The sequence below is a fragment of the Aythya fuligula genome, chromosome 16 (genome assembly GCF_009819795.1).
Source record: "Aythya fuligula isolate bAytFul2 chromosome 16, bAytFul2.pri, whole genome shotgun sequence".
Taxonomy (NCBI): Eukaryota; Metazoa; Chordata; class Aves; order Anseriformes; family Anatidae; genus Aythya; species Aythya fuligula.
In genome coordinates this window covers 12992477-13136185 of record NC_045574.1, presented here as the reverse complement: position 1 = coordinate 13136185, position 143709 = coordinate 12992477, and the positions used below count along the sequence as shown (strand labels likewise).

At 46.6% G+C, this 143709-nt stretch overlaps 1 protein-coding gene and 1 long non-coding RNA gene across 4 annotated transcripts; both read right to left on the bottom strand.

The window, feature by feature from the left end:
• Positions 1–24995: 24995 nt before the first annotated feature.
• Positions 24996–48150, bottom strand: SLCO4A1 (solute carrier organic anion transporter family member 4A1). 2 transcript variants are annotated; one of them, XM_032198652.1, is made up of 13 exons: positions 48135–48150; positions 39865–40046; positions 35739–36670; positions 34539–34629; positions 33606–33727; positions 33223–33334; positions 29330–29484; positions 28450–28645; positions 27713–27878; positions 26913–27079; positions 26541–26605; positions 25849–25997; positions 24996–25209 (listed from the first exon to the last, which is right to left on the bottom strand). In XM_032198652.1, exons 3-13 carry the CDS (start codon positions 36535–36537, stop codon positions 25060–25062), a joined length of 2172 nt encoding a protein of 723 aa, XP_032054543.1. In that variant the 5' UTR covers positions 36538–36670; positions 39865–40046; positions 48135–48150; the 3' UTR covers positions 24996–25059. The 2 variants fall into 2 exon arrangements, with proteins under 2 accessions (XP_032054543.1, XP_032054542.1); XM_032198651.1 differs by having other exon boundaries at positions 39959–40046; positions 48135–48144.
• Positions 48151–53955: 5805 nt separating this feature from the next.
• LOC116495538 lies at positions 53956–112693 on the bottom strand. 2 transcript variants are annotated; one of them, XR_004253953.1, is made up of 4 exons: positions 112528–112693; positions 59688–60526; positions 57373–57479; positions 53956–56651 (listed from the first exon to the last, which is right to left on the bottom strand). It is a non-coding gene; the product is annotated as an uncharacterized LOC116495538 (long non-coding RNA). The 2 variants fall into 2 exon arrangements; XR_004253952.1 differs by lacking the exon at positions 112528–112693 and having other exon boundaries at positions 59688–61222.
• Positions 112694–143709: the final 31016 nt, after the last annotated feature.

The window sequence follows — 143709 nt, the reverse complement described above, 5'->3', positions numbered from 1 at the left end:
CTGTAAAGAAGAAAGTAAAATAAAGTCTTGGTCTTTCTCCAGATGGAAGGGGGTCAGCCTCTCCCCTGTCTTTTCAGAAAGTTTTTGTCCTGCCTTCTGTCCAGGCAGAGGTGATGCTGTGCCAAAGGAAGACACCAGCCTTGTTCCTGCCTCTCCGTGGAAAACATCTTCCCAATGCACCTTCAGTCTCCCCATTGCTCGTGTGTGGTCTGAGGGATATGTGCACTCCCTTCCTTGTGTGGGATATTGAAACGAATGCCAAAACTCTCTTTACAACTTTGCCTCTGCTCCCTGCAAGGGTTTCATCGGCATTCTCCTTCAAGTAAAAGCAGAGCCAGAGGTGCATCGCCCTCTTCTTGTGCACCAAAGCCTCCAACCTAAATCCCCGCTGTTTGTTTCTGAACTAGCCGACCTTTTAGCTAAGCTGGGCTCGTTTTAATATATTTTGTATGTGTGTGTCTGTGGCTTAAAAAGGAAAAGTATCGTGGAAACCAACGGGAGCCTGATCTCAAATGTTACAGCAAGGCATTTACTTAAAATCTTGCAGGAAAATGTCACCCAAAGACCTTGTCTATTAAAACTTCCTGGACTTTGAGCTGAGGGTCCCACAGTGCCCAGGATATGAGGCCAACAGGTTGCCTCACTCCCTTTTATGTTGACCCAAGTGTTTTTCTTCTTTGCTTTTCCTGTTGCAACTGGGGACCCCTAGGAATTTTTCACATTAACCCTATTGCAGTCTGATTTCTCCAGGTGGGATTTTTCTGAAGGACACAGAAAGCAGCAGACAGAAAGCTCTGCGAGAAGCAGGTGCTAAAAGACAGCATCAGCCCTTTCCCTTGCTGAGGTGCCAGGTCCCAGTCCTAAATACCTGTTAGAGCAGGTTCCTGAGTCAAACAGTGCGGGGCTGATTCAAGCCTTTCAAAGCAGATCCCAGTGGATTCACTGGGACAGGTAGTCCCTTCTTCAAACATCTCTAGAAGCCATGAGCATGTAAGGTGGGTTAGGAAGGTAAAATACTGGGCATCACAAGGCTGTTTTAAGCATGCTGCTCATGAAAAAAAAAAAAAGAAAAAAAAAAAAGAAAAAAAAAAAACAAGAAAGAGAGGGAGAAAGGGGTGATAGAAAAATTGACATATATCAGCTTTGTTGATGACAATATCGAATGCATCATTACTGACAGGCATGGGAGTGCATCCTTTCCTGAACTGATATTGCAAAATAAAGCATTGCTAGTTTGGATGAGCAATAAAAGATCCCCAACTGCTGCATATTATTTAGTGTGTTTGGCTGGACTGATTTCAGGAGAGTATTTTAAATCAAAGCAGTTGATACATGGGATATTTATTGCTTCTGATTTTTGTAGCAGAGGAACCTGCTGAGACCTCTCAGTGTGAGAACGGTGGTGTGTGGGTCGGCAAAAGGACAGACCATACTCAGAACAGAGCAATAATCACACATCCCAGCATTGTGTCCCTGGGCAGATTTAAAAGAAAATAGGAAACTGGAAAACAGGACACACTGGGATGTGTATGATGATGTTGGCAAGAGAATTACTCGGAAGAAGGGTCAGTCTCTGGGAATGGACAGCTGGGAAATGAGGTGTCCAGTTACCTTGTATGGGTCTTATCTTCTGCGTGTTGGATGTTCGCATTCATCCCTCTTTTTTGGCAAAGCTCCTTTAAAATTAACAGATGTACTGGCTGATAGACCTTGTAATATTTGTCTCAGACAGAGCCAGATATGTCATCTGGACATACACAGGAGATACCAACCGCTTTAGTGCAGAGATAAAAGCATATTTTGAGTCCCTCGAGTTGTTACTGCAACAAGCTCAGACCAGATTCCTTGTGGCAATAAATGCACTTTATCTTCATATACAATTTAAGTGCTCAACACGTGGGCAGACATGCTCACACACTGCCACACTGGCTTTCCCTCCAAAAATCCTGATTTACCCCAGGAAAAAATATAACTCAAAGAGATAGAGTTTGAGTTTGCTGCAGCCGGGAACCTCCACCGCAGCCTTTGAGGCCTGAGCATGGTGCTGGTATCCACAGGGCAAGTGGATTCCTCTGGTTCCTCTGGTTCTCGCTTATCAGAGGTGTCATCCGCTATCACAGCCCTGGTTTTCTGGGGGGGCAGCGGCTCAATTTCCAAAAGATCTGCTCCACGAGGCACAGTGCTCACCGCTGCTTGCAGCCCCTGGCTCAGGCCCTGGCCCACATGCTGTGCCGACATTTTTCAGGAAATGTGACCTTGTTTTCTGACACCCCACAATAATTGAAGGCAGATGGCTATTATTAAGGATCCTAAGGAGGGCTACGAGGATAGTGAAGGGTCTGGAGGGCGAGGCATATGAAGAAGAGTGGCTGAGGGCCCTGGGTTTGTTCAGCCCAGAGCAGAGCAGGCCGAGGGGAGGCCCCATGGTGGCCTGCAGCTTCCTTCTGAGGGGAGCAGAGGGGGAGGCCCCTGATCACCCCAGGACTGGCTTCTGAAAAGTTCCCAGTGGGAATTTTCCTGGGACACATTACACTGCTTTCAAGTCACTCTGTACCACTTCAGCAGGCACAAAAATTTGGCACTTTGTGCCTTCCAAAGCACACTGTGACCTGCTGTAAATGTGTCTTATTTGTGCTGTGCAATCTGGCTCGTTCCTGCTATTCTTCCCTGTAAGAGCCCACATCCTCCCATTTTTTTACAGCACGCTGGTTTTGCCTGAGTCTGGGCTCCTTCCGAGCCAGCTCTGGAGTCCCTCTCGCTGTTAGAGGAGGCAGGAGAGGATGTTGGTGCTGGTCTGCAGCCTCCCTGAGCGATGAGAAGGTCCCTCCCAGTTATTACCAGGAAGAGGAATGAGAGGCTGCAGGGGACATTTATTCCCTGAACTCCATTCCTGCCATTACAGGCGATGGCATCATGCAGCTGCCTGGGCACAGAAAAGTCATGTTTCTGTCCTGCTGCTCTCTCTGTGACGCTGCTGCAGGACCTGATGCGGAACACAAGCCTAAGAGGAAGGCTTTATTCATGTAGTGAACTGCCTGAAACATTGCTCTGTGGACCCACCTGGGGATATTTCACCCCTAATGCACTTGCTGAGCTGTCCACAGATCGAAGCGGATCTGCAGGGACACCAGCTCACAGCCTCCCCGAAACACAACCTCACCCCTAAGCACAGTTCACTTTTTGCTGCTGCTTCTCTTCCTCCTCATGGCCAGACTTACCTGGATGATTTCTCAGTCAGAGGATCTTGGCCTAGAGACAGCACAAATATTTTAACCTGGTTGGAGTGGACAGAGGGTCCCTGCAGAGGGATTTTCTTCTGTTATGGCTTGATGGATGGTGCAGCCACCCCTAGGGAAAGGGTTCCCAGGGTTAGGTAGCAGCCCAGACCATAATGTAGAGTAACCCTGGGACTGCTCTAAGCTAAACTGAATGAGAACAGCCAGAGGAGGCAGGCAGGAAGCTGAAAGAAAACAAAAACTGACAAACAAATGGTCAGGAAGGTTAATCAGTTCAGCCTGAATTAGACAGGGAGCTCATTCAGTGCCTTTCAGTGTGATACTGGGGCTTGACTGTGGCTGCATTCACTGCCTGAGAGTTTTTGAAAGTCTGATCAGAGCTGTTTGGGGAACTACAGGTACAGAAACAGTCTGGAAAATAACTACAATAACAAAACAGTTTATATGAAATAAAACTTTGGTTGATTTGACAAGGTGTTTACTGAGCACAGGAACTCTCTGGACAACAGCAATTTTTCTTAACTTTCTCATAAATCACAAACAAACTGTTTTGGCTCCTAGGGCAAATTTTGACAAATCCTAATAGAGAAGCAAATAGGTGATTCTATGATATCTTTGCCAAAATTGATCTAGCACTGCTATAGCTATGAAATAAGGGAAGGTTTATTTCATGGAAGCCTCCAGGAATACTACAAAGAAAATGCAGTGCAAGATTATTCTTCCTGAATAACTTTTAAAGACAATAATCCACCTCTTCTGTTGAAATAAGGACCCCTTCACTGGTGCAAAGAACTTTTAAAAGAACGGCTTATTTCTAGCTCAGACTTCACAACACCCAGAAGAGGAGCCTTAACCAGCCCTTGCATGGTCCTGAAAAGCCACAGGGATGGATTCAGTGTAATACAGTATTCAGGTTTACTCTGGGAGGAAGGGAAGGAAAATACATGCACCTATTTTTCATCCTAAAATGTTCTTTGTTAACAACAGTTAATTACTGGCCTTGTATTCCTCCAAACACATGGAAATATGGACACCTTGTCATACTGAGTGAGTTTTTAAGGGGAGCATAGCAGGGCAATATGGTTATAACTGGGGAAATTTTGAGAGGTTGTTACAGTGAGACAGCCTATACATGTACAAGCAAGCCATATTCCCAGTTCATATATACAGGAATTCAGGCTGCATTGTTTCACTTTTTCTCACAAAGACCATGTATGGATTTTGAAACCAAAATCAGTTCTCTTTCAGTGCAGTACAAGATTTTCTGTCAGTGCCCAAAATAGAAGAACTGCACACCCAGCTTTGAATCCAGGGCTGAATGCTGGAGGAAAAAGTCTAGAAAATGATTTGGGTGGAAGGGTGCATTCATACAAGAAATTGCTAAACATCAGCAGAGCCAGACTAATGACAGGGGATGAGAAATAGGTTAGAAAAATTAGATGGAGTCCTTCTTACTCAGTAATGACCATTTCATGAAAGAAAGTTGTATTTCACTACATGGTGAACACAGAGGTAATAATGAAGATAACTGCCACAAAGTAGATGTGAGATGAACTGGAAGATAGTGGAACAGAGTTCAATTAACAAAAAGATTTCTTGAAATGATTTGATTCTCCAGAATTTGCTCTGATTCTTCAGGCAATCAATCAATCTTTCAGCAAATTTTGCAGCCACCAGACAGCTTGGTGTGGATGTGTAGGGTGATGGTGCAGAAACAGTTACAGCCTTTGCCTTTCCTGGAGCTACATGGGCTTAGCCTTGGTGCAAGATGAATGCTCTTCTGCCAGCAAGGAACTAGGAGGAATGGAATCTGCAAAAATCAAAAATTAAAAACCAAAAACCAAGCTGAACTCACAGTGGCAGAATCTGTCCCCAGTTTTGCTTGTATATGTTATAATTTTGAAGTACAGAGGAATATAGGCACCACTTTCTTTCACCTTTACAATTTAATTTGTAAAGCAAAACCAATGTTCTGAAATACTTCCCTAATGTTTGAGACATATAATAGTATGAGCCATATAATAAAATGTGAGGTTATTGAACATAACTGTCAGGAGTTACTTAGAAAGATTTCTAGGAATTCTTCATCTGCTGTCTCTAAACAGCTTGTCTCCAGGGGTGTCTCATTCAGGTGTCTTGCTAGAGAAACAGAGGCACTGGAGATGTTTCAGTGGTGTATCACGACTGGGAGAGTAACTTAAACATTATTTTGTGGGCCTCTGAAACAAGTGGCAAGTGATCTGAAAAAGCAGCAAGTCATACAAGCTTCTGCAGAGACTTGTATTTTGATGCTTTAGGAAGCTATGTATTTCCCATTTGCTTGTATGTATACTTTGATGGAGATCTTCACTTATCCAGAATCCCCTTCAAGCAGCTTAGAAATATGCCAATGCCCTCAGGCTGTCCGCTTTCCTTGATAAGAATGCATATGGTTTTTATTATGAACTCAATATACCAGTTAGAATAAGAAACTGATAGACTTGAGAATATGCTTGGAAAAGGGCAGACTCGAGGAATGAAATACAAACCTGTTGCAATATAAGGAGGCCACTTTTTTCCATTCATCTTTTATTGGAATAAAAGGGCATTTGTAGATATTGAGTTAGCTGCATGGCATGGCTCAGTTTATACTCCAAGCAGTATAAAAAGAAACATTTTTCGCAAATACTTTCTTACTTCAAGTTTTAAAATGGATTATGTTAAGAGACAATTTAGCATATTTAAACAAAACTAGTTTACAGCAGATTTTTGACAGCAGATAAAAGCAGCAGGTGTGCAAATCCTGCTCTCACTAACCTGTTGTCCATCCATAAAACTAAATTGCAGGGGTCCTGTCATGGCAGGTCCTTTTCCTGCTGCTGCAGATGATGAGAACTAATCCAAGATATTTAGCACATAACTCTGCTTTAGCCTCAGGAGTGGCAGCTCACAGCTTTATCTTGGCCTTGTCTCACCTCAAAGGATGCTCAAAGAAGAGAACAGAAGATGGGGAGTCCAAGTAGCCCCTTTTTGCTCCAGGGCTGAATCCTATTCCTGTCTGTGGCTTCTGAATTTAACCACAGAGTATCTGCAAGAAAGCGATGTTCCTAATATGCAAGAGGTGCAATAGAATCATGCTCAATTACTGAAGGGTTGAATTTATTATTCTAGTGCTAAGAGTCAACTAGAGATGTTAAAGGAAAATTTCTCTATAGGTTCTTAATTTGCCTAATTGCTGACTTCCTCACAAGTGCTCACAGAGGACTCAAGAGCGAGAAGCTATTTTCACTCTTCATTTAACTCTTCAAAGCCATTAGCAACCGAGAAGTTGTGATTAGTGCTGCAAGTTTTTCTGTAAAATGGTTACCCAATGAATCACACTTCACTGACGAGCTCTGCTCACCCTCCCACCAGCCTCACCGTGTGATAGCCTACTATTAGTACTCCTCTGGGGACTGCTTATAGAGCAGGGACAACCCTTTTCTCCCTCTCCTATCTGAGACGGATCTGCTCTGCTCTGCTCCATGGCAAACAGTGGCTGCTGATGGAGTTGTTTTATTTTCATGGAGGGTGGAGGGAAACACAGCCCTAATGGGCAACTTGTCCCCACTGTATCCTGGATTTGTGGTGGGTTGAACCCCATGCTACCTCCCTGGCCATACAGACCCGCTCCAGAAATGAGGATTTTCTGCGTTTTGCTACCTCCCAGATGACTTTGGGAGCTAACCAACACCACCACCAACATGTTTCAACCTTCCCATGCCACCACCTAAATCAAAATGAGCAGAGAAGTGTCAGGGCCAAAATCCATACACTCCCTCTAACTCAATGCACATGCATATCTTGGAATCTTGAACTAATTATTACAGCTTGTGTTTATGTGGTTATTTATTTATTTATTTAATCTTTTTTTTTTTTTTTTTTTTTTTTTTTTTTTTTTTTTTTGCCAACCTAGAAAATAACAGCAGATCTTCATGCTTGGTTTTGGCTTTGAACTTGGTTTGGCCAGCAAACACCTCAAACACAGTCTCCCTTGAAATGGCCTGGTTTCTGCAGCTCCTGGGTTTGCTGGCAGCACTGCAGTGATATTTGGTCCTCTATGGCTTAAATGGTGTTAAGTGATTTTATGATGGTTTTCCTGTGGCTCAGACAGCAGCCTTCATTCTGGAGTGTAATCGCTACCCTGGCACAAATGAGTGAAGGAAATTTTGTGCGATCAAATGCAAAGAAATGCTCTTGCCTTGGAATAAAGCACAGAGAGAGCTAACAGCTCAGTTTGCAATAAAACTCCAGGTAACCTGCTATTACTGCTCCGAGCTGCTGTTGTCGGAGCTGGGCTCAGCACCAGCAGTGCAATAAGGCATGTAATTACCTGTCTCTGTGCCCGGTCTTTGGGTACAGCCCCCTATCTGCAGCTGATCCAAACAGCACATCCAACTTGCATTGCACACATCGCCTCATTATTTCATAGATATAATTGAACCCTTTTGTACACAAGCTTAGGTTTAGTTCAGCAAGTTGAAAACACGATATGCATAATGGATTTAAATAGTGTAGATAATATGGGGTGGACTGGATTTGTGAACTTGGGTTCATGGGAGAAACCATAAGCTTAACTTTCTTTCCCCATTTCTGCCCACTGAAGATTTTCTTCTGCAGAAAGAAGATACAAATCCCTACATTTATAATCTGTTCTGAATGTGGGATGGGAGGAAGTTAAATGTTAACCATTTAAATTAAACACAACAACTTCTGCTTTTCAGACAGGAACCCTCTCCCCTGAGATGCTCTTTTGTAGGTGTGTTCAGCAGGACCACCGTCAGACCCAGCAATGCTGACTGCTAGACACAAACTTGGGGCTGCAGCCCAAAGCAGGGTAGCTCACGGGTTTTGTTTTGGGGTGCCAGCTCTGCCTGTGCCGAGTTGCTGTGTATGTGTTCCCAGAAGCAAGTGTTCTCCAAGGCAGCAAGTTTTCTGAAGTACTTTGCTGTAATTACATGCTTCCTTTAAATTAAATGCTTGAATAATTCCAGAAATTGACCTGAATTATAAAATAGTTCACCTAAAACTACAATTTGCTAGGAAACATGGAAAAAAAAAAAAAAAAGAGCTCAAGGAAGAGCAACTAGTTTGAGCATAGAGAGTGTTGGGAGAGAAGAGTTAATAGTGAATATTTATTACCAATAACTTCAGTTTATGTCATTCTGACAGAAGGGAGAATTTTGAAAATAAAATCCATGAACCAACTGTGATAAATACTAAGTTTGCATTTATGTTCTCCTTTACCTCATCAATGCAAATATTTAAACTTGCTAAAGAAGATTAAGTGGTGCCCCAAAAGTGCCCCAAAGCATCAAAAGGATGGTATGTCTATGTCTTAGGAACACAAGTCCCATTTAATGTCTGTAGCAAATTTAATGCCTTTGGTACAATCAGGAGTTAAAGCATAGAAGGAAAAGGAGTTGTTGGGAACAGATCTGATGCCAGAGCCTTTGGCAAGTATAACTCTTTGGTCAATGGTGTATTTCACTGACAGATGGAGCAGAGCCCATCCTGGAGCACACCTTCTCTCTTTGTAAGCGGTAGCTGAGGGCTGACTTAGCCACCACTTCCCTGTTACTCAGAGTTTTAGCATGTGCTGTCAAATTTGATTGAAGTTGGTGAACATACTTGGCTGTTACACATACATACACAGCTTACTAAGCTTCACATCCAACCTAAAAAGCAAGGCATTTTTAAGCAGCAGACTTGAAATGGGATCCATACAATCTTCTCACATTTGCTCTGGAAGTTGGAACAAAAAAGAGGCTCTGCAGGAACCTCAGGAAGGATTGCACCTGACTGATACATCTGACCAAGGAAGGAGCTGATTGCTGGAGCAACTCCTTGGCCACATGTAGAATTAATTTAATTTAATTTAATTTAATTTAATTTAATTTAATTTATTTGTTTTGTTTTGTTTATTTTTGTTTATTTTTGCTTTGGGAATAAAGAAAAAGCCTGGAAATCTTCAGGCATGAGCAAGCAAGACTTGCAATGGGGAGATACAGACCCAGCCATGGATGCGTACATCTGATGTAAACTAAAACAGAGGTGGAAAGCCAAAATGTTTTTCTTTAACATGAGAATGACATATTACATCAACATTTCTGTGTGGTTTGGCCTGTTGTTTTTTAATCATTGCTCTCCGAATAACGTCAGAACCAATGATTCATTGAAATAAACTCTCCCTTAGTGCATCTCAGATGTGCACCCACAAAGTTGGGAAGAAAAATGACACTTCCAGATCCACAGGTCGCTGAAAATTACTGCTGACGCCCAGGAACATGCAGATAATGCAGCTGGGCCCCCTGCTTAGATGCATCTGATGATATTGGATCTTTTTTTTTAGTAAAATCAATGCACAGTAGCATGACAGAATCATGAAATTGTCCATGTTACAAAGGCAGGAACAATTGGTAGGAAGGAAAAAAAGATCTGCACAACAGATGGCGTGTCTCTGCTTCCATTCGTAAATGAGTAAAAATACCCCCAGGCTCACAAAATCTCTTGCTTTGCTGCCGACTGACACTTATTTGAAGCTAACACGAAGATTTGGTAATCGGCCTTGAAGAGGAGAACAGAGGGAATGGCTGAGTGAGTGAAGGGGACAGGCTGCCAGCACCTGCACAGCACCAATTCCTCCCCTGGCCTGGACCTGAGGCACAGGCAGGGCCGGACCCAGAGCCCAAGAGAATGGCTCGGGGTTGTCTTCTTGCTTCTGCGGCTCTGGTGGCTGCGAGGGATGCTTTAGGCCTGCAGGCAGCCCAGAGGGTGGAAATGGTGGGGTTGGGCTCTGATGGGAACGCAGCCGCTGTGGCCTGGTGTTTGGCTGCTCCCCAGCGCTGCTCCTGGGCCGGGCCTGGTGTCCCTGGCTCCGGCACCATCTCAGCTGCCCCTTTTCTCCAGGAATCGGCTCCTGCACATAGAGAAAGGCAGGAGGAAGGCAGCCAGGTTCTGTAGTGAAGGCTGAATTTGCTGTGTGGGGAAGAATGAGGGCATACATGTAACCTGTGATGAAGCAGTGATGGGAGCACTCAGCCCTTCCCTGCAGATGAACCACACTTTAACCACACTTTCCTTGCCCCACACACCCAAAGCCCCAGCTCCAACCTGACACATTTCTGTGTTGATTCATTTGAGGAAATCAAGTGTGACCCAGAGCTGGAGGCACAGCAGCTGCTAAAAGGCTTGTGATGTTGAGACTGCCGAGCTGGAGGGTGTTGAGAGCTGCCTGCGAGGGTGTCCTGAAAGGAGACAAATCTCCCGAGGCAGGAGCCAGCACTGTTCCTGCCTGGGGTGTGCGTGCACAATAACTCCACAAAAGCACAGGTGTGTTTGTGCTGGTTTCTGCAGCTCTGTCTCCCCAGAAGCCCCCACCTCTGGCTGTCCCAATGCTGTGGTGACAGCACCGTCACCCTGTGCAAGGACTTGGTCCAGCTGGACACTTGCCCTGTGCAAAGTAAGTGCTGGTGCAGGGAAACAAGGATCATTTGGAGCCGTGGACTGTTTTACATTCAAAACAAGATTTAGATGAATTTCTCCCTAAATGGGGTCACACTGTACTGTGTGTTCAGGTGGCTTCAGCACAGCTTGAGCACAGCTTGGTCTTCCAAGGCTTGGTCTTCAGTTTCTGGAGATGGGAAGATGTGGCAGCATTAGGCTTGACCGGGATGTTGAGATGTTTATCGCTGTTTAATTTTCAGATCTGCAAAAGTGGTACCAAACTTGAAACTTTGTTTGACTCGTGACTAAAAGCAACATATGATTACTATAACATTTGGACCAAAGCATCAGTAAAAAAGAAAAGCAGCATATGAGGCAACATATGGTAAATATGTATTTAGAAGAACAGAAAGTAGACAAACTCATTTGGGTCAAGATTTAATCAGATAATGTTTGGTTTAGATTCAGCGTTAATGCTACTTAGGAAGCACATTACATTGGAATCAGTATTTAAAACTCAGTAAATAGCAAATGAAAATAAAAAGCAAGACCAAAAAAAAAAAAAAGGAAAGGTTTATGCCATGGCAGATTTCTATTTCTTTGGCTACCAAAAACTCAAGTCTAATTAATCTGTACGTATCAACTTTTTCCAAATTGCTTGCATATGTAGTGTGGTTAATAACTGATTTCCTTTTTTTTTTTTTTTTTTCTTTTTTTTTTTCTCTATTCCTCAGAAGAAGCTCCTGAAATGAAAAAAGGCCATGACAATACTGGAACCCCTTCCATGTGTTAATGAAAGTCCTTGTGGTTCAAAAGGGGTTGGGTGGTCCTACAGGTTTTTAAGCACAAATTTTCCCCCCAAACCAATGAATTACAAGACCCAATTAGTACTGACTTGGCTTGGAGTAGTGCTTTAAGAACCCTGTCACCCTGGAGACATGGTATCATCTAATGTTTCTCCAGTGCCTTGCTAATTTCCCAATTCCACCACTGCTTCCCACATGTCCTTTGACAGTCTCCATAAGCACGTCATTCCAGCATGCAAAATACATTGGCCTCATTCAGATCTCTGTTACTCAAGTGAAGACAATAGAGTGGCACTGCTATCCATAGAGTGTAAACCAAAGCAGGATTCATCCACAAAGTTTTCTTCAGCCAAATAGCTATAGCTTCTAGCCATGAATAATATAAAATGTGTGGGCTACCAAACATAAGCATGCATGAGACTCGCAATACATGTAAAGTGTCTCTGTGTCCTGATGGATGGGGTGATTCAGCTCTGTTTTCCATCACTCCTTCCCCCCAGGACCACAGATGGCCCATCTTGGTACCAGAGCTGCAGCACTCCCTCACCACAACACAAGTCCAGCCGCCAGCAGAGCCTCGCACGCCTGCTTTCCATCACCCCCTGCTTGATAGAGCACATGCTTCGTGACTTTTCATGGTTCCTCTGTTTGGCCTCAGCCAGGACGTGATGAAATATTCACAAAATCTCTCTCCTGTTTGGTACGGGATACTGAGCCCATCTTGCACTAACAGGAATGATTTCATTCATTTAGTGCAAACGCAAGTGAGAGCTTAAGGGCATGATACAGATCATGGGAAAGGCCATGGACTACACAATGGTTAGGGCACAAGAAAAGGGATTTGTGAACAGCAATTTCTTTTTTTTTGGGAATCAGGTTTCATTGAAGATAAGGCACCTGATGCCTCTCTTCTTCTGGGGTCAGTGAGCCCAAGCTCACTGTGTTTGATACAGGGTTGCTGAATTTCCTGCATATTCATGATTTTACACATGAAAAAGTTAATTTTTATCCCTAGAAATGAAATGAGAACAGTTTTAGATTTACTCTTTTTTTTTTGTTTTGTTTTTAACAAAGGCACCAGGTGGCTGGCAACAAAACTGCAGTGCTTAATTAGCAGAAAGTGGAGCAGAAGGCTGCGTGTGAACGAGCTCTAGCGCAGCAGAGCTCTCGCTGAAGGAAGCCAAGCAGATGAAGCTGCAGGATGGAGCCCTTCCAAGAGCGGATCAGAGAAAGGAAGAGGGGCCAAGCCACTGAGGAAACCCTGGCACCTCTTCCAGGCAGCCACGGAGTCCTTACACACCCCCTTGTTACAACTGCAAACTCATCCCCTGTCAAGACACATGTTTTGCCTCAGCCTCTGTTATCTTTCCTAACAAGGGCTGCTGTCCGTAGGAGAATGATTGCAATAATCCCCCAGGAACCATAACCCATTAAAACATATGGCACTGCTCCTCTGCATCTGCTCAGCTGCGGTAGCATCAGTTGTCACGTAAGATCCTCCTCAAAGATGGAGATGTGCACTAGCAGCTCTGGGGTACCCAGGGCTTTTGGGGAAAAAAATCCATTCTCCTGGTTTTTGAACCTTCTTTCCTAATTCCATCAGATTATGGAGTTAGGGGGTAGGGGAGGCAATAAACTAATGCATTTCCTTTCAGGTTCAGGGTGATTTTCTACCCTCCTTCTCCTTATATCACAGAGATGCATTGCCACTTGGCACGGATATTGAGAACCAGCCCTAAGTTTGCGTGCAAGAAGATTTTCCTAAGTCTTGGGAGAAATTAATGGGTCCGTCCATTTTAAAAAGACAAATGAAGCAGCCTTCTGGAGGGTTTGTGACTTTTGTTATGATGGTTATCAACAGGTATTAAAAAGTATATGGCTTTGCTGCCTGCACAGGTGGTCAGTCAAATGAGAGGGGAACATTTCCAATTTTAACCAAACAGACAACTCAGGTAAAGGATCACAAAGCTCTCAGACACTGCATATTGCCTCAGAGAGTGCTGTCAATAGCCACAAGCTGGTAAAAGCAATTACTAGAACATTTTCCCTTTTCTTCTTGCTGGTGATTCAGACAAATCCCCACAGCACAAGTGATTGCTTCCATTTACATTAATAGCAATGAAGTTCGAACACAGTTCTTGGGGCTTCGCTTTTTTTTTCTGAACACACCAGAAAAGACAGGTTTTTCCCCCACAATTGCAATCCCCGTGAGCTCCACAGGAGATCCAGAAGCTCAGTTTATCCCATGATTTCTCCTAGTTTTGCTCTGGTTAGGATAGTGGCAATCAAGACCTGGCTGCAGAGCTTTCCCTCCCGGGGCAGTCTCTCTCCCTGCAGGCCCTCAGTGCTCTCTGCTCTCTGCTGCCAGCTTAGTGGTGATCTTCTGCTTATCCCATGCCCGTACATCTGCTGTGCTCACCCTTCGGAGCTGCCATCTCAGACGGGGTAATCCTCTTTTGGTGCTTCCAACTTTAATCTAAAGGTCACCTTCAAAAGGCAAGTGAGAGGAGCCGGGTGGTCCCTGCTGCTGCGCTCCCTAAACACAGCAGCTGTGGAGTTTGGGGTGGAAATTCAGCAGCTCTCAGCAATGATGGTAATTAATCACCACTTCAGCTTAAAGGACTCTCTCCATGACAGCAGGAGCAAGAAAAAGGAAAAAGGCTGAGGAACTGTGAAAGATGATCTCAAACACAATGGTGTTATTGACAAGTCAAAGGAGCCTTGAAAGCAGGTTAACAGGCAGCCAAATTCTGCCAGTTTTAACTGACATGATCAAAAGGAGAATACTTTTCTTACCTTATAACTCATGTAGCTCTTTTTGAGCAGGTTGCTTTGAGAGCCACACTTTTTATGTATTCAGGGACCACATGAGCTGGCTTTGTGAGTGAACACAATGCAGTCAGCGCCTCCTTCAGCAAAATATCCTGATTCCTTTTCTCCTCCCTGTGTACCACCACTCACGACATCTCAAAGGCAATGCCCCAGCCCAAGGCACAGCAATCAGCAAGTGGGGTGCTGGTGGAATAAAGCAGAAATAAAAACTAAGTGCCAACAAATAAGGCAAAATGAGCAGCTAAAGCCACAGGGACAATTTCATAATGCCTCTGGTAATTTGTTGCTGCTCGCTAGAGTTTTCCCTCACTGCTATTTCACAATGCTGGCTGATTAAATTTTGCTGTCTGGTATTGAGTCTAAATAATAATTAATAACTTATGAGGAGGCCTTCTAACGAAGCGCACACTGTTCCTGTGATTCACTCAGTGCAAAGCACTGGGATCTCCACCCACCAGACCCAGGAGCTTTGGATGAATGCGGTGCAGGGCCCCAGCCAGTTTTCTGTAAATTTGGGTCCTGATGAAGTGAGTGGCTGCTGCCAGCACATCCCTCTGTGGAGAACACAAAATGAAAATCCACCAGCTGTCCTGGAAGCATTCATCCCATGCCACGAGCTAGTTCCTCTTACCCAGCTTTTGATTGATTTTTTTGTTTGATTTTCCTTTTCTGCTTAAGGCAAATCTGCACCAGAATGAAGTGCTACAGTAAGCTTTAGCTCTCTCAGTTCCCATGCCTGGTGGAGGAAGATTTTGCCCAGAAATGGTGCAAAAATCGACCTGTTGAACCAGCAGGAGCTCCCATCACAGCAGGGTCAGGAGTGGATCATCAGCACCAACACATCACCAAACAAACCAGGCAGTGGGTTCCCAAAGGCAGCGCTGCCTTCCCAGCCTGAAATGCACTTCAGCAGCTTTTGCATAACTTTAGGTCTGATGATCCATGATCAGACGGGTAATGCGAAGTGTCTGCTTCTCCTCCAGACTGCGAGGCAGCTCTTTTCTCAATTGAAGTGCCGTGCGTGTGTATGATATGCATGAAGAGCTGTCTAAGTATCAGTTGCCAGAGCCTGCCAAACAAGAAATAGATTTGCTTTCCATACTCAAGTGAATTTTTAGTTTTGTCAATCTTGCCTCGCTTATAACATGTCCCCCTGTGAAATGTGTTGAACAGAGATAACCAAGCATAATATATCCTCGGGGATTTGCAGTGGCAAGAAAACAATCTTGATATTCACAATGAAAAATGTCAGAGTTTTCTGCCACTTACAGCATCAAATGATGATGTTTTTAATATCCTGTCTATGGAGGGTATGCTTTGCAAAAAGCTAGACTATTAGAATTTATGTACGTATGTGTTTATTTACTGTAACCACTGATCAGATAGAGAAAACAATGCGAAATGACAAACAAGCCCCATCATTTTCCCTTCACACCCCAGGACTTCCTTTCTTTCCATGTTTTTTTCCCCTTCTAATTACAGAGACGATATTTCCCAAATTAGCAGGTGAGAACACAGCTCGCAGAGCTGCACACAAACACCCAGGAAAACCTTTGCAGGGCCAGGTGTGATGGCAGTGAGACAAGTGCCACCAAGAACTTGAGAGGTGCTGTCAAAAGGCACGGGATGTGGGAATTCTCCCCTCTTCTCTGCAGTTAAGGGATCCCCTAAATATTTAGTTCTTTCTTTCTTTGTTCTTTCTAGAACGTAATCTGAGGTTTATCCAGCAAAGGGCATTAATTAGGAGAAAAGCAGCATGTGATGAACAGGAACTTAGGAGTGTATGGTTTGGTTTGTTTGTTTGTTTTCCTGATATCTGGCAGCTTCTTCAGCTGGGATAGTGCTTAAAAACCCAAGTCAGTAAAATGAAGCCCATTTTCCAAATGTGTTATTGGCCTAGAGGAATGGCTTGTGTTAACTGTGTCTCTTTCCCATGCTGCCTTTTTAAAAGGCAGTGTTTCAGTTCAGACCTTGTGCTCTTAAAATCAAGCAAATGCACAAATGTTTGTGTAATCTGATCTGAATTCATATCTGAACCTGTCAAGGTTTGGCAGTGATTGTGTCTGCTGCAGATTTTTAACTTAATATACTTGGTCTTCGCGTTATATTAAGACAAAATTTAGCTTTGATCTCACTTTGACCCTTTCCAAAGCTCAGGTGATGGCACCCTGGGCCCATTCACTGTCACCACCCAGCTTCTTAACACCCAGTTAGCTGTGGGCTAGCACTGGGTGCAGTTCTAGGCTTCCTACTGCCAATGGCTATATAAACGGGGCTACGGGAAGCTGCATGAAATGCTTTTACCTACAGAGATGTCAGCAAGTGCACTACCCACATTTCAAGCTTTATCTTTGTAAAAAAAAAATAAAAAAAAATCCAACCCCTTCAGGCTGTGAGATGGGGAGTTCTGGAGAGCAGAGAAAGGCAAGGAAAGCCGGTAACATTACTGCTGTCAGAGCAGTGCACAGGGAAAAGGTTAGCATGAATGATCTCTCCCTCATGTCTTATAAATTGCCTGCTTTCAATTCTAGCTTTCGATCAGCTGCAGGTAGGAAAGGATGTGTTTTCACTTCTTCAAACAGCTGCTTAGGAGTTTTAATTACCTCTGACACGTTAAGAGAATCCTGAATCAAATCACTTGGCATGGTGTGTGTGGGCTAAGTTTTGCTTGTTTAAAACTATGTATTGTGTTTAGATTTATCTATATAAACAGGATATTACAAAGGCAAATGTGGTAATGCTCAGTGAGCGCTTCCTGCTTAATCCATTTTAGCATTTGCATGCTCTCAGTTGGTTTCTACAGTAATTACATTTCCATTTACTTCAATTCATGACTTGATCTTCCATTTTCAGATTTTTCTTTGTTCCGTTATATGTGCGTATGCATATTCCTGCTCATGTTTCTTGTAATACACAATAAGAGGCAAAACCCTAATGCCAGAAGGAAAGGAAGGAGGATTTCTGCAGGGTGAAATTTCCACAAGAGGCTGGCATTCGGGGAAGGATCCAGGTGCCTGAATGTACAACATGTTGCTTTGGACTCTCCTGCCCCATGGTATCTGAAATGTCCCCAAAAGGGATGGAAGACGTGACAGAAGACCTATGGGACACCCAGAACCTCGTGGGACCACGGCCCCAAGGCTTGTTTAATGGAGCACAGCGCTCATCATGCTGTCATGGTAATTATTCCTGATGCTGAACAGAACCAGGGATGATGAATACCTCCTGTCTTTCTTCTCTCAGGGATTTCAATGAGGTGAGGGTGAGCCCTCGTCACCCCCTTTGCAGTGTGCATGGGGCAGATGCTTGGGGAGGGGCTGGGGAGGGGAACTCCTTGCTCCGGGTGCTGTGGGCTGTAAGCTGCTCAGACCCGTTATTAATCCAGCTACAGGGTTTTAATAAGAATTCCATGAAAGCCAGTAAGTCAATCTCTCAAGTGGTAGAGGATTTGCTGTGAACCCAAGTAGGATAAGCTACGGTGGGGTTTGTTTAAAAACCAAAGCTGACATCGATGCAGGCAGGAACCCCCAAATCTGTAGCAGCTCCATCACGTTGGAAGCAAGGTGTCCGAAAAATAAAAAGGAAACCTCAATGCCCATGCAGCTGCCTCCTGGGATGGGGTAGCTTGCAGCAGGGTCTCTCTTTAACCCATTGAGCCCTTGGTTCCTCTGTCCCACAGCAATGAACAGTGCCGGTGATGCCAGCAAGGCGGGTGCCGAAGAGGAAATGTGCAAAATGAAAGCAAAAAAATAAACAAATGTCAAACTAAAATAGCAGCGGTCTAGGAAATGGATCCATTGAGCAGTTTATCTGTGAGTCAGATCAGAATGTACCAAGCCCTGGTGCCTTTCCCACTGCTTCCCCTTAGAGCTGATGAATGCAAAAATAATTCTGTAAATACAATTATTTGCAAATATGTCTTGGAGGAACTCTTTTTCCTCAATGAAACACAAACAAAATTCAACAGCAATTACGCAGGAAGTGAGCATACAACTCAACTGATTGAATTACTCTGCTTTGCAAATCCTTCTCAGCGTACATTCCTGAGGAACAAACCCATTTCTCACATCCTGAAGAGGGCCTGGCTGCAAGAGGAACTTGCAGCACACAGCCCCTGTGCTGCTTCCTTGTCACTGTCCCAGTGTGACCCACACTCATATGGGATTTGCCACCATTCCCGGTGATGAACCTAAACATGATGCTCAGACTGTGAAGGCAGTGCCTGTGCACAGTTATGGGGCTTCTCCCATTGCTGGCTTCACTCTGGGCTTTTATTTGCGCAGTCCTGGAGCTGGGCAATTTCTTGTTTGGGGTTCACCAAATAACGTGGCCCCAGGAGAGGCAGGGGCCAGCACGGTGCTGGCAGCGAGGAGCAGTTGGGGAATGGCCAGCTCCCCTCTGTCTGGGTTTGTGGAGCCTGGGAAAATGAGGGAAAAGAAATCACGTAAGGAAAGCTGGGTTTATTATCAGGCAGCGATGGCATCAGTCTGATTAATCTGTCTGATAACAGTCCGCCCTAGTAGCAGCTCAGCTGTGAGCAGGGAGCAGGCACGTGCAAGGCAGAGATGGCTCCAAATAATCCATGGGATGGGATGGGATGGGATGGGATCAGTGCTCTGCACTCCAAAGCGGAGCAGGCACTGGACAGCACTGTGAAATGTCTGGGAGCATTTCAAATCAAAATAACACCTCTGTGATGTTATGCAAATCTGCATCTGAACCAGTCATCTTCATACATAGTAAAATAAATAAATGAATGCGTAAGAGCATTCCTGGGACACTGGTCATGTCAACCTAAGGCAGAAATTCATTCTGATGCCAGCCTTTGCCCGAGATGAGTCATGCCTTGGGAATACCCCTGCTTGCCCAGCATAGAGGAGGGCAGGGCGGCTCTGCAGGCACCGGTGTCTTAGACTTCAGCAAACAATAGATCTCACATTCTCACATTTAATGTCTTATCAACAGCTAAAATATATATATAAAACTGAAAAAAAAAAAATGCAGAAAAGTGATTAATTTTGGTAAAAATGAGTTGTGTGTTTCCAGGTTTTCAGCTCATTAAATCTTCAAAGATTTTTTTTTTTTTTTCCCATGCAGAAGGGAAAATTTACAGTTATTATGGGATAGGAAAAAAAAATCTCACTCTCTTTTACTGCTAATGAGACACAAGAAGTAGCAAACCCACACTTTCCAAGACTCTTTGCTTGTTCCATATGTAGGGCTTTTCTCCTACCTCCTCCTGTTCCCTTCATCACTAAGAGTCAGGTAAAAATGCTAAGTATTTTATAAAGGCAGAAACAAGACATGCCTTCTGGATAACACAACATATTTGCAACTTCAGGCAAAGCGGCGTTCACAGACAACGAAGCCCTGCTAATGAGAGCAACCTTGTGCTTAGTGGGAATGTTAATCAATTAGACACGCAGAGCATTAATGATGTTTTTTTTGCCTAATTAGATTAGCAAAACATGAGCACAGACGTTTCTTTTCCCCATTGAAGCCATCCAGCTCATGCCTCCTGAGGAGTACCACCCATCTGGCTCTGGGTGCTCTGTGGGGAGAGGTTTTCCTGGGTACCCACGCAGCTGGGAGCAGCTGGGCAAGGCAGGAGGATGGGGCTGGGACAGCCAGGTCCTGCTGTGGTCAGGGGATCTGGGAAAGTTTCTGTTTTTTGCAGGGACCTCCAGGGCTGGATCACGTCCTTTAGGTAAGTCTTGGGGAGGCCCAGGTGCTCTCTTGCTTATTGAGTGCTAGCAGGATTCCCAGGCAGCACTACTGAGATCTCCAAGGTAATGATAATAACAGGGCTATGAAAAATGATATGAGGCTTATCTCTAGAAGAAGAGCATCATTTGATTCAGGGCAAGAGGTGAAGCAGATAAGAGGCTGGAAACACTCACAGGTCCAGAACAGTAGTGACCTGCAAAGTGTGGGATTCATGAAAAACGCAGATAAACTCTCCGGAGTTTTCATCAATTTTCTTCCAGTTATCTGATTTACTCAAATGCAGGTAACACACTGCTTAGTGCCTGGCTCCCCGGAGAAGAGAGGAAACGAAGGAAATGCTGCACTGTTTTAACGAGGGAGTATTCTTACAGCAGATCCAAGTGTGGTGTTAAAACAATTGCATCAAACCAAATAACCTCCCCAACTGCTGCTTGAGAATTGTGGATTATCACACAAAGAAAAGAGGAAATAGTGTTTTAACGTGTTGTCAAACAAAGATTAACCATGCACCAGCAAGCCCCAGGCTGGGTTTCTTTAGCAATTTTGGCTGCTTCCCAGGAGATGCTGGCTCCTTGCCTGCACCCCATGCAGCCTTGGGGCCAGTCCCTGCTCCAGGGGAGCAGCTCTACATGGGGAGCGGGAGGTGTTTACAGAGAGACTTAGACAGAAACCCCCTAAATGATCCCAAACAACACAAAAAGATGCCAGCTTAACAGCACCCAACTGTCTTTTGCTAAGGGTCTCAATGTTTCAGTGTCATTCTCCGCATTTCCAGGTAATGGCAGCTATCAGCCTGTGAGGGCAGAAGGGCACGGACTGAACCGCCTTGCTTCTGCTTCCAGTGGGTACTGCAAGCAGTGAGCACCGCAGCCTGTACTTTAGCTGCCACAGACTCATTGCTCAGCGAAGGAAGTTAATTGCCATTAGCTGGGAGATCACAGAAGGTCAGGAGCTTGGTAGAAAAGATGACAGCAAAAGTATGGCCTTTTCAGTGCATCAAGCTAGGCCCTAGTGCTTTTTTTTTTTTTTTTTTTTTCCCCTTCTTCATTTTTTTTCCCAGAATAAACACAACAATTAGCCTGTATTTCCCACATCTGTCAGCAAACCCACCACTCCCCCCAGTGCAGGCTGAGCCGTGTTGCAGAACTCTCACCTGCGTGCAGAGGTGGCCAGGCTGCCCTCAACTCCTGCTCTACTCTTACCCCTGAGCTTTTAGATGCTCAGTCTGTGAGGAACACACTCAGCACTCCTCCCCCTGCTGCATCAGATCCAGATGTAGACACTGAAGGACAATTACAGTGACCTACATCAGCTGAGAATCTGCCCTGTACTCACTAGCAGCAAAAAGTCACAGATTTGTCTCCGTCCTTAAGAATGAAGGCAAGCAGTGATCACAGGTAGTTTAGTCTTCCTGCTAAATGTGTTTTTCATTGATGTTGCTTAGGTGACTTGATTTAAGTACTCGGAAGATTTTATCTGTGATGCCATAAGGTCTTAGAGCTCACGATTTTTAATTCTTACCTCTGCTGAGGTGGAAGGCTTCATCTGTGCTTTTGTGGGTTTCCAAAACTCCTCTCAGAACAGATTTTGCATTTTTAACCAGGTGCTGGAATAGTAAGAGACCACATTTTTCATATTAGTTTGGACCAGGGCAGATTAGTATGTCGAACATTCATGTCTAGAGCTACAGTTTCTATAGTTACTAGTGAATTAGCGTTTCACTGAAGTATATTCATTTTATAGTAGCCTTGCTTCACCCTTACTAGGAGGGTAGGTCTGTTATGAGGGATTTCGGTGGAGCTATCCCATTGCATGCACTTTTAGGAGGACTCAGGACTGTCTATTAACTAGCAGGGTGTTCCTTGGTAATGAAGGAGGTGAGATTTGGCACAACTGATATTCTTAAGTTAACATGAGATTTAGTCTTCTAGGACACTGGATTGAGGTTCCCCAGCTAGAAGATAAACTCAGTGCCCCATTCCCAAGGGAGCAAAATGAACTCATTTTCACCTTTTAAAACTGTTGCTTGCAGAACAAGATTAAAACTTGCAGGAAAGACAAGGGAATTTGGGCATTTATTATTTAGGCTTCGAATGCAAATGAATCCACTTCCATAAAAATAATACCGCTGCTCTGTTTGCACCCTCACGTGCTAAATCACTTTCTGCTTACAAATGATACCTAGCAGATCTATCCCCTAGACATAGCTCTGATTTCTGATGCTGAAGCAAACCCGGCCGTGCTGCTGTCTCCATTGCCATCTAGCGGCACCCCGAGGTTTTTTTCCTCCAGGAAACTCAACAAACTTGGCTGGAGAAAAAGGCTCAGTGACTGCCTTGGGCTGTGTCTGCAACAAGCGCCAGGCAGCTCTTCCTGCTTGGGCTCCTTTGTGCGCACTCATTTGTTTTAATTCCCCGTGGCTTTTCCTCAATACCGACCGCTGTTTGTTTGTGTTCTCGATCAGCATGAGTCACTCCTTGAGCAAACCGTACAGGACGCAGGACTTTGACCTCATTTGCATCGCGCAGTTCTGGGAGAATCTGGGTGGCTTTGAGGGGGTCACTCCGGTGACGGATGCGGGCCACACCTTTTCCTCTTCATTCTTCTTCCTCACCAACCAAAAAACTCATTTTGCCTTCAAAAGCAATAGTCCCCCTTGAGGAGGAGAGGGTACATCGGTATGAGACACAGAGCCACAGGGTCTCCTTGGCACCTGCTGTCCCACCCGTCGGGCAGTGCTGCTGCAGCTCCCACAGCCACGAGTGCTCTGTGAGCACTGCTATTTGAGCACAACCCCAAATCCTAGCTCTCCTCCCTGGTGGATTGCAGACCCTTGGGGACACCTTGATGATGTGCAGCAAAGCCCAGGCCCCCAGGATGTGGCCCTGCCCCATGTTAGCAGGATGGCTGATGGAAAACACACACAGACACCCTGTGAAATACTCATTGCATTTTTGTGCTTTTTATAGCAATATAGTACTTTATTTGAGACTGGGAAACACATTCTCAAATATTCTGTTTTAAATTACCTGTACACATACAGAGCCTGCTTATGGAATGGGAGCACCTTGTTACTACTTAAATCCATCAGTCACCAGTCCTACACCACCAAAATAAACCCCCCAAAGTTTCCTTTTGCTCTGGAAATAACACATTCAGATAAACCTCATTTTATAAACATAAGAATTACATCACCATACCAATATATATATTTATATATTAAAAAAAAATCTACCTTCCATAAATACATCATACATAAAATATGTTCCCAAAATACATTCATGCATGTTCCCCTTTTGAGATCCCTGCTTGTACCCCAAACATCTGTAAGCTGGGAAGGGCAATCTCTGGGCAAGGACTGGAGACAGGCTCATGTTTGCAGGTGGCACCAAGACCAGGCCGGGTTGTGAAGAAGCCTTTGGTGTTCGGATGGTGTCGGGGTCAATTCCTGCATCCACGAGGTCTAATCCTGCCCCTCCAGGACAGCAGGGCTCTCCTGCATGCAGTGCTTGCGGGGCCCTTGCTCATGAAACTGCACCAGCTGCCAATGCTTAAGCAGCCAAAGGAAACAAATGCCCATTCCGTGTCTGCTTAGGAAAGCATAAATACACAAAATATACAAATAATTCTAAGTAGCACCTGGCACAAGGTGTTTGCCAGCTTTGCAGCTCAGTAACACACACCCTGTTCCTGTGAATGTGTTTGATTCAATGTAGGACCGCCGGGGCTGGCCACAGCCCTGCCCAGACTTTATCACCCTGGGGCTGTGCCTGGACCTCGTGGCTGTGCGAGTACAGGCAGCTGGGCACCCCTCTCTCCTGGTGGGGCCGTGAGGGAAGCAGGACAACCACCTGCTGGATGCTGAAATTCCACCCTTAACCCCTGGTCAATACTGCAAGTGCACGCTTACAAGCCGCTTGGGGAACGCTGCCCTCTCTACTTGCAAGCACTGGCCTGGAAACAAGTCAGCATCCCCTTTCCACAAAGCAGGCTGACATTATGGCAAGCTCTCCCTTAGGTTCGCAGTCTAGAGAAAAAATAAATTCATTCTGACTTCTCACACGTAGCCAAAACCAGCATCTTTACAGAGCAACTGAAGAGAAGCATTGCATAGATCCGTATCTCACGTCCTCCCGCATCCAACAAACAACAGCAAGAAATGAGTTCAAGTTTTGCACAGGACATTATAAAAGGCATCACCGTTAAACAACACAACAAAAAATGAGGTGTCACCATGGTGTAAACTCTGCGAGGAAACTAGGCAGCAAAGTACAGTGCTCAGCAGCTCTCGGGGACTGCTGCCTGTAGTGTACTGATGCATTTACTAGACAAATCTCACCCCAAACCTATCTCCCATGGCACAGGAATATGAACTTGCATAATTAGATGCTCTGCTCCTGAACAAAAGGGCTGGAGAGCGCCGGCATGAATGACGAGCAATGCTGTGTGTCGTGGGAAGGAAGACAACACTGCCTGGGCTGTCTGCTTTGCATACAGGAGTTCAAGGGCCAGTTGCCCTCTTTGCAATGCAGATTGCAGGACAGCAGGTGTCTTTGCAGGCTTGGAAGGTCTCAACAGAAGTTTTGCTACAGTTGGCTTTATCATTGAGATATGAGGGAACAGATCCTCCGGTGGCTTAAACCCCACGCACTCCATTGGAGTTATTGGTGCCTATTTCCACTCATGGAGAACGTGGTCCTTGCGTGTCACAGACATGGAATAAAGCTACGGTAGCCCTTTCTTTAAATAAAATTAAATAACTGCATATGACATCAGCACACAATTTTGAATGTGCTTCTGCTGTTAAGAAAATAGCAAGCACACCAGTGATTGATTAAATTATTTCTCTTAAACTAAAAAAAAAAAAAAAAAAAAAAAAAAAAAAAAAAGTGAGAACATTACTAATAATTAAATAATAATAAAAAACCTAGGGACTGTATAATGTCTTCTTTTTATATTTTGACACTGAGAAAGTCACTGGCATGCGTATAGCTTCATATATCCTCTGCAGCAGGAAGAGAAGGTTTGGTTTCCTGGAGGTCACTGTTGCCATTTTCAGATGTGTCCGAGCTGCCCTGAGCTGATTCTGCTGGCGGTGGTTTGTACTGCACACAGGCGACCATAAAGAAAGTTGTCCCAAGCACCTGCAGACACCAAGACACCCCATTACTCCCTGTTCTGCCCCAAAACAAGTGTCCAGTTGTCAGCAGGTGTAAACCAGCAAAGCAAGTGGGAACCAGCAGCGCTTTAGAGAGTGTGAAGGATTTTAGAAACCTCTTTTTCATGGTAACTGCTAAACACAGCTCTCTACATCAAATGCCTGTCTGGGAGCAGTTAAAATGATGGTTTCCAGCTAATAAATAGGAAACGCACAGCTAAGGTCTCGTATTTTCTAGTGGTGATCAGGGAACGGTTATTTACAGCTGGCCTGCAATGACATTGCTCACTCTCACTAACACACTGTTGTCTTACATTTTATTCCATTTCAAGCAAAAATCACTTCAGTAACTGTTGGGAGAAGAGGGGATTTTTCTTACGGTGTAACAGAAGCTGTAAGCCTGGAAAGTAATGGGATTTTAAGAGAATGATGGTGCCTGGAGCACCATTACCTGGCAAGAAGCAAATGGAGCTTTTGCCCTCACTGAGAACATTTCATGTCTTAAGGTCTAATTTGGGTTTGGAGGAGGCAGATCGGCATAACACGAGTTTGTAAAACTGTCTCCCAGTGCAAACTGCTGCCTCCTAAAGAGCTGCCTGATTGGAGAGCGAAACACCAGCCTCACCTTGTAGACCAGCCCAGTGATCAGGGTGTAGAGGCTCATGGCTGAGTTCTCGTAAACGTAGCAAGAGCCTTTCTCGCCGCACTGGTCCTGCCAGAGCAGGCAGGATTTATCGATCATCGACCCAAAGGCAATGGGGCCGGGGATGCTTCCTGCGGGGAGACAAAGCAGACCCGCAGTTAGGGCAGGACCTATGCACTCGCAAGATGCTTTGGGACTACACTTGCAGGAACACATCAGGCACTGGGGTTACCGTGATTAAACAAAGCCACCCTGCAAAATCCAGAGCTGTGCCCAGAGCAACAAGGCACCCAAACCATGCTGAATTTAAAAAAACACTGAGAGTCCAGCGTGTTGTCTTTTGACTCTGGCCTGTTTACTGCACAAGCACCAAAAGACATACACAGGGGCTTCAATGCCCCTTTTTTCTTATAATTAGGACTTGTTGCCAGGATATTGCTCCTCTGCTCCATCTGCGCCGTGTTACACAACCCTTCATTCATTTTTTCAAACTCTATGCAAACAGAATTAGATTTTTTTCTTGCAAACAAGGGAAAGCATCCTCCTTTCACCATCCCGCGTCCTGCCCCCTTCTCTTCCAACCCAACTTGTTTTGTTCTTAGGTAAAACACCGTGGTGCATGCTCTGCACAGCCAGCAGAGCATGAGGACACACAAAGTCACTTTGTACTATACCTAGTGTTCGTACGACGATCCACTGGATCCCGAGTGCAAATGACCTTTGCCTGTCAGGGACACACCTGGGGAAGAAGAAGGGGATGTTCAGCAGCGCTGCCAGGCTGCACAGCACCTCCCTGCATGCCAAGCTTTGTCCCAGTGCAATGTCCACCCTTGATGCTGCAAACTGGGACACACACACACCCATGCCTGATGTCAGAGGAAAGAGCTGCCACTGATAAGATTTGCTCTCCCAGCTAGACAGTGAAGGGAATTAGTCCCTCTCTTTCCAGGCTGGTGGTTCCTGTTGCACTTTCCCTAGGCCTCGAGCCCTGGGATAAAAAGGAGATGGAGATATTGGGGGCTTCTTGCAGAGGACCCTGTGCTTACCGCAGAGTCGCAGTCAGGGCAGGAATGCTGCTCAGGAAGGTGAAGAGGATCACTATGAACATGAAGAAGAGGAGCAGGGTCCTTTTCTCACAAGAGGAGGTGCATTTGCCTGCCTCTGCCTCACCAGGGAAAGTATTTTTCTCAAAACAGCTACACTCCTTATAGACCTGGGAAAGAAATGCTGGTGAGTTGTTTGCTAGGAAGAGCACTGAGAGTCGGAGCTGGGCTTTAAAAAGAAATAAATTCAAAGAGGGCAGAAAACAGCTGGTTTTGCTCCCCGAGCAGAGTGAAGCAGAAATCCAGCTGCATTCTTGACACACACATGTTTCAAAACAGATTATTAAATAAGAGAAACGAACTTTGCCAGGCAGCCCTTGAGCACTGTATGCCATCATTACCCATTTGAGCCTTTGCCTGTGTCTATGAGCAGTATGCTGGAAGGTTGAGGAGGTGGATCATGTGCACTGAGGACCCAAAAGAAGCCCCATAAGCACTGGCACAAGAATCAGGTGCCCACTGAGTTCCTGAGCCTGCCTTGGTGATATCCTATGCATTTCAGTGCAGTCTGACCCAGAATGAGGCAAAATCAAAGTTGGGCACTTTGAGGGGAGCACTATGAGTGTGGCCTCAGTGTACCTTCTACCATCCTCCCAGGTGGTGCCTGAGAGCATCCTACACCTGCTGCAGGCTGTCACCGACTTGCAGCAAAGCCCAGACCTGCAGATGCTTTTTCAGAGCCAGCCAAACCACTTGATATAAGATGCCACTGTGTTGTTAATGCATGGTGCTTTGGGACGTACCTTCTTGCCATTCCTGAGTTTCTCAGACACTCTTTTGCACCCGGCGTGGCAAGGAGAATAGTACGTAAGGTTATTGCTTCCGCAGACAGGGCTGTAGGTTTCCCGCAGGCAGCCACACGCGGCGTTGCACGGTGCTGTCAAGTTAACTTGGTCACCAGACAGAACACTAAAGGAAACACAGGAGTAGTCAGTGGGGAGCCCCTGAATGGTTTTCCAAAGGAAAAGTGGAAGAGTAAGAGAAGGAGAAGAGGGGATGGTAGGAGATGCACAGGATCCCCAGAGAGTACATGCCAGGCTTGGGAAAGGTCTCAGCTCAGCTCACCTACTTTTAACCATGAAACAGGAATTGTGCCTTGAGCTACAAAGGATGTTTAAATGACCAGCTCATGGGGACACTTCTCCATTTGGATAGGAGATCCCCACTTTTAGTCTAAATGAGTAACCCCCAATATTTGTACAGCCACTGGACAGAGGAGGAACCTGTGAAGGCAGCTGAAGAGTGGAGTGACACACACTTGGTGATGATCCCTTCCAGCAGGAGCCTTTTCCATAAACTCTATTAAACAAAAAAAATCGGGCATCTGCATTCTGGGGACATGGCTCTCACCTTCATCACCTCCCTGTAAGACTGACTGGACATTATCTTCCATCTCCAGCACTAACAGATGTCCAACATCAGCACCATGTATTTGCAGTTACCCTTATTGCAGTACAAGACATGGGATCATCGTTATTACCTTCCTGTGTATGTATGGGTTACTCCTGCCATCGGCACATTAGGGCAACGAATGAAAAAAACGAAAATAGCCATCAGACTTGTCAATGTGCAAAGCAAACACAATTTGATGATTCCTGAGCAGCGGAGTTTAAATTTATTCACAAGGAATCCTCCCAGGAATGTGCCTCCCCCTCCAGCCGGCACAACCAGATAACCTGAAAAAGGGAGAGAAAAAAAAAAAAAGAAAAAGGTTAGAAACAACAGCAAGGAGTTTCTGTGTCTGAATACATGAAGTGCAGTGTGTCTGCATGAGAATAACCCTTTGGTTGCTGTGTTGCTTTTTGGTAGGAGTTCAGTGGACTCTGCTTCAATAGGTGGTCCTCCACAGCAGCCAGGTAACATGGCATGAACCTGGTTGGGCAATTTCTTCTCCCCAGAGATCTCAAAGCAGATTGTTTTAGGAGCATATCATGAGTATTAATGCGTGTTGGACCCCACAGAACTCAGATTAAACTTTTTAAGTCTGGGACATGAGAATTAAGTGAGGCTCTTCCCATTGACAAAGTGTCTGCAATTCAGACATTTCTTGTTCGAAGTTGTTATCACGTTTTCTGGTAATGCCCAAGAAGGAACAGACTACAGTTATTTTCCTTTCCTCTAGAGGGTAACAGATGGCTGCAGGAGCAACACATTTCTTACTGATGTCTGTAGATGGAGTTCTGAAAACACATTCGGTACAGATGTTCTGATAGGAAACGATCCTGACTATCTAATAGCTGAGGATGATAACGTTTCTGTAAATGAACAGCAATGCAGGTTTGTCTCATTCTACATGAGCTACAGTCCTCTTGTATTTGTAGGAGAAAAGCAAAAAATGTTGCAAAACCAGGTTTCCTTACCAAAAAGGGTAGCAGCTTCAGAGGCACTTAAACTGAACTGAGACTCCAGGAACTTGGGTCCAAAGGTGGACATCCCAGCAATGAGCGTGGCTTCAGTTGCTCCCGCTAAGCAGAGGAAGATGAAGGTGGGGTTCTTCAGAAGCAGCAGTACTGATCTGGGAAGGATAAATATACTGGGATTGAGTCACTGTGGCACATTTCAATTTCAGGTGTGTTCAAATATCTTCCATTCCTAAGTGGAAGGACTCTATTTGTCACCAAATCTCAGTCATTCCAAGGTTGTATTTGTTCCTGATGGCACTTAAAATGGGACTCTTGACTCAAACAGTCAAGAGCAAGGAACAAAGTTGTGTTATATACATGTACACATGCTCCTCATGTGCACCCATGTTCTCATGAGAATAACTACCACTTATAACCATGGATGTTTTGCAGCTTATGGGAAATACCAAGCAAGCCTTTCTGTATGGAGGAAGCACCTCCAATATACCTGATATCCCACTGGAAAACAGAAATTAATCTTTCTCCCGCAACCTAAGCATAGTTTTACATGTAGATTAACATGTAAAAGTTAACATGTAAGTTAAGCAAATACATTTTATTTTTGACCCACTGGGATTTAGGAAAGAGCAATAGATATTCCTGAAAAAATGCCATGTGTCATTTATATGCAGAAAGATGATCCAGCAACAATTGCATCTCCGAGACACAGAAATGCCCTCAGGCACAAGGGATGGTCCCAATTATCTCCCACTATCTCGGATATTGGACTAAGAGGGCTGACACTGCTTTGCAGGGAGCATTTTGTGATGAGTTTGAAATTCTGCCACGTAGGTTCCCCTAGGTTTAGCCTGGACCTGTAGAAAATCACTATTTTGGGGCCTGGCATGTCCCGCAGTGACAGAAGCAACTGGGACACAGTGGGATGGCTCATTGAATTGAAAGGCACTGACAGTCAACAGCTACAGCTTGGGCAGAAATGTGAAAAAGAAGAAAAATCTACTGAATTACGATGAAATGTGAGAGTGTGAGGCTCAGCATCAGATACACCAGGAATTTAGAGTGATTTTAGCCATGTGAAGCAGACAACTTCATTATAGCAAAAGAACAAAGAGTTTGAAAGACAGAAATACCACAGATTCTTACACTTTGATTTCAGAGGGCTTTATAATAACCATTGTCTAGCTGTTGGGATTAGCTTAATTTACTAACCTATTTTCCAGGAACAGTCTTTTCAACTTGGAAGAATGAAGCCTAATCTCTTAGCTAGGAAACAGTCCTTGTGGGCCTTGTGACTAATGTTGAAATCTTACAATGCCTTCACCTCTCCCAGTTCAAGAGAAAAGAGAAGAGTTGTTCCTGGCACCAGCATTACTGTGTGTTTGTCAGACAAAGGCTGCAGGTAGGAAAATGCAGAGGAACAACTTTCAGCGCTAAGAGTAAGGGCATGTGTCATTTCTTGTTTGCAGACTGAAGATGTAGTTGTGAGAAGCTAATGCGTATAAAACCTCAAGTCAACACAGATCTTTTCATTGCTGCCAGGACTTTAATCACACCCAGAAACCACATAACTCTCCAGAAGTCTTGGCTGTCCTCGGTTCTTGCAGCCAAAGGGATTTCGGGGAGCTCAGCATTGCCAGAAGAGGAATCCTACCACATCTAAAAGCCTTATCCTACAAGCCTTTACTCACACAGGCACACGTGGGCACTTTTTCCTCTTGTAATAGTCCTACTGAGGAAGCTGGGAGCTTGTCTGAGGAACACTGGCATGCCCAGGACAAGAGGCTGCCAGGCTGTAACAGCGCAGTGCCACGTGCTAACGAGTCAATAGTGACAGATGGCTACTTGTGCAATCTTGCAGCCCGTGAATGGGGATTTTTTTCAGCATGCAAAAATGACACCTGCTGTAACCACCACCAAGGGAATGGAAGGCAGTATTCCCGTCCTGGAGGAATGCAAAACATCCTCCCCTCACAACACACACAAGCTGTAGTAAAGCTGTGACACACACCACAGCCCCACCCTGCCAAGTAATCCAAGAGGGACAAATGAAGTATTGACCATTGTATTTTCTTCCCGAAGATGTGGGCTTGGCAGATCAAACGTGCAGCTAGTAAGGAGCAAGCCTCCTGTCCTGTTTTTGCACAGCTCTACGTGTCTTTTCTTTGAGCCTGCACTGACATCAGAGGATATTTAATGTGAGAAATCATATGGAAGCAGAGGAAGGAAAATGCTATTTTATCAGGCCTTTTCAACCCAAGAATTAAGACAGAAATCTCTTCAGGGCAGAGGCTTAAGCTGTCTGGGCTGCATTCCTGTACACTCCTGCTTTTAGGTAGCACTGTGAAAACAGTAACTCAGTAAGCTCTCTTAGAAAAGAGCTGATAGCATGGAATAGTATTTTATTTATCAGCATTTCTGCTTATCTTTGGGGGACTCTTACTGTCCGTACTGTGAGGAAAAGTGTAGATCCCTCATGGAAACAAAAGCAACAGTGTTGTCCCTTGGCCTTGCTCTGCAGGCAGGTCCACACGTACCCAAGAGCTGCGCACAGATGCGGGCTCCTCTTTAATGCAAGTCTCTGGAACAGCCAGCCTTGAAGGCACTTCCCTTTAATAATCAAAACCAGGGAAGCCAGGAGTCTGCTGGGTTTTTGCTTTCAAAAGAGAAGAACTTTCTGATGTTTTAAAACAACGACAACCACACTAAAATCTGGACTGATCTGAATGGCCTGAGGTGAGCAGAGCTGCCTGCCTTCAGTACCCATTCCTCAGGAACGAGAGGCAAAGGAAGATGCTCCCAGAGCAGGACACCTCTACCTATTGCTTTCACTGAGACTGCTTTCACTGAGAAATAGGGGGAGTTTTGTTCAAGATAAGCAAGAGAAGCATAAAACACTGAACTTCATTCCTCTCTGCTGCACAGTTTGTGTTGGTTTTAGTCATAACCTCATTATCATTTAAATGCAGGTTTGAATTTAATTTCCGTGTGTAGAGTAAGTCGTGACCTCGGCAAATGGCACCCAGTCAAGAATGCCATTTAATAACAGAATTGAAATCTGTTCAATGTAATATTCTTCACAAAGCTGCCTTAACCCCTGGTAAACCACTCATGACGCCCCCTATGTTTTCTAACTACTCCTTGCTCCGTGAGCTGACACTCCAGGGATGGACGGCAGCTGAGCAATCCTGCACCGAGCACCAAGGCAGGTGCAAGTGTGCTCGCCCACGCAATGGGGCCAAGCAGCGGCCCCGGGATTACGTGCACTGCTGTACCACTGCCATGCAGGGGAGGTAAGAGTAGGAACACAAAAACGGGGCTGGAAGATGCAAAAACACACACACACACAAAAAAGAAGGGGGGGAATGAAGGATAAAACAGAACAGGAACTGAAAACTACTGTGAATGGAGCAATAGGAGTTTTTTGTTTTGTTTTGTTTTTGTTTCCTCTCTTTTCTCATTAAAAAAACAAAACAAGAGTCTAACATGAGACGACAACAGAGGAAAGGAAGGAAAGCACAGAGCAGACATTGCACAATGCCCAGCTGGGACAGGTGAAGCCAGACATGAGCAGACAGGAAGAAATGAAATATCAAATAATGCCACTGAGAGAATGAAATGGCAGTGCTGGTACATCTCACAACACCTGAAGACTGGCACTGAGCCACTCTTGGTTAAATTCAGTGCATTGCACGTGTCCTCATGTGGTTCACACATGGCCATGACCTTCTGCAAACTGGAGACAGGACTGGACCCTCATCCCTGGTCTCCCAAATCATCCCCAGCATGGTTTCTACTTCACCCATTTGCCCAGTTTGAACCTGAGAGGAGCTGACCACCTCTATCCAAAGGATCTGTCTCCCTGAACATCCCTCCTGGGGCATTTTTCTCACCGAGGTAGATCTTTAACTGTTTTCCCAAAGTCTGGATCTGATGCTTTTTTGTGGCTCCCATCCTTCAGCTGATGAGCCTCCGACACCCTCATAACAATATAGCGTTGGGATCCTGCAAACAAGAGGGAAATAGAAACAAAGAGCACGTGAGATGCTACCAAAACAGGGAATTTGCAGGAGGCAAAAACAACACAACACTCTCCACCAGCCCCAGCTGCTTGGCTCCAAGAGAAGAGCAGGGAAATAAGCAGCTGGAGAACCAAGGGGTGCAAATAATATTTTAATTACAATTTTAACACTGGAAACTTGTTTCCCACCACTGCCCTGGTGTCTCCAGCTATAGGAGGATGCAAGCACAGCTCCAGCCTCGTGGTGCCACGTACCTGGGAGGCGCTGGGGGTAGCCCAGGATGGGGATGGAGATGAGGAGTGAGGCTGCTCCGGCCCCCAGGAAGCCGATCCACCATGCCCCCACCCACAGCGTGTTTTCTGGGGAGATGTCAGTCCTGTAAGACACAAACCCAAAACGACACAAGGGAGAGAGGCGGTGGTTTGAAACGGAGGGGGAAAGTCGGGCACTGCTCTCACTAAAGCTGGCAGGGCCTGGAGGACACGGGGGGGGACATCAGTGAAGGAAACCACCTCTCCCACCATCCATCCTGCCACAGCACACACTGCCTCCTTACTTGAGAGCACAGCACTTAAAGAGCCGAGGAAACTACATCGTTTAATTCTCTTTTAATCTCTAGCTTGCATGTTCACCTCTTCCCATTTCATTTGTGCTTTGGGGGTGGCTGTGATCCTTGCTCCATCCCAGAGCCACCCTTTCTGTGAGAAAGCTGGAGGAAATAACCCATTCCTTCCCAAGAAACCCGCTCCCCCCTTTTATCCCGTTCATCTGCCAAAAAGCTTGTAAGGTAACAGGGGATACAATAAATTAGAAACACTAAAAAGCGAGGAGGGACCAGGAGTTGTGGCTGGATAACTGTGAGGAAAAGCAGCAGTGCTGGCAGCGGTGCCTGATCAGGGAACTCATTCAAAAAATTCACCTGCTGCTCCTGGCCTCATTAGAGCAGGCAGTGCAGCATGAGGAAGGATTTAGGCTGACAGGTTTGTGAGCAATTTTCTTCCAGTGACAACATTAATGCAAGCAATCATTCCAGCCTCGGCCCCCCTGCAGAAACGTTACTGAACATGGCAGGCACGTTTCCACCCAGCCACCAGGTCGTTTTTCTGGATTTTTATTTTTTTTTTTTAACCCCAAAGGAAACATACAGCATTAAGGAAAAGGAACAAGATTATTTTTTAACAACTTACTCTCTGTGTATTTCAGTATAAATATTTAGAAACATTCCTCCTACCAGATAACCCGCTGCAGGCCCAAGGATTGCAGCAGTGTAGAAAACAGCTGAAAGGGAAAACAAGCAGTGTTAGAGAACCTGCAGCACTTCTGTGGATGTGCTGCTGATGGGGAGCTCTAATGCCCATGACTTCAACTCCAGGTACACACAGACCACCACGGAGTGACATTTGGTATCTTCTGAGGTTCAAAAGGACACCGAGGTGGAAAATACCGTGCATGGCTGGCTCTATCTGTGAGAGACACAAAGCCAGAGAGCTGCAGCAAGTTTCATCTCCCTCTTGTGCCCCAGGGAAACTTCTGCATCCAACCAGGGAATGTTTATAACATGGGGTACACAAAAATGGTTCAGGGGACAAAACCTATCCACGTGGTTACTGGTTTGTTATTTACCAGGGCTGCATCTAACCCTGCTGCCACATCCTCACTGCTGCTGCAATGAGCAGAGGCGCTGCCTTGGCACTGACAATACACAACCTCTACATGACGTGTTGCAGCACTGCCATTTATTGTGGTTTGCTGCCATGGAAAGTTCACTGGCTTATCAATGCCAGCCCAGTCCCTGGCTCCTCTCCCTGCAGCCTTCTGATATAACCATACAGGCGACCAAAGGCCAGGGCTGCAGGATGGGCCTTCCCCTGGTGGGGAAAGGTCAGTCCTGTCACCAGTTTCACCAAGTAGGCTGGAGCAGAGGGGAGAGCTGAGCCCCAGCCTCTCGGTGAAGCTGTGCTGTACTTTGCACCAGCAGCATCTGAGCAAACATCCCTCCTGTGCTATGGCACTAATGGGGCACCGCCTCGCATCGACAGGGTATGGCCTCGTGGTCTTTGGCCGCACTAAGCTTAAAGTTGGTGCCATGCACACACCAGAGGGCTGTCCCCAGCTGACTCCCATGCTGGGGACAGAGACACCTCCTGGCCTGCAGGAGCGAAAATCCCCAGCTGCACTTGCAGGCCCTGCCTGCCAATAACTGCAAGGGGGGGAAAAAAAATAATCAAAACCTCCCAAACAGCTGCTGCTGCTTCTCCCCGATTATCATCTTGTCTGTCATCAGGAACAAAAGGCTTGGAGGAACTCTCAGAAAAGCGCTCAGGGCTGCCTCATCGGTGCCAAGGCAGATGGGCTGAGTCCCCCTCCTACCCCCCGAGGCCACTCACCAATGTACACAGGGGAGTAGTTGGTCTTGACGTTCTCGTCTAAATAGGTGACACCGAGTGTGTAGAGCGGCGTGGCTCCCATCCCGTGCAGGAACTGCCCCAGCATGAAGACGAACCTGTAGCTGGAGAGGCTGGAGGTGGCTGGGGCGCACGACTGGCTCTGGTTCGCCGCGCAGACACCCACATCGGCCGACGAGTGCACCTTGTACAGGCCTGTGGTGAAGTGGGGCAGGGCGAAGACCAAGGAGCCCAGGCCCATCACCATCACACCCCAGCCCAGCCACCGCGGCTTGTGGCCGTTCCCCCCGAAATAGCTGACGAAGGTGAGGCAGAGGCAGGCCGCGATGTCGTAGGAGCTGGCGATCAGCCCGCTCTGGTAGCTGCGGAGGTCGAAGTGGCGCTCGATGGAGGTGATGACCGTGTTGATGAAGCCGTTCACCGTCATGCCTTGCAGGAAGGAGGCCACACAGAGGAAGAACAAGACGCCCTTGGAGGTGTTGAAGAGCTGCAAGCAGCCAGGCGTGAACCCCCCCCAGCCACATGCCAGCTCCTTTCCATCGGTCGAGACGTATTTAATCCCCTCGCCAAACCGGGTGCTGTCCCTGGCCTCGCAGAGGGGCTGGGCGCAGGACTCAGCGGGGCTGGGGGTGCCGCAGCACCCCGTGCCATTGCTCAGCGGTGTGCCCCCAGGGGTGTCGAAGGCCGCACTGTCCTCGCCCGAGGGAGACGGGCTGGGGAAGACGATCGCCTGAGGGAAGTGGAAGCCATTCTCTCCCGTTAAGCTAGGGGGCTTGGCCATGAACAGCACGGCACGGCCAGGTGCAGTCGTGGCAGGGGTGGCTTTGTGGGGTGCCGAGGATGTGCCTACTTGGGGGCTGTGATTTTTGGCGCATACATCAGATGGTGAAGGTTTGAGCCAGGACCATTGCAACCTGCGAAAAAAAGAAGTTTTACACACACTTTTGAATATAACCATAGCAAAACCCATAATTATTTTTCTTTTTGTAGGATACTTATTCTTTCTGTACTGCATTTTGCTGTGCAGGGCAGCTGGACGTGTGCCCTCCACCACAGTGTGCTTGTACGTCAGGTACTGGGGCACCACTAATAGTACAGAAAAGAACATTACCTTCAAGAGTATTAAAAAATAAAAACAAACACACACCACACAAAACAACCACACTAAAGTCAGTCTCCCTGCCTATTGAAGCACCTTATCCTTTCCTAAGAGAAGAGCTGACCCTTCCCCTGCCAGGCACAGCCTCTTTTATTTCCCTTTCTCCTGCAGAGAACAGTGTGGAAAGCTTCACATTTCCCACTGTTAAAAGTCCTTTGCTCTCTTTCACTCCATGCTTATAACAGTTTATAACTATCCTGAGAAGTTTCCACAGTTAGACTGATTTTATTCCAGGTCCTCAGATCTGTTTACAACTATTAAGTAAAATCCTTTCTATAACTAATTAGACTACATGCCATTGCAGAGCAAGCTGCAGGGCCCAGGCTCTAACCTGATTATTGCTGCAGACTGCCTTCTTTCAAGCAGTTCCTGTGCTGAGCTGTCCTAGCATCTCAGCACCTCATCATGGAAGAAAAAAAAAATATGTATTTTTTTAATTGTTTTTATCATTTATAGTTCAGCCAATGCATTTAAGTTCTCCTTTGAATGCTGGTCTCAAATACACAACAAATGCTAGACAAGAACTACATTATTACAGGTTATTTTCAAAGCATCCCATTTTCCCAATTATTGTTTTTAATATTTGTTCAAGAGGCTCCTGTAAAAATACTCCTTTTCAGCTTGCAACCATAGCCCATCAATAGGGTTATGGGAGAAAATGGGAGGCTGTTTTCCCAATAAAATGAACCATGTTCTGATTGCTGTAACCTGGGAATATTTCAGCCTTTGGCAAATAAACCAATACTCATCTGTGCATTGCTGCAAATTTTATTGATATTTCCTTTGTAGATTATGGATTGCATGAGTGCTGATGTGCTTCCCTATACTGGTGGTTCCTGAAGGCACTGGAGCATGGGAATTGCAGAATTTGATGCTTAGAAGACCCTAGGGATTCTGCTTCCATCCCAGAAGGGGAGAGGACATAACCACATATGTAAGCGTATGACTTGAAAGATGCAGGTCAGTAGTGCTCCAACTGCACCGGTCCTTAAGATAAGTTTAGCAAATGAGAGACAGCCAGCAGCACATGCGACCTTTCATTTGCAAATAATTCTGTAATCTTAATGATCCTGTCTGGGGACCAGAGTGCGCAGAATATGGTGGGGGCCCGATTTTAGCAGGAATTTGCTGATAACACAGAGGCAGTGTGCCAAGAAACACACTTGCAGCCACACCTGTGCCCAGTGTTCTGTGGGTGCTGTCAGCGCAGAAACCTCCACTGTTAACATGGGGAAATGCAAAAACTATTTTTACTCTATTTAAACCAAGAAGGGATTACTGGATAATGGATCAGGCTTTAAGGAGCAGAACTGGTTGTCTTACCCCAGTGTGAATCAACAGAGGCTCCTGCAAGGCAGCTGACTGACATAGGCTGCACGCTTCCCCACATCACATACGTTTGACTTAATGTTTGAATGCACTCATAAAGAAGGCTACTGAGCTGGGGACTGATTTTACTAACACTGATTTCAGTAGATAAAAAAATGCCCATATCAGTTAGTTAAATTATGCGACTGAACTGCCAAAGTGGCACACCTTCCCCCAGGGGAACTGCTCGTACTGCCTCTATCAGCACCGGGATGTCTCCATCAGTAGGTTTTTCATGAGTCAGGAAAAAGATTATCACTTTGCGTTACAGTTTTCCCATCCTTGAAGCAGCAGGAGCCTTGCCACTGGATCCAAGTGATTGCAGCATCCTCCCCCTCGACTTTTGTTACTCTTAATCTTGCTTAGTTACCAGTGAACATGGGGTTTTTCAAGAAAGCAACAAATCTTTCCCCAAGGCAGCAGATGTCTCCCTCCACTCCCAAAAGCCCCACACTGCCCCCAGGCCCATGTCCTGGCCCCCTCCTCCTGGAGCAGCACTGCCAGGCTGCACCCAGATGCTCTGGGCAGCAAGCCCGATTGCTACCCGCTGCTCTCCACCAAGCTGCTTGTTATCTCTCCAAGTGTTTCCAAACTGGAACTGACACATTCACTGGGAAGATTAGCTTCCACGTAAGCCATATGCCACTTTAGAGGACAAAAATATAATTTTTAGGAAAAAAAATAAAAAATAAAAATAAAACACAACAACAAATCAACCAGCTACGTGCACTTCCTAATCATTTTTTATTCATCTGAGCCATCCATCTATTGCTTCTCATTCATCTCTGTTTTTAATGACTCAGATGGTGAGGTCTTGCTTCCTTTGAACCAGGCCCAATGCTATTATTTCTATAGATTTATTCATTTTACTGCAAGAGTTTAACTCCTTTTTTTTTTTTTGAAGATGCACAGCTTGTTCCAGACAGTCAACACTACTGAGTCAACACAGCAGAAGGAGCAAGGCAATGAAAACGTGATTTGTATTTCATGGTGAAAGTTGTAAATATCCCCACGTCACCAATATTTACTATTAAATCAATAGCAAAACTTTCAACCTTTTATCAGGTGATGATTTAGAAAGTCACAGGACGGAGAAAAAATATGTTGTGTCTCGGCTGAGACCTGTGATTAGATTAATGTTACTTATTAACTCCTAACTGATATGCAGAATAATCCCATTTCCCCAAGAATGCCCAATAGTAGTTAATTTTCCCTTTCACTCTATGATTTTTAACTTTCACAGCATATTGACGTGGCAAATAACATCTACTCATAATATCTGCTTCCCATAGCCAAGCACAGTTTATCGGCAGACTTAATCACTTCTTCATTCCTATGGCATGTATGGAGATACTTGCTAAGGTAATGGGAATGGGGGAAAAAATGAAATATAACGTGAACTGGAGGGGAGCAGCCCCATACAATGCTCAGAGTTATTCTCTCTGATATCTGCAAGAGAGCCTGACCTTGCTGTATGGACAGCCTGGTTTGGGAGTGCCCCGATCCCAAAGGATCCCAGGCTCAGCTGTTAGTCCAGCCAGGGACAAAGTCATCTACTCAATTTCTCTTAGTAACACCTACTGGATTTTTCTCGGGCAGTTTTGCTTGGAGGATTATCAGTATTACTTCTGCTGCAGCTGATGAACACCGCATGGATCAAGCATAATCCACTCACTGGTTTACGAGGGGAAAGCCTCCCAGAAGCGTGACAAATCCACGCTGCGGTCCTGTGAATGGGGCTCGTCCTCCAAGTGCTGCTTGAGCTGGAAGGGAGAGAACGGACAGCGTGTGGTGACTGGGCTGTTCTTTGGGGATACAACACCGATTTTTTTTCCTAGCAGCCAGGCTTTTACGAAGCTCCGCAAGGATGTGAAAACTGCCTTCTTTTCACATGCTTTTGCAACGTGTCCCTTTGGTTCAGCAATATGGGGGAGACTGCTATTGCCAGGAGCAGCCCCTTTGTAAGCAATGGCTATAGGAACAGCACCTTCCTGCACACACACAAGTGTTTCACGAAGGAGAAATGCACCTAAAGAGCACCCAGTACTAAATATCTGAAAAAATAAATATCTAAACAAATATCTAAAGCTGTGCTCGCCACCAGTGACAGTGCTGCGGCTGCACCAGAGGTGTGCTTTCAGTCCCTCTGGGGTCTGAGGCATGGAACACAGCAGCAGAAGCTGGCTTTATATTATCACATGAGCAAGGACACATTTATAATTAAATAACTCCTAAATAGTAAAGCTTAGCACTCCCCAAATCCTTTCTTTGCCAAGCACTCTTCCACTCGCTGGCAAATTAGTGCAATAATACGCAAGAAATCAGGAAGGTGGCTTTGATAATTTTCAATTAGCTGCCTGAAAATGCTTTGAAGATAAATCTAGCCAGATTTTCTCAGCTTACTTATTTGTTCCAGCTTATCTGTGCAAATGCAATTGGCTGCAGCTGCCTTCGACCATCTTTAAAAACTTGCAATGCCAATACACAAAGCAGATTTAACCAGGCAACTATATTCTGCTTCAGCCAAGATTAGCCAGACAAAAGGCTGTTTTATGCTGTAAATCCTAACTCCCTCTCTCTCACATCACTCTTGCTTTAATGTCTTTTTTCCTTCCTGTAAGCTTGATCAATGACTAGAAGGTTTCCATGCTAGTACCATACGGTTTTCACCTGCTCGTGGAGCCAGGTGTCCCTGCAGCTCTCACAACACAGATACGACACTGACATTTTCCTTACACATAGCACAGCATTATTTTCCTGAATTTGTCTTCTCACTACCCATTTAAAGAAGTCCAACATTCAGGGTAATGTTTCTGCATGAAGCATTAGTCAGCTTTTCCCAATGGTTACCAGTTAGTCCCTATACACATCCCTTTGCTTCCATGCAAAAGATGCACATTCAGGCAAATCCTGTATGATGTGAGAGACAACCAAAAAGAGCATAAAACAAATGATGAACATCAAACATGATTTGCTGCTTCTAAAGATAAGACCAATAAAAATGAAAAAAAAAAAAAAAAGAGGGCAAAAAAACCCAAACCAAACAAACCAAAAGCACAAGAGGATGTTGCTTTTTTACAATCACTATGCAAAGATGCTGAGCATTGGCTAAATATAACAGCATAATGCCAACATCTACCATAGTTTTCTAGAACTTTTTTTTTTTCATCTTCCTGGTTAGATCACGATGAAGATAAAAATGAAAAGCAGGCACCCCGACAACGTTCACCATCCTCACATGGGGATGTGTCTGAACACATGGGCACGAGTCTGTGAGATGGGCTGAGAGAGGGGTGGAAACTGTGTCAAGTGGGAGCATGAGAGACAGTAAATGCAGGACGAAGGCAGCTGGGAGAAGAGTATTTCCCACACAAGCCCACTTTTTTCCAGATCAGCAAGTAACAGCTTCCCCAAACATTCCCCAGAGCACAAGCTCACTGGTGCACACTGCTTAACCTGGATCTTGTTTAACATCCAGCGATGCTCTCTAATCCTCCTAGGTATTAGTCTTGAGATTCCTGCCAAGCAGAGGAACAGCACAACTGCCCAGACAGCACTTAAATGAACTTGCTGTTTGCAATGGGCCATTTCGCATGCTACCCTACAACTCCAGCTGCTCATTTTTTTGGTTATCCTCAGATCAGCACCTAGGAAGCCAGTATGGCACGCAAAATACACAGTTAAATAACCCTGGTTCCTATGTCTCAGATGACTCCCTGGGAAGTCGTTCTGCATAAAGAGTGGGATTTCTCTCTCTTAATTACTTGTTAAAAGTTAGGTATCTAATTGGAGTTAGACATTCCTATTGTCTCTGCTGCCCACTGCACAGAGATCATCACGTCCAGGTTGTTTACGGCTCTCAGGCCATGTCTCCACCGTCACTATTTTGTGTGTTACTAAATCACCCATTAGAGCAGATCTGGAGCAGGAATGGGCACATAATCATATTTCTGTTGGATTAGCCAAGCACATTATACTGAGTATACTCTGGTCTCATGTCAGCTACAACAACAGAAACAATATTTGATCTAGCACAAAGCCAGATGGTGCAAAATTAACCCTTCAACACAAATCTGACATGGCACAGGGGAGCTTGGACTAGGGTTGTGTAGCTGTAGGGCTTCTGACTCGGTGTTTGCTGTCTCCAAGTCTCCTGACACCATGCACTCTATCTGCCCTCCAACAATGAACTAAACAAAAACGTCATGTTTCATCCCCTTAAAATAAACACCAAGTCAGAGTGGGTTAATTTCTGTTTGATCATGCAACACCCCAGATCCTGACACATTGTGGTTTGGGGATTTCTTTGAAGAAGGCATATTCCTATTGTGCAATTGAGAGGAAATGATGACCCGTTTGAAGGGAATGACTTCTCTTCCGTCTCTGACTGAAAATCTCAAACCAAAACCCCAACTACAAATACAGCAGTGATGAGATGAAGGATAAGAACCCAGACCCAAAGGGAACAGGTCAGAGCATGAGGGCAGCATGCTGGCAGTGTGATGATGCTGATCACTGCCACCAAGGACAGGCAGAAGCTACATGGTGAATAGCATGGCCTGGGGATTTTAGGAGGCTCTGAGAATCTGAAATTATCACTTCCTTAGAAAGCTCCAGCACGTTTCAACAGTGAATCCTCACAAATGTCTCTTCTGTGAGCTCCTATAGTGGCTACAGCAAATGGCTTAATGTGGAAGGCACTGACAGTCTCAGGGATGTGTTATCCTCAGTGGCCTGCTGCTTCCATGTGACTGGTGAATAAATAAAAACCTCTGCTGGTCAGAGGTAAGATTCCATCAAGAGATGCTGGTGGAAAAACGCTCGGAGCAATGCAATTCTGTATTAAGTGGCCTCTCGAAGAAATCCAGCTCCATATGAAACAGCAATCCCATACCAGCACAGATCAATGCACACGCTGATGTAGACACAGAGGAAGGTGCACAGACAGGTGCACATGTGCTCTGCCACCACAAACACCGCCGGGTTTGTGAACTGCACCCCTTGCAGGATGGCATTTCTTTCATCTCACAGTACCCGAGCGGGTCAATAATTCATTCCTACTGCCAGGGAACAAATTGCTGCCAAATGGTATTTCTTCCTGAGATAAAGGAATAAACAGGCATATAATGTTCCCTTTGTCAACCCAAAACATCTGCTGGAAGTCAGAGGGGTTTGCTGTCTGTGCACACTGTGGGCACAGCTTCTACTTTGCACGCTCCGTTCTCTCGTGTATGAGAACTCGCAGCCTTACACAGCAGCTGCTGGAGGACAGATTTACTTGGAAATCTGAAAACTGCCTTCAAGGATCCCTGCCTCTGCAGCAGCACGGTGTGGTTTTCACTCCTGACTTGAAAACTCTTTTGTTTGCCTTGCTAAGGACCTGCCTGCATCCTACAGCCCCTGCAAAGGACCTTTGAGGAATGAACACAAGAGAAATAAATAAACTTGTTTTCTGTTACCAGCTTGAGTGAGGGTAACTGAGAATGAATTTTTGATCGGTATTCCCTAAGAACTATGGGTCTGAAGTTATTTTAACACATTTGGGACAGATAATCAGTGTACCACAGGTTGCTTACCTACCTGTAGCTCTTTTTAATTCAATTTCTTCAGCATCTTAAAATCCTCCTTTCAAGCTTTTCTGCCAAATAAGCGGCAAATGCCCAGCACTAAAGGGATCACAGGCTGATCAGGGCTATGGGGTGGCTGCAGAAAAGGCCGATTCTGCCTTAAGCAAAACCCACATCTGACTTGAAGGGTCTAAATCCTCCTCGAGATTGAACCCACTCCAGCCATACAAAGAAAACCATAAAGCTGCTTTGAAAGCACCTCGAGGCAATCCCTTTTGGGGGGAATTCTTATGCTAACATAAAGCTCCAGGGCATTTGCCCTGTCGCAGATTATGCAGAAGGGGTGCAGGAGCAGATCGGTCACGCAGGGATGGTGCTGAGCCCTAGCATCCAGCCACGGTGAGGCAGAGCGGGATGGACCAACGGCTTGCCTTACAGTTTCTATGGGGCTTGGGAAGTTAAAAAAAATAAAATAGAAAAATGCATTTTCCAATCTGTTTTATTTGGACTATGTTAAGCCAAAAAGATCGATGCAGTTTTCCAAGAAGATATGCGGGAACAGAAAATCTAGCAGAGCTCATATTCTTTTGATGATGTTTTGAGGAAATTTTTATTTTTGTGTCACAGGCTAGGATCATTTACTAGAGATCCATAATCTAGATGTACTTTGGTTTTAATCTCTCAGTGCCATCAAGAAAATTAACTTCTATCTCATTGTCATAGTATATTTAAAGCACTTAAGTTCACAAATAAGAAACTATATAAAAATGCGAAAGAGTACTTGGATTTTTTTTCCAGACATAATATTGAAAAATAAAGTATTTCAGATGAAAAAAAAAATGTTTGGCCTTGCTTTCTCAACATGAAAATGAGTCCCTAACTCCTTCACACCACTGGACAATAGTTAAACAGGGCTTGCCAGCGTTTTATTTTCTTTCTTGGAAGATCCAAGCCAAGCTCTGGGAATTCAAATGACTGAACACTATGGACACCATGCAGCAATATATTTTATGCATTAAAAATCAGAATTAAATTTAGTTTGAGCGTAACTACATGTACATCAGTGGCACAGCAGAAGAGGAGAAATTGGCCTAACGTCTCTGTTACACCAGGAATCGAAAAGCTGCCCTAAGGCTCACCACCTTGTTGAACACTGAACAGGGGAACAAGAATAACACAGAGCTTTTCCCTCCACTGAAAAACTCCCATTGCTCATAAATTCATTTACAGTCTGGAATTTGAATGACTTTATTTTTGATACCAGTAATGCAGCAACTGCCCAGATCCCGCATTATTTCTGCCTGAAGAGAGCTTTAAGGTTAGAATAACATCATTCTGTTAAAATTAAACACTGCATTCCCTCATTTCATGCTCTCTGCTGTACTAATGAGAGGTCTGACGCAAAAGCTGCCAAAGTTAGTGGTCCTCTCTGAGCTCTCATCTACAATCACTCGTCACTACTACTGAAGTGGGGCGGACAGTTTTATCTGGGATTCATAAACCAGATGAAGTCCTTCACCTCTCTCTGAGCATTTTTCACAGAAAGCATTTGCAGAATCTCTTTGTTCTTAACTGACCTGGTTCAGCATCGCTATTCACACGCTGGGAGGTCACTCGAGGCCAAGACGGTACAAACCTATGCATATCATGGGGAGGTCTAGCAATAAAGCAGATTTGAAAAGGGAAAGGAGAGTAGCAGCTCTCAGGGGCAGCTGGGGGAGTTGCTGAAGCTTCCCTGCTGGGCACGGGGCAGGCAAAGCCTCAGACCCTGCATCCCAGTGCAGCCAGAGCTGTTCCTGCTCCTCTGCACAAAGATCAGCCCCTCGCTGGGCCCAGATAATGAGGTTTTTAAGAGTATTAGAAAAGCAGAATGCATTTCAGAGCAGACACTGAAAGCCAAATCTGGACACCAAAGCACCTGAGGGCAGCCCACATCCAAACCGCGCTGGGGAACGGCTCCTGCACGCTGCTTTAACGCCAGCCACCTTGTGTTATTGAGTGTGAAATCCAAGGGGGAAACCTTGCCCCTGAAACCGTGCTCAGCATCTCCCCAGCCCATCAGGCCAGTGCCTTAGCTCTGCTAAGTGCTTGTGGAAATCTAGCAAAGCATTTCCACCATTCACCATCGCACTAATGGGATTCTGCAAGGCAGGGAAGACCAGAAACCCAAATGGCAAAGCAAAGCATATAACTCCTCACCTAAGGGTTGTGACCAAGCCCTTAGGAAAGGCAGGTTGCTGGGCTAGGTACGCTTAATTAAAATAAACAGAAGCAGAAGTGCTCAGGTTGGAACGGTCAGTGCGAAGCAGAGCCACGATTCACTTCTGTGCTACTGCAGGGTGAAAAACCCAAAGCAGAGAGCAGGACCCCAGCAGGCTGGGAAGGCACACACAAAAAGATTAGGGCTGCCTTCAGGAGTTTGCATCAGGCACAAAGCAGCTGGATGCTGATCTCCCTAAGCCGGTGGATATTCCTTTTGTTAGCTGCTGATCTTGTCTTCCCTCTTGCCTGTAAATCTCTAAGCTCTGCAAAGATTTCTAGTAAGCCCTTGCGCAGGTAGTTCCTGCTTTCTGAAGCCCAGAAACTGCCAACATTGGCAGCCACGGGGATCCCAGGGGTGGATCCACGCACGGGGCAGTGCAGGGCAGGATGCGTGCAGCGTGCAGCAGCTACTCCGCGGTGCCACGGGGCTCCCAGTGAACCTGGCACACCCATGCCTACCCAAGAACACCCTTACACACCCGTGCACACCCAAGCACACCCTTACACACCCGTGCACAACCATTCACACCCACCACTGGTTCCGGCTGAGCTGCGGAGGGCAGGTGGCTGCGGTTGGCCCCTCTGCAGAGGGCTGCTAACAGCAGCCTCATATCATTTTCGGTAGCCCGCAGGCTGGACCTCTTTGCATATAAATAGCTTCACTTTTTTTTTTTTTTTCTTTCCCTCTTTCATTATTTTTTTTTCCTTTTCATTATTTGACTCACCCTCTCTCTACCCGCCGTTTCATGCTTTCTCACATTTACATCAGCTCAAGGCATGCGTCTCTAAAGATCTCTCCTTTGTGTTTGCTCCCCCTCGGATGCTGGTTTAATGTGTGATTTTACAACCAAGTGATGCTATAAAAAGTAGAAGCCCAGAAAAAGGAAGAAATAAAAAAAAGGGGGAGGGAGGAGAGAGGAGGAAAGAAAAAAAGAAAAAAAAAAAAGGAGGTGCCAGACTGGGATAACTTCACATTTGTGGTGTGTTGCTTGATACAATCGAGCAGCCTATAAAACGGTAATAAAATGACACACAGCAAGCTCATATGATTAATGTCCACGAGAGCACTTTGAGCTCGCAGAACAGAAAGCATGTTCTTTAGGCAACAATGCTTTTGATTCCTATCACCTCAGCAAATAGGTTAGTGAAAATAATATAGGTCAGACAATGAAAACGCTCTGAATTCGGCTCAGCACGCTGCCTGTGCCTTCCTTCCCTAACTTCAGTTACTGTTCTCTTGCAATGAGGCTCGCAGTGTTTTTCACATCCCTTTTGCTTGCTGCAGGCATCATTTTGCCGTGCCGCCTCGCTAGCTTTTCTTACTTTCTGCCCCTTCTCTGCCCCTTTTTGATTTCCCATCGAGATTTGCTAAATGGAAAAAAAAAAAAAAAAAAAGCCATGCTTCAGCTGTGACGAATGCAGCTATACAGGGCGGTAAAAAATATCGTTCTCGGAGCATCACCCGAGGTCTAATGGAAAATCTCCACGCGCTTGGCCACTCCGGGTTTTTTTTTCCCCCCTTGAAGCAAGACACGCGTGTGCCTACACGGATGAGCACCGAGATTGTGGACCCCCCTTAAAATCCCTGCACTCCCTGGCTGCAGCACAGCCCCCCCCCGGCCGCCCCCAGCCCCATTTCGGGGCTGTCCCGGCTCTGCGGCTCCCCCCGCGCCCATCCCCGCAGCTCGTGGGCAGCGGGGGCTCAGCGGGGACCCCGCCGCCCTTTTCCCTGACCCCACCGGAGCCTCTCCGCCGGGCTCCCGGTGCTCGCCCGGCATCACGGAGCTGCCACCGGCGTGCGGAGCCCACCCCGAGCCCCGGCATCCCTCCCGCATCCCTCCCGCATCCCTCCAGCATCCTCCCGGTCCCCTCCAGGTCCCCATCCCAGTCCCATCCCGGTCCCTGTTCCTATCCCGGTCCTCTCCAGGTCCCCATCCCGGTCCCCCCCCGGTCCCTGTCCCCATCCCGGTCCCCTCCCGGTCCCCATCCCGGTCCCGTCGCGGTCCCCCCCCGGTCCCGTACCTGCCGCCGGCCGCCGCCGCCGCCCTTTCGCCACCGCCCCCCCCGCGCACCCCGGCCCCCGCCGCGGGGGCGGGCACTGAGCCCTGACGGACGGGGCTTTCCTCCAATCGGCGGCGGAATCCGGAGGAGGCCGGGCCAATGGCGAGGGGGGAGAGGGGAGGCCAAAGCGAAAGTGGGGGGAGAGGGTCGGGGGGGGAGAGAGATGGAGGGAGGGAGATGGAGGGGATGGATGGATGGATGGATGGATGGATGGATGGATGGATGGATGGATGGATGGATGGATGGATGGATGGATGGATGGATGGATGGATGAAGGGAGGGGGGAGAAGGGGAGAGGGAGGGGGCCAGGAGGGGAGAGGGGCGAGGGGAGGATGTGAGAAAAGGATGGAGAAGGGGTAGGGAGAGAGCAGGTGCAGGAGCAGGTGCAGGGCAGGATGCCCGTTGCCCTCCCCCTGGCCCTGTGCAGCCCTCCCAGGGGGATCACAGCCTTCCCATCCCCGAGGAGGCAGTGTGGGGTAGGGCTGGGGGAGACCCCACAGGGGAAAACCCCCTGCGAGGGGCCGCAGCTGTGGTGGGAGAGAGAGGCAGGAATATAACCGTGGCTTCCTGCTCTTGCAACCAGCCGAGCCCACGTAAAAGGAGGAAAAAGCGTCTGCGAACAGATGCGTGGGTATATTGTACCAGGGGCACAAACACAGCAATCTCGGCGCTATCTTTATCGGGGTGATGCGGTGCCAAATGCTACCAGGGATAGGCCCGGCTGGGTTAATGATTGCAGGGCGAGCTCTGCTCCGGAGCTGAGGCGTAGAGGAGAGCTGCAGAAGCCGTGCTGCAACGCTGCGGGCACGCAGCCCGAGCCCTGCCGTCTGCACAAACACGGCCGTCTGGGCCTTTTCCTCCTCTGCCCGGTGACTTGCTGCCACCACGGTTGGTGGCACAGGGACAGGGGTGGCGCTTGAGCATGGGTGAGTCCTGGGGCAGCACCCGCACCCTGCAGGATGGAAAGCACCTGGAGAGAAATAATCCCAGCAGAAGTGACATGGGCACAGCAAGAGCATGCAGCTCCTGCATGCCTACCGGTGCAGCTCCTGCAGCGACTCTGCATTAACTGGCAGAGCTCTTCCACATCCCTTGGGAATTTGGCCTGTTTCTGCATGTTAAAAGCTGAATAATTCAGGCGCTGCATGTTTGGCTCTTTAAAGCACAATCAGTTCTCCATTACCCAGCGTGCGCAGGATTGCCAGGGTAATGGAAAACCCCAGCGAACGCTGCGTGTGGTGGCAAGGAGGGTGAGGGAAAGGCATGGCCAGAGGCTGGTGGGGCTGCCTCCTCCTCATCCTCTGAGGCACTGACACCAGCCTGGAGCTGGAGGCTGCTGCCTTTTTGCCCCATCCTTCTTGCTGTGCCCAGTGGAGGGGAATGCAGATGTACTTGCAGTTTGTTTTTTTTTTTTACTTTCAATGGACGGGCTAAATTGGGAGCTGCTGAATAAGCTTGTACAGGAAAATTAAATGTAGGAGATCCTGCTGCTTCTGATGTGCTGTGGTCAGGAAAAAACAGGAGTTGTTTGCTCCATGGACACACACTGATACTGGTTTATTATACAGGAATAGTTTGATGAGCCATGTGCTGAAATTAGGACCTTGTTTTGTCTGCTGCTCTAAATCACTGATGAATAAGACCCTGTTTTAAACCGTTTATGTTTCAAATAAACAGGGAGAAAAGGACAGCAGATGTGCAAAAGTGAAATGGTGCGTCAAAAGCATCCGAGCTGGGGAAACCCCCCTGCATTTCCTGCTCAGCCCCATCACCCAAACTCTGCTCATCTCTGGCTCCAGCTTCATGGTGGTGCATCCCCGCTCCTCACCCCCCTGGGGCTCTGCTCACATCTCCAGCTGTGTTTGGTCCATCAGAGGTGCAGAGGAATTCTTTGTCTTAATTTCTGGAGAATTTTTGATACAGCATCTTAAAATGTTTTACCTCTTAAGTGAAGGAGATGTAAAGATGTGGAGCTTGTCCTATGGATTTGCCTGAGCTGATAACGGATTTGATAACGTGCCAAAGGGAGAAGGTATGGAAAAAAAGGACAGAGGTGGCCTGGAAGAAATCAGTCTGCCATCTCTGCTTCCCCGTCTCAAGGTGTCTGTCCCAGGAGCACGTTAGTTGTAGTGTAGCAGCAAACTCCCCACCACATCCACAGCCAAGCATCCTCCCAGAAGGACCAGGCTCATCCATGACCTCTGTAGTAGTCTCAGGGGATAGGAGAGGCCTGAAATTCATTCACCACAGCTACAGAAAGACATGAGGTGTGTACGAGGCAATGAAGTGTGTGTGGGTAAAGGTGCGTTGCAGAAGAGATGCAAAAATCCTTACCAGACCATGGTTCCTGTCCTGGTGCGAGCCACTGATGCCTCCTCAAAAAGAGACCTGCCTTCACACCATGGTGAGGAAGGGTGGCCCGGGGGACACAGCGCTGTCCCCTGCACGACCAGGGCTCTGTGCAGCTGAGATCATTCTCCTTGGCAGCATCTGGTGTAAATCTCCCTCATCTCTGCTCACCTCTCATCTGGGGCCATCTCCTTTTGCTCCCACCTCTGTTGAGCTCGGCCAGCCTGGATCAGGAGCTCTGCAAGCAGCTGATGCTGCTGGTGGCTTTTCTTGTCAAATCAAAGGGCACCAGGATTGTGCTTGGCTGGGGCTCATTGGTGGGCACAAGGTTGTTTCTGAAAGGCTGAGGCCACCTATGCCTCCATCCATCATCAGAGCTGAGAATTACCATGGCAATGACAGTAATAGACAACGACAAGGAGGTTGGTAATCATATTAGTGTTATTATTAACTAACATTATCATCATTACAGCATTCCTGTTATATGGATTACTATTTCCTTGGGTTTGCAGGCTGTGATCACTTTAGTTTGTCTGAAATCCTGATTTTACAGGTCATGTTAACACTCACAGATATACCTGCAACGATTTTGTGTGTGTGCTAGCTGGCCATTTAATATTTCACACTGGGATGGATTTACGATGTGTTGCCTCTCTGTCAGGAGCTGTGGGAGTGTTCAGACACATACTTCTGGGCTGCTCGCTTTTATCAATCTACATAAATCATTAAAACTTGGGGTTTAATGAATGCAAATGCAGTGCCGCAGAAGGGAAGTCACTTGGCTGGAGGCACTCTGTGAGCTGGAATCGCTCCATCGACCGAGACTGCTGAAAGATGTTTCTTCAAGTTCAGTCCTGTAAGTCACCTGGGACGTGAGATGATCACGATGATCTTTGGGCTAAATCTGTGCAGACACAAACCTCATTAACACCGATCAAATGAAACTGCCCTTGTTTCTCCAAGATCCATGCGGCTGACTAGGAAAGCAGGGAAGTTGTGGTACATCCATCATGGGAAGTCCGGTTCTGGCAACATGTAAATTTTTAATATCGTTAAGTGTGCATGCACTTACGAGATTGGGTTAGCATAGTCATAAACAATTTATTTAAAGACACACTGTCTGACAGATTTCTGGTGCCTTAATGATCATTTCCTAATATTGCTCTTATAAATACTTCCATGATTCACATCTCCTGTTGCAGAACAAGCAACAAATCTCTAGGAAGGAAGTTCAGAACTCGATTTTTTTTCCTAAAAGATGCTCTTTAGAGTTGTATTATAACTCTAATTTGAGCCAGAAACTCATTCACAGGAAACATAACAAACAGCCAATACGGATGTTTTTTCAAGTGCTCGTTTGCAGTGGGAAATGTACATCTGAAAGTCTCCTCGGTGATTTTTACCAGACCTTGTGTTGCTCTACCTCTGTAAGATCCCATTGGTTTTGCAAAGTAGAGCATCAGTATCCATCCTGCTCAGCTTTGCCAGGTGTATTTATCATTACAAGAGCAAGGGATCCCTTAAATGAAAGGATCAGGTAGGAAGCTGAAAGCAAACTCTTGCCCAGCTCCTGATTAAACAGTGGCAAATCGTTTCCAGAGGACTTTGCAGAGTCTGAAAGTATAACCGTGTTCAAAGAGGGATTAGACAAATTCCTGAATGACATATGCCTCGGCGGCTGTTAAACCCGATAATCTCAATGCAAACCTCTTGTTCGGGATGTCCCTGAGCCGGGGATTGCCAGCAGCCAGGGGAACATTGTGGAGGAAGCAATTGCTGCCCTGTATGTCCTGCTCGCCTCTCCATAGTGCAGCCACTGCGCCTGTACCAGCACCACAGTGCGTGGCCATAGCTCTGCACTGCCAGGAAATAAAACCAGGAGCTCTGTTGCTGAGGATGTACCAAGTGTGATGTGGTACTATTAAAAGAGCAGAGGAAGAGCTGTAGCTTCTCTTTCAACTGTTTCCTGAAGGATTTCTGGAGGCTCTGAGCTCTTTTTTATCAAGCCCTTGCCATTAGGTGATGCACTGCAATTTCTTCCTAAAATGGAGAGAAACAAAGTGATTTCTTGCACTCCACTTGAGTTTTATTTGAAAGAAAAGTGACATTACATGGGAAAAAAGAAATCATAGGAAAGCCCAAAGACTTCATTATCCAAGGAGATCAGTTGCTGAAGCTCAGTGCAGCAGCCATAGGCACCTTCTCAGTCTGAACAGCCCCCGGCAGCCGACCGGGCTGAGGGAGCACCAAGGGTACTTCAAGCTGAGCAGGCAGGAGAAGAGTTGTGCCTGTGGTGAAGATACGCACGCTATTTTTCTCTTTCAGCTGCTTTTTGGTAGCCCAGATTGGTAGAGCAACACCGGGGGTGCACATTGTGAACACAGCTGTCACCAAATTCGGGTAAATGCCTCCTCGGGCAGGCTGTCAGCAGCCCACAGCTCTCCTTTCTGCGTGTCACTGGGCTGCAGCTCCCCAGCCGGACAGGGAGTCCTGCAGAAATGTGAGCAGTAATTAATAGCAACCATAATTACAATCCAGATCATTGCATAGCTGCAAAATTTAAGTTCTTTGAGCATAACTATCCTGTTCAGTTCTTACTTACAAGCAACAGTTCTTCTCTTCTCAGTTCTTCTTAGAAGGGACCACAGCCCCTGGCCTGTGAGGCTCAGAGATGAGCTTCAGAGATGAGGTGAGGCTCACAGCACCTTACCTGCACCAGGTACTGGACCTGGATTTCTGCTCTGGGACAGGCTCTGGCACCGCACAGCATTGCAGTGAGGAGCTAAGGGAATAATCCAGCCTGGGGTAGCATGCTCTCCCCTGGTCCCATTTTTCATCTGCTCCTTTCACTGCAGGGAAAAAACTAATCAGAATAATCAGGAAAAAAAGCTTACGAAATGCTGGCTAATATCTCACAGTAGCACAACAGCTCAGAACTCATTGCTGTGGTGCATGGAGCAGCAGCACAAAGAGGAGCATGGGGAAAATCACCTGCACCATGGGCTTTGCTTCTTCTCCACCTGCTGTGCTTTTGGCACCACGTCTGATGGGAATATTTACACCTCAGTCAGTGACAGTGTGAATGCCACCGTGCCGAGGAAGAGCAGGTCGAGCTCACTGAGCTCTCACAGGGTACAAGTGAGGCTGGAGCATCACGCACCGCATCCCAGCACCGCATCCCAGCACCGCTCATCCAGGGGCCATGGGGCAGAGCCTTGGCACAGGGCTTTGGGCTTTGGCTGGAAGTGAGTTGCCATGGTCAGCACTGCGTGTTTATACAGCAAGGGTAGATCGTATCATCAGAGCAACACCCTTCCTCTGTGCTCGTGTTTTTAAAGGGCGATTGCACCATTGAACCACCCACTTGTGCTTCTCCCTTGCTAGGAGACCAGGGAAAGAGGTTATGTTCAGTCACCGAAGGTTTTCCTTTTTCTTTTAAATAAAGTCTGATGAAAAAAAAAATATAACTGAGGCTTGAACTTTTAATGACTTTGTTTCATAATCTTTTCAAAGAAAGATTCCTGTTAAACTGACCAAGCCTTTTAACTCTTTTTGTTGTTGGCTTAAAGCCTTGGCTTTTATGAGTGTTGCCGCAGCCCTCACACATTGTGCTATTCTCTCTGCCCAGATTCCCCTTTGGATTTTAGTAAAAGTTGGCACTGCAGTATAGCAAAGTACAGACACTTACTGACAGCGATCTCATCTGCCCGTATAATCTGGGAGATAATCAGGAATATCACGTGTATGTGAAGGATATATTGCAGCATGATATGTAGCGTGCTTAGTTAGCTGTATTGGAAAGATTTCCAGATAGTTATTGATTTTCCAGCCCTGTAATTAGTTCAGAGATTACTAGCATAGAAAATATTGCTCTAGAAATTGATTTTTTTAATTGTTCATTGCACCAAAACTACAGTATCACTGCAAAGTATGGCAAATGTTTTCTGCAGAGGAAGACTTTGAACTTTGGAAAAATATTGCCACTGTAAACATGGGGAAGAAATCACATGGCTGATTATTTTGCTATCTTAGATAAGGCCCAGATCTCGCCAGCTCTATCTGATTTCTAAAATCCATCCTTATAGTGCTCCTTGCGGGATCAAGGTCTAAAGGAGAGATTGGACCCGATAGTGAAATCCAAAGCGCCTGCAAGTCTGTGTGCATCAGGATCCGAGCAAATATCAGCTCTACCCCTTGGTGCAGAGCTCCCACCCGGGGGATGTCACAGTGCGCTGGGGCAGGTGCTCACCATGGAGCATTTTTCACTTGATTTATGCCTGTCCACCAGCACGGGCAGCCTCTGTACTTGGCTGGGAGCTGTGTGTGTCCCTGGGGAAGAAGAAAACTCCTCTGTCTCCTTTCCCACTCGATGGAGCTGCCCTTGATCACCGTCATGAGAATCCACGCAGATGCTGTGATGCTGGCAGACAGCTACCAAAGGGCTCTGGCTGCAGCCTGCAGCAACACACTTTTTTTTTTTTTTTTTTTTTGTGTGTGTCTTCTACTCCATCTTGGTCTCGGTGCTGATGCTTTATAAGTTCAAAGTTTGCACCCTTTCTGTCGCTGCCAGGGCTGTTTATGAGTGCAGTAAATGCCAGGAATGCAGACCAGTCACCCTGGACTCTGCCCCATCCATATGGCCGGGCTTGGGTTTCACAGGTAGCTGAGCACTCCTGAAACAAGCCCCACTAACCACAGCTTCGGCCATGCTCAAATCCTTTTTCCTCTCCTAGCCCTGCAGCAGAGCAAACTGAAGGCTCAGCGCCATTCACCAGAAAGGTTGATGGGATACAGCCAGGAGCAGCTCTATCTTGGCAGCTGCCACGTCTTTCTCATCTGAAGCCGTCCTTGCACGTGCCGCTTCCTTGTTCTAATTAAAACCTTAATCAGCTCAACATCTCGTTGCTGAGGAATGACTTGGCATTTGGCACGCTGGCAGCTATCAGACAGTGACAAGCTGTGGCATCTCCAGCACTCAGCAAAGGTCAGAAGTCGGCCCCTTGGGTCCTGGGTGCACATCGCACACCGTTTTAGCAGGTTCTCTCCCCGGTTAGTGCTCTTTTTTTGTCTTCCAGGATGGTAAGGGGAGATGATAGGAAAGGGATGTAAAGATTGGGACCAGAGAAAAGCAGAGCAGTGTTATGGCAGTGGTCCTGACCACAGGAGCTTTCATATGTCCTCCTGCTCACCCAACGCTTTACAAATGAGGATCACAGGGAGCAATAGGCACTTGGCTAAGGGCGGTGACTTCTCACACAAGAATACATGTCCAGAGGTAGATATATGAATAACTGTCCATTAGAAACACCCCATGGATGCTCCTCATCCCCATCCCAAGTCCCACATGTGCCCAGATCTGGGTGACCCCAGCCACACCTTTAGCCAGGGCTGTTCCTGTACTGCCATGAACCCCACAGCAAGAAGCTGCATCTGCACAAGCGAGCGTGCCCTGAACCTGCCAGAGATGGAATTTCAATTGGTTTATTGCTTCCAGGCAACATTTTTTCATCTGTATTTATCAGCTTCTTCGGGGGAGTTTGTCCTCCCCATCCCAAGCAGGATGCTTGCTCCGTGCTGGGTGACTCAGCAGCAGCATTGCACGCACGGAGTGGGAGGTGGTTTGTGGAAAACAGGAGTAACTGCATCCAGTAAGAACCCAGCTTCCTCTTCCAACGAACCTGGTATTTCTCTCTAGCATGATAACGGCAGATGTTTCCTATAGGAGAACAACCAGGAAACCCCAAAAGAGGCAACGAGGGCATTGCAGTTTGGGAGGTTTATCAGGATTATTTAATTTCAGGGCACAACTGGCCCAGACATTAAACCAAGCAGGTGCGTCACTTCTCTAAAAAGCTTGTGAACTGAGGATGTTGGGTAGGCAGCAAAACGCCCAAAAGATGATTTTCAAATTACAGGGGTTGCGTATTCTGCACTAGTCATGCAGGCAGTCAGAAAATTTGGCTGTTATAAGATTTCTTCCAGAATCTGTGAAATCCCAGGAAGAAAGAAGACATGGTCATGCTTGTAAACCCCAAACCATATAATAACAAAAAATAGGCCAATTGGGCAATCTTTGGTTTGGTGGAGAAAGTGCTTCTGCAACTCTGTAATTCCCAAACACACCCAATCCTGGAAAAAAAAAAACAAAAACCACAAAACAAAACAAAAAACTTAGGAAATGTCTCAGAGGATGGGAAGTGTTTCAGTAAAAGTAAATTTAGCAGAGCCTGAATGCCCCTGGCACCCTCCCCATGCTTGCCCCTGGCAGCCCCCGAGGCAGGCGGCGGCAGCTGGCGGTGTCAGACCAGGCCCAAAATTCCCTTCCTTCACCTGCAGTCGTTGCACCAGCACATTTTTAACCTCTGCAGAAAAATGGTATCACTGCGTGCATCATTACACAATAGTCCTGTAGGGAAAGGGTGTAGAAGAAAAGGAGGAGAAAATGCAGCTTTATTCTGTGCCTCCCTAGGCAATTTGGGGGGCTCATTTGACTCCATGGGGCATAGGTACGGGGAGTGAATTGCAAGTGCCTTTGTCACCACCCCCTGCTCCAGGACAGGAGCAAAAGTGAAGTGTTTTGTAGAGCTTAGGGCTATGGTTTAGTGGGGACTGCTAGCGTTAGGTCAGAGGTTGGACTCGATGATCTTGAGGTCTCTTCCAACCTAGAAATTCTGTGATTCTGTGATTCTGTTTTGCCCATATTTCACCCACATCTAGTCTTTGTGTACCTGATTCCTCCTCGCATGAGGGCAGAGGAGCTGCCACAGAGACACGCAAGCATCGGTGCTGCCACAGCCATGCACTTTTGGCCCATAACACAGCCCAACATGCATTTTGGGGGTTTACCCACTCCGTTCCCGAGGTCAGAAAGTGTGCAGGATGTGTCCTCAGTTCTGCCCCTGGCACCAGAGAATTGACTTGAGTGTATTTCTCAATTCCCAACTCCCTTCTGAATTCCTGCTGGGATAAAGACGGGAGAGGCTGCATTAGACCAGTCTCACTCTCCCATCTAGTGGTAAAACAAGGAAAGTTGGTCAAGATTAAAGAAAAAAAAAAAAAAAAACAAAAAAAAAAAAAACAAGACCTATGAAACTTTATATTTCTGTGGATTTGGGGATGGGGGATAATGGTACTATTAGCATTGTGGGTTCAGTTAAATTCCTTCTCCCCAGAAGGACTGTCCCAGACCTGATCCAGAGGAAAACACAGCTCTGACTCCTGCAGGGCCTAGGGGAGCCCTGCTCTAGCAATAAGCCAAGAAGGAGAGAGACCTGCACGTGGATGACTATGCCCTGTGTGAAGCACCAACAGCTTGGGTCAGAAAGTGTGCACTTGAGCAAACGGAGCTCTCGATGAGTGGGCGGTAGAAAGCAGCACAGCACGAGCTGCGCCTTCCCACACGTAGTTCCTACCTTCAGTCACCCCTCAGGGCTGCTCAGGCCCCATGTGGTGAGCAGCACGACACGTTCCAGTTCCCTCTCTGGCCCCTGCAAACCTTCAGCACAACCACGGGTCCCCCGAAATAGCTGGGAAGGTGAAAACCGCGAGGGCTGGCGGCACGGACACGGAAGGAAGCCGCAGCATCCTGCTCAGGAAATGCGGTGGGGAAAGCAACAGGGCTGTTACACTATGCAAGGCCTCTCACCATGTCCACTCCACCTGCAGAGCCCAAAATTTCAGCTTTGCAATGGCTTTCACAAGCCTTCTGCTCCCCAGAGATGACTGAGGATATGGGGCAGGGCAGTGTGTGTTGTTTCAGCCCAAGCTGGGAGGGAAGGGTCCCACTTAACTTTAACAGGATCAGAGTGATTCAGACCCCCAAATCCCATTTTTTTTTTCCCATGAATAACTGATGGAAAACCAGCTCAGCCCAAAGGCAACGACCAGTCCCATGAGGCTGCTGCTCTCTGGACGGGAGAGGTGTGTGGCTCAGGTCCTGCTGGCCCTGGTTTGGGATGCCCAGATCCCGCTCAGTTCCAGCTGAGCCCTGAGCTGCTGTGCACTTAGGGAAGATTTATGTTCTTCTGTCAGATCGAAGAATCGTGGCATTTCCTGGAAGGTTAGATGATGTTTCATTTTCAGCAAATAAGGTCAAAAGCATAAAGAAAAAAAAAAAAGTAATCTCTCCTAGATCAGCTGTTTGCAAACTCTGGAGGTGCAAGCGCTTGCTTGTGGGTTGCTGCTCATAGAAAAATGCTTTCCTGGAGCAGCACACAAACAAACGTGACTTTGCTTCTTTGTCACCCCACTGTCTCCAGCACTTACAGACTCAGCTGGAAAATAGCTCACACAGATGAGTACGTTGCTCACTCACACACTGTCAGATTTTTATTTTATTTTATTTTTACAAAGGTGCTGGGCACACCTGGGAGGGCAGGAATGGGGCAGGTGAGACGGCAACCCTGTGCAGAAGAGATGCAGTGAGTGGGGTGGTTTCCCAAGCAGCTCCCACACGATGCTGGAGGAGGGATGCAGGCTGGATCCTGAAGCTGGTGTGGGGGCCAGGACACCTTGGGGACACATGGGGTTGTGTTGGGCTCACCAGACAGGGACACCTCTGGGCCCTGCAGGGTGTGGATGGGAGCAGGGTGGGTGCTGGCTGAGGGTGCTGGGTGCAGCTCAGCCGCTGCCTCGCTCCTCGTGTCGGGAGAGGGCAGCCTTCCCCGCGGATGGATGCTCCAGGGAGGGGAGAAGCATCCTCCAAAGAGCCAGCCCCTGTCCCAGCACACAGAGAACTGCAGCTTTTACAGAAAGCCGAAAGGAGAAAGTTCAAACACAGCTCACCAGCGGGCACACAGGGCTGCAGAGAGGTCCCTTTGGCTGCAGCTGGATGGGGTGCCCTGGCCTTGCATTGCCACCCACAGCCCTGCAAACCCTCCGAGCAGGACAGCCCCTGCTCTTACCCTGGAAATCTGTTTGCACAGCCACAGCCAAAAAAACAGTCAATGAAAAGACACGTTGGAAACGTGGAAGCAAACTTAATGCTACTGCTGTGATGCTCCATTTGAGCTGCGAGGGGAAGATAAAGTTCTGCCTCCCACTAGAGGTGTCATCAGGGAAAATTATTTCTTCCCTCACTAAATGGCATCACATGGTTTCTTCTTTTCAGCCTGCTGCCAGCTTGGTGTCACGATCTATTTTTTTCCAGGAAAATACTCGGGTTACCTGACAGTGGTGGTAATCCTCCATCCACCCCCCGGGTGGATATAGTAAAGATATTCAAATATAGATCCACCTAGGAGAGAAGAACAAATAAAGATGGCTCTTAGCATGTGAATAGCTAATGAGGACCCACTTAGCAGTCTTGGCATATTCATCAGCTCCAGCAGATGATCGTTGATTGTGTGTCTGCAGCTACTTTCTTCTCCTTTGCTCATTATACCCGGGTCAAATGAAACACACACAGAACCGTGGCAGAAATGATAAGAGCCGATGGAGATGGCCGCAACGATGACCCATCCCAACTGGAAAATTACCAGTTAGGATTTTTTATAGCCCGTCAAATGGAGCTATTTCATCTTGCAGCAAGAGATAGGTCACTTCTAATTACCAGGGTGAAATCCAGCTCCGCACACCATCCTGCGTCTCTCATTAGTGGTCCTGGATGGGAGACCCCTTGGAGGAGCAGCTGAGCAGCGTTTCAGGGTTGTTTTGGGTTCACCATCATGCTGATGTTGCCCAGTGACTCGGGGCTGTCTGTGCTAGGAGGTGAGGACAACAGAGCCACTCAGTGCCCCGCTCACAGCAGCAGCTCTGGAGATGAGCACCATGCACCCCAGCACCGCACCCTTGGCCCAGATTTTTCCCTGTTAGCAGGAGATTTTTCAACCGGTGGTTAGAGTCCCGTGAAAGTCAGAGTGAATGGCATACAGACATACATATAAACTATAAAAATATGAAGAATCCTCTAACAGGGGGTTCTTCCAAAGCACCTTAGGATGCTGGTTTCTCCCCCTCCAGAAACCAAGTTTGGCTGCAAGGTGAATAAAGTCGTTGTCAATGACCTGTGAAAAAAACAAAAATGGACAAAAAAATAAGAAAGGAAGAGAGCAGGTCAGATCCTGCCTCACCACCAGTGCCATCTCCAGATCAGTTTACCACCACTCTTCTTTTCTTTGCAGTGCAGCAGGTATTGGAGAGGGGATGCTCGGGGCTTGGTGAGGGAGCGGCCAGGCAATGGAAAGAGCTGGGAGAGGGCTGCTGTAACGTGGTGCCATCGGCAGAGGACTCGGATGCAATCTGGGTTACACGGGTGTAAATCTGCTCCATTTATCCTTGTCTGATCCAGCCCTGACACCTCACGCACCGTGGTTGCTTCCAGGCGCTTCGGTCTCGGCTCCTTTTTGGCCCTGACCCAGCAAACCAAAGCATCCTTTTCTCTCCAGTTCTGGGTCAGAGGAAAAGGCTGTTATTAGGCTACTTCTGCTTTGTGGTCTTTTAATTATTTCCACCTCTGTGATTACACTAATTAGCTAACTGGTTTGTAATGGCTGTATGGTAGCTCTCATTACATTTTCATTAATCACAGCATCAGCTAGTCTCATTACATGTTTTTTTTTTTTTTTTTTTCTTGCTTTATGATTTGAAACTATTCAAAGCAAAAGTAATCTGAAGGGGGAAGAGAAGTCAATAGGAACAGACAGAGTATTCGTCAGCAGCTTGGCAGAGAGACTCTCAGGTATATTTAGAAATGTTATGATTTACAGGAGCCCACCAGCCATTTACTTAGCTTCTAGAAAAAAAAAAAAAAAAAGAAAGAAAAAAGGTAAGTTTGAAGTTTCTGATCACAACTGTTTAAGGCACCTTCTCACTTTCTTTGATTCAAGACAGCTGAGTGACACATTCAAATGGGATCAAAAATAAAACAACTGACGGCGTGTCTTCTTTATCCTGATGGCTGCAGCTGAGCATTGCCTCAGCCACAGCATCTCTTCATCACGTGGCGAGCAGGGGACAAAGCAGAAAAAAAGATCTAAGAGAAGGTTAAGAGTTTGCTGCTGGAAAAAACATTACTTTGACAGCTCTCAAGATTTTCCTATAAATCTTCATCCACCTAGACTATTTCATATGCTAAATGACTTCTTAAAATAATCAAAATTAAGAACAAAGCCCATGTTGGATAGCTTAAATACATGCACAAGGGAGTGTTCATCACTGTGGCTATGACAGAAGATAATAATAATAATAACAGCAAGAATTAACACCTATTTAACAGGAGAAATCCAAAAGCCTTAACAAACACCAGTCAATTAATTCTGCCAGCCAGCTATGTGTTGGGCAGGGAAAGGATGGTGGGTGAGAAGAAAATTGTCCAGAAAGGTGCAAACTGTGAGCAGAGAAGGCAAAATTGGTCCTGCTGCTCACTCCCTGCTCTGCAGCCACCATGGGAGCCCTTGTAAGGCACCGCTGCCTGCACTGCCTGCACTGCTGCTGCCTGCACCAGCACCACGTGAATCCTCCAAGGAAAGGTGTGCAGGAGGGCATGGCCCTGTCCATCAGAGCACAAATGTCTTGAACCCTTTGCAAGGTGTCAGAGACACGAATTAGAAAGAAAACAAAGGCGGATTTAATACATCAGACCTGTTTTAGCTTCTGAGAGCTGAAGATTGGTCATGCGCTCTATGGATGGAGATGCTATAGATCCCCAGGACCGGTCATTCTTGTGCTTTCACCTATCCCTAGACCAATCCTGCCCATCAGCAGTTTCCCAGGACAGCAATCACCAGCGGCATAGCATCCCCCAGCCTGCTCCTGCAGCTGGTGCTGAGCCACCCAGACCCACTCAGCATCAGGCAGAGGAGGAAGAAAAAGCTCCTCATGGCTGCTTTGCACAGGCAGGGAGAGCAAAGGGCTCCTGTGGCCAAAAGAAAAGCTTTGTGCTTACCAGCAGTGTGTCTCCAATATGTGAGCAGCAGGCACAGAGATGCAGAGCGAGCACCCACAGCCCCCTGGTGCTGAAACTATTGCTTGGTTTTGCTTGGTGCCAGCAGCAGTGGCGGTGAGCTGGCCTGGAAAAGCAGTTTCCAAATTAAAAGGTGCAGGTGACGAGTCAGGGCAAACGCGGGAGGCGTTGCCCTAGCAAAATAACAGCACTTAAATGCTCTTCCCAGGCAGAATTCTCCACTTCACTCAATTTTTGTGGCCTCCATCAGCTGCAGCTTGGGGAGAGCCAGAAAAAATTCAAGGATGTCCAAGTGCTTCCCTGCTATCACAGCGTCATCCGCACAGGTCTTCGGATAGCTCTGGTGAGCTTCCCATTGCCCCCAGGATCCCCATCTAGTTTCTGGAGCAGGACAAACTTCGTCCATCCTGCTTGCTGGGGACGAGGATGGGATAAGAGCAGCGCACAGGGATGAGCTAAACCAGACCTCGAGCAGCATCTGCAGCATCTCAGCTGCCCTGGGAGGGTAACCATTGCCTCATGGGGATTTTTTTTTTAACAGCAACCTCTCTATTTAATTGTCTTTTCAGCTCTTCAGTCCCCAGCCTGTTTTCTTTGGCTTCTGCATAGCTATCAGGTGTGGCTGTGGTGCGTGGCCTTCCTTCTGTGCCTGGACATGATAACCTGGGCTGTGTGTGATGAAGAAGAAGGTGGCCAAGCACCAGTGAACGAGGTGTTGCAGTGCCATATAAATTTACCGGTCACTAAGAAACACTTGTAACTTTTTTAGCACAAGGGACAAAAGCTAATGGTGTAATTAATTGACCCAAGGCAATTCCCTGACCTTCAGGCACTGTGAGGATGGAAAGGAGCCGTGTCCATGTGCTCACTGCCGGCAGGGCTCTCCCCTGCCTGGGCTGGCTATGGCAAGGAGGAGAGCAGGAGCCTGAATTTCCTGAGAGTAAGAGGCTGAGGAGCCCCCATCACAAGCAAAGCATTAAAAAGAAAAAGTAACAATAATACCGAGCAAAATGTTGCTTCAGGGAAAAATTTGTGCTTGGTTTTAGCATGGATGTTGATATTGCACGCTCAGATATAGCTGTGTGGAAACAGTTTTGCAGCATGTTATGAGGTGGTGCATGGAAACAATGAGCTGCACTTGCAAGGGAGGAATTAAAGCATTTGAAAATTAAAAGACATTAAAAAAAAAAACATTATGAGGAGATGGAGATTCCCTGAAACACAGACCCCTAAAGGCAGAGTCTGTGATTGCCTTGAAGCACTTGTCCGACACTTCTCCACTCCTGCAGAAAGGGGCTCCGGCAGGCAGCAGCCAGCTCGCCTGCAAACAACGTGTGTGAGCTCCTCGGCTCTGGGCAAGGCTGTGCCTGGCTCGAGCATGCCAGATTTCTCAAGGGCAAGCCCTTCACACGCTGAGAACAGGAAGAATAGGCACCCATCCTGCCAGATGCCTGCCAGCGGAGGTGTTCTGCGTGTAACAAACAAAAGCGTCTCCATTCAGTGCCCTCGGTGCTTCCACAGGCAGACCTCACAAAGCACAGGGGGATGCTTTTCAAATGATGAATTTCCTAATTTCCAGCCCTGGAGCACTCAGGAGGAGGGCCTCGTTGTGTCTTTGGGATGAGGGAGGCGCAGGTTGCTGCTGAGCGCAATTTTGGGGGCATCACGCACCCAAAGACAGCGCAGAGCAAGGCTCGGGCACTGCATGGAGGTGATTGCTCTGCACTTTGCATATTCCCTCTGTGCACTGGGCTGGGATTTTTCATTGCATCCATAATTCATATCTTGCTGCAGTGATTCTACAGAGGCAGCACGGGACCTCAGCACGGGCGATTGCTGGGGAGGGATGCTTCCAACGCCAGGCATCAAACCGGAGAGCCTGAGTCCAGCGAGCACCTCCACTTTACACCACCTTACCCACAGGCAAAGGTACAAAGAGACAGTGAAATAAGAGAGTAGTTTTGTCGAGAGGGAGGACAAGTCACCCATCCTTGCACAGCTTTTTCAGTGCCAGGAGTGACTGTGCAGGGCGGACGGCAGCGCAGCTCTGCTTGTCTGTCCAGCCCAGCTCTGCTCTACACGTGCAGAGGGCGTCCCTGAACAAGCTCAGCACCCGATGCCCATGCACCATTAATTTTTGGGGTGAGGTTGCTTTCCTGCTTGCGGCAGCTGAAGAGTGACAGTCTTTGCTGTCGCTGTGGATGTGGAGGTCACTGTGCTGCTCCAGCCGTACCACACTTGCAAAGCTGCCTGCGCTCCCTTCCGGCTTGTGTAGCTTTCTCCTGCAACCCCACTGCCTTTCTCCTCTGTAACACATGCACTGAAAAACCCCGTTTGTCAGAAACTAAAGTGTTTTTTGAGATTAAAATGTAAATGTTGCGCTCGGCTTTTCAGAGGGGGGTTGATATTTCACTTGTGACTGTGCAGGAAATAGATTTTTGATAACTCTGCGGAACTGCTGCTGCCCAGCCACTGCTGCAAACAGCTAAAACCTTAATAAATAAATCCTCCACCAGCCAGCTCGGAAAACCAACTTGCTGGTGGTTCAGAGAAATATTGGGAATTTCCAAGCAGCCTTGCACAAGGGGACCTGTAATTGCAGCAGCCTCTCCTGCATTGCCTGCCCTTCCTTCTGTGGGCTTGAAGGAGCTGCAGAAGAGCCTGGTTGGCACTGCTGCCTATAAACACTGCATGTTCACTTTTTATTGTGTTTATGGACTTGAAAATGTGGGGAAAGGTCCTTGTCAGGTGTCATGCATCTCGCTGCTTAAGCATGGCCCATAAACACCAGAATGGGACATTGAAAGGGAGGGTGAGAGTAGTTCACATGGAATTGCTGCTTGGCTGGTCTCTGGTGTGCCGCCTCATCTGCTGTAGGAAACCTGCAAAAAGTCTGCCTGAGCCCCAGACTAGGTCCCTCATCATCAATCTTGCTCCTCATCTCTCCAGGTCTCTTCTCCTCTGCACCCTGTGATGCTGCAGAAGCCTGCGCCGCTCTCAGCCTGCACTGCTGTGCATGGCTTTGGCCACGTGCTAACAAATGCACAGCACTGCAGCTTGTGCATAATCCAGGCACCTTGGTGATCTATAGCCTCATAAACACTGGTGAGCTTAAGAGAAAAAAAATATCAGGCTTTTGCTGACCTTCCGCTGCCCACCAAAGCTCTCCACCACCCTCCAGTGTGTTCGGAAGGGAATTGCCTAGATTTTGGCATCCCCATTTAGCAGCCATTTAAATGTCTGAACCTTGGTATAAGAAGCTCTCGGATCACAGCTCTCAATTGAAAACTATGCTCAATGTCAATATTCATAGCTTTAGTACCAAAAAGGATCATGAGGCTAAATTAACCTCACTCACATAGTACGTGTAATACCCTGAATGCAACTGCTGCATAACTCGACCTGCTGCGCTCAGATATGATCAGTGAGACAAAAATCACTTGTAGCGATAATACGGCAAATAACTTCAAACAATCAAGATATATATGAAAAAGAACAGACCCCTGTTAACAGAGCCTGAGCCTGATCTGTAAACTTGGCTACTCACTTTTTATCCCTTAAGTAAACTAGGAAGAGTAGTGTATTTATAGCCTCTTGATGTGAGTATCCCTGGTGAAATATTGGATGTAATAAATATTCTGCCATCGCAGAAAGCCTACAGGACCAAACACCACCAAGGTATTGCTCAGCCAAACCCTATGCAGCTAACGAGTCTTGGTGAGCTGCCAGCCAGCTGAAAACATCGCAAATGAGGGAAAGCAGGGAAAAGAAAGTCTTACTGTTAATGTGGGTAGGGTTTTATTGACACAATTGCACTGCAAGGTCACTGAATAAGGTCTTCAGTCCTTTCATCTCTCCGTGGCACCTTCAAACATCCCTTCCAACCCTGGGGTTCAGCCAGCTTTATCCCAACATTTTGTTGTTTGTCAATCATTTTCTTCATTTTTGTTTTCTCTTTCCTTTATGATGTAAAGATAAGATCCAGGCCCTTTTTTCCTGCCCCATGCTTCCAGCATTACTTTTTATGGAATTACAAGTTACGCAGCGCTTCCGCATTAAAACAAAAGGAGTTCATCACCATTTTTAAATAAGGATGTTGTTTGTAAATGCTTTATTCATAATTAATGGAATTATTGCTGGGTGTAGCCATATTCTTCATCCATGTACTATAAGATCTGTTGTAAAGTGCATTAGTAAAAGGCTTTATAGACGAGGCTATGACAAGCCGAGTGCAAAGCACATTATGCGATAGATATTGTAGATATTGTAACAATCTTTATGCAAGATTTTAAGCTATCAGTCAGCCAGGGGCTGATTGATAGTGTAAATGTTAATAATTAATAATAGGATAATGTTGATAACTAATTAATAGTAAATGATGAGTATGGATTTTTTTAGTTAGCCTTATGCTAATATGCATTATTCACTGAATCATAAAATCATGGCAGAGATGAGGAAGTCTCACTAGCTGTCTCCGGCTGTGTCACTGATGAGTCAATGTTGCTCTTCCAAAGCATTTCCAAAACAGCAATTTTCCTCCAGCTTTCTGGCTCAAATCAATTGGCTAAGAAGCATTTTTTTTTTCCCAACAAATTCAGAACTCTGTATACGTGTGCACCAGAGTAAAGTGTAAAGTCATGGCCTTTGGGACATGCGTGCAACAAACCTGCCTGCCCTAAGAACAGCAACAGGAGCCACAGGACCTCAGGGGGACTCTGTTGCATTTACAAGGAAATAGCCTAAAATGAAGGAATTGGCACTGCAGATTTCTTTTACTCCTGTGTGGCCTCCTCCAGTGATTTAAAGCCATTAGGCATGCTTCCCTTTTAGCGTAAGGGAAGGTAAGGGAAGGTCCTTGGGCTGAGGAGCGAAGGCACTGTAGGGGGTGCATAAAGGTGGTGATGCAGGGGGAGTTTAGTGGAGAGCTTTAAGGACAGTTCAACACCGTTTTCAATTTTTTTTTCAGCTGACATTATCTTTTTTTATAAGTGCTAGACAGGATCAAAGCCGGCATTACATCATGCCGGCTGAAGTGAATGTCTGCTTGCCGCAGGGCACAGACTGCTCAGAGGACGTGAAATGCCAATAGCAGCCTCAAAATCAGGATTTAGAGACCGATGCAGCACAATGGCCCCTGGGAGGCTCCCAGCAGGGAAATCCCCTGCTCTAGCTCCAGCCACCCATCGCCCGCGGAGGTTTCCAGCACACCAGCTCATGCCAAACCTCTCTGGACCAGATAGAGAAATTTTCCATCTCCAATTTCCAAGACTGAGATGCAGAATAGCTTCTTCCTAGTACTCAGCAATTTTATAGATAACCTATGCCAAAGGCATAGAATGGCTCGCTGGCATTTTCCTGTCCCCGATGAGGAGGGTGCACTCGCTCTGCCACACACCCCCTTCACGAAATGCTGGTTCCTTAAATCCTGCCCATACTCCTCGAGCTTCCAACGCTCTGGCAATGCATGGGCACAGCTGATTGACCCGTGTGACAGCAGCATTTACCAAGAGCTAAAAAGTGATAAAGAATTCCGACGTTCTCTTGTAAAAGGAATTAATATTGGGAGTTTTTCCTAGAAAGATGGGAGTCCTGTGAGCTCATTCACAAATTACCTTTTCCTATCCCTTGCCTGCCATTTCAAAGTTTTCATTTCAGCCAAACCTGCAAGCACATTTTCGGGTGGATGTCACCAGGATCCACTTCCTCCTGGCCCACAGACAGTCTGTCTCTTATCTCACTTACATTAGTATCAATTATTTACAACAGGGATGCTAAATCATGAAAATGAAGTTGCAGCAAAGCTCTGCCTTGGCTAAGTACCCCCGATGCTTGCAGCTATTGGAGCCCCCGTGCTCTTTGTATTTGGCCTTGCAGAGCTGTGACCCCAAATTTATGCCACATTTCACAGCTGCAGGTAGGAGCAGTGGCCGGGCACCCACAGCCCATGTCCTTCATAGCCATTTCTCTCCTCTTCCCTCCCGTGGGTGTCCTATCACTCCTCAGAGCCTATCATTTTGGGGGAAGAAGCTCCTTCCCTGTTTGCATCCAGCACCACGGGCTTTGAATGGGGCTCTTGCCCTGGCACACAGTCACTTACACATTCCTTCGACAAACAACTGCGTAAGGGATTTTTTTTTGATGAATAGTATTTAAACATGAATAATTAAAATCTCAGTTAAATAAGGATGTTATGCAGCTTAGGACAACATAAATACAAATGTCTCGGCTCTGCTTATAGCTTTACTCTTTGGATCCAGAACAGCACAAGTGCTTTACCTCCACTGGTAAGTGCACCACTAAGTGAGGTGATGCTCAGCCCCCTGACCTTGGAACAGTGCCTACGTTTAAATTTACAGTAATTCCCAATATTTTTTAGCTAAATCCCTGCTTGTACCAGAGAAGCTGTCCTTCCTTAGCTGTGCTTCTGCTGCTGAACCAGCTTATTCCCACCCTGAGGAGGTAAAAAGAACAATGAAAAAAAAAAAAAAAAAGAAGGTTTGAAACTTGGATGTAGAAACTATGAGGAAAGCAAGAAGACCCTTAAGTACAGCCCTTTGTGTGGTCCCAGCGAGGAGCTGAGGGCTGGGCTTGCACTAGCCAGACCATTCCCAGTACTTGGAGGATGATTCTGGGGAACCCTGGCCCCAAGGATCAGGCTCGAATTTAGTGGGTGCTCTGCTGAGACCCACACTTGGGACTGTGGGGAGATGCAGAGGCACCTCTCAGAGGGATGATGGAGAAAAGGAAGGTTGTTTTAATTTTGAGGTCCTCTGAGTCACTTTGTTAGCCCTGACCCTGCTTGACCCTTTTACTGTTATATCAGCCTAACTGTTTATTTTCCTCATAAAACTAAAACGAGATCGATTGCCTTTGTCTCAAAGCCCTTTATGTGTCTTGGCGCCCATCACAGCCCTGCTGTTAGTAGCAGGCCTAATGCAAATTGAATCTTTGGGAAGCAGGGGCAGTTTGGGGCTCCACATCTTCCTCCTTTTCCCTGCTTAAGTTTCATCTATTGCATTTAAAAGAGAAACTTTATCTATTTATTGTAAACATAAATATGCGATTCTCTCATTCTATATATGTGCAAGACGTGTCTCTGTTGTAGACTCATATATACAATCAATAACCATGTCTTGCCGGGGATTTAAATACCAGTCTTCAAAATCCAGTCTAGAGGACCAGATTTATTTGTATGAAAATATACCATTCCTTGCTTAAGGAGGGATATTAATTATAGATGCAAACCCATAAATCTTCAGGCTTTAGGTGAGATATTTGCTGGATTATAAATATGAATTGGAAATGAAGGTCCTGCTCTTCCTATTATTACTATTATTATTACTTACTGGTTATTATTTTCGGTATGATCAGTATCTTCGGGTGGGTCAAACTTTGCTGGGGAATGGGGAGCTAAGCCCTCGAAGGGTGCACATGTTGAATTCATTAAAAGGTTTTCTATTCCAGCTTTGCTCTCTAGTGCATTTTGCAGTCTGGAGAGTCATTAAACACGCTGTTCAGCTCTCTCCCCCTTTTCTCTGTCCTTCTTTTGGTACCTGTTTTCATTGTGCTGCTTTTGCCAGATCATATCAAGCTCCCTAATGTTTATTAATAATGTCCAGCATCCTATCAACAATGTGCTATTGTTTCCAGAGTTCTGCTTCAACACCACGCTTGGAAATCAGCAAAACCAGGAGCCACCAGGGACCCCAATATCACCCAGGGCTTTGTCGCAGGTGACAATTTTCTTCTCTGTCATTTATTATTGCAGATCTGGAAACATCAGTGATGAGCCACGAGGGCTTGATCCTCCGAGGTAGCCAAGCACCCAGAATACCAAGAGGAAGACTTGCTTTAGGCAGATGGGACAACTTTGATGTGACAATTTTGATGTGACAACCATGGGCAGATTCAGGGGTGCTCAGCACCTCCCAGGGCTTGCTTGGTGGAACCATAAATCACCCCAGGAATGGAACATGGGGCTTTGGGCAACCTGGTCTAGTGGAAGGTGTCTCATCCCATGGCAAGGGGGTTGGAACTAGATGATTTTTAAGGTCCCTTCCAACCCAAACCGTTCTGTGATTTCTGTGATAATTGCATGTAGTTAATTCAGTACCAACCGAGACAGGAGTCAGTTGCAGTGACTCTCCCAGACTTCACCAAGTGCTCCAGAGCCTTGAAGCATTTTAAACCCCAGTTTAAAGGAGTTAAATTGAAGAATTCACTGAGGACCTCAGGGCTTGCTGCATTTGCTGCCATTCCCCTGCTGGTCTCTCAGCCATGGCTGTGGCTCTGCAGCTCATCAAGCTCCAAACAAAGCCAGATGCCAAATGCAATGGGCTAGCTGCTCGGGGACATTAATAGGAGTAAAAGGTGTGTAGCTGGGCTGGTGTGCACCAAGAGGGGTTCCTGCAGGTGTCTCTGGCAGGCACAGCAATGCAACGGGCTGCTGACCAAAGGAAAGCACATGATGGGATCTCAAGCTCAATTTATGTAACACCCTATCCTGAAATTAATCGGACCACGTATGCCAGGACTGGAAAGACAGGGCACTGTGTAAGGTCTGCTTTTTTAAATTAGAGTCCTGTGCTTAAATAAATTAAGTGAGCTGTCACTGTATTAAATGATTTAATGCCTTCTACGGTTTTGCAGTGGAATCCTAATGAAAATACTCTTCAATATAAAACGCTGGATAAATTAAATGGTGAAGTGTTTTAATAAATGGGCTGTTGTTATGGTGAACCACATTAAAGTAGCGTTTATCTCTATGGTAATGATGTTGCACTGGCTTTAAAACAGTTTCTGCTGGTTCAGGCTTCTTCAGATAAAATATAAGCACTGTGCTCAAGAAGTCTAGTTTTAAGCATCTACAAAGCTCCTGGACCAAAACTTGAATTCAATGGGAACCATGTTGGCTGGCTAATACAGAGCTGGATTAAATGGTACATGGAGCGGAGGGCTTTTGCAGATGAACTTGGAGATGCTGAAGAAACCCTTTGCTCCAGCAGGAGCTGCAGAAGCCTGGATGGGTTAGCTCCTGCAGCCTCCAGTTTGTACCTAAACCTGGTACAGCTCCAGAGCTGGAGTCCTTGGTGGAGCTCAGCACCAGCAGTGAGCTCTGTGGTGTGGGCAGCAGGGATGAGACAGCCTCCAAGCTTCAGGAATGAGGCCCTAAATGTACAGGTGGATATTAAAGAACCACAGTGAAATCACAAATAGGTTGTGGAGGCGCTAAAACTCTTTCTTTGCTGAGCTCATTAAAAGTTAAGATAACATTGGATCTATTTTATATCCTTTATATAAGGTAAAAGCCTGTTTTTAAAGGTAAAGACCAGAAGATAAAGTCCCTTATATAGAAATCAATTACATATAAAACAACTCTAGTTTTTCTGCTGTTGGATATCAGTTCTTATCTAACCTCCTGTACCCATCACAGTGCTTCTTTGGCAGCAAAACTCTTTCTTGCCACTATTTTCAGAGCCTGAATCCCCAGAATTAATGTCCCAGTGCCCAAATCAATAACAAAGAAGAAGTAGAAGATACCTGTTTTGTCTCCAGTGCATCTGGATGCACTGTAAGGTGTCAGCAGGGGCTTACAAACCAGTCCAGGTGAATTCAGTGGGTAGTTCCTGGAGCTGCTCGAGTGAGGGTTGTGTACCAAGGGCTTTGGGAGGAATTTCCATGAACAGAGAAATTTCAGCAGGTGCTGAACTCATTCCTCTGGCAAAGATGAGGCTTGAATAATCCTGAAGTGCCTGCATGAGTCTCCAGTGAGGTCAGACCATGATCCAAGGGAATTGGCCCACTCAGTGCTTGCAGATGACAGCATAAATACTTATTATTAAGGACATTGAGAAACCAAAGAAGGACCACCCCACCCATGCAGTGTGGGTGTCTGCATGTTGATTCACAGAGCACTCTTTGGTGGATCCAAGATATAGATAAAAACAAAATAAGGGCCAAAGATGGTGAAACCACTTGTTGGGAAGTTGTGCTGATGTTAATTCTGGCAGCTTCAGAAGTGCACCCATCCCAGTATGAATTTAGCAATGTCAGCTTCCAGTCGCCAGTTTTTTTTTATAGCTGTGTCTATTAGATTAAAGAGCTCTCCTTTTCTGTCTTTCTGTACCCTGTCTGAACACATCCAGGTTGTCATTAAGCCATCCTTTAACCTTCCCTTTGTTAAGCTAAGCGTATTGGGGTCCTTGAATCTGTCACTATAAGGCATGTCTCGCAACGCTTCAGTCATTCTCGTGTGCCTTCTCGGAGCCCTCTCCCATTCATCAACTTCTTCCTTGAGTCACAGACACCAGAAATAGCTGCAGTGTCCCACTAGGTGTTACACCCGAGATATTTCACTCCACTATTTGTTCACGATTCCAGTGCTGTGTGATGGATTCCTTCCTCCCCCCGAACACCATGAAATCCCAATTCCCCAGCGTGGCTTTGTACGTGCCCACATCAAACTGGCTGGTTCTTGCTTCTCTCTGGCTCAGGAAGGATCAAGATCTGAGGAAGCGACCGATCCCCCTCCCTGCCACTGTCCTAATCTAAATCTCATCAGTGAACTTTGATTGTAATTAGTTTTGATTTTCTACCATTTTGCTAAAAGTGATGAACTGAAACAGCCACTTGTGATGAGTGTCTGCACGCAGTTGTACATTTAAACATATCAGCAGGGTTTTCATCCGTTTAGTGTGTGCCGTGTTGATTTTACATTGTTTTAGCTTCCTAATAAATGAGATAGCATTAAGTCAAATGCCTTGCAGAAGTCAAACTTAGCAGTGTTGATGAAATGTTCCAAATCAATCAAATCTATAATCACATTCTTGAAAAATTATATCAATTTCATTTAATAAGATCTATTTTCCATTAACTCATGTTGATTGTAATTAATTATTCTCCTTAAATTGTTATTAATCAAGTCCCTTATCAGCTCTTCCATTATTTCTCACAAAATCAACATCAGACAATCAGATTGATAATTACAAGCCATCCCCCCCAGTGCCCCGGCACGAAGTCAGCGTGGTGCTGGGTTCCTGCAGCTCCTTGGTGCTGGCGGTGCACTCAGTGGCTGCCGAGCATCCCAAGGTGGAACTGAAGGTATTTCACAGCACGGCATTGCATTGCTACTCTATTTCACTTTTTCCTCCCCAAATAGAGAAATTAAAAATGTAGTGTCTGCCTTTTACATATTTTTTTCTTAATATCTGCTGTTCTGTCTAGACGACTGCTCACAGTCTCTTATATCTAAAAAACTCATCCCTACTGCCCTCAGCTCCTCTGGCAGAGGTTTCCCCTATCTGCCTTCTGCTGGTTTACTCCTCATTTCCCATTTTCCCTTTCCGTGAATGTACCTCCCTCCTCTCTGAGCTGCTGTTTTTAACCAGAGCAACCTTCTCCCTCTCAGCTCTGAGATGTCACTAGAAGTCAGAGAGCTTTTAAACAGAGTTGCCAAATATCATTCGCATTTTCTGTTCAAAATCTTCCAAGTGACCTGGCTTAGAGTGCTGAAAAGAAAAGGTGCCTGCTATATTGGCTCGGGCTTTATTCTGTCTGTGCCCCGTGTGTAGGATCAAAACGGGGTCACCTTGATGTTGGCTGTGACTGGTTTTTAGGCCTGTGAGTGGTTCTTCAGCTGTCGAGATGATCCTGCAAAAGATCCTCCTGGTTTTGGTTAACAAAGTCCGTGACATTTAGATATTCCAAAAACTCGCAGCGTGAGCCCTCCAGCTCACATTCTCGAAGTCCAGGTTCTCCAGAGCAATGTAGGGGAATTCTCTTTAAATATTGCAGATATGTGACAAAGGAGCCTGTTTTCCAGTGAGATTTGAGATGTATCATCTGCTGGCTTTTATTTGTATTTGAGGTCACTTTCTCTTGAGTTTCTAGTGGCTTGGACCACAGCAATGTCACTTCTGATATCGATTGCCTGTCCTACACCTTCTTTGCCCACTCAAACCTTTCTAAATAGGTTACAGCTATTGATTTTAATATTCCAGGCACATGGATTTTCTCCCCAAGTTTAAGCCATGCTCTCCAGATAGAATTTGTACTCATAAATTAGTCATTCCCATTCTTTTTTATTGCTCAGACTCCCCGCACTGCTGTACAGGCAATTAAAGCTCTTCCCTTCACATCCCTTGGTGTGTTCATTAGCTCGCTCTTGAACATCTTCATTTTCTTCCTTGGGCAAGGGGTGGGGATGGATGCTGAATGGTTTCATCCAGCCCAAGAGTCCCTCCATCCAGAGGAACTACCAGCCCATAAAGCAAGCATGGGGGGGGCCACAAAACATCCCATTTGGGGGTATTTCTCTTGCATTTATGTCCATAGGGGATTCCTAGGGGGTTTGCAAACCACAGGGACTGGGAGCTAAGCAAACAGAGAGAGGAAGACCTATGCTTAGAGCACCTGCATGTGCTTCTGCAAATTCCCACTGGCCAACCTGCATGCTTACAGCTTCACTTGGGGCTTGAGATTTGCAGGTTTCCTTTCACCTGCTCCTCTCCTGCCTTTGGCATGTGCTTCAAGGTTATGTTGGCTTGAGTCCAGCCTGGCCAAGCTGTGCTGACCTTGGAACATGCTTGTGCTCGTTTTGACTGGCTCTGATGGAAAGAAAAAAGGAAAAAAAAAAAAAAAAAAAGGAAAAAAAAAAAAAGAAAAAGGAAAGAAAAAAGAAATCCACTTGCAGGTTCTAAACTGTATGCAGCCAAGGGCTGGAACAGAGACTTCTGGAGATTGTGAAAGGTCTTCTGTCTGTAAGGATTTATTTACAGCTGATGCATGTTAATGCTTTATGGACAGAGAACTGCTGTTTCAGAGCAGTTAAAGCCCAGCAGTTCTGATCCGGCCCTTGCTCGGTGACTGGGATGTGCCTGTCCCCCCTGCTCAGGGTAACCCCTTCCATCTCCTTTAATCCAGCAAAGAGTTTAGGGGAAAATCTGCAAGTAGAGCACTACAAGAGAAGGAAGCATAACGCCTGTAAAATAAACAAGCTACAAAGTGCCTCCAGGTTGCTCTAAATTATACATCCGTCCTGTTGGGAAATGTTCAAGGTTGTCTTCTGTGAGCGGCTCTCCTCCTGGGTGCTCGTCTCCATTTTCTGGGATGTCTCTGCTCCGCTTTTGCGTTTACTCCTCCTTCCCTTTCACTGCCTTTTCAACAATTTCTTTGCTATGTTTTAAAAATCAGAACATGACGAGTGAAATTTCCCCTTGGCTGAGCGGTCAGATGATGGGAAGGGGATAAATGGTCTCTGGTACCAGCTCGGTACTGGCTGCACCGCGAGCATCAATCACCACCAGCCCCTCACAGAGGTTCCCCACGTTGAAGCACAGGACAGACGGTGTGGTGTCTGCAGGTCCTGATGTCCACAGCCCTGGTCCCTGGCTCGTGCAGAGCTGAGAGCATCAATGGGGCAAGCCAGGGCTCGTTGCCTATTGCCAAAAACACGGGGACTCTTCTGGGAAAACGCCTGAGCTGCTCGTCTCCCTAATGCAATTGGCTTGGTTATGAGTTTCGTTTCCAAATGGGAGCTTCTACTCTTTTTATTAAAACCTCTAAATTTCATTAGTTTGCACTTACCAAAATAAAACTGGCATCGCTAGTGAGCTCTCCCACGCGGGTGTCATCGATCTGGAGCCGCCCCGTGTCACGCCTGGCAGGGTGACAGCCACCTCCTCAGCTCTGCCATGGACTGCAGCTCCTGCAAGCCGAGGAGCATGTCCATGGGCTTCTGCCACGAGGAACTTCAGTTCCAAGGTTTTTTTTTTTTTTTTTTTTTTTTTTTGAGGGTGGAGGTAAGGAAGCCGATTGTAAATTTAATTCCTGCATCTTAGTCATTTCTGGACCATGGGTCATTAAGCACACATTAGTGCTGCTAGGCGATGTGCACAGGGGTTGTGCTGGCAGCACAGAGTCCGGCTGCTTGCTCCAGCACAGCCCAGGCATTTTGCAGACCCACGGGCTGCTCACACCAGGCACAGCCCAGAGATGCTGCAGTCCTGAGCACAAGCATGGCAAATAACATATAAGCATCCTAGGAGCGCTGACTTCTGCCGTATTTTACATGAAAACACCTCGTTGTCTTATAAAGCTTCCCGGATTACTTTCTTATCCTCTCCCCACACTCCTGTTCATTTTTAACCCCTGCAGCCAGGCGGAGGTTGAACTCCTTCAAGCTCCAGAAGTGTGCTCAAGGACTGCTTAAAAGAACAAGCGCTGGTTGTTGCCAGCACAAAACGAGGTTTCTTTTAAGGGAAAAGTGCCGTGTGTCTCGGGGTATGAAGGATGTGCGTGTGAAAGGCTCAGCCCAGCCGTGTGGGGAAGTTCCCCCCAAACACTCACAGTGTCAGTCTGTCCGTGGGCTTGACAAACAGCCCGAGGAGGCAGGCTCCTTTAACGGGCTTCAGGCTTTTATTTATAGCCCCTTCGAATAAGTGCAGCTGATACTTAAGATCGGCAGATTTAATGACAGCAAGCTGGCAAAAGGCCAGCTCTGCAAATAGTGCTGCTAAAAGTCTTCTCCGCCATAAAATTTGTTTAATGCAAGAAATCATACTGTGCAGGTTTTTGCCTGGCATTTTTATAATTAGCGGGAGAAATCTCCATTCCGTTCCTAAGAGCAGCCAGCGCTTTATGGGATAGGGCTGTCTCTCGGTGCTGGTTTGGAGATTTATCTTTGCATTTGCAGGGACTCTGGTGCTCAGCAGCCAGGCGAAGGGGAGCTTTCCCACTCCTCATCACCTTGCACGTCCCCAGGGGCTCCCTGTACATGCCCACCCCCAGGACTCTTCCTTTTCCCAGGACCCATCAGGCCGTGCAGTGACCAAAACCCCATCGAACTAAATGGCAAGGCAGCTCCTGGGCTGAGCAGAGGAGATCTGAGACCTTTGTGATTTATATACATACAAAATGCACTGAAACCAGCACACTTTGCTGATGTTTGATAACTTTGCAGCACTTTTCACTGAAGGGCCTGCAGGTGAGCATCTGCCATGGGGTGGCAGAAGAAGGGAGACATCTCCACATCTCCTTTTTCAGCCCAGCCCACAGCCCATTCTGGCTCACAAAAGGCTTTTTTTTTTTTGGTGTCATACACTTTTGCCTTTTCTAAGGGAGCCGTGCCTTAAAATATTACTTATTATTTGGGATAATAAAAGGGAAACAAAATGCTAGGAATAATCAAAGGTTCGGAAAGCCCACTGGGTTGTGCATTTAGATGTGCAGCTGCATTCAGGATGTGATACAGACACAGTACAAAGCCAGCAGGTCGCCCACTTCTCTTCACTGTGGTCAGCCATCCAGCCTCCTCTGTGAGCAGGAGAGCTGGGAATTAGGTCGCTGGTTGCTTCATTCCCTGAAGGGCCCCCTCGGGACCTGTCCCCTGCCTGCACAGCTCCTGCTCTGCCATCAGCAGAACATCTGCTTCTCTGGGGAATCTGGAGGAGGTGGGATTAGCCTGGACATCTTGGTGGGAATACTTTTTCCTGTTGTTTGCACTGTGCTCTGATGTCCTCTAGACCTCCTGCCGTCTCTGCTGTGCATAGATTGTGGTCCAGCTCCCTTTCATTACAGAGTTTAGCCATGGGCGAGCCCTGGCCAGCTCCGTGATGTAGGTTGCCTATTGCTGTAATGGACACGGCACTCGCCTGGCTGTGAGCTGGGCTGATATTTAGGGACGTGTTCTGGATCCTAAATAAAATACTGCATCTTCCATTGAAGGTGCGGGAGGTGAGGAATGTCCTTTCTGTGGGATGGGGTTTAAAATTTTGGCACTTCTGGCATGCTTTCAGTGTTCAAAGCCTCAGCACCTTGCTGAACCGGGACCTAATTCCACAGGGGGTATTAAAATGAAAATTTTAGAATTAAAAAACGCAAAGGAAAGAAAATAATCAGGTGGATTGTGCCCTTACAAGACACCACATCCTATTCCCAGGTAATAGCCACGTGTAAAGGAAGCACCGTGTCGGCTGAGCATGTGTCCAGACCATGTGAGATTTTGGAAGGGACTGCCAGCCCCCGGGAGAGCTGGCCCCCAAGGCACTGAAGGTTTGCACCAGAGCAGCCCTCAGCTCAGCTCACTGGCTCGTTCTCCTGCTCTTATTAAATGCCACAAATGCAGAGGCTTTTCCCAGAAGTGTATGCACAGAAAGGAACTATGTACATGGAGGGCATGGAGTAGCCTGAGCTTTTCTGGCCCAGATTACTAATTGCAAATTATTCACCCAGTTCTGGTAAAACGTCCTGTTTCTGCTGAACTAAACCCAACTATTTAATACCCTCTTAACCTTCTGAGCTCATCTGCAGAGCTCAAAGCTGTTCAGTTTCCTTGCCTCTCTTCTCCCTCTCATTTATTCTTCTAATCGATATATACTAAAAGAAAAAAAATAATTAAAAAAAAAAAGGGGGGATATTTAAACCAGAATAGGACAGAAGTTTTCCTTTGCAGTGCATGGTTTGCTGGGGAATAGGGGAAAAGCTGGAGAACCTGAACTATTGTCAGGAATGCCACTCAAATTACAATAGAATTGTCTGAAAAAAATCTGGCAGCTAATTCTGATTGCAGTGCACATTTCTGTGCCTGTGACAAACGATTTCTAAAGTTAGACTCAAGGACACCAAGCTTCCAAGAGGTCACTCATCCACAGTGTTTGTTTTACTTGCCATACCAAAAGAAAATTTTAAAAAGTTAAATTGTTGGAGGGGAGTGGGCTGGGAAGGAGGGAGCATGGATGATCTGAAAAAGATTGAAGTGTTTGGTTTTAAAAGGACTGATGCTCTGAGCCATAAAGTATGAAATACAAGAGGGAAAGCAGATTTGGGGCTAACCTACAATATCACATTAGGCTTTAAAGTCGTTCCAACAGACTAAGCATTTGAGAAGGAATCGGAGCTGTTTGTGATAAGTTGCTCCTCTTATCGGCAAACTGTCATCTGTCTTGAGCGAGAACATTTTGTCCACCCTACCAAAACAAGTCAGAAAAATTGGACAAAAACAAAAATATAAATCAGAATGGGAGCTGGGAGCCGAGCTGAAATGATGGCAATTTCCTGGCAAGGCTCGCTGTACGGCTAAATGTCAGCCGTGACAGCAAGAATTATCCCCGCGACGCGGGGTCAGGAATTACGTGCGAGCATGTGGTGGCCACAGCCCGGCCACCGCGGGACTGCGCGGCCACCTCGGGCACAAGGTCACCGCCAGCTCCGTCCCACTGCTGCCTTGCCAAAACCTTTGCTCTTCCAGACCACCGACGGCACGCAGGCTGCTTGCATCCTGCCAGTAGCCCAGCTTGGTGGCCACAGTGGCACGACCCTGCCATTGATTTCCGAATCGGAGCTTTCTGCTCGCAGCCTGCGGCAGAAGCCAGCAGTGCCTGCAGCTTCCAGGTTTCCAGGTAATCTTTGCTGGGAGAGCAGCTCGAGCTAAGTGCTGCCAGAGCCGCCCTGCCCCACGCCTGGCTCCCTGCAGACACTTTTCCGTGGGATAAGTGGCTGGTAGATAATCAGGAATTAAGTGCCTGCTGGCCTGTTTCGAAATCTAATCATTTCGGTGCATTCCCAAAGCACCCCCAGAGCCACTGCTGCAGGTGGAGGATGGAGGGATGGGTGAGCTGGGAAAGATGCAGTGGGCAGCTGCAGCCCAGCTGCAGGGTTGTTCTCATTGGGGTTTCCATGAACATCACCCCCAGGGGATGGGAAGGCAGCGGGGTACAGCTGCTGCTCTCCGGGGCTGCCTGTGCAGAGCCCCGCTGCCCACCCTCCCCATCTGGGGGCAAGGCACCTTGCTGCACCTGCGATTATTTGTTCTTCACGGCCTCAGGGTGTGCAAAGCATTTAGAAATGCAGCAGAAGGAGGTGCAGGGACCTTGCTGTGGGTGCAGCCAGGGAGCCAAGCCTATCAGCCCTGCCCCACGCTGCACCTGATGTTCCCAAGGGCTCTTCTCCTTCACACAAGCACGCTGAGCACCGTGTTCCCGTCCAGCAGCCAGTCTGGCATCACCGGAGACAGGACCTGAATCAGACGCTGAGAAATCAGCTTTCAGGTGCGCCAGAGCTGCTGTGCTCCCGTCGGCACTTAGAGCCCGAGACATCCAACTGCAGTATGGAGACAGAAGTACAGCGAGGGGAGGTGTGGGGACATTGTTCTGCACGGTCACCTAATGGGAAAGGACAGATCCTGAGCAGAAGTGAGTGGTAAAGACGTGACAAAGTCCAAGGCTCTCACAGCCCAGTGCTGCAGCAGCACCTACAAAAGGATGCCAAGGGAGAGATGCTGCCCCTGGTAAAGGAGCAGCTGAAGAACTGCTCTCCTGTACTTTGGATCTGAAAACTTTTTTTGTTAGTTATTAATTTTGCATTGGTTTGGTGTGCGTGGCACCAGACAGGAGAGATGCACCCTCATTTTGCAGGAGTTTTATGACCGCAAGTGCTTGTGCAAATCCAAGTGAACAAGCAATATGCAAGCCTTCGCTTCAACCCAGCTGGGAGAGAACTGTCCTAGCACACGAGGGCTGGCTTGCCAGGTGCTGGGAACCCTGGTACATGCGTGCAGCAAGTGCCCTTCTCAGAAAGACCAAGCAGTGTGTAAGAGGGAGACTTGGAGAAGGGACAACAATTTGTTCCCTTTTGCAAATATCCCAAGAGCAAGGATATCAAAGCTGCCCTTCATGCAGAAGCTGGCAAGAAGCTGCTGCAGACTCTTCTCTTAACAGTGTCATTTTATGCACATTTTGTTGCAACAGCCGGTGTGACCCAGGTGAGGATTAACCCAGCCTGTGCTGTGCACCTAGTGCGCACAAACCATATTTGCAGCAGTGTGGGGGCATATATATAAATATCTATCAAATACACAGGTATTTATTTATCTGTGGCATGTGGGCTGGGGAGCAGACAGGCTCTCCTCTCACCACGGTGGGGTGTGGGATGCCACACAAATTCTCTCCATTTTTTTCTCAGGAAATCTTGGCAAGCCAGGGGAGCCTGCAGTCCATCAGTGCCAAGTCACTCCTCGGGACGTCCATGCAGCATCTCGGGGAGCCCTGTGGCACCTGGGGATGGAGCAAGGACACCTTTCAGCCCCATTTAGAAGCATTTTATTGACCTTTTTTTTTTTTTTTTTTTTCAATGTTGCAATGCCCTAACGTCATCACTGGTAGGAAAGAGCTGGAACACCAGGCAGGCCCTGGCCAGCCCCTCTCTGCCATTGGGTGCACAGCACAACTGGACTTCTGCTTTAGTTGCATTTGGCTGTGCTGTTTGTTTGTTTGCGAGGAGTATCGTATTCTCTGCCTGTATTGTGCCACTGACAATAAATCCAGAGCAACCAGGACCCGAATTTTTAAAGAGGTTTCCCGAAGGGAATGTCAATTACCTTCCCCTTCCAGCACCACGGACCTCCTCTGGCACTTACAAATCCCGGTTTTATTTTGAGAAATGCAGCCACTTGCTCCAATTATTCAGCCTTCACTCTGAGGTGAGCAAAAAAAGAATATTTCAGAGGTAAACCTCAAAAGGTCGGGTTTAAATCAGAATGGCTGGGACTCCAGCCCCAAAGCACAGCCCCTCACAGACAATGTGTACGCACAGCAGTTTGATGGAGGGGACAGACAATGGTGTAGACCAACCCTGGAGGTCTCAGTGAGGGTGAAATCCCCACCTGAGGCAGCTGGGATTGCTTTGGTTGCTGAGGATTTACTTGGAGAAAATAAATAGCGCATGGATCAAAGCAGCGCACCTGGATGAATTACTGCATTCAAGGCCATTGAGAGCCACGCCAGGGCTGGTGGATGTGACATCTTCAGCTTTGGAAGGGGAAACTCAGGACCCTTTGGTTACAGGGGAGGGCAGAGGAGAGAAGAGTTTCTTCCCTTGCTCTGCCTTCGCAGCAGGGCCCAGGGGTTCTCCCAGTGCTCGAACAGAAATGCAGAAAATTGCCTAGGGAAAGAATTGCCTTTAGGTGATGTTTTCCCATCTCAGCACTTGTCCTCCATGTGCTTCGTCTCGCCACTTCCCCACACTTCCCCAGCTCTCTTCATGGCTGCCACGTTCCTTCCACATTTAGATGCTGGTCTGTCCTTGCTCATTTCTATTCCCCACCCATCCTCTTAGCTCAGCCTGGTCTCGAGCGCGGATGTCTTGTCAAGGTGCCAGGACGCCCCAGCAGAAGTGCAGGTTGGTAAAGTGGTGCCAGGAGTGCCTGCTGTGAGCATCTCTGCACGTCTTGTGTCTGGGGAGCAGCCCCAGGGCTCTGATCTGACAAGAACACTTCCTGGGCTCATCAGGGCTCTTTGGGAACCAGCAGCTTTATAGCTTTTTTAAATCCCAGTCCTCTTTCCTATGATCCCCTCTTTGTGCCTCCTTCCAGACCCCTCTGTGCCTGCAGGTAGAGGGGAGCTTAAACCCCTGCCTGCAATTTCTCACATCACTGCCACATTCCCAGACAGTCCGAACATGAGCCACATAGGATTTCCATCTGAATCACCCCCAAAAAGAGGCCAAAGTCCAAAGTTCATCACTTGAATCACCCTCAGAACACCAGCCGTGGTACCAGCTGAAGAAGATGCAAAAGCTTCTGTAGAAATACCTCTGCGAAGAGCAAGCCCTGCTGCTGACAGAGAGTTCGAGGCTTTCTTGGTCCCAGGGTGGGAGAACAAAGTGCTGCTATCCTGTGACAGAAAATCTGGATTTTGTGATTTGTGTTTTTTGTAAGGCAAATGTCCCTGCTTGTCTCAGACTGGCTCATTCTGAACCCTCAGAAGTTCGGTGTCATTGCTCTGCAGTGCACAGGCGTATCTAGCCAGCAGCCCAGCTAGCTGCAGAGACACGAGGAGGATAATTTGATTCCATCTTTGGAAATGTCAGACTTTATGGGTGAATAAAATACATTCCATTTTCTTCTGTTTATCAATATTGGGTGAAAACAGACTAGATATTGCTCATAAATGGGTAGCATCGGGAGAGAGGAAATCTATTTGTTATCCCTTGCATATTCCCAGCACTGATCCTACAGTGGCAGCCACAGCCCTGCTCTGTATAGTATTCAAGAAGCGGGCAAAGTGGAAAATAAAGTCACGAACAGCAGAAAGAGCGACCTCTGGTACTCCTCCATTCAGCTGATTGTCCTGGCCACCCAAAATGTTCAGCACCTGGTGCTGCTGAATATTGGCCTGTCCATAAGATGGTCCCAAAGCCATCGTATATTTGGGGTATTGATGGGAAATATGTGGTGCCTTGTGAGGATGGGCTCCCCCGAGCTCCCAGCCAAAGGGAAATCAGAGCCCTGGGACTGAATACACCGAATCCCCTGGGGCAGGTCTAGCCAAACGCTGGGCATCCCTCTGCTTGAACTGGTCTGGCTCTGGGTGTGCTGGGAGGATGCAGTGCCTGACAGCATGATAACGATCAAGGGAGAGATTTCAGGAGGGAGAATGGAACAGCAGTGAATGAACTTTCCAGATAAATTATAGCTAAAGAGGAATGAAACATTATAGTTTCAATTACTGCTGTGCCCAGCCACGCAGGTAGTAATTCAAACAAGAAACAATTGGTGGATTGTCACCCTCAAATCAGACACATACCATTTAATTCCATTTACTGAGGGTTCACTGACTGTATTTTGAATCAAATACAGCCATTAATGTGCAAAGATCTGAAAAATGCATCTGTCCCTTTTACAAATGTGACAGCGAGACACTAATTCCTGCAAAACCCTTTTTCTTCAGGTTGGGCTGCTCCTATTGCCTTTAGTTATGCAGATATTAGTTATTAAGAGTTTTAGTATGTCAAGAGACTTTTTTTGAAATAGCTTGGGCTTTTTTGTTCGGGGCACACAGAAAGCACAGCTAAATCCATTCTTATATTCCCTCATCCAAACTTAGTAAATTGATTCAAATGCAGAAAAAGCTACTTTCATTAAAACAATTAAATCCTTCCTATTATTGCTATATCTGACTATTACGGCACAAATATAAATCATCAGTTACTGGAGCTAAAAGCTTTTGGATAGAATTGCTTGAATGTCTGCCCTGTGCAATGGGCAGGGAGGAAGGATGACGTGCACCTGGCTTCTTCACGGGCGATGCTGCTGCCTAAATAAAAAAAAATAATCAGGGCCATAAAGTGAACTCAATTGTGCTGATCTCTTTTGATCCAGCAGCATGGCCAGAGCAAAGGGGAGGAACGGTAGGTGCTGTGAGCAGTGCTGGCACCTTCTCCAGGCAATGCCTCCTCCCCTGCATGGCCATCACAGGGTGCTGGTGGTCCTGGTTGGGCTTTGCATCATTTGAACCAAGTGATGACACTGCACAAAGCTCACTGTTCCCCTTCCTCCTCCATGCCATGGGTGCAAATGTCCTGTTCGATACAAGCTGGGGGGATGTTTTGGAAATGGCACAAAGGTTTTGGGGAAGCTGAGTGCTTTTGTTTTCCACTTTACACTAAACCCCGTGTCTGCACCGTGGGATCCCAAAGTGTGCTGCAGCATAAAAATGGAATTTTCCATGAAACTGCACTTGCCCTTCTGATCTGGTTGGGATTGCATCAAAGGTTGTTTAAATATAATTTCCCTGGTTAGTGAGTTGGTCAGCCGAATGGGATATGAAATGCAGAGGCTTTTCTCCTGTTCTTGGTAGCATTCCAGGTCACACCTTGCTACAGATGCTCCCTGTAGGCCCTAGGACACTTCCAGGCGGCAGAATATCAAAGGGATGGACAGGCCAGTTCATCCTCCACATTTTAAATTGCTTTGAAAGAGCCAGAAACCCTTTTGTAAAGAGAATCTGAGGCAGGGACAGAAATCAGTGCTCAGCATGTGGCTTAGGCAAACAGAGTGGTCATTAGCGACTATTGTCATTGTCACACCGGCACAGACTGTTAATTCAGCCCAGGAGTCATTAAAACAAGCCTCAGCGGAGAGAGGGTTTTGTGTAAATGCTAGATGACTTGGCAGAAAATGAAGAAGACCCCTGATATCCTACACTGCTCTGGCTGTAAATTCAGAATGAAAACTCCCGGGAATTTTCTGGGGAAAGGATTAGGCACTCATTATTTTCTTCTGTGGAGAACTGTTTAAACCCAGCCCTGCTTTTCCTCACCCCCATAACCAAGCTGAGCTCAGCACCCTTTCGAGAAGCCGCTCTCTCCCAGGATGATGTTGCCTCTTTCAGGAAGCTTTCACCCTGTGTTTTTTTTTTTTTTTTTTTTTTTCTCCTGGGTCCAGTTGTGACAGTGCTGTTGCTGTCCCCAAGTGTTTTTGCCAAATCTGCCCTTAGCTTGGGGGCCACCAGACCCAAGCAGCCCCCACTGAAGTGGTGAGAGGGGGAAAAGCACCCAGTCCCCTCCATCCTGACCCCCAGCAGCTTTGCAATCCCTCAATTACAAAGCAGCCTTTGTGTGGCATGGGTGTCCCTCCACTGGAGTTCCTCCTACCATGTGCCTTTAATTTATTTGTATTTCCAGCAGCGATAATTGAGTTATCAATTTTGTGCTCTTTTGGGCCAGAAGCAAAGAGATCAGAGAGCTGTTTTATACACCTAATTATAGATTATTTCCCATAGCTATAAAGCCACGGAGAGACAGATCCAAAGAGGATGTCACAAGGAGCTCTGCATCCTCTTCATTTCTCCCCATTGCTCCCTTCGACTCCTCTTGGAATGGCCTCCAGACAAAACACTTGTCAGAAGCAAGGGATGCTTATCTCCTCGCAGGACAAAGTCTCTCTCCACCCCGGCAGAGAGCACAGCTGATTAAAAATAATTCAACTTAAATGGTATGCTTAAGCATCAAATTCAACTTATGCTTAAACGATCTGCTTAAGCCTTTAGCACCTCTGTGAGTCATGCTGAGATTTATTCAATTTCTGCGCAGTTTGGCCATAATCTGGCTCATAAGAGTGGCTGGGGGGCATGCTGAGGATGGGAAAGTTTGCTTTTCTTTGCCGTTTGTGGGTTTTGTGGGCTTGCATATGGCACAGCCTCTCATGTCCTCGCTTTCTCCCCATGCCTGGGCTGCCTCCTCTCCCTGCCCCAGGCAGACCCGAGCATCCTGCAGCACCCGCAGATCCCGCAGAGCTGCCTGGAGCATGCTGCAGTGCCAAGCAGGGGCTGAGGGCCAGCAGAGCCTATTTTTGTATTTACGGAAAGAGATGGGATTTGTCCGTGTGTCGGTATTAGGTTTCTGGTGGTGACATGAAGAGGCCATCCAAGATGTATGACCTAGCAAATGTACTGTAATGCACACATCACATTTGTTCTCTGAGTAAATAGATATTGTCTAGGGTACATTACATCTGTGCTTTCATGTTTAATTTAATGTAAGTGAACTGCCTTAATTTCTCTAAATTGTAGTAATAAACATAATGCTAACAGTGATATTGCTAATAATTTATTTTGCAAGTGATTAATCAACAATGAACTATTTTAATTACCTGTTCTGAAATGCCAAACTCTAAATTAATTATGTGTCATTATATGAATTCATGTACATATATATATGCATACATATGAATTCCAAGGGTAATTAAAATGAATAAACCATTGGATTTGGTGAATTCCTACAGCTGAGGGGAGCCTGCTCTCCTCTGCTCTTCTGTCTCTGCATTTCATCTTCAGCACAAAGGGAAATAGGATCCAGAGCTTTAAGTAAGACATTTGTGCTTCCCAAAAATATTACCTAGAGATAGTGGCAAGCCCCCCAGTTCCTGTACTGCAGGGAGAAATGCTGCTTCATGGTGCAAGGAAGGGAGGACAAAAGATTTGTGTTGCTCTGCCAGAGGAGGGTTCAGGGCATGGGGCTCACCCAGGCACCCTCTGTGCTGGATCCTGGAGGTGAAGCCAAGCAGAGGGGAAGCGGATGGTGCAGAGATGTTGGGTATGAATTTAACAGATTTGGGGCACAACCGAAGAGTTTTTCATTTTGCCTCCTTGGAGCGTCTCTAAACACAAGCACGAATCAGGGCCCTTTGCAGCAGGAGCATCCCCAGGTGCTCCCAGGTTGGGGAGATGGCTTTTGGCACTGGGACTCCAGCCAAAAGACCCCCAGCAATGTGGGGCTGGACCCCAGGAGCTCCCCAGGGTGGGTGGAGGGATGGAAACCACCAGCCTGGAGGGGCAGGGGACACAACCTCTAATTGAGGGGCTTGCACCAAGGCAGTCCCAATGGCTTCTAGCAAGGGCTTGAAGAACAGGATGATTAATGAGAGCAACGGCACGAAGGAACCAGCAACTAAATAATGAGAGCTTTATTTGATACATAATACCAGCGGGAGCTTCTATAAAGAGAATATCAGGAGTAGGGCTAAGTTTTGCAGGTTTGGGAGTGCATCAGGAAGGGGGAAAGTTTTGCTGAGTTGGCAGCCAGACGCCTGGGCCGTCACGCAGGGCTGCAGTGCTGTTCAAAGTGAGCTTGGGACGTGTTAATTTGGCCATATATTTTCAGGTGGTGGAAAGATGCCCTGACTTTTGATTTACCATGCTGAGTGGGCCTGTGTGATGCTGTGGGTTTAATAATAGGTGTCCAGAGCCTGATTCAGTCACCTGATCATCAAATTCCAGCTGGGAGATGAAGAAGCCATTATACACATAACAAGAACTTCCAGCCAAAAATTACTTATGGTTTCAATTGAAGGAGAAGTTGCTGATAGTTTAGGTACGGGTGTCAGAAACACAGCACTTAACAGCAGAGATGAATGAGAGATTGTGAGGCGATAACTTAGATAAATTGGTGTCTCATCCATATTAAGGAGACAGCTCATCCTCCGGTGCTGCCGGATGACATGAAGAGTGGAGTGTATATGGATACTAAAATACATTGGTCTTAAAGTTAAATCCCCAAGAACCATCAGAAATAAGTCTCAGCAGCCAAAGTGAGATCTGATGCGTGCTGCAAAAATATGCAGTCTGTCAGAGAACGCTGCTCCCTCCATATAACTTCCACCGTTTGTGGGACAATTACAGAGAAAACGATACTGTGATCTGTAAAGCAGTTCCTGGAGTGGTTTTATTCACTAACTTGATGCTACGCATAATCATTGCCAGCAACATCTCCAGAGGTGTGTGCATAATGGAGAGACATCAAGTCAATGAGTCAAAACATCAGAAAATAAAATTCAGATGAACACCACATTCAGAAATTATATCATCTGTCATTTAACGCTGTCTGAAGACCTCCTTATTGAAATAATACATCTAAACCCAAAGTTACCCCAGGCAGTAATACCGCATTGCACTGTGCTCGGGATCTGTGAGGAACTGGGGGTTTCTGCAAGTTGAGCTGGCTGCCAGAAGGGCTTTAAGTCCTATCCTATCATGATATTCAAATCCAAGCTCTCAAAACCACTTGTTGAGGGGCAGGGCAGGGTGCAGAGGGTCTGATCCTCTTGTATGCCCCCTTCGAAGCCCACCAAGGTCAGTGTTGCCCCACCAGCAGCTGCTGCCGTGAGCAGGGCTGTTCCAGGATCACTCCTAAGGCTATTTGCAGCTCTTGCAGATGCCCTTTCAATACCAGATCCTGAAGCTTTTCATGCGGGGAAGCTTGCAGGATGACAGATTGCACCTTAAAAACATGTAGTAATAGCTCTTAGGACCAGATCTGTTCTCAGGAGTAGATGCACTGCAGAAGAAGTGTTTCTGCACAACTGCATAATGCCTCAAAGTGGCATTTTACAATCTTTAAATTCCAACAGAGATCAAGCCTTCCACTTTAACCTACTGCACCAGCCTAGCCCCCTTTATTTACAAGTAATAGGCTTTTCATTTAAATTCAACTACAGAGCTGGGTAGTTTGCATGTGCCAGGGCTCAGAGACACACCGGTGTAACATAAGATGATAATGTTATTTCCACAGTCACTCAAGATTCCCAATAAAACTGTTTGTTTGATTTTAATATACATATAATGTGTGTTTTATATACATATATACATGTATTTCCTTTAAATAAAATTAAATTAAATTAAAAAAAAAAAAAAAAACACAGCTTTTGTTCAAGGCTTGATTTTCCCTTAAGACATATGAAATAAAGCCCATCCTGTCATTCTAAAAGATGACCCCAAATTGCCAATTTGCTGGTAATTTCCCACAAGTTCCTAGCTGCAGGTACAGAAAAAGCGATGCTTTTGCTTCTTCCTAGCTGTCCCATGCACTTTGGGATGCCTGCAGCAGCAGCTGCAGTGGTTTTGGTCTTGCTCCACATGCCAGGAGGTGCAGGTGGGAGCAGTGAACAGTGCTTACCGAGCCCAAGCTGCTTCGGTGAGCAAAGAGCATCTCTGCTGGAGGCAGAATCAGGAGCTTGGGTGAGCTTTGCCACTTAACAAATCGCTGGGGGTGCCTGGAGGTTCATTTTTCACTGGGAACCTGCAGTGAAACAAGTGCTCGACTGCTTATCTCCTTTTTGCTCATCAGTGCTTCCCAGCACCTCTCTGCCCTTTGTTTCTTGGGAAAGGCACGGTGCTTAAGTGGGTTGAAGGGTGGATTTTTGTGAAAGAACTAAGCCACATCTTTAATCCCAAAGGCTTCATAAAGGCTTCATTTTTCTCTCTGGGAAAATCTCCGTCCTCCCTGCTCACTCACAGCCCTCTCTCTCCCCTCTGTCTAAGTTGCCTCCTCTGTATCTGAAGGAACGCTTGCCATCCTTTGAAGAGGTAGTCTCCTCTAAAAAATCAATAGTCAACATTGTCTTTAAATAGTCTGACATTTACCTTTGCTGCAGTTTTCATTTCTTTCCCGGACTGCTCAGTCTTTTGTATTACCCACGTACGCTCCCAAATTCGCTGCCCACAGCCGCCAGCCCACGGCTTTTTGGGGCTGGTGCCACCAGTAAGGAGGCTTTAGCAAGATAATTAAAAGGACAGGAACTCCCTAATAGAAGCATCTTTAACTAATTTATGGACGACATCAAGTGAGAATAATTAGAAGCAAAAGGGTATTGCAAATCCCTGAAGAAAATACACTTTGAGTGCAGTTTTCCCAATAAGCAAATCTGAATGCTGGCCCAAAGGTCAAAAATAAAAAGGCCGTGAGCTTCAGCTTCCCCAGCCAGCCACCTTTCCTATCCCCTCTTGTCAAGAAATCGTCTAGGGGTTCATTTAGAAAGCTGCTTGTTCAGGGCCAGGCTGTTTGCAATCTGGGCAAGTTAAGCAAATTAGCAGAATTATTAGGTACGAGGCAATTCTCCACAGCCTGCGAAGCAACCGCGTGGTAAATGAGCTCACACGAGAGAGTTGCGCCGATCGAACGACGGCTGCGGTGTTTGCAGAGACAAGGCTGTGCAGGCATTTCCTTTGAAATAACACTGCCGTACTCCAACAGAAGAATAAGAAGGGGAGTTTGTGCAGATTGCCTGGCAGGCTGAACGGGAAGGTGCCTTTGTCTTTTATGCACATTCCCGCTACCCAGCTCCTTCTGCGATAATAAATATAATAATTGTAATAAATGAATAAAGGGGAAAAAAACAACACCTTTTACCATAGCTGCTTCTAAAAGCAGGAGTGCTGGTGCCACGAGGACCCAGGCGCAAGTGGCTTTGCACCCGCTGTCCCCTGGGACTTGCAAGGACAGCTGCAGCACTGCAGCCTTGGGACGATTTTGGGAGCAGGCTTCGGGCAGCAGGAACACAAACCTGAGTCCTGCAAGAAGCCAACCAAAAGGTGGCCCATGCAGGGTTTCTGATCACTCATTTGTATATACTCCTTGACTATTGATTTGATATTTTTATACCTTATGTTGTGCACTTAGGACAGAGGGGGAAAAAAATGGATTAACCAAGTAAATGTGCTTTATTAGCAGATCTCTGATGGAAAATTACGTCGGTTTTCCATTTAAAAGATGCATCAGATTTATCCACTCATGAATCAATTCGTTCATGCTTGAAAACCTACTAACACAGCACATAAAAGTTTCCAATGTCAAAGAGCTTGCTGGATTTAACAAAGGTTTAAAGTGAAGAAAATGTGTTACTGGGAAGCCTTCGGCACTCCCAAATCAGGTGAGAGGGAAAGGCACATCCCCAGCGTGACGCCAGGTCGTCACAGCAGGCTCAGCTCCAGGAGACCAAGTTGTCCTAGGGAAAGGATGGGATCACATCCATCAGCATCCACGCCAACAGCAGCCCCCTGGGCATTTTCAGCCTCCCCCTGCCTATTCAGAAGAGCCAAAAAAAGCAACCACAGCTGCAAGCTGAAAAGCTCTGGTGACCAATTTTGCCTAAACCAGGGGCCAGACACCTGCCAGCTCCCTCCTAAGGGTGCTGGAGCCCTGGATGAGCCCAGGGCAGCGTTGAGCAATGCTGCAGTGATGCTGCTAGCAGATCAATGGTGAGGCTTCAGCCGTGAGCACCAGCATTTCTGCAGCCCTGCTCCCGCCAGCATCAAGGGGGCAGTTACCCACAGGGAATCTGCAAAGTCAGGCTGAGCGAATTTACCAGACAAATACTCTGTGATTGCCAGCCATGGACCTGAGCCACAATGCAGAAACTCTGGATCCAGATTTAATTTTTTTCCCAGATTTAGGAAGTTTAAGTCTCTGCCTGGCTGTTAGTTAACAGCTATTTTCTGGCTATCCCTTGCTTTCTTAAAATCCCTTTTATTTATTTATTTATTTATTTATCTATTTATCTATTTATTTATTTATTATATATATATTTATTTTTTTTCTTCTATTGACAGCTTTACACTTCATCCTATGCTTTAAAGTGAAGATGGATACAAATCATAAACTTCTACAATGATAGTTTGGAGGTCAGGATCCTTAGACTTGGAAAGTGCTGGCTATTACACACTGCTATGCCACAAATGACACGGTTATATTTTGTTTTGTTTTGTATATTATTTTCCTGCTTTTTTTTTCTTTTTTTTTTTTTCTGGAACTGACAAATCTCCCCAGGGCTGTCCGTGTTTTTGTCCTTCCTGCAGGTTAGGGGCTCACTGGGCCATGCTCCTCACCGTGGGAAGATGGTTGCACAGAGCTCAGACCACGCAAGCAGTTGCACAGCTCAGTGGGGCTGGGCAGCAGAGGAGCAGCCCATGTGTGAGAGCATCCTTCTGCTGCTCCCGCTGGACTGTACAGAAGATGCCATCACCCAGCCCCTTACGCTTTTGAAAACCATGAGCAGCACAGCTCGCTGCTTACATTTAATCCAAACTGATGTCCTACGGCTATCGTATGCATGATTATGGCAGTCGTTTTTAATTAGTGATTGCGTCAATAGTATTGACATTTTCATCACTTCTGGGGGAAGTAAAGAATATTTTCCAGCAGGTGAAGTCCCCTCTTTGCAGTTCTTTTTCCCTCCAGCTGCACCCACTGTATAAACTGTGAATCTTATTTAAAAAGTGCAAGAATATTAAGTCCATTCTCTGTGCGAGTGCATTACAGAAACTTAGGCAGCACCAAACTCAAGAAATGCAGAAAAGCAAATTCCCTCCAACCTGTGTCAACAGTTGCAGTCTTGTTCTGAGTGCAATATTTATTATACAGCTTAACAGGAGCCCTGGCAGGACCTGGGAAATGCTGGCGGCCCTGCGACGAAGAGGAGCCGTTCAATAGCTTGCTGGGAAGTGGAGTCAGACACGAATGGATCAAGACAGCCATTACGCTCGGTGATAAACACTCTGTAGGAGCTATGATTCACCCGGAAAGAAAGAGGAAGGCAGATCATTACATATATTGGCCATTGTTTTTAAAGAGCCAATAAAGACCCACAAAAAAAGGCATGGTTAGGAGTAGGAATGTATATATATATAAATTTCGTCCATCTTGAAACTACCTTTAGCTCACTTTGCTTTCTGCACAATATGTCAGGATGAATCTTCCTCCTGGATGATGGTCCTGGTGTAGATGGTGCTCACATTGTACAGTTTTTAATGTCTTTAACCATCTTTAGCTTTGTATCCTGATAGCCCCTCCAGGCTATATGTCAATGCCATCTGGGAGTAAAGGAAGAGACTTCTGCTCAAGTGCTGCAGTAACGTAGATCTCGATGAAAAATGTGCTTCCTTCGTTTGACAAACTGTCAGCACAGAACAATTATCTACCTGTTGGTTTGCTTGTCCTTTCTTTTTCCTTTTCTCAGAAAAATAAAAAATAAAAAAAAAAATTAAAAAAAAGAAAAAAAGAAAAAAAAAAGAAAAAAAAATGGAATGAAAAGGAAGTGCACAGTAAAATTCCATGGGCAGAATCCAGCTAATCTGGTTGCTGGACCCAGAGATGCATTTGCAGATCATCAAAGGTAAAAGTGGGTCTAAGCCTAAAATAGAGAGACAGTCTCTAACTTCTTTGTGGGAATTTCCAGAGAGGACATCGCTAAATGGGATATCAGAGAGGAAGAGTAGGAGGGTTCGGACCCCTTGCTGAAAGAGTCCAAAGCTCATGGCTGCTCAGCAAACTGAAGAGACCTTTTCATTTTTCTCTTGGAATGAAAAAGATGGGGATGACACATTTAGGGAAGAGCAAATATGATTTTTGTTAGCCATCTTGGTGTTAATTGGACTATACGGTTCTTTTGGAGAACACACACAATGCATGTGTAGAGCCCTAGGGAGAGTAATCCAAATTAGTAGATAAATTTGGTTATATACTTTGGTTTTTACTATCTTAGTTTTCTCCTTCCCTTCTTTACTGCCTCTTTTGCCACCTTCTCTTCCTACATGTGACTGTTGAATGCTCTCAGATCTGTGGGATATATAAGGTGTCTGGTTTTATCTCACTTAAAAGTCCTGTACAAATACTACGGATATTAAAGTACAGGTGTATTTAGCCCGATGTGTTTAGCAGGTCTGGATTATGAATTGCTGCTCAAAATAACATTTGCATCTGCTGACAAAGGTCTTTATTATGGAAGAGGTCAAGAAGAAAGGATTATTCCTGCTAATTATTCACTGCTATTTCATATTTGCACAAAATGTTTGAAGGACAGAATCCTCAGCATTGCCTTGTTTGAGGAGCTAATAGGGTTTCTTTTTTTTTCAGGAAACCAGCAGGGTCTGGTGGGCCATCAGAGCAGCCTCTAAGTGGCTATGGCTTATGGTGACTAAGCCAGGGCCTGATGCTGGGGTTTTTCAAAGACAGTGGTAAAACTTTGGCTCAGAGCTGTGCTTTATGGGAAACCAACTTGAAGAGGATCCAATTCTCAGTCTGTGGGCAGATCCATGGTCTGGGCAGCTCCTGGCTGAAAGGGAGCTGGCTCCATTTGCTCTGAAACAGAGCATCAGAAGGGATTGGGGAGTGAGCTGAGCTGAAAGACAGACTGTTGGGAGGGATACCTGAAATTTTTTTGGCCCAGATCTTAGATTAGTCCCTATATGTTAGCAGTCCCTGGAGAGTTTCCCCAGAGCCTACCAGCTGCCTTCTGCTTGGGCCTCGCATTGCCTCGATTAGACCATAATAATCTGTATTGTTATAGAAATTCCTTGTTAAGTGAATTGAATTCCCTATCCCATAAAGATAGAATTAAACAATAAAATTACTGGCAGAAATTTTCAAGCATGGGTGCCTGAAGGTGGGACCCACATTTAAGCCTTGGAATACATGGCCTGACTTTTGTAATCCCCACATAGTCGTTTCTCCTCTGGCTTCAGGAGAGCTGGATGATTCCTGCTATTCAGGGCTCAGATGGCTCTGGGGATACCTAAATATGGCCCAAGGTGAAGTTTTGGCACCCAGATTTGTAGAGTGGCCAGTGTGTCTAGACACTGGAGTGTGACATCATTGTAGGAAAACCACACTGGATAATAAAATATCGTGTACTCCTGTATAAAGTGACCCTGTGAGAGCTGCTGTCCCCACACATATCCAGAACTCTTCCAGTGGGAACGGATTTGGGGCGCAACAAATGCTTTCAGGGTTGCCTGTAGAGGAACACGTGTGTCTGGGCTCTGTGTAGGTGCCGACAGCCGGAGCCTGGCAGCCCCGTTAGGAAGACAAATCACCCCAAGCCACTGCAGCAGGTGGGCCCTTATCCACCCACGCTTCTTGCAGGGGAAAACATTTTCATTTACATTCCGAGGTTTTGTTCCAATTGCAGTGCCTCCAGCTTCCCCATTTGACAACTTTTAGTAACTTAATTATCATTACTGAGGAGGAATTTTAATAACAGTGTTGTTTACAATGGATGCAGCCCTGGGGAATGAGGGAGAATAACCCAGGCTGCAGGAGCAGGAGGGAGGAGCATGGTATTATGGAAACCCAGGCCCCAGCCTGCTGGAAGCATCTGTTTCTACCCAACCTGTTCCTCTGGAGTCCTGATATCACACACAGCCCAGACTGACAGCAACAAGGGACTTGTGCTGAGGGTTCCTTTTCCCTCGTGCTTTCATCCCCATCCTTCCTTGGGTATGGATCTTGGGTTTGACAGCATTAGGGTGAGATTTGCTCAGCTGCTGCTGCTCACATGCTCCTTCCTGCTTCCCGTGATGCTTTTACTTGATGCTTCTGAGATGTCTTTGCCTTTAACACCCAGTGACATAAATATTAGATGTACATTAAGCCAATAGCTCCTTATTTTAAAACACTTGAATACTCTTGGTCCTAATAAGAACATATAAACAGTACCTAAAGGACCAGGGACCTGGAGTGAAGTGACCCAAATTTCCCAGGTGTGCAAGGAGACAAATCTCTGCTTTCCTTAACGCCAGGAGTTACCTTAGGCCAGGTGTAAAGACACGAACCAACTCTCATCAGACTTTTGCATCCAAATGGCTCATTACACCAGCAATATTCATAGCTCGTGATAGTCCTATAGATTTACAATACTTAGGAAAAGATGATGCCCAGCTTACTTTCCCACCAATCATTATTACATGGGAAAGCGAGTGATTTTCTTTAAGTCCATTAGCATAACATTAGTGTTTATAAGGAGCAGACCGCAGACCCTCAGAGTTCTTTAGGAGCATAAAGCCAACAAAATCATACTGGAAACCCTTTCTGGAATAAAGTGGTTATCTCCTGAACCTCTAAGCAGAGCACAGGCTGTGGATAGTTGTGGTCTGGGGCAGCTGGGAAGCAGCTGGTGTTCCCAACCCATCCCCTGCTGGGGCAGCCACATTACTCCCATTTCTTCTCTTGAGCCTACAAAATGAGCAGGACAGCGCATGGAACAAAACACAAGGAGGGAACTTCAGACCAAAATGTTTATTCTCCATTGCAGTAGACGAAACACTGAGGCACGGCGCTCCCAGGAGGGTGTGAGCGAATACACGTGAAAACGCACAGTGTTTGCAGTTGAAATACACAGACCTGAATCACAGCGGGGATCAATAGAGGACGACGATAGAGATTATCAATCTTGAGAGGTCTCCGTTACGCAGGATTGACTGGCAACCACATAATGACTCAGGCTCATCCCACCAGTTTAGAGCCCGGGTGATAGATCTGCAGATACCAGTCATCATCATCATCTCCTTATCGGCAGCACTCGTGTGCCCATCTGTCTTCTGCTACCTGGGTTGTCTCGGTCCGGTCCAACCTCCGAGGTGAGTCTGAGAGATCAATGCACAGCTACAGCTGGTTGAAGGGGACCAAATCCATTGAACAGTTGATTTGGTTCCATTTTACCAGCTTTAGCAAAGCATTTGGCCTTGCGGTCTGCAAAGCAAAGAGGGGAACTCCTCAGGGTCTTTTCCTTCACAGCCGCCGGGACCTCTTCTGAACTCGCTGCCTGATGCTGCACTGGTTCAAATGGCTTCACTTTCAGGCAATCAGGATTTATATAAGCTTCTTAGCAGCTATGGTTGAAGAGCCGGTCTGAATTAAAGAGGCAGTTTTAATAGCGCTTGAATAGCCTGCAGCAGTGACCACCAGCCTGTAGCATTTTTAACGCCAGTATTTGGCACTGTTTTGAAGCCGCATTGCTACCACATCACGATGTAAGTAAAGTCTACTGTTTTAATCCAGGTACTTTAATTGTCACCTCCCGTTTTCCTGCTTTCAGAGCTTTAGCATCTGCTGTCCTCCTCTGTGCCCTGTGTTTGAGTGACTCAAGAGGCACGTGCCAGCAGCAGCAGGTCCAGCACAGAGCATCCCCTGCTACGGCAGAGACACCGCAGCGGAGAGGCTCAGGTTAGCCTCCTTGCCCTGCAGCCCCTAGTATTTTCTCATATGCCCTTAAAATCAATGTTTTCTGTGGCTTTAAGATCTGCTTGAGACAAGCAAAGGCTGTGCCACCAGCAGCAACCAACAGGAAGGGATGGGATGGAGAAGGAAATGGGGTGACCCTGCTGCATCTCAGCCTGCGGTACTCAAGCAATGGCTCTGGTTGTGAACCCAGCCACATGAGCACCCCACTGCTCCAAACAACTTGGGAAATCACATTTTAAAATCGCAGCAGCTCTGATCGTTTCTGCAGCAGGAGCCAATAAATTCAGGCCTTTCCTTCTTCACCCAGCGCCACGCACAGCTATTGCATGTTGCCATGTGCATAACCTATTTAAAGAATTTATATGCGTCACGAGGCAAAGGTGACTTTTCCCCCCTCTTTCTCACAGCCCACCACACTGCAAGATGACACTGGGAAAAGGCACCTGCACTGCAAACCATGGCATGCAGAAATATTGCAAGTGGGCCAGCATTATTACTCCCCAAGAAACGTGGGCTTTGCATTGTAGCAGTAAGTACTGCGGATCACTTAACTGCCCAGCCCCGTTACTCTAAGCTGCCTATAAATAAATGGAGAGAGAGACAGAGAGAAAGAGAGAGAGAACAGCTTTTTTAAAAGAGCTCTACAATTAATTTAGTCGAGTTATCTCTAGGTACCTTTTCAGGAGACAATCAAGCCAAGGAACTAAATGGAAACTTAGACAGTGAAGACCTGGAAGTATTAAATTCGTCCTTTGGTGAGTTATAGGAGGCAGAGGAAAGTAATTATTTGCCAGCGATTGGGGTAAGGTGGAAGTGCCATTGACGAACAATGCTGCATTGAGCCTGCAAGCTAAACCCTGACTGGCACATGGATTTTGGGTTAGTGATCTGCCCAAGCATTAGTATTGCACACCTGAAGCATGCTCAGCTCTCCAAATGTCCTTGCTTTGTCCCTGTCCCATCATTTTTTTGGGGCAGTGAGGAGGTTACAGTGAGTATCTTCTGCCGGAGATGGGTGCTGCCCCACTCCCCTGGCTTTGCTTCAGGGAGTGAGTGCCCCATAACACATTTATAATCACTGCGAGCACACGTGGGCATTCTGTAATGTTTTGTTTGAATTCTCCACAGTGAGTTATGGGTGAGGTTTTCCTTTTTAGAAAATTGGTTTTTCTCTTCTGTACGCCATTAATCACAACTAATGATGTCTCTGGTGGTGAGGCATTCCCAGCAACTGAGGAAGAGCATCCTACACCATCAGCTGCTGAGGGCTGCAGCATGAGAAGGCTCACAGTCTCCATGCGGACCAGTCTGGGCATGGCCAGCATGAATTGCAGGGGCTTTGCTGGGGGTGTTCAAAGGTCTGAGCCGTGCAGAAGCTGCTCATCTCTCCCACAAAGCTGTGTTCACCCCTGACACAGCCAGGCAGGGTTTTGGTGTCAGTCTCCCTTTCCACTGAGGCCATGTCCCGAGTTCAAGCACTGCCGAATTTAGGTTTGCTGTCTGAAGGTCATCTGCATCCAGCCTGGCAATGCTTGGATTTAGGTATCACACTGAAAAGGTCTTTTCTGGCTGCTCTGTCCCCAGGACCAGGACCAGGTGCTGGTGCCACCCTCATCAGGACCCTGCTCCAAGCCCTGCCTGCAGGACCAGCACAGCCCCAGCTGGGAACGGCCCCAGCTCAGTGCAGGACAGCAGTGGGGAGACATGGGAACATGCCTCAGAGGTAAATCCAAACAAAAATAACAAAATGAACCTGATTGTCTCTCTTCTGTCTCTGTCAGCCCCTGCATAGTGCCCCTGTTTTGCTTTGGCCCAGGTGCCAGCTTTGCTGATAGTGATTACAGTCCTGAGAAAGGACAAAACCCCTGCATTAGCAAACCACTGCCCCGGCAAGTGGGATCAGGAGTAGGCAACATAAAAGAGCCTGATATATTGAAGACCTTTCCACTTTAGCCTCAATATTCTAATAAAGACATTTTATATAGACAGCACAGAAAAGCCAAAGAATTTATCAGCATTTGTCGATATTCCTAATGAAGCAGAAGATTCGACATGCAATAGAATTAGCCTACAAGGAACCCTTGCATAGGGCCCATCCTTCTGAGTCCAGAAATCTCCTGCCTATTCCAGTCCGATACCCTTTTGAGAAATGAACATCTCTTGAAGCCATTATCATTACAAGCTAAAAGGCCAAATGAGACAAAGTACTGTTGCTCTTCATCTGAATAAACAAATCATTTTTAGATCAAATGCATTAACAATTTATCATGCTAAAATCCAATCAAAAGGAAAAAACAACAATACAGAACATTGATTTCCTACAGCTTTATCTTAATGAAGTGCACATTCCCTTTGTAATTAGCTTTGGAAGGTTTTTTTTTTCCCCTTTCCTGAAGTTAATGTGTTATTTGATTTCCATCCAAATGTTACTAAATCTGAGGAAATTTCCCCAAATGAAGTGGCTTTTGATAATACAGGAAAATGTCTACTCTCTCATTTGGCTATTTTTCCCCCAAACAGCCGTACCTGTACTGCAGATGATTCAACTTTATTGCATGGTGTCTTTGCAAGGATGTTTAAATCAATGCCATAGTTGCTGTATTCTGCACGCAGTGCCATTTGTAAGCCAGAAAATACAACCTCATTGCTTTTATCCTTCTTCTTACAGACATCGAATATTAATTTAATTTATATTATTACAGGGAAAAAGTGGACTGTGTTTTATTAACATTTCTAAAATTATAGGTATTCAACCCAAAAAGTATGCTCCAGACAAGGCTGGGGAGTCTTCCGCTTGGATTTTATTTGACTTAATTAAAAAGCACTCAGTTCCTTTGGGCACTAAAGTAGTTGCTGACAGTGCAGTAGCCACTCAGTCTTTCAAAACTATTACCTGAACTTAATAAAGTGTCTATTTAGTTTATACACCTCTGTGAACTCACCTGTCTCCCACAGACACGATGTGGTTCCTGCTAATGGCTGGCAAAGGCAGCAGGCTGACGGCAGCCCCCAGACACCCCGGGCAAATCAGCTGCCCCGAAACACAAATCCCATCACCTTTTACCTTCCCTATCTACCTTTAATACCAATATCCAAAGTGTTCAAGTCTCCTCCGTGCTTGTAACGATCAAATGTGCACTGCTGGAAAAGCTTTTTCCAGGCCGCCTCTCCATTCCTCCACTGAATATCTCGTTTAAATCTTTTCTTCTTTAAATGATGCTGAACAGAGGACTATTGCTTTCATCCTGCTTCACTGAGTATTTGCTGAAATGCAATGGCTAATTTGATAGTCCAGTTTTATTTGGATGTATTGCCAAGGCACACAGCAATATCTCTGGCAGAGAATAAAGCCCCAAACCCTACCAATTACCAGCTCAGTCCTCAGTCGTACAGGAGACCAAAAGTGACCTTATCAAATCCTTGGCTCTCAATATGAACAACTCTGTCTTAATACAGATTTTGGCCTTGTAGATAAAGGTCCTTATTTGTACACAGACCAAGAAATGCAGAGCACCCATGCCTGGAGGGAGCTGCAAAGCCCAAGCCAGGGCTGAGGAGCCCTCGGAGGCTGCGTGGCTCCGAGCAGGGCTCTGAGCATCCCGCTGGGAGCTGCCCCTCCTGAAACCATGGCCAGAAATAGTTTTCACTTTGGATTTCCAAACTCACACGCTCGAAGAGAACAAAGCCGTTCCCTAATACAGTTTGTGCATTTTATGGACCGAACAATTAAATAGGTTTTAAAACATCTGCTGACTGCATAATTCCATACAGGGGAGTGCACTCAGCATTTTTAAACAGCAACGGCTACGAGATACCACTTAATAGTACAAAACACCAGCAGTCCCGTTAAAATCAATAGAAAATTAGATGCTATGAAAATGCAATATGTGTCCAATTAGTTATAATTGGAGCAAATGGTGATGCAGATAAACTCCTGGAGTAAGACGTATTTGTCCAGCCCGCTCCCTGCTTGCTTTCGGCACGGCGCAGTATCGGTGGTGGCGGGCCCCGCTGTATCCTATAGCATGAATGATGATCCCTCTAATACACGTATGTTAACTGTTATCTAATTATGGAGCTGCTCAGAGCCTGCAGGACTGCTTCGGTGCCCCAGCGTGCGTGGTGAAAAATGATCCTCTGTCACACAGAAACCTCCCTGTTGTACTTGACAAATTATGCCAGCAAACCTGTTTAAGAACTAAAAAATCCTTGGACACGGTGACAGGCCAAGAAATATGTTGTTTGGGGACAGATATTTATTTATTTATCCGACGGAGGTTAAGAACTGTAGCTCAGTTCACTTTTCTCCTGCCTGTCTGCTGCTCTGGCAGCTCAAAACCCTTCTCACCAATTATTTTGCAGGCTTCTTTCAACTCGTAAAAACTCAGTCGCGAGGCAAAACAGGAACTAGGTTATGCGATGCTAATGCTTTATTTTTAACATCTTTCCTGCAACACGGTGGCCTTCTCCTGGTTTAATCTTATGACTGAAGAAAAAGAGCGACAATCCCGCTCCCCATGCAAAGGCACATCCCCAGCCGAGCATCGCCGTGGGCCAGTGCTCCAAATCCCTCATGCCCTTGCGGAGTATGGAAGCGTAAAGCCACTCACATCGCTCCTGGTACAACAAATGTTATTAATTTCCAGGGCTATTTTTTCCTATAAACATCTGTAAAGTATCAGTTATTTTACACAAACTCTTGGCTCTGAGCTAAGAAGCAATAACCATCCCCAGGGCTCTTATTTTATTCTGGTTTTAGGTTAATAATTCAAATCAGCAACAAGGACTGATGGGAGCAAAGAAAAAAAAGCTCCTGTTTACCCAGGTCTGAAACCTTCCTGCATTATTGCTACCGTTACTTACACCGGTAAGGGAACCGTCTCTCAAGAAAGAGTAAAAAAAAATAAAGAGGTGGCAGCTTTTATTTGTTACGCTGACTCAGCCGGCCGGTGGAACAAGAAATGTTCAGACCCAATCCATAACTTTTGTGGCCGCTCAAAGGACATATTCTTCCTCGACACTGATAAAAGTTTAATATGTAGTTGCCCGGGTTTTTAATAAACTTGTCAACAAAAGAGCAAAGCAAATTGATGGGGACCTTCCCAGGAATAAATTCAGCTTCAAATAGGCCAAATGAGTGTGGAGGACAGAGAGGGGAAGGCATACGGGCAACTTTTGCTGTTCCTTGCAAAAATGGCACAATGGATTTTAGCGGGTGCGTATGTGTGTGCGCCTTATTATCTCCGAGACAAGGCTTTAGGACAAAGCTAGCTTAATTTAAAGAACGCAAGCTGGTACAGCGCACAGTGCATCACAGCCCTGACACAGCGAGGAAGGGGGGGACAAAGCCCCTGTATTAAATTAATGGTGAAGCCTTTCGCCAATAAAGAAATGCCATTTCACCCCATGAGAGCATGCCACATCTGCCAGCCCTCTCCCAAAGGCTCGAGACATCCCCTGCCCATACCACAGTCACTTTGGGACAGACCCCGAGGTACGCTGCCACAGACTTTGCTCATGTGCCAAGTGCTGGCGATGGAAGCAGACAGCACCATGCTCAGCACCGTGCTCCCCCCTCTCGCCCTGCCTGCTCCATGGGCTGCCCGTGCCTCCATCCCCCTGCCCATCCGGGACCCCACTTTGCAGAGTCACCCCCAGCTTTAGAACCCAAATCCCCCACTACACATATTTCACAATGTCCCCTCCGGCTGCCACCTGCACAGAGATCTCCCCCACTCTACCAATCCATCCCCATTCCCTGCTTCAGCTTTTCACTTCAAACAAGCCAGGCAATGAGCTTCCTTCGATCAAAAGGCCATCCTTTCTGGCTGCCTCCTGCAGCCTCTGGCTACACGTGTGGCCGACCTCTCACCCAGGCACGGCTCTGCTGCAGCCAGGTGAGCAGGATGTGCACCAGCTGCATGCTCCCTGCAAGCCTGGGAGGGAAACCACTGCAGGAGATTCATTATTTCCTATTAGCTCCCATCAAGCGGGTGCCTTAAATTATTAAGACTTGTTTTTCTTTTTTTTTTTTTTTTTTTAATTTGTTGACCCGAAGTAAACACAAGTATTAAATCAGATTCCAATAATCTCTCTGACAGCAAATTAACCCGCTGCGTCCGAGAGAGGAACTGGAAGCTCTGCTCAACATCTCGCCTCCAGCTCCGCCGTCCCCGCAGGCTTTGCGTGCGTGCAACAGTTTAAAAAGCAGAAGGCCAGATCCTGCCTCCAACCTCGGGTCGCTTCCCAGATTGGAAGCTCTGCCCCGGCTGCTGCGGTGAACTTTATTCTCGACCGCTCTTAGGTCACCAGATTCCTGCTGCGGGAGCTTTATCCAACTCCCCAAATGCCAGGGGCGACGTGCCTATGTAAGGGCTTTGCAGGAGCGGCTCCTGCCCTTACAGCTGCTTGGGGACTTCTGCGGTCGGCGGTCACGAGCCCTGCGCCTCCTGGCTGCCCAGATGCCACCTAATCCGGCCGGCAGGAGGGCAGCTGAGAATGAGCACTATTTATTTATACCAGCTGCTCCCCGTCCCCGGGCTCGTCGCTCTGCCCGTGGCTTTTTTAGCTAGAGGTGCCCGTCCCCGAGCAGGCCATATCTGGGCATGGCGAGACATTTACAGGCAGGGCGCTGTGCTTCATGAAAAGAAGAAAGGGGGGGAAAAAAAGGAAAAAAAAAAAAAAAAGAGGAAAAAGCCTGCATCTGTTCAAGTTGTCACTCACCCTGCTTCCCCCAAACCCAGCACCCAGCTGGCCTCCTGAGCACCACCAGCAACTGCTCCAACTGCTAAACCTTCAGCTATTAAGTTCCCCCTTGTTCAGAACGTGTCTGCCCTCCGCCAGCCTTCCACCTGTGCACACAGCTACCCGCAGTTGGCCTCTGTTCCTCGGCACGGACCTTTGTGCAAGAAATACAAGCTAGGAGCAGGGACGCATGCTGACGCTGGTTAAACAGAACAGGAAAAAAAATGCTTTGGGAGCATCACAGGGCGGCAGGCAGAGGAGGATGACTTGGAGGCTGGACAGGACTTTGCATTTTGGCCATTACACACCCAGAACAAGCTTGTCCTTGGGCAGCTGCATCAGCCTGCCTCGGCCTTCTCCAGTCTTACCCCTGTGGTGCGAGCAACGGCTTCAACACCTCTCCAGCGAGCAGCCACGCTTCTCCTGGGGGAAAGGGAGGCAGGGGAGCTGCAGGGCTGCAGGCAAGCCCCACGAGCATGAGGCTGCTCCTACTGTGACCCCTGCATCCCGTCAGGGAAGCACCTTGCAGCAGTGCTGCACAGGCACCTTAGGTCAAGAGCAACTTCAGCAGCAAGCACTAAACCCAGCGTCTTCGCTGGGAGGGAATTGCGAGCGCTGTGCTGAAATCAGCCCCGGGCTTTCAGGGGAGGGATGCCAGCTCCAGAGAGAGGATATTTCTCCTGCGAGGAACACACCACCCCCTCGCCCACAGCCACTGCTAAGTGCAAGATGTGGCGAAACTCTTTAAAAATAGATATATTCCCAAGCAATGCATGCCGCTTGCATCTGGCAGGGCAAACCCAGCATGGAAGATCTCGCTTACTGACTAAAAAGCCTCGTAGCAGCTCAAGGCTCGTGCAACCTTGACTCTCTCCTCCTCTCTTCAGGGCCCGCTCTTCTTCTTGGCCTAACCCAGTCCTGGGAAGCACAAGGGAAGCCCTGCCCAGCTAGGCTGGTGTCAAAGGCAGGGAAAGATACTGCAGTGCAGTGCTGATCTCTTCTGCAATCGGACGTGCAGACTAGCCCGAGTGCTGAGTCAGCACAATTTCTTTTTTGATTGGTTGATCCGAGTAACATACTTTCAATGTATGCTAAAGGGGCAGCAATTAATACGGTTCTCCCCTTTCCCCACCTTTCTGAACCGCTTCGAATCAAACACACAAATCTCACCCCCAAAGTCACTCTCTGGTCCTAAATATTCCAAGGCTCTTTCATTTTTAATTTAGGGCATTAAATTTTTTTTTTTTTTTTTTGCAATCTAAGCGATGCTCACTTTGATCGACTTGTGCTGCAGCAGCTAAAATATCTGTCCTGCAGGTCAATCTAATCATGCTTAATAGCAGTTTATTCTTCAACGCAACATTTTTCACGTTGGGTCGACAGTTTTAAATGAGATTGCTGATGCACCCCTTTACTAATGCTTTTACCAGGGCCAGCACATCCCTTGAAATACTCGTGCAATAAAATGCTTTATTGCTCTTGATGAATGCACTATTAAACTTGAATTGCAAACATACCCCCCCTTTTTTTTTATTTCAAAAGAGGGTGCTGGAATTTATTGGACCACCTGTCTTCCAATACGAAGTAATAATAACTAGAGTAATAATAGATCATCAACATAAAGAAACACACAAAACTAAAAAATGAAAAAATGCTGGGGAAAAATGCACGGCGCAAATTCATCCCCGCACTCCCTTGTGCGTGTGCAAAATGCCCATTTTCTACCTGCCGCTAGTTCCGCTTACATGAGGAAAATCCATCTCGGGAACGGCTGGGTTTTGTGAGGCATAGAATAGAAAAATTTAACTAATTTGGTCCACTGGATTTATGGCTTTTACAATCCTCAGCGCTCCTGCTCCCGCGGGCGGCACTGCTCAGCGCGCGCTGTGCAGGGCGGTTGGGCGCAGCTGAGCATCCCGCCTCGCCTTGCCACCGCAGCCCCCTTGTATGAAGCACGGAGGAGAAGAGGCTTAATCATAGCTGAGAAATAGAGAGGACCTAGCGCAGAGGAGCAGTCCCATTTTTAATCCAAAGAGGGAAAAAAGAGAGAAGGAGCTGCCACTGAACGCAAAAACAACGCAAATTGTTTGCTGAAGGACCAAAGCCCTCATCTGCTGCCACCGATGCTATTGGCAAATGGGCTGCCGTGGCGTTCCCATTTAATTTTACATTCCCATTTACTTTTTGGCATCACCCGAGAGAGGACAAGACCTTGGGACGCATCCTGCACCCCCAAAGCTCCATCACGTGCTCCCGCGCTGTGAGACAGCACTCGGAATTATGGCTTGGAAAATATTTACATAAAAAATAAATCTGAGCACTTAGCGACTTCCTAAAGTTAGCAATTCCGTGTGATTAACAAGCATATTAATTCAGAGGTGGGAAGGAGATAAAAATTGCATTAGGAATGCAGGTATCTGCTGTAAATCAGACCGTGAGCACCTTCGCTAGAGAAATGCACAGTGGTGGAGGAGGCTTAGTGACACCTGCACCGCGGGAGAAAGGGAAGAAAAGCAAGACTAGAGAACAAGGGGATGGGAGAAAGAACAAGGAAAGAAGGAAATAAAAGAAAAAAGAACAAGGCAGAAAGCAAGCAAGCAAGAAATAAAGAGAAAATGGAAAACAAGTAAGCAAAAGACAGGGAAAAAAGGACGGAAAGGAAAAAAGGAAGGAAAAGAAAGAAGGGAGAAAAAGGAAAGTGGGAAGAGGTGGGGTAGAGGGTCAGCAGAGAAAAGAGGGAATTTTGTATCATGGCCAGACTGGTGAGGACCATCCTAATTTCCCACCCAGTGACTCAAGCTACTGGCGATGATTTACTAGGGAGCGAAACTGCAGCCAGGCTTGAGCATCAGCGCTCTGTGCCCGGCCTCTGCTCATTTCCCAGCATCCACACCCTTCTTACTGAAATCTGGCCTCAAAATAGGGCAGGATGCCCACAGTGGCCAGGACCCATCCTCAGGTGACCCAGGAACATAAGGGACTGTCCCCAGGGCCCAGAGGACGATGTCCAAACTGTCCTTTCCCAAAGTCCACTAGCAAAGCAAAGAACGGTTCCTCCGCTCCCAGGCAGGGGCTGAGCACTCCGCGCGCATCCATCAACTGTGGTGTTTGTATTTAAAAAAACAGAAAACCACTATTATTAAATCCCACTGAATAATGTACAGAGGAAATCTCCATGAGAACCCAGCCTGCCTTTTCTAACCTGCTATTCATGAGCGCCTGCTTCCAGTGAAATCCCCTTTGGCACACGTGTAACAAGTGACAGCGACGCTCGCCATGAATAGCGGCGGATCAAGGCTTGGTAAGGGCCCGAGGAGCACTTTTTCCAAGAGAGATGTGCTGAAACTGCAGGGAATTCACTCAAAAGCAGAACATTACCGTGCCCTTGGCTGCATGGTGGGGTTGTGGAGATAAGTTTGGGTAGCTCAGGAGCAGGTGGGACAGGGATGTTTGGTGCCAAAGTGACAGGAATTTGTCCGAAAGGGGATTTCAGAAGCATGAGGATGATTGGGGCTCAAAGCTTTACTTGCCTCTTACCCAGACAGAAAGTTAAACTTGTTCACCCAGAGAATCAAACCCATTTTTATCACCTTGCCTCATTCTTGTGGGATCCTGGAAATGTAACCAGATATTTCACGGTGCAAAAGGTTAAAAAGCAAAACCAAAAGGTGGTAAAAGCTTCCCAAATCCGAGGAGCTAATTTTATTATTTTCCTCTAGGAAAATTACAGGCATCTGTTCAAAGTGCTCCTGTGCCTCTAGTAGTGACCTAGTCACTCAAGGGCTGTTTCCAAGCAGTGTGTTGCTGGCACACAGACACAGATTTCCTTCTCTCCAGTTTTAAGCACAAAAAGTTTTAACACAGGAAAGATTCAAACACGTGAAGCCAAAATACTGCACATCTAAGTCACAACTCTTGTATCCTTTTTCTCTTTCTTCTTCTCCCCCGCTCCACCTCCTTTTATTTTCCCTAGATTTAATGATCAGGCAGCTCAGGTTGTTACCTAGCCTTAGCTGGGGGGAAAAAAGGGCTGGGGGGAGCAGCAAAAAGGAGGGACCTGCCTGCATCCCTGTTGAAAACCAGGAGTGGACGGCCAGCCTTCCTCTGGCATTGCCTTTCAAAGCCCATGCCGCAGTCAGCATATTGAATATTTAATGTCCTGATGAGCATTTCCACCTGCTGACACAGGCAAAGTGACAGAACAATACACGCACTGGAACAAGATCATCAATTGACTCCCCAGCCAGTCTGCCATGTCAGGCATTTAAAAAAAAAAATAAATTAAAAAAAAATCTGTCTGTCTTTCTCCCCCCCTTCGCACGGGGTCACACACCGCTCCTCCGAGAAGGGTCCCCACCTGAAATACATACTTCTTTACATTCCATAGATTGCCAGGTTCATATGGGCATATAAAGAAGTATGTCTCTCAAGCAGGTAGTTTCAATATGCGCATTTATATGTTCACGGGAGAAAATAGCGCTGATGGACAATTTACATCCCGGGAGTGAGTTATGGCACAGTTTGAACACACACACACACACATGCACACACACACCCCCTTGCTCCCCTGCTCACGCTATTTGCTGGTGATCTCAGCTTTGCCCTCGCAGGTTTCTGGTTTTTGTGGCTGGGGGCTGTGCACCGGGCAGAAAGTGCCGGCAGCGTGGCCAGCTGCCCTGCTCTTTGGGGCTCTTTGTCACGGAAATGGCACAGAGGGGGAACCCAGCTCCCAGCCCACCTTCAGAGAGGGTGTTCCAGCTGGAACCGCAAACTTTCAGCAATTAAAAAAAGGCAAAAATGTGCTTCAGCAGAAGGAATTTCCTTTGTGTGTATACATATGTATACATGTGTATCATTTTAGACAAAGACATGCTGGGGGAAGTTAAATAAATATTATTTCCCCATTGCCTCCACCCTGCAATTTAGAAACAAAAAGCCAATTTGCTTTCAGAAAGCCCGAATCCAATGTCTGGCTGCTGATGTACAAAGCACCACCAGGAAGGACCTGCTCTATCTGCCAGAGCAAGAAAACTCATCTGCTACAGACAAGCAATTGCTTCCATCAGTAAGTAGAGATTAAAGCATAGGAAGAAGAAAGCGTCTTACCTAGTGAATCCAATGATTTTTCCTCTGCTGGTCACCACGAGCGAGACACTACCTTGCAGATAAGCAACCCCCAAAATGCCTTTGGGAGAGTTGAGGGTATTTAAAAAGCAAAAATTAAAAAAAAAAAAAAGATCGCTTTTCACAAGTCATCCAGCCAGCTGAGGATTCGGGAGGGGGAGAAGACACCTGCAGAGATGCAAACTAAAAAGCAGCTGAAGCCAGGTGCTGGCAGCTTAGGCCGAGGACTTTCCAAGTTGTCCCCGTGGGATGGACGTCCGCGTGTGCCCGTGTCCCTCGGGGGGCTCGTCCCCGTGCGCGGCCCCGCTGAGGCTCCCGCTCGCTCTGCCCTCGGCCAGCCGCCACGCTGAGCTTTAAAGCTCCCGAACAATGTGGCTGCGACCGTGGGCCGAGCTGAATAGGCGGCCGCTGCGGGCAGGATTTCGGCGGCGGAGGTCACGGCGGGCGCTGGCTGCTCGCTCAGCACCGCACGGCACCGCACGGCACGGCTGGTGGGCGCTCACCTGCGCCCCTCGCCCCGCCGCTGCCGCTCGATAGCAATTTGCAGGCAAATGCACAACGCCCGCCTCGGCGCTAATGAATTTGGCCGTTCATCCCAGGCTCCTAATGAAGCCTTTAAAGAGGGTTTAAGTAAACTTAGCAAGCGGCAAAGTAAGCACTTTGGAATACCTAATTGTGTCGATGCTGTGCCACTGCTCTGTAAAATATCGCTGCGAGACGGGGAGTAAATATTTCCCTGCTCCCATCGACTTCCATGGCCCCGCAGTGCCGGGGTGTGAGCCCCCCAGTGCTGTGCACCGCGCACCAGCTCGGGCAAGTGCCTGGTCCTGGCTCTGGGCAGTGCCCTTTCTCACTCCTGCCAGTGCTGCTGGCCCTTTGGAACATCGGTATTTGTCTAATTCTGAGGCAAATTTCCACCTTTAGTTTGGAGCAAGGGAAAGAGAGATGGAGCTGTGGCACCATGGTAATGCATGACTGCAGAGAAATTAAAGTGAAGGGAGAACTGAGGAGCGTGAGGGAAACTCTGGGCACTTAAGATTCAAAAAAAATATATATATAGAAAAAAAAAAAAAAAAAAGAGCAGAAAAACCCAAGTGCAGGTGGGTTTTGCATGGCCAAGACACTCCACAGGGTTGAGTTGCCCTCAGACAGACAAGAGCAGGCCAGGTGCACAGAGCAGGGCAGCCGCTTGACACGTTGGGCCATTAAAAATTTACAACTCATCCCCAATCTGCCTTCCTCAAAGCCACCCAAACACATGCGGTCCTGAGGAGCCCCAAACTTCCACATATGTGTGGGACAGCGGCTGCCCTGCTCCCTTCTCACTTGGGGTGAGAGCTGCGTCGTGGCCTGTGAGATCCCCACTAAGGCTGGAGGCCATGGCACAACCACGACTGCAACTCTCATCTTCCTGCTTGCTCAGGAGCAGATTTGGGTTTAAATTTGGTCATGATTTGCCCAAGGGTTATCCCTTTGGGTGGAGGAGCACACAAGCAGTGTGACGATGCTTTTAATAGTGAGGCCAGGGGCACTTTGTGGTCCACATCCTGCACTAAGAGCAGGAGGAAGCGGTGGTGGGCGAGCAGCACCCAACGTCCTCAGCCCACCTCGGTGTGCTGAGCTCTGGTGCTTGCTTGGAGCAGAAAAAATGAAGCACAATGAAAATGTGGTTGTGGTGGGAAGAAAAAAGAAAGAAAAAAAAGCAAATAATAATAAAAAAAAAAAAAGCAAGGAAATGTGGACAGTGCAGAGGCCAAGGAGTGAATAAAAGTGAAGGGAAGAGCCTGAGGTGCTGGGTGGAGGGGAAGCGGGGTGGTGGAAGGGATGGAAAGCAGGGGGCCACACACCAGCTCCTTCCTCTGCCCCGGCCTCGGGGTGCCCCTCAGGTCCCACTGGCATAGTTGGGCTGTGGCTGTGCAGCACAAAACTTCGGGACTCGGAGGCAGCCTGGATTTGGGGCTGGGCACAGGGCAGGGAGAGGCCAGTGGGGCCAAGGCAGAGGCACAGGGCAGGGGCTGGGCTGGCCTCAGCCCTTCGGGGAGGCAGGCACAACCTCCTGCTCCAGAGAAACGGGCAGTTAAATCCACAGCCCAGCTCGCAGGTTTCTGCCTACACCATTGCACACGACAGCTGAGTGTACACTCCCCGGCACAGACATATGCACATAGCACTACTCTAACCACAGACAGGAGGTGCATTGCATCGGGATCGAATGCTACACCTGCTTAGAGACAGCATTTAGATATCTCTGGATAAAGCTCTGTAAAATACACATATGCATGCTTTAAAGCATATCTGAATTTGTGTGCACGCGGGTATAGAGCACAGCATCCCTCACCCAACACCGATGCACATATATTTATGCGACTAGGTATCACCGCTCTCATATAAAATATAATGACCATAGCCAACTCTTAGCTGCAGGAGCAATAACAGCCGATTGCTGGATGAAGTGTAACCTGAATTTCAAACCCCTGGCAGGAAAACCTAACTTCTCCTCACATTTCTTTTCCAACCATCCCCAAGCCATGCGCCTGCAATTAATGTTCTTTCCTTGGCATTTGAACAGTTAATCACCGCGGCATTGAGATCATCGCAAGTTAGGCTAAGTTTAACCACATTTCACCCTTTTGCTCTGGCTGGTATTAGCTCATAGCCGCTAGTATGGTGCAAATAAATAAATAAAGCCCCAATCCCCCTAGGTGTCATTAGCCAGCCTGGATCTGAATTAGGCATTTAAAGGCCGGTTTAACCTTGCAGAACGGTTGCATGCCAAAGTTCTAACATTTCAGTTCAGATTATTCTAGTGCACTGCTTGCTCTGCAGTTTGTTGTTTTTTTTTTTTTGTTTTGTTTTTTTTTTTTAAATGCGGAGTATGCCACAGCAGAACAACACGAAAAAAAAAGAAAAGGGGGGTGGGGGGGAGAAGGTCTGCTAACCCATCCACCGATTAAACACAGCCGGCACATCCCCGCACAGACACACACACGCGGCACACACACACACATCTGCCGGATGCAAAAGCAGACATTTAAGTCCCTGGGTAAGTTGGATGGGCACTCAGTCCTGCATCGGCCAGAAAAGTGTTTAAAAAAGAGCTGAGCTGGTGTGGTTAAAGGGAAAGACAGGGAGCAGAAGAGGGGAAGGAAAAAAAAAAAAAAAAAGACATACCAGTTAGGAGCTTCTGTTGCAGCAGAGGACTCACCAGAGCACTAGCTGAAAGCTGAATCAGCTTTTGAGAGTTAGGGATGCATAGAGGAGGGTCATGGAATCACAAGGTAATAATGCGCTTCATGCTGCAGCCGTCAGCCTTCTCCTTATAGCCAATCTCTAATGCAGGAAGGGAAAAAAGAGAGCAGGCCCAGTGATGGTATTAGTCCTCACTTGGAGGCAAAAAAAAAAAAAAAAAAGAAATTAAAAAAAAAAAAAATAACCAGGCAAAACCTTCCCTCCCCCCCCCCCCAACATCCACCCTTACCTCACCCCCTTCGCTCAGCACCACTACACCAACTCCGTCCCCGCTGCTGCAGCGCGGCTCGGCGGGTGGGGGAGGACGGCGGGAGGCAGCGGAGGCTGAGCGGCGGAGGCTGAGCGGTGGAGGCTGAGCAGGGGAGGCTGAGCAGGGGAGGCTGAGCAAAGGAGGCTGAGCAGAGGAGGCTGAGCGAAGGGAGGGGAGCGAGGCTCCGGGGAGCGCTGGCGGCGGCGGCGGCGGGCGAGGAGGGAGTTAAGGAGAAGCCACCTTGCCCGCCCGGATTGCAGCACACCTGGATGCAAAAGAAAAAGGGGCTGCGCCTGCACAAGTCGTTGTGTGTCCCCCCCCTCCTTGCCCTCCATGTCCCCTCCTGGCCCCCCCAAAGGGGTCAGCCACGGACTCGGGGGTCAGGCTGTCGGGAGGGGTGCGCACACACGCACCCGGGGGGCTGTGGAGGGGGGCAGAGCTGGTGAGGAAGCGAGTCCACCTTTGCAGTGCTTATATACCCAGCGAAGCATCCGAAACACGCACGGCCGGGCGAGCGGCCCCTTCTCGTGCTCTTCCCTCCCTGCCCATATTTAGTCACCCACGGCAAAAAATAGCCTCCCAGCTGGAGGCCGCCGAGCGGGATTTGGAGTTCAGGCGCGCCCCTCAGCCCATTGACTACTGGGCCTGCGGGGTCCTGACTCTGCCTTTTTTTACCCTCTGCTATTTTTAGGCCGGCCAAATCAAGAGGGAAGGGAGCTCGTCTTACTGCTCCGTGCCGGGCCGAGGTTTCGCGGGGCCCTGGCTATTTTTGGTAAGCGGCGGCACTGGGAGGCGCGGAGCAGAGACCTTGTCTGTGCAGGAAGACCTTTGTCTCCCACCCGTATTTACTCTTTCCTTCTCCTTTGGCTTCTTTCATTTGTATTTTTTCTTCCTTGGTGGAAAGGTAGCCAGAAGAGAAGGTGGGAAAGAAGGTCAAGGGATCCTGATTTGCAGCGGAAAGAGGGAAGCACCCACATTTGGCCAAGTCCCTCACTCCATTGCCCGGCCACATCTCCCAATGTCTCCAAAGGTTCAGAGAGGTGCCAACCTCCTGCCCTCGATGGGGGGCACTGGGGAGCTCCACCACAGGCCAGGAAAACCCCTCCTGCCACAGCAGGTTAATGGGGGGTCACTGACATGGAGATATCTTCTGGGCTTTGAGGCCACGGGAGCCTTCTAGCCTCCAAAGCTGCCCCGATGATGCCCTGACAAGGGGCAATTTGGGTAATGTAGGTGCTGTCCCTGGCTCACACCCATAGAAGCAGGTGAAGAACTCATATTAGATAAGCTTGGAAATGCAGATGTCCAGGAGAGCAGTGCCCTGGGGAGGTCACCTTGGGGAACAGATAAGTGCTAACACACATGGTGGTGCCATGCTCAGCCAACCTGTCCTGCTTGCTTGCAGCAGGGTCCCCTCCAGAGCAGGAACCACCCCATAATGCCAAGAGCTGTGAAAGGTTTTTAGGATGTCCCAGGACATCGTAACATCCCAGGACATGCCCCTTATGTGGGGCACTTTTTCATGATGCTATGTCAGAGCTCCCCAGCTCTGAGGATGATGCCAGCTGGTTGACACCCCTGCTCTCCATCCCGAGTGGCTTTGCCTCTTTGTCTCAGCCGACAGCTCTTCTGAACCCAAACTTTGAACCAGGAGCCTAGGATTTCCCCCATCCCCAGCAGTTCTGAGCAGAGGCAGCTGCATGCCATCACCACCTGGACACCCAGGATGTGTGTATGGCAGCAAAACCACAGATCACAGGAACTCTGGTGTCCCTGAGATACCAGAGACACCTCTGCGATGGCCACACCATGCAGCATGTTTGGCCCGTTTCCCTGCAAAACAGCCAGGAATTTCCTGCAGCAGCACAAACTGCCTCCATTGTTTTTTTCCTCCTCTTTTCCAGCATCACATGGATGTCCAAAAAGCCAGGACTTTCCGTGTTTTCCCATCCCATGCCCCTCCAAAAACTGAAGCCGTGAAAGGCTTTCTCCACCCTGAATTCATCCAGAAAAAAACTTTACCCAAGAAACTGGGGATGCTCATCACCTGCTGCTCCCTTTGGAGCATCCTGGGCTTTTGAGTGTCAAAAGTGAGAGGTTCTCAGGCTATTTTCAGCCCCATCCAGAAGCAGCAAATCCCCGAGGGGGGCTGCCTGTGCCCTCCTGTGCCGGCCGGGACCCCTCGCCCGCAGCAGGGGAGCTGTTAAGCACCGCTCGCTATCACAGGCACAATCGTGCCCTGCTTTGGGTTGAGTGACTTGTTATCACGTCCCTGACAGGTTCCCCGGGGTTGAGAATCTATCCCGACACCGAGATATGTTGGGAACGGGAGCAAACTATAAATGGCGATGAACCGAAAACCCATCTCCTAGATGTGAATTAAGGGATGGTTGAAAACCCCAAGCTCATGCCCACTCTGCTTTTTTGCATACAGATTTCTTCCCTGCACTAATTGATTTACACCACACTCACCCCAAGCTTGCAGAGACAAAAATATCTGTGTTTCTCTCCAAAATGCATGGCATCTTTTTATTAGGACTTGATCTGTGGATTGCTCCATGCACCAGTACAGATGGGAGTTTGGCATGCAGAGGGTGCCAGGAGGGATGGGTCCTGAGTGCACAACCACCACAGCACACCATGCTGGACTTTTAATATATACATATATTTGCATGCAGAGATACATACATGCACATATGTGTGTGTGTGCAGTAATGAATGCATGAATGTTTGCAGTAATTCTGCATTAAAGCTTCTTTAACCAAGGAAAGCAGAGGAAGATGCATGGAGGAATGTAAAACTGAAGCACTTCAAAATGTTATGTGATTGCAACACTCCAAACAAAATGCAAGATGTTACTTTAAAAGAAGCAGGCTTGGGCTTTTGAATTTATGTAACCTAAACTGATTTTGTCTCTTTGAAATTGTTGTTGCGTGTGGGGAATCTCAAAGAGGCAAGGAGCAAAGCTGCAGACGTTTCCTTTGGAGTCCAAGATTACAAGCCCCTTTACTTCTCCTTGCAGCTCCAAAGCTGTTAATGGTTTGCTTCATTTTATTAACAGCAGACAAGAAAAAAAAAAAAAATCCTCCTCGGAGCATGTGTGAGGTGACAAGTTGGATAATAACAGCTCCTTTGGAAGCTTTTATAGTACATTAGGCAAACATAGTGAATGTTTATAGACTTTTTAAAATGCTGATTATATAAAAATGCATTTATAGGCTTCTAAAATACCAAGCTACTGTAATATAAATATTTCTAATAATAAAAAAGTAAAAATGCAGATTATTGACCCAATTGGGTCATTTTTTTGGTATTGATTTCTGTTTTTCTATGGGCCAAAATTTTATCTCGACCCAAAAGACTGGGCAGAGCACTGTGATAAAAGTCGGGTTACTGAGGTGTCCACAACCTGAATTTTGCAGAGATGAAGCCCAGCTGCCTGAGCCATGCCTGCATCCCCAGCACCCAGCACCCACAGCTCGGGAAGGGGCTGCAGGAAAAGACCAGGGGCTGTTCTTCTTCAGGTCACCATGAAAAATTAAATTTTATTGGCACAAAACCTTGAATGTGGCTCTGTCCTGTTCCCAGCTCGTGAGGCTGCTGGGGATGTGCCTTCTCTCTTTGTCTCTTTTTCTTATTTTGACCCAAAATTCCATCAGTGGATGCAATGTGCAGCCTGATGTGCAATTCCATTAGCCTTTAGTCTCAGCACAGATAAATTTGTACTAAATATTAAGATTTTGACAAACTGACACATCCCTATCAGAGAACAAAAAAAACCAATAGTATTTGTACAAACACTGGGATGGTGGGTCACATAATGATGCCACAAATTGATGTTTGCATACTTTCAAATGACAGTGAAGGGATGAGTTATTCTTTTTTTTTAAATAAAAGCAAATCTTTTCTTGGCTTTGTCCTTTATTGACTGGGAAAGACCTAAGTGGGTAATTTGGGCTGTCTGCAAAGTCTCCCCAAACCGTGTCCAGCTCAGTGTGCAAAGCAAACCCCTGGATGCTCTGCATGCACGTCCCCATCAGAGCATGCCATGTGCCCGTGGTCTGCACGTGCGGCTCGTCCCTGCTGGAGCAGTGAGCATGGGATGTGCAGCACTCCAACCACTTTGTGCCGCTCCTCCCAGACACCGTGCCTGGCCAGGCTTCGCCAGGACTGCCACGTCAGCGTGTGCTCCAGCTCCTAAATCACACGGCTGCAACACCTGCTCTATAGGTTGACACAAAGGAAGAGTGTTTATTTCAGTTTCGGCTTCCTTAAGAGCTGATTTTGTACCTTTTGGTTAGTTAACCCCTTTTTCTTTAAAAACAAACAAACAAACAAAAACAAAACAAAACAAAAAAAAAAAAAACACTTCTTTTTTTTTTTTTTTATAATTTTATTTATTTATTTATTCAGGATCCCATCTTTCCACTTATTAAGCCCTGTTTCACATTACCCGAGAAATCTCCAGCCCCACAGAGCTACCAGCAAAGACGGATGTAACAGAGCAACTCCCTGCCCCTCTGCCACCAGATGAAAGCAGCAATGCCATCACCATTTTGCAACATAATGGTGCTTAAAAAACACATTTCTCCTAACTTCTCCAGTCTTTTCCACTACATGGATACAGCATGGCTGTGTGACATGCAATTTTTATAAATATGGTCCAAGGGTGGTTTTCTCCCAACCTTTTTCTTTCATTTCATGTTTCTGGTGAGGGAAAAAAAATAAAATTATTTTCAAAACTAATGACAAACAGAAGCAGTGTCCATTGACAGTAACACCCTTTCCTCTCAACATCCTGATGTGGGAGACAGGAGTTTGTTGCTGTCCTCATTTTCCACTGGGAAACTGAGGCAGGAAAAGGGGCTGCTCCAACGCATCCTCCTGGGGAGCTCAGAAACCTCCGGGGCTTATCAGCACCTCGCTGTTGGCAGACAAAACAGTGACAGCAGAGATAACTTAGCCAATTACCAACCCACTACCTTGGGTTCATTCACATGGTGCAGGCTTTTTGTTCAGTAAGATGTAAGGGCTGCTTTGGGTTTTTCCTCTACTTTTCCAAAGTTGTGAATTACAGCTGTCCGGCGCTATCATTAGCGATGAAATACGGGTGTTTTGCTGGCTGGCTGGCAGGTTTTTCCTACCTCTATATGCACACATATGCAAAACCAGCATGTTGTTTCTGCAGTTTGCGTGCATAATAGAATGCTCTTTGCCTTGGAAGATATTTCTCTGAAGACACTAACCGCCTCACCTCCCAACACAAATGTTTTCCAATTATTAGAGGCTTTTCCCTGCATTGTTGGAGCAGTATTAACAATGGACCAAAATGCAGCAGAACAAAAGATTTTCATAGCGGTCTATCTGTTTAAGTATTTATAAAGCACCAATCTCTCAGGTGCCTAGCTCTTACTGTGGTTTTAAAAGATTATTATGCTATCATACTATAAAGGAAAGAACAAAGGGCCACTCATAAATTTAAGTGAAAAACGTATTTTCCAATCTGTGTGATCTTTCCGAAACCTGGGATCTTCTTTTGTGTCAGGGACATTTATGTCTTCTCCGATGTCCTTCCAACAATAAGCGTTCCAGCAATAGAGATCACATTATATACTGTGGTTTTGTTTGTGGCAGAACAAAATTAAATGAGTACATAAATTACTCTGCTCCTGGAATAAAGAAACGAGCAAAAGAATGTTTTTTAAAGTAGCTTTTTTTTTTTTTTTTTTTTTTTCTGATAGGATGAGTTAGATTTCCTGAGACCATGTGCAAATTAAAAAGTTCACAGTTCAGACTTATTGTGAAAGCTAAATCTCAGGCTCATTTGGCGAGGCGGTGTGTTTAGGAAGACACATTTGGATTTGTATAAGAACTTGTAATTGGTTTCCCACATCTTCCTTGAGCAAGCACGCCTCCCGCTCCCTCCCAGCTTAACATTGCTGGTGCTTAACAGCAAAAAGGACGCTCATGGCTTGGTGCATGCTGCAGAAATATCTCCCGGAGTTAATGGAGCACTGCAGCATTCCTCTGCAAAGACCCGCTGCCTCCAATAAATTCATCCCTGAAGTGCAGCGGTGCCCTTTGCACCCCCGAAGGCAGCCTGCTGCAGGGTGCCACCACCACCGGCACTGCAAGGAGCAAGAAGAGCATCCCTGGGGGGTCAGGGCTGCAGAAGGGACACCAGCGGGGATGGTTTGAGTCCCCTTGAGCCCCTCCACACTCCCCATGGAGCACTGACTTGCCCTCAGGGTTCTTGTGAGGCTCTTCGAGGAGTGCCTGGGTGACTGCTGATGTCTGGCCAGAGCAAGAGCTGCTCCTGACCTGAGCAGAGGAAATGGGGCAGAGTGGGGGAGAAATCAGATGAGGAGCTGACACTGGGGAGGTGCAGGCTGGAGGGAAAAGCAAGGGCAGGAAGGCCCCGTGCTGCTTTGAACACTTGTGTGAGTCCAGGGTAAGGCAACGAGAAGTGTGATTTATTTAGCACAGATAGAGCAGCTGTTTGGAGGAAGTGTGGGAGGCTTTGGGCAATCACGTTTAATTCCTCAGGACTCTCGTTTACCAACACTCACTGCTTCATTTTACCCCTCCCTTTCTCTCCCTCCCCTGTGGTTATCTCCCCATCGGGCCATGCTGGGTGGATGCTTTAGCTTCTAAGTCTTTACTTCAGTTGCCTGAAGCCGTCAGGACTGTCTGGGCTCGAGGGTTGCCCCCGTCTTTATCTAATCCGTGAGACTGTTTCTGAGTTTCTGACAGTGTTGGAGCCAAGGAAATCCTGCAGTGTTGTGTCAAGGGTATTAAAAACCAGCAACCCACTGCAGCCAGTGACCTTTGAGTGAGCTCTACCTGCACCCACAAGCTCGAAGCCCTGCTGAGTCAAGCCAGTGCTCAGACCAGCCACCCTACACAAGCACACCTTTCCCTTGGGGGCTGTTTCCCTCCCTCAAAATGCACTGCACAGGGTTTGTGCTGCTGGAAGAGGTCTAGCCTCAGCCAGACATCTGTACCAGAGCTCTCATCCTCTGAGTCCCAGGATGGGACCAGAACAACATCACTTCTGGTTTTGGTGTCAGCGGAGATCGCCAGCTCGGCCGGGCACATCCCCTCAGCCCTTCTGCAGAATTTCTGAGCAGTCTGGAATTAACTGTTCTCCTGCAAGTAACTCACTAATAGACATGATTAGCAATTAAGAAAAATGTTATTATCTGTCACATGGGACTGAGGAACTATTCGTGGTGAGTCTGTGCGTGACAGTAGTAGGAAAGGGTCCAGGACAGCTACAAAGAAATCAGTACAACAATGTCAAGGAGGTTGTCATGGGCAGAGACATAATGATGGGAGAGGAAGCCAAGAAGATGATCCATGAAAAATGATAATGAACAGCCAGCAGAGTATGCATCATGTTGCACTTGCAGGAGAAGGTAATTTATCATCAGATATGGGTAAAAGTTCTTCCAAAAGATCCAGGAATCAATTGCTAAGTCAGGGAAAAAAAAAAAAAAAAAAAAAAAAAAAAAAGAGCAGCGAGCAATAATTTAGCAAAACAACACTCTCCGTACTCATCCTGATGGTCAGTTCAAAAAACTGCTGTTCCTCTTCATCTTCACCTTGTACAAAGCCTTCCACACTGGTTAAAATATCTGAGATCCTTTAATGCAGCTCCTGTCTCCAGGCAATGAGGACTTTTATTTCTGCAGACGCTGAGGGGGTTTCCTGCAGTGAGATTCTCATTGCGCTGTTGCTATTCTCATGCAACGAGAGAGCTGTGTTTCAAGCAGAAGATGCTACGTGCATGGAAATCCCTGGCGGGCTGTTCTCACAGCATGCTGCACACAGGAGCTCCCTGTTTCTTACCCCCAAACGGGTCCCAGGGCAAGTCTTGGTGTCTGTAGCCACGTCTGCTGCTGCTGCTGCTGCTGCAGCACCCCTTTGGGCTGCCCCTGCCAGACCTTCAATGGCAATTAGGCACCAACCCATGCAGACAGAGAGATGCTTGGCAGAATTTCCAGGAGCATAAGCAGTGAATTAGCCTCTTACTTACAGCAAAGTACTTCTGAAATTCCACCAAACTTCCTTCCACATCTGAAGGGACCTGAGTGCCTTTGCAGCTCCCAGGCACACCACTGTGCCTGAAGAGCTGTCTCAGACATGCTGCAGCAAGGGCAGCTCTTCGGGAAGGACACACGTTGGTTGGGCTCTTCAGGAAAGGCTTTGCTCTAATGCAAAGCTTGCTAAGCCAACAGGCACCAGAGCCAAGCATCATCAGGCTGCTCTTTGTCAGAGCAAACCCTTCGTGAGCTATGAGCTTGTGGTGGTACCGCCAGACTCACCCATTCCTTTCGGTCATGCTTCTCTATTTATTTAACATTAGCCAATTTATTCAAGTGTAAGTTAAGAACCAGTGGATTATAATAAATATTTATTGAAGTTTAACAAATCTGTAGGACCTGTATGTATATTAATCCTCATTATAAGTGCTGTCAGTTACCACTTAACCTACGATAGCTGTCTTCCAAATTTATTATATTAAATACATATTTGATATGACTAATTTACAGCATTAGCAGAATACATTTATGTCACATCCCATATTCCCTGCCTTTTCAGGCTCCTTATGGAGAATCTCTCAGAAACCAGCCAACATACCCCAAACCTGGCAGTGCGATGAACCTTGTGTAAAATCTGTCGACCACCTTGTAAACCAGGACAGCAGTGAACCCAAAACAAAGTGGAGAATAGACACTGCAGCCCTCTCCTCCCTGGGGTCAGTGGGAGCCTGTGTCTTTGCCTTGGCCATATGTTTTGCTGCAGCCTGCTAAATGTCACCAGTCTGTTGTCTGGTATACTCCTCCCATGAACATAGCTGAATTTGGCCTTCAGGTTCAAAATTACTCAAAAGTCAACAGATCATGAATTCCTAATCTTCTTTTCTTTAGTAATCAATTTAAGAAGTCAGAGGGTCCTGATCCCAAACCCACCATACTCAATAAAAAAAGTCCTTTTGATGCCAGTAACACAGAGACAGATTTTCTAAGTCCAGCCACTAATAACACCTGTTTCGTTTTGCTTTGGTTTAGCTGTTTTTTTTTTACACACATCTGATTTGGGGCTGCATTATCCCAAGCCTGCTCAGAATCATGCCGTGATTTTTGTGCTTGAAGCAAGTGTACACTAAAGTGGGTGTGCAATGAGGTGTGTGCCCATTCAAAGGCAGAGGTGAGGTGTGTTGTGCTGATGTAACGGCACAGTAACTCCATTAGAAATAATGGTAATTATATTGTGACTCACCTTAACGCTACCACATTATATCCTAATGACTGTTCAGTTAATTCATTTTTATTGGCTGTGTCTTGGAATGGAGATTTGGAGTGTGCTGTTAATGTGTTGGAAATTAAGAGTGCACACCCGCCCATGGGGTGTTTGTATCCAGCTGTGCGTTGGTGCTCCTGCCTATACTAAAGAGATTGTGAAATCTAAAGGGTCTTAGTTTTTTCTTTAAAGGGACTTTATGGAAGGAAAGGGAAATGCAGCCCTACCATGGGCCCATGGAGGAATGCTCCCACTGCAAGGAGCTCCCTGGAAAAGTCAAGTGTCCTCAGACAGAGGAAAATCAGAGCATCATTGCCTGTTTTTTAGAGGATGGTGACTTGGTCTGCCCAAGCCACAGCCTCCCCGTACCCTCTAGGACCTCCTGGGTCAGCCTTTGCCTCAGTGAGAGATAGACGACCAGGACATGGCTGGAGCTGGAGCCTTCCCTCCTGCTCCTTTGTTTACAAGCAAAGGGCTCTTTTTGTATGCTGTCTTTGTGGCTCATTATGACCGTAATATATTTGGGGACAGTGTTTTGCAAGGTGCAAATTACCTCCCTCCAGGGAGGACGTGGCTTCGGAGCAGAGGCTGTGCCATTCTCTGTTTGTGGCTCTCCAGCCACCCAGACTGATCACTGCAGGTATTTTTAGAAGGTCGTTCTGAAGCAGTAATTTCATCTAGTGATTTTATCTTCTGCCTTTTAGCAAATATTGTTATTTTTCCCCTGCTGTTTCAGATGGTGACAGGTTTTAATGTCAACATCAAATTACCCTGTATTTCTCAGCCCAGTTCTCGAGCCAGGACCTCTGCTGACACATGGAGTCACACTGGTTGTCATTCTCGGCAGAGGGACCAGGACCGTGTGAGCCTTGGAGAATAAATTTCTCTCTTCCCTTTACAAGTGGTCCCCTGAGACCGTTTTTTCAAGCAGAGGGATTTTCCACTCTGCAGGACAAACAGTGTCACTCAGAGAAAAAATATGTTAATGCAGGGGAGCTTCATGCCAGAATATCTCTGCGTGTGTGTCAGCCTCAGTGGCAATGACAGCACAGCTCGAGCAACAGGCTGCTCAGCTAGCCAGCTTGGGAGTGGCAAAGAGGGAAATCTTTGTGTTTCTCTGTGTTTTGCCCTAACTAAATAAAGAACACTCTTCTTTGGCTTCTGATCTGGATCTTTTGTTTTCAATTGTATTTAATTGCGGGCATCAAACTTGCAAGGGCAGAGTGTCATTTTCCTCTTTAAAAAATAAAAATAAAATTAAAATAGACATCCGGATTTCAAATAACCACCTTGTTAAATAACAACCACTTTAAGGTAGGTCAAACCTGTGGCCCAAAAACCCTTGACAGTGTGCCTTTGATATGTTCTATTAGCCAAGCAAGGGTTTGATGTAAACCAACATACATTGTTTAAAAGAGCAAACTGGATTGTGACGGCTGGTAATCCTGTTTCATTGAAGGACTTCCATCACTTTACCTTTAGCTCTAGGCCAGGACTTTCATCACTTTACCTTTAGCTCTAGGCTGAGGCCTCCAGCAGGAGCTGGAGCCAGCAGAGGCTGGTGAGGAGCCCTGCTCTGGGCAGGGTTTGAGCACGGGGATGTCCCCAGGCTCCACAGCCAGCTTGTGCCAGGGAGGCTCTCTTTGACCTTGCCTTTCACTGCAAGGTCAAAGAGAACCAGGGAGGTGGGATGTGCTCCCTGCACCTCCTCCATCTGGGCAGCATGTGAGGAGGCTGGGCTAGATGGCTGCTGTGGACACTGTAGGGGCCCAAATGGTGCTGAGCTCCTTCTGGCAGGCTCAGCCTGTGCCTGCCTGCCACCTACTCTTGTCCTGTTGCCACTATGAGCAATGTGTCCTTGTGTCACTGTCCCCATGCAGGGTAATGCCCTGGTGGAGGCCAGAAGGGCTGGAGGACATTGCTGGGCCTCACCACAGGCCTGAAGGTGCCACTAGCAGCAGCTGCTCCCTGCTCCCTGTTGGGCCTTGTACCACCATGAGGTGTTTTTTTCTGCCACTAATGGGACAAGGGCTTTCATCCTGGAGCCTTCTCCCAGTACCATGTAGCACTAATAGTAAATAATTTTGTCCAACATGTCCTAAAGGTATTAGTTACATCTACTGTTCTGCCAAATAGATGTTTCTTCCTGGTTTGGCACACAGCGTCTCATTCAGAACAGAAGATAATTGTCTGGCTCAATTGCTGATCTATTTTCTACCCAACGATGGTTTCCCTTTTTGAAAACTGATGATCGATCAGTTACATTAAGGATCACCAGGTGTAATACGCTTCCCACATATTATATTTATTCCAGCGTGGGAGGAATGCATTAGGCTTCATATCATTCAAAGGGGATATTTCTGATGTGAAACAGTGCTGTATTAATGAGACTACCCATCAAAATGGATGGGCCAAATTAAAATAGAACAAATTGAAGACTACTACTTAAAAGTCGCACTGGAACCTCCAGCCTACATTATCTGCTTACACAATTCAAACTGAGCCCATTTTTGGCTCAGACATGTTTACATTCTTATTGGAAAAATATATTAAACAGCATGTAATGATATTTATCTAAAAGGTTGTATTATTTATTTTTATTATTATTTTTATTTTGCCTGATTCCAACCCAAGACAACTGAGCCTTGAGCTCAGAGCTTTAGGATGCTGCAGTAACATGAATGCTGATATAATCTGGGCAAGATAGGTCTGGGAATGGAAGCAAAGACTTTCTTCTATTCCAAAAGAATCACAACGACTAAGGAATCATTTCACTTCTTTTTGTTACATTTCAAGTTTTACGTTGTATTTTAATAAGTCTGTCATAGTGTACAGACAAAAGGATGTTCAGCTTCTCCTGTAATTAAAGAAAATCACTGTAACAGATAACATCGACTCAGCAGCATTCAATGATCTTGCTTCCACTGCTCCAAACTCCCCTGCTCCTTCCATACCGCACTAAAACAAAGTCAGGCTCCAGGCTGCTGCTCTCAGGAGGATCCATCTCCCCCAAATTTAGCTTCTGGAGATGGACACTAAGTCAATCATTCAGAGTCTCACTCTAGGATAATTTGTCCCATGCAACTTAGCCATATGTGTTAAGCCCATTAATTTCCTCTACACCAGACCTGGAAGCAAACTGGGCAGGAGGTTGGCAACATGCCTCCAGCAGTGGAGGAGCTATCACTTTGATGTATCCCAAGAAATTCCCAAGGGACTGTAATGCTTTTGAAGCTCCCACTAGCATCCCTGGCTGATACCCAGAATTTCTCCTGGAATTTCAACTGCAATCAACATGTTAGAGTGGACCCAATCCTGTCGACGGCCAGCATTACCTGGTCAGAACATCCCCTGCAGATGGGAAAGAAACCTTTCCAGTGCTATATTTCATAGCTTCACATAACCTAGGGAGCTCTCCTTTAAGATTTGATTTCTTTCTCTCCCTTAGACAAGTTAGCTGTGGACAAAATCACCTACAGTTATAGTTAGTCCATTGGAAACTGTGAATATTATATTGTTCTTTGTTCAAGAAAGAAATTAAAGAAATGGATTTGGCCTTTATTTTTTCATTTGAACTTCTCTGCTTGAGCTGCATTTTTCTATTGCCTCTGTGACTCTGCCTTCGTTATGTTATTAAAAGCAAAGTAATTTATGATTGCCAGTCTTGCAGTCTCTAATTATTTCTGGCTGTGCATCACAATTATTAACTTGAGTATTCACCCTTTTTTTAACAGGATGAAAGACATTCAACCGCTTTTGAATGAGTTACTTGTAGGTACCCATGCACCCACCCTTGAAAGCCACAGTGTCTGGTCAATAATGACACTTTCCCCTTTTGATATGTCGTTTATTCCTGGTGCAAGACAAGCTGTTGGATTTACATCGAAGACGAGCCCCAGTCACAGGTTATGTGAGGCTTAGTTTTAGCACCTGGGTGTACTAAAGCACCTTGCTCTGGGCATAATCTTATTCAAGACCATGCAATAAAGCATGAGCTCAGCATGAACTAGAATATCAATATATCACTGCTGTTCTCTCTCTCTCTTTTTTTCTTCCCCCCCCACCCCCCCCCCCCCCCCTGGTTTGCACTGGTTTTCCATTTACTTCTGCAAGTTAATGAAGACATCCGTTCTCATCCCAACAGCTCTCTGCTACTGGCTTTCTGAGAAACGGAACAGCACTATTTCAGCAATTTTGATCAACTGAGAAAATACTGCCCTGTTTTTATGGAGGTCAGGATAGTCATTATATTCAGGACATTTCTATAGAAAGACACAAGGAATGGACAATAAATGGGAAAATCAGATCTCTGAAATGAGTTTGGATACCCTGGAGATATGTTACACGCTAGTAGGAAAATCTCAAGCAGAAATACCCTGGCCAGGTGTGGTGCTCGTGAGAAGCAGAAATTTTCAAAAAGGGCTGGGGGATCCCCCAACTTTTTGCAACAGAAACCCCAAAGCAGAAACCCAGTTTATGTCAGTTAGTGTGGCTTTGCCAGTCTCTGCGGCCCCTTTTATTCTTGCTGGAAAAAAAAATAAATAAGCCTGCGATGTGCTCTGCTGAATTCCAGATTTCATCTGTATCAATCATATCCCCATGTACTAGCACAAAAATATGCTACCTGGCCCAAATACAGCAATCAAAGTGCTCTATGCCAAACAGTGCATCTCTGTGAGTGAAGCCAGCTTGGAATGCTTTTTGGGTACAACCTCCCACTTTTCTGCAAAAAAGACCATTTGTCCATAAAGCGCACCTCTTCTTTATGATCTTTAAGATAGCTTTTATGGTAGGTGTAACTACATGCAAAGGAAGGAGCAGGGGGAAACCTTTAAGTATTTTGCATTTATAGTTATATGTAGTTTTATTGCAGAGTCAGTAAAAATCCCTGCTGATTATGTCATTGCTGAGGCAATCAGGTGCCAAAAATATTTTTTTTTATTTCATCTGAGCAATAATCATTTTCTGCCTGAACAGTAGACCCAGTTATTGTTTCTTCCCTTATGTTTTCATTAATTAGAAGGAAGTGGAGAGGTAACAAACGACTCCCTGGATGCTGAAGTGTACATTTTTCACTGTCAGGTTATAAGAGGCAATGGGCAAAGACAATATATCCTGTCAGATGTGAGAGTACTTATTGTCAGCATGGTTTGTAAAAATAGAAAGTGAGGTAGCTTTTCTGGATGGAGTTGAAGCTATCTATGGATAGAGTTTAATCTGACTAATTATAACTAAAGGCTTTGGCAAACAGCATCATGTAGCAGCGAGAATACTGGATGGTGCTTTTTTTTTTTTTTTCTTATCAAGTCCATGTGAATGTTAATGTGTGTAAGTGTAAAATCGACTTCTATTAAATCTTCTAAATTGCCGTGCACTTCTTCACCCGCAATGCCTCACTTCTTCATAACTGCGCCGCGGAGTTACTGGTAAAAGTATTAAAACTCTTTGAAACAGTCATATATCTTCTGGTTTACAGGAAGTGCTTCAAGCGAAGAGAAAAAAAAGGGATAATTTCCGAGGAGCACTTCTCTCTTGCAGCAGAGCAGAGTGGGGAAGGCAGCTTCATCTGCAGCCGCCCGCCTGGCCAGGCTCCACGTTCTCCAGCAGTTCCCCAAGCACTGCTGCAAGGAAACCTCACCTCCCTTTGGGGGAAGGTGATGTCTCTCACCAGAATAGCAACCAGAAGCAAACCCGGGTGCCTGTGCCTTGGTCTGGAGGTCTGGGGGAGCTCAAGGAGCTTTCTCTTTCTCTCTCTCTTGCCAGGATGCAGGAGCCCAGGGCAGCTGAGCCCCCCAGGCTGAACCCAGCCCCTGGCCATGGACAGCAGATGGGACATGGGGATGAGCTGATGGCTGACAAGCTACAAGAGGATGGAAAGAATAGAATAGAATAGAATAGAATAGAATAGAATAGAATAGAATAGAATAGAATAGAATAGAATAGAATAGAATAGAATAGAATAGAATAGAATAGAATTACAGCTCAGATCTTCACTGTCGTAGTTTGTCTTTCCTACACTGGCTTCCATCAGGTTAGAAATTAACCTAGCCATAAGCTGGCCTTGCTCTCTTGGAAGTGTCTTTCTGTAAATGTTATGATAATATTTTCAGTGTGAAGCTGTGGGTATTTCACAATTTCACATTGCAGGACAACTGTGATGACTACTGAGAGCATTTGCAGACACAAAAGCTTGACAGCATTGCTGCTGCTTGCATGGCTCTTGGAGATGTGTGCATGTCCAAAAAAAAAAAAAAAATGAAGAAGAAAACAGAGAAAAAGAAAAAGTAAAGCAAGGAAAAGAGAGAGAATGTTGAATTAAACATAAAAAGAAACTTATCTGAGTTGAAGGGAGATTTTATCTTCCATCCTGCCTAATACTAAATGTGAAAGGTCACTAATGATAGTGTGCTATGGAAAGGAGAAGACATTGGAGATAATATAAAGGAGACCACCAGCAAATTTCAGCAGTTTTACATCAGAATGTGACTCCAGCATGGGGAATTAGAGGACACTGACCTGAAGGCCACTGCCAGCACCCAGGGAATCCTCAGCTCCGGTGCCTGAGCAACCCCGGTGCAGGCTGCAGCTGGGGCTGAAATCTCCTGCTTCCCCCGCAGCAGCTCCCTGCTGGGATCGGGGATGCCCAGGATGCTCAGAAACCCAACACTGTGCTAAAATTGGTGAGGGAGCCTCTCCTTGCTCTCGTATCATAAAACATATCTATAAAATGAGGAAGGAAGAAAGAAGATGGAATAAAACGAGGAAAGCGGCATTGTGTGAAATTCAAGCTTTTCGCATGCCTGAGAAATAGTCCTCAGAGCTGCCTTTGCACCTCATGTGATGGATTTTGAATTGAAAGATGAGGACCGAGCAAGCCATGAGGCCATGGCAGTGCTCTTCGCCCAAGGACATCCCTCCTCACAGCCCTGTCACTTCCCACGCATGCCGCTGGCAGCTGCCAGTCACAGCAAAGAAAGCATTTTGCAGTGACAAAAATATGAAGTCTCTCGTGATATTCTGTTTTTATCCCTACCCTGCTTCTCAGTGGATGTTAAACATCCTGGACAAGAAAAGCATTTTTCCAGCACATGCTCAGCATTGCAGCTCCCAGAGCCAGACCTGCCTTCAGTAATAAAAGGTGATTGTTCCCCAAACCCAGTGTCTCCTTTGTTTGGGTCATTCTTTTAATTGACTTCGTTAATAAAGGAAAAGCCCTATTTAAATATAAATTCATCCTCCTGGCAGAATATAAGCAGATGTCATAAGGAAAACAACGCGTACTGTTTTTAACTCAAAACTTTAATACTAAATTACATTAACTAATAACATAAAAACACCAACCATCTGGCTTTTTGGTGGGAGGACTGTAATTCCATTAGGACTTTAATAAATGTACTGCACTGTAGAGGCATTTTACTTTGATAGCCTGGGCAAAAGTGAGTCGCGTTTACAAGATTAGTATAGGCAGCCCCAGGATCTGTCCCTTGGAGCAGCCCTGACTGGAGTGAAGGAGACATCACTGAAGGACAGGGATGATGCAGGAGGTGACAGAGGTGATGCAGGAGGTGACAGCATGGGGAATGCATCCGGGGCTTGCACTTGCCTCTCTGTGTGACTCCCTGGCATGTGGGTCTGGCACTGCCTAGGGATGGGAAGACATCTGGGGGCTCTTGCTCATATGGAGGGCTCCTGGGGGAGTTGGTGGAAGTGATACAGGAAAGTGGATTGCTCCAAAATGCTGAAATCTCTGCCTCCTGACAGTTGTCATGCCCTGTGTGAGATGTTGGCTGTGCCATGGTGGCTTTCTTGCACCTTGACCTCACTCCTCCCAGCCCCGGTACATCCCCTCAATCCTCCTGGCCTGAGCAGGTCCCACCATCACCTCTGAGGCAGCCAGCCCACTGCAGCTGCTTGTCTGTCTGTCTGTCTGTCTGTCTGTCTGTCTTTCTATCCAAGCCACTCTGCCTGCATTACCCACTTCTCTTTCCCTTTAAGGAAAAGAAAGCACAGAGCAAGCACCGTGCTAATTACTGGCTACAGCCATGCAAACAGCTCACTGCGCTAAGGGTGAATCCTGAAATGCTCTCGGTCACTAGTAAGCAGGATTTTGGAGCTGGTTAGTCTCTGGCAGCATGTCCTGCCCTGGCACACCGCAGGATGAAGGATGCACTCAGCGTCGGCAGGAACAACCCAACAAACGTGGCCGTAGCCAAAGCCCAAAGCCAGGACCAGGATGCTGGGGCTGGGTTGGACCACAACCATGGATCCCAGCCCATCTGAAGGCTTCTCCCACCAGGAGCGGATTTCAGACAGAGTCCTGTTTTGCTCTCAAGGGTGTTATTAAGGTCAATTCATCTGCATATGCTGTAAGACATAAGGGCAGTGCTGATAACTAACCCTGACTAATGCAACAGAGTCATTTTTGGTATGACAAACTTCCCTGGATGAGTAACAAATGGAAATCAGGGAGCAGCATTATTTTTCTCTGTGAATTAGTACCCAGCACAGAATTATAGGTCTTCTTCTATGTCAGCTTTGTTTTCCACAGCAGTGTTTCCTGCAGCACACCAATGGCAGATCCACCCTTGTTGAGAGTCGTGCACCCTGGGTCATCCTGTGGTGAGAAAGAGCAAACAAACGAGGCTAAAAACATGCATGCACCTTATTATTGCAATTTTTAACAGAGTTTATTAATGACAGGCATGCTCGGGTTATTTTGAACAATATGCATTCCAAATCGGTCTTAGCTCCAGATGACCCGTGTGACCACCTCGTCACAGTAATTACTCAAGCTTCTTTAAAAGGCAGCCTGTTCCCAAAAATATTTGTGAGCGAAAGCATATTTCCATGTAGGTATCTTTGGAACACAAAGTCAATTTGCAAGGAGCTGCAGTGTCAGAAGAAGCTTTTAAAAAGTTGGAGGACTTCCAGATTTTAATTTACATGATCATTAATACTGACTTACTCCAAATATATCAATCAGTTTAAAAAACACTGCATCTCAGCCCCGTTCAGGAAAGGATCTTTAACCAGGTGAATGTGTAAGTGCTTGCTTAGCTCTAGTCTTGGGGAGAGCCACAGTGGGCATGCTGCTCTGTGGCCCCAAAATCTGTGCCCAAGCCTGCCCAGTGCCTGCAAGAGCATTACCGATAGCAGCAGCACTGCCACCACCAAGCAGATGAGAATCCTTTTGCCAAGTGCTCCTTATTATCAGCTGAAATAATGTATCCCCCTCCTGCCAGCGTTTGCTCAGCACGGTGTTGCAGTCAGCAGGGAAACCCCGCAATCCCTCTAACCCGAGGAAGGATGAACCTGTGTTTTCTCAGGCGGCGCAGACAAATGGAAAGCTATAATAAAGCCATCCAGCAAATGACAGGGTGCAGGGCTGTGTGATTTGGAAAGGGTTTCTATTAAGACGCCTTCTTGTGTAGTGGCAGCGGGAGGGATGCTGATGAGGATCCCAGCTGATCCTTGAGAATGATGCTGTGGGACCTATGATGCCCTGTCCTCTCCATCCCAGGACTCCTGGCTGCTTGTGCTGTTTAATGTAATAAAATAATAAACACCCTCTGGGTTTTCTACCTAAATCCACAATGCTAAAGGGGAGTTGACTTGAATTGCGCAGATGAAACATTAGAAAACAAATGGTTTGAAGCAAATGAAGGAGAAGGAGAAGGAGAAGGAGAAGGAGAAGGAGAAGGAGAAGGAGAAGGAGAAGGAGAAGGAGAAGGAGAAGGAGAAGGAGAAGGAGAAGGAGAAGGAGAAGGAGAAGGAGAAGGAGAAGGAGAAGGAGAAGGAGAAGGAGAAGGAGAAGAGAATTAAATTCACAATCCCCCAGATTGCTTTGAAATCTTTGTCAGAAATCTCATGTTGCTGCTCTCTGCATTTTTCTGGCAGTATTGATACACAAAATACAACATAAATAACCTCCCTTTCTATTCCTAAGCCTTCAATCCCCAATCACTCCAAGCCTCCGGCCGATGAAATCACTTTCACTTGGCCATCGATAGGCAGTGTGCTTAGGAGAAGGTCTGGATACTTGCCCTGTCCCCATCCAGGATGTTCTGCCATCCCCACAGACATTTCTCTGGTCTTCTTCCAGATGGACTCTGGGGATATTTTTATCCAGAGATGAGCCTTCATGGGATGCATGCAGCATTTTGGGGGGTTTCATGGGCACAGGCCCACGCTGCCATCAGGCATTGACCATTCATGCTAGCCAGCGAGTCAGTTGCCCTGTTATTGCTATGTGTGCTCTACTGATGGCACATTTTGGCAAAGGGACGTACATGTAAATTAGTATAACCCAGACCTGCCTGCATAAACAGCTGGTTTTGAATTCATTGCACTTGCCTTCACTTTCACTGACATAGCTTTCACTTTGCAGTAGGTTTGCTGGTGAGAGTCTAAAACTGGTGGCATATAAAAGGAGGAAAATAAGTTACTTTTCCTCCTTTTTTCCAAGCCCATCCTAATTTTACATCCCAAAAACCTGCAAAGCTTGAGGAGCAAAAAGCTGCAGACGCATTCAGAGTTCCTTCCAGCAGCTCCCTTAACCAGATATAAAGCTTCTGTCCCATTTCCTTCTCCCCATTACTCCCAACCTGGTACTGGAGGCTGCTTCTCAGACCTTCAGCATGGTTCTTGGTGCCTCTGTCTCTGTTTTCCTTGCTGCTTTCTTTGCCTTGCTTTTCCTTTGGTTCTAGCAGAAAGGGCTAGAAAAGTTTCTGCTGATGTAAGTGAAAGCCCCAAGTAACTCACCTGGGTGAAAATGCAAAGAAAATGTGTCTGTTGAAGGGCATCTGGGAGCTGAGCTCTCACCACTGGCACAATGATTTGGGTTTCTGTGTCCTAAAGGTTGATGTGAAAATATCAGAGTACAAGAGACTGAACTGAGACCAAGCTCTAGTTTCTCTCTCTCTCTCTCTCTCTCTCTCTCTCTCTCTCTCTCTCTCTCTCTCTCTCTCTCTCTCTCTCTTCCTTCCTTCCTTCCTTCCTTCCTTCCTTCCTCCCTTCCTTCCTTCCTTCCTTCCTTCCTTCCTTCCTTCCTTCCTTCCTTCCTTCCTTCCTTCCTTCCTTCCTTCCTTCCTTCCTTCCTTCCTTCCTTCCTTCCTTCCTTCCTTCCTTCCTTCCTTCCTTCCTTCTTTTCTTTTTTCATTATTATTACTTTTTAAGATGCTGCAGCTGTTGGGGGCAGGTGGTTTTGTTCTGCATTTTATCCCCTACAACCAGGGTCCTTCCACTAACAGCACCTATTCCTTTGTGTAAGGACAACTTCCACTGACAGGTCCACAAGATCGAGCTGCCAAGCAGGATGAGTTTTATTCTCCCCGTAAAGCCCACAGAAAACTCCGCAGAGGCTGCGTACAATGGCACAGAGAAACCATTTCAAACTGCCGTGATTTATACGCATGAGGAGACTGCTGTGCCCTGGTTCAGCTAGCATCGGGGCAGTAAATTAATTCTGCAAGGGTCCTGTCCAAACTTACATTGATTCTGATTTTGTTGAAAATCATCCATTAGCCAAGAATTACTACCAGTGTTAGTGGAAATGCTGTAGTGTCATTAATTGGAATTAATGGATGGGTAGTTTTTATAGGAGATTTGAATGAAGGCAATATTCCTTTCAAAAAACATTTTATTAGAAATTTGCTTGCCAGCTGTAAAATGCAATGCCACAACAAGCCCTTCCACAATGCTTTATCCATGGCTTGATGTGTTTTTAATTAAGGAAAAGCAAAACACTTCAAAGTGTTTTTATTATTAAAAAAAAAAGAAAAAAGAAAAAAGAAAAAAAAAGCCATATAACAGATAGCTATTTATTTACTGCATAATGGGGAACTCAGACCAAGAGAGGCTGGAAGGGTCATGGTAACCCTGCCCTCTTTATTTACTAGACTTTCAATATTCTATCTGTCTTTTTTGGTATTTGAAAGGACTGCAGGTTGGTTTTGGTGCCTTATAAATAAAAAGACATTTCAGGAGTGAAAAATAAGAGGGTAATCCTCTCTGTCTCTTTTCTAAGGACTGATGATAATGCTGGGGGGTTAATGCTGGAACCGTTGGAGTATTCCCAGCCCTGGCCGAGCTGGTCCAAGCTCAGCTGAGAGCGACCCACTTTCTGTCCTTCCCAAGGGGGATGAAATCGGAGAAGTCACAAACTGCTGACGCTCCACGAAGTCAGAGGAGCTCCCCATGGTGTGCGGAGACCTTCTGTCCTGCCCTGCTTATCTCATGGGGCTGCGAGACATTGTTTAATATGCCTCATCCATGGCACTGGGAGTGTGGTACCGAGGCAGGATCAGACCAGTGCTGTCCCTTGATGCTTGAGGAAGCAGAGGTAGAAGAGGTTAAAGGTCTCATTCCAGGCCACAGAGGAGGAACTCACTAAGCTTATTGCAAAAAACTCACCCTCCCACCAAGAGAATACGGGAAGGATCCCTACAGCATTTCCTTCAGCTTCAAACAAACCCAGAGTTATTATTTTTTTTAACTGTTTCAATGCTATCGTAGCTACCTGCTGTCTGCCCTTGCCTCCCTTTTCATCTGGGGCTTATTGATCTGCTTGCATTTCCCACGACGAGCCCGCTGCTGGCACTGTGTCAGCATCCTGTACCTGGTCCTGCAGCAGGAACTCACGTGTGTGCTTTGCAGGACGAGGGTGTTTTATTCTGCCTTCCTTTCAAATGTAGGGGGATGAGTGTTTTAAATGGCAAAGGCTGAAGGGAGTGCATTGGGGCTTGCAGAAGGCACAGCAGCAGGGAGCAAGGCCAGCCCTCGTTAAACCGTGTATGTATAAAGGGGAAAATTGCACTTTAAAAGAGTTAAAGGCAATGGTTTGCTCCTCATTAGGGTGGAAGGACCAGCACAGCCTCATGCTGTCATAAACCCTTTGCAGTCACGCTCAAGGACAACTTGCAGAGCCGAAAATGATCTTGACTTGAAAACCATCTCCTTCCACTTCGTGCAGAACTGGGGGTTTGGCATCCAGACGGGCTGGTTTTCCCCTGAACCTGTGCACACACGTCCATGCTAGCTAGCAGCGGGGAGCAACACACCCTTCACTGGCAGAAACCTCCTGCTGTTGGAAAAAAAAGGGGTGGGGGCAGCTCCTGCAAACAGGGAGCTGTGTGGGGGCTTCGCATGCAGAGCAGGCAGGAGAGGGCACAGCGGCTGCCCTTGGGCATTTTGGGGGGGCCAGGGTTGCTGAGACCCCCCCCACCTGCACCCCCTGCACAGGATCCGGGCAGGTTGCAGAGGGCACAACAGGAACTAAATAGGGCTGTATGATCAGCATCCTAATTAAGGGCAAAATATTGGAAATATGCCATATTAGAAGCGCTATTACGATTAATAGTGACAATACCGCTCTTGGGAAATAGGCAAATTTACACAGTAGCTATACATAAAATTTACTTTAGCGTACTCTCCTCTCTACCTTGTTTGCACACTGTGATAACAAATTGCTTGTATACTGTATGAGGGTATTCTTTTGAAAATCTAAATATTTGAGCCAGCGATTCATTGTGTGGAGAAAGAAAGGCATTCAGAGGTCTTGGAGCTACAGAGGAAAGTAAATGATATGTTGTGATATATTTAGTAAGTGGTAATGTGAAAAAAAAAAATCAAGTGTGTGTGGACAGAAAGGTAAATACAGTGAAGAAGAGCTTAGTTTGGGATTTCCCTAGCAGGAAAGAAGTTCTCCAGTGTGTAGGACACAGGGCATGGTCAGCTCTGTCTGCTCAGAGCTTCCTCGGCTTTTCCAACACGTTTCTGTGAATCTGTCACTCATTGTGCCATGTTAGAAAAGTTATTTTATCCTTCAATTCTCCAGTTTCCTTATATATAAAAATAAAATAAATAAAATAAAATAAAATAAAATAAAATAAAATAAAATAAAATAAAATAAAATAAAATAAAATAAAATAAAATAAAATAAAATAAAATAAAATGGAAAGTGGGAAAGTGGAAAAGTGGGAAAGTGGGAAAAGTAGAAAGGGGTAGTCAGTGAAATCTTTGGGCTGTATTTCTTCACCTAGCAGCAAAAAGCATTTGTTGGTGGCAATAATGACATAACTATTTACTGTTGCTACTGCTTGGAAGAGCCCTTTGTGCTGTTTGAGTGGATCATTGCTCCGTCAGGCAAAGTAGACAATAGAGTTCTTACATACGTGTGTGCAAGTACAGATAAATGTATGTTACATTGTGTGTATATGCACATTTGTACACCTATGCAATCTACTTTATATATGTGCTCCTCTCTCTCTTTGTCGCCGTGTCTCTCTCTATACCCATATATACATGCAGAGAGGACAGAGGTGTGGAGAAATGACATTCAGCTGTGCATTAGTATGGGATGGCCGTGGAGCTCTCTCCTTTGGTAGGTAATTAAAAGCTGCTCTGTGCTCTGAGTGCTCATTTGCATGCACCTGGTGAGCCGGAGGGCAGCGGGGAGCCTGGCCATGTCCAGCCGTGCACAGGGCTCCCGGGATGCACCGGGGTCAGGAAGGATGCTCAGCCCCACTATGGGATGCTTTGAAGGGAGGAAGAATTGCACAGCCTGGCCCCAGCCCCAGCTCACTGCTGGGGCATCGCCCCCAGACCCTTCCCCAGCCCCACAGCAGCCCCAGGGGACATGACACTGAAATCATGCACCAAGCACTTTGTCCCACATCAGTTGGTTTTCCCTATTCCTTGCATTTTCAGGGGACATCTTCTTACCAAAGTACAGCCAAAACCACAGCACCATATTAATCCTCCTTGGAAATGCAGGACAGGTCCCCAACTGGAGTAAGCTGCCAGAGCTCCCTGAAGCTGACACAGGTCTTATCATTGGATCAACGACGGAATGCCCCGAAGGCTTTAAAACCAACAATTCGCAACACCAGCACAATACCTGTAACTGATCATCCTCAAGACACCCACCTTCTTATTTAATAAAGCCTTTCAAATCTCTTTGTATTTTATTCATAGGAGCTGTAAAAAATCCAAGGACTCAGTATAAAGAATCATTTCTCCTCTTCTACATAGCACTATAAATTTACACTGCATTTGCAAACGAAGAGCCCATATCTTCAGGCAAACCAGAGCTCCAAAGTGGGAGCAAGAACGGCTTTCAAAAGGCCATCTGTCCCAACCAGAGACTGTGTCAAGAGCTAAAATTTACAGCCACAAGCCCTGAAAATCAGGAGAAATTAGATAGAAGGTTTAGGTTCATTGTTAGAGCTGGTCTGGCTTTTTTTTTTTAAAACACCTTTTATTAGTTTGCACATGCAGAGCTGTTTCTGTACTCATTCATCTCACGCATACGTATGTGGTGAAGGGAAATGGGGCTAGAAATGCAGTATATAGGGCAGGTGGCTTCACTGTCAGGGTGAAACTCATCACACACTGCCTTGCATCCCGTGCATAGTGGTAGCATGCAGGTGTAGCTGGAGAAGCCACGCTGTAAATACACTGGGGTGGATTAAACACTACCCACCCTTCTTTCTCATCTCCCCTCAACTGAAGTCACCAAAAGGCACATGCTGGGAGCCACGGGCACTTGCTGGGCTCTACACCTTCAGCCACCCGCCCGGCTTCTCTTCTTCCTATTTTGGGTCCATAACAGGGCAGGTTTTGGCTGACCTGACAGATGGAAACACCACTCGGGGCCTGGCTGCCCTCCCTCTGCACTGACAGCTCCCCTGGCTCCGTGAGATCCCCTCTGCGTCCGCGCTCCCGGCTCGCCCCTTGAGCTCATTCAAGTAAGCCGCAAAATGGCACAAATCCAACGCGATCAAATGCTTTCTGAGCATCGGTCTTTTCTTTCAAAGGACAGACTGGAAAGGGTACGCGGTGTGGTATTTATGAGCCTGTCAAGCTCGCTGCTTTCACCAGCGTGGGCTCTCAGGTTTCCTTCCTTGCTGGGGAGGGACATAGCAAGTGCCTGGGAAGGGCAGCGACATTTGTGGCATCCCAGCCTTTGCTTCTGAGGTGTCACTGCTTCATAACAGGCATGGTGGCATCATGAAGAGTCACCCCGAGCTGCTGGACTGGCCCCAGCATTAGCAGAGGTTTTGGGGGCTGGGGGGTGCCATGAAAAGGAGCTTGGAGCTGTTCCCAGGAGGTGCCCTGCTCCATCTCCGGGCACCACAAAACACATCTGTTCCCCAAAATGGCTCATTTCATGCCAGGGAATCACCCAGATCCTGCAGACACACGGTCTTCTCTTACAGAAACTGGATCCCAAGGAGCTGCATGGAGACAGATGGATGCACATCTGTCCATCTGTCTGTCTGTCTGTTCAACACCCTGCACCCAGCCGTGGTACCCAGGCAGCTCTCAGCAGGGCACCCACCTTTAGGAGGTGGTTCTGGTTGAACCCAGTGGCTTCTCTTTCCCACTTCCCTGGAGGACGAGGGCACCATGAAACTTCTGTTTGCTTTCTTTTGGAGTCTAACATGCCACGGGCACTTGAGAAATCATGGACAGAGTGCTTCATGCTCTGGTGGGAAGGGGGCCCAGCTTGTGCTGCACCTGATGTCCTAACTCACCACGTGTACGTGCCCTCAGTATAAGTCAACACCGTTAAATCTGCTCAGAAGTGGGGAAAAATGCTGTTTGCTGCTTCTCATCCGTATAATCATAGTTTGACATGTTGCTCCTCTGCAGGAAAATGATTGGAACAAATTAGAAGTGGTGCCTTTAAAACCGTAGGCCAGGTCCTCCCCAGCTGCACATCAGCACGAGTCCTTTGACTTAAATGCACATCCACAACTGCCGAGGAGCCTCCAAGACTGTTGCTGTAATTACAGCCGTATTATGGTGCCCCTTGCCATGTCAAAGGGAAAGCAAGGACCTGAGAAACCCTGATAAGAATGAACTGCAAGGCCAGTTCTCCGATGCGATTCCCCACGATCCATGATTTATGAGCCCAAATTAGCTGCCTCATCCCCAGCAAGCATCGGCCAAAGGTGGCCTTCCTTGGAGCGCAGCGCCAGGAGGGTGCCAATAGCACTCTAAGTGGTATCTGACCTGCCATTGATCTTTTGGGATCACAGATGTGCTCTGAAAGATTTCCTTTTGGCTCAAGGAGAGCGACATATTTTGCTGTTGTGACGGCTGTCCTGCCTGCTGCTCATTGAGAAAAAACAGCCAGGGCCATTGCCAGGGAATGTAAAAGCCTCCCCCTGACCCTTTTGACCCATGCTCTGCTTTCCATGCCCTCAGGGAAGGTGGGAAGCAGTCGTGTTCTGAGTTCTGTTGGACATCACCCCTCTGATCAACGATGGGAGCTCACAGTTCCTCCTCTCAGGTTTCTGGTAATGCTGAACATTTTCCATCAATTATAGGGGCAGATGAGACCTTCTGGGACAATCAAATTAACAGTTCTCTGGTTTAAATGAGGGGGAGGGTGGCAAGACTTTTGTAATGAAAGATGACCTTGGACACTGAAGCTTTCTTCTCTTTACATTCAGACGCACCTGAAACACTTGGCCTTGGGTAATCCCTCAGGGTTTTTCTTTTTCCCTCCAATTTTAAGAAAAAGGGCAGTCAAGCCTTAGTTCTCGCAGGCTGGGGAAATAATAGCTTGTCATTTGACAGAGGTTTATGAGCTGAGATTAGTGACCCTCTCTATATTGTACATGTGCTTAGGGGGAAAGTCAGGACTTCATGTGATGGCAGTGAAAAGACTCATATTCATTTCAGTGGAGCTGGCACTGTGCTGGTAGAAGGAAAAACCCAAACTAAATAAAAGAGACCCTGATCAGTTATTCAGTATGAGGCTGTGCTGAGAAGACAGTCTCTTGGAAACACAGGAAGCAAAATTCCAAGATTTATTAATGCTATCATGCTTTCCCTAAAAGGATAATCAATGTACCCAAAGCCTCTGAATCAATATTTATCCTTCTCAAAGAGGATATGGTAAAGAAATATTCCTGAAAGCACTCGCTTCTGAGATTTTGTTTTGTTGCATAACATTTCAGTCAACTGCAGGATGTCTCTAATAATGGTGATAAATAAGCCCAAAGCCTACAGTGGTCTATCCTACTGAAGAAGTAAAATACATACCCTATATGCTCTGTAGCAAAAGCTCAGCCTCAAGTAGACTTGACCTCATGATCTTTTAAACATATGGCAAAGACTTTATCCTCTAGATTTAGGTTAACAGCTTTGGGAATTTGCAGGTGTTAAATTAACCACGAGAGACAGGTTCATAAGTGCAGCAGAAACACACTGCGCATGATAAGGAATAATAATTAAAAATTGAATTAAAAGCTGTAGAGTTTAAGGAAAAGTATGTGGCTCTGCTTGGAGAGAGAACTGGGCTCCTTGTAGCTCTTCAAGTGATATCATTGCCTTTCCACAGTACAATTTGCTGCAGTTCAGGCAAATACAATGCTTTCACTTCCTTCCTTTAATTCCCTTCTCAGGGTCCTCATGCAGAGCAGGGCATACTTGCTGATGCCTCTTAGCTCCTTACTTGTTTACCTATTGACCTGATTTTTAGCTTTACTAAACTTGTGAGTAAGCAAATGCAGTTTCAGTCTAAGCACCAGACCTGAAGTATGTGAACCCTTCAGATCATCACTCGTTTCTTTTCCTCACCCACACACAGTCTTCTCATTGTGCAGGTGTGCCACGTCTTGCAAGCATGCTCAGTATGACAGAGAAGAAATTTATACACATTTGGCCTAGGCTTACAGGTAGTACCCAGTGCGACCAGCTGAGCTGTGCATATGCATAACTGTTTTCGCAGGGTGCTGAGTAAGGCTGGGCAGGGATTTTCTTGCTCTTGGCTCCTTGCTTGGTTCCTTCAAGACCATCATACCAAGGCACTCCCAGGAGTTTGAAGCCAGAGGCCAGGATGGTTGTCAGAGGTCCATGCTGTTGAGAAGTATGGGGCAGTAATATCCCCAGGACTACAGGAATAAGTTCAGCATTTCTCCTCCTGAGGGGCAGAACCGTGACTCGTGCAGACACAGCACGTAGCAGTCCCTGACAATCACTCGGTAACAATATTGGAAGTTGCCTGCTTATTGAAGCCATAATTACTACATAATTTGCAGCCATAAGATCTCATGATAGCCCTCTCCCTTGCAGAGGGGAAAAAATAACCTGGTATTTTATTTGCCCTGTCAACACCTGGAACTCTCCTTACAGTGTAATTACATGGTCAGTAGTTACATGGCTCTCTGGCTGATGGTGTCCTGCAAACAAATATAGGCACACAAATTCCCCCGCTGGGGATCCAGGCTTTGAATGAAAACAAAAAGATTTTTAAAGCTTCCTCAGGGTATGCAACCACAAAACTGCCTGCCTAATTCCTGCCCTTTGCTTCTAGATGTGCAAGGAGCACTGGTGCCACCCAAAGAGCTTCTCCAACACCATTTAATCTACTTGGCCTATACCTCAGGTATTTAACCCTAAGGCTTACATGTAGTTCAGCATCCCTCTGTGTTACACATCTGTGCCTACAGGGCATACAAGTCATCCACAGAAAGTTCATGGTCTACCTAGTTTGTCCAATTCACAGATGGAGAACAGAGTGGCTTCTTCTTGGGACCCCAAGAAACTTGTAAGTTGGGATGAGGAACCGGGTTTCTAAGAGCCCAGCCTAACATCCTGACTCCAAATCCATTTTTTTTCTCTACTGGAATATTGTTTTCAGCATCTCCACTCCCTGATTTTGAAATATGCTTTGTAGCATGGCCTGTGAACGTGCCATGGGTGGCAGGGGAAGCGCCGGGATGGGAGCGAAGAGCTTTCTCACTTTGTTTATTTGTATGACCTTAAAGACGATGCCTGCACATAATGATGGAGAGAAGCTGACAGGGCAGCAAGTTCTGGCTACTGCAGAGCAAAAACAAAATTACATAAAAATATCAATTGTAAAATTACTCAAATCCATTAGCTTAATTAGCATCGTTAATCAAGACAAAACGCTTGATACGTCATGTACTTTCATGAGAGATAAATGAGCCTTGGATGAACAACCGGCAGGCAGCCCTGCATTTGGGTCTGCCAGCAGCTAACTGGAGGCGGAGGTGAGGCCGAGTGGGCACAGGGTGCTGGCAGCAAGCAGGAATGGAGAGACTGGCACCATATTTGGCCAAATTTGGCCAGAAAATAACACTGCCAGGTCCAGGCAGAAGGGTGTAAAAGTGCCTAATGGGCCGTGTGCCTGCAATATGGTCCCCTCGTCTTGACTAAGGTTTGCAAGGATGTAAGAAGGAGATTAATAATTGTTGCAGGTATAATAATAAACTCCAAGGCTCTGCTAGTAGTGCTCTACATTGTCTTCCTTGAGGAAAAGCGGTTCATTGCTCTCTTGCTTTGGTTTCCTAGGGGATTCTCTGGGGAGGGCAATATTTCTCCATCTGGAAACCCTTCCAAGGAGAAACACTAGAGAGATCTTGATAGCACGCAATGGCGCATCTGCAGGCAAGCCAGTCCAGGCTCACGTCTGTCTTGGAGGGTATTCTAGGCTCTCGTCTTTCTTTTTCTCTCTAGATTGACATTTTTGTGGTCAGCCAGGTCTCCAGTGTGCAGTTCAGAGAATCTGTGATTACTGCCTGACTTTCTTCCCTGTGCATCAGGACTCAGTTGTTACTCACTCCCTCTCCCCGTGCTGTGGCACATAATTGAATCTTCTCTTAGCCTCCTTGTAACAAGAGCCAGCTACAAAGGCTAAATGCTTTATTCCCGAGAAAAGCCGGAGAGATAAGATTCACCAGCTGTGGCAGCACAGCGCAGATCTCAGTAAGGGAAATAAATGTCCCTTCACTCCACGACTGTCTTTCCAGCACTTTATCTGCAATGGGCCCAAACACAGTCCTCAGCTATTTGTATTGCTAAATATAATAAAAGAGAAGTCAGCAGTTTCTGAGGGATAGACTTCCGTAAAAAACAGTTCGATGGCATTTTCTGCATTAAACACATTATTCAAGGGCTTTTCTCCTCTCTAATATCCAGTTTCTGCTGGGTATACATGTGGATGAGACTTCCTTCAACATAGAAGACACTCAGACTGTCACTGAACTGTAAAAAAACTTACCCCAGTGGAAGAGCTGGAATTGGATTTAGGATGATTTGAGGATCACCTGGAAGGTAATTATCTGCATAGCAACTTGGAAAGGAAGAACTGACTGAAAGCATTTCTGTCTACATGGTTGATTGTTTTTTTATTTTCCTGACCAGTAGATTGCCTGATGGTGACGTGATGGTTTGAGTGGGCATGGCTGGAACCAGCAAGGAAAGCCACATGGGAGAGAAGCAGGGTTTTGAGGGGCTCTGCTTCAGCCTGGCAGGCAAAAAGACCCACACATAGCCTGCCCTTCCAAGGAGGACTTTTCTGACCATCCTACACTCCTTCCCCAGGCACTTTTTCTTCTGTGCCTGTACCCACACTGGTGGTTTGAAGGTGGATGAGCTGGGAGAGGAGGCAGCTTTGGGCTGAGAGCTGTTTTGGGTGCACAGAGAAGTCCTAAGGGTGCCCTGAGTGCTGGTGGCTGCGGCTACGTGTGCCTTTGCCAAGGTCATCCCATTGCTGCCAGGGAGGAACC

Coding starts and splice junctions, on each gene's coding strand:
- SLCO4A1 (XM_032198652.1), bottom strand. CDS start 36,537: ATGGCCAAGCCCCCTAGCTTAACGGGAGAGAATGGCTTCCACTTCCCT. Junction 29,485..33,222: donor ACAGTTAAAGATCTACCTCG/GTGAGAAAAATG, acceptor TATCCTTCCCAG/ATCAGTACTGCTGCTTCTGA. Junction 25,998..26,540: donor GATCGTCGTACGAACACTAG/GTATAGTACAAA, acceptor GTCTCCCCGCAG/GAAGCATCCCCGGCCCCATT.